General features: G+C 44.6%; 4 protein-coding genes and 2 pseudogenes across 6 annotated transcripts; 3 read left to right on the plus strand and 3 right to left on the minus strand.

Annotated features, from left to right (window-relative positions):
- Positions 1-15,253: 15,253 nt before the first annotated feature.
- Positions 15,254-21,435, minus strand: LOC117724568 (H-2 class II histocompatibility antigen, I-E alpha chain-like). Of its 2 annotated transcripts, none has more exons than XM_034524466.2 (5): positions 21,274-21,435; positions 16,861-17,109; positions 16,168-16,449; positions 15,716-15,890; positions 15,254-15,560 (listed from the first exon to the last, which is right to left on the minus strand). In XM_034524466.2, exons 1-4 carry the CDS (start codon positions 21,356-21,358, stop codon positions 15,736-15,738), a joined length of 771 nt encoding a protein of 256 aa, XP_034380357.1. In that variant the 5' UTR covers positions 21,359-21,435; the 3' UTR covers positions 15,254-15,560; positions 15,716-15,735. The 2 variants fall into 2 exon arrangements, with proteins under 2 accessions (XP_034380357.1, XP_076772748.1); XM_076916633.1 differs by having other exon boundaries at positions 15,447-15,560; positions 15,710-15,890; positions 21,274-21,434.
- An 18,533-nt stretch (positions 21,436-39,968) lies between these two features.
- Positions 39,969-50,015, plus strand: LOC117724155 (H-2 class II histocompatibility antigen, I-E beta chain). The gene is made up of 6 exons (XM_034523765.2): positions 39,969-40,137; positions 44,417-44,686; positions 47,908-48,189; positions 48,853-48,963; positions 49,365-49,388; positions 49,690-50,015. The coding sequence occupies exons 1-6, from the start codon at positions 40,044-40,046 to the stop codon at positions 49,701-49,703; spliced, it is 795 nt and encodes a 264-aa protein (XP_034379656.1). The 5' UTR covers positions 39,969-40,043; the 3' UTR covers positions 49,704-50,015.
- Positions 50,016-52,297: 2,282 nt separating this feature from the next.
- Positions 52,298-53,032, minus strand: LOC117724154 (phosphatidylethanolamine-binding protein 1 pseudogene; annotated as a pseudogene).
- An 8,046-nt stretch (positions 53,033-61,078) lies between these two features.
- LOC117724153 (rano class II histocompatibility antigen, D-1 beta chain-like) lies at positions 61,079-83,599 on the plus strand. The gene is made up of 4 exons (XM_076916636.1): positions 61,079-61,211; positions 69,798-70,064; positions 70,701-70,982; positions 82,854-83,599. Exons 1-4 carry the CDS (start codon positions 61,112-61,114, stop codon positions 82,955-82,957), a joined length of 753 nt encoding a protein of 250 aa, XP_076772751.1. The 5' UTR covers positions 61,079-61,111; the 3' UTR covers positions 82,958-83,599.
- Positions 83,600-86,248: 2,649 nt separating this feature from the next.
- Positions 86,249-91,364, minus strand: LOC117724439 (H-2 class II histocompatibility antigen, E-U alpha chain). The gene is made up of 5 exons (XM_034524244.2): positions 91,206-91,364; positions 88,698-88,943; positions 87,930-88,211; positions 87,230-87,398; positions 86,249-86,603 (listed from the first exon to the last, which is right to left on the minus strand). Exons 1-4 carry the CDS (start codon positions 91,285-91,287, stop codon positions 87,241-87,243), a joined length of 768 nt encoding a protein of 255 aa, XP_034380135.1. The 5' UTR covers positions 91,288-91,364; the 3' UTR covers positions 86,249-86,603; positions 87,230-87,240.
- An 8,834-nt stretch (positions 91,365-100,198) lies between these two features.
- Positions 100,199-111,150, plus strand: LOC117724438 (butyrophilin-like protein 2; annotated as a pseudogene). The gene is made up of 6 exons (XR_013105378.1): positions 100,199-100,990; positions 102,106-102,189; positions 103,875-104,222; positions 107,586-107,681; positions 108,118-108,456; positions 110,722-111,150. The product of XR_013105378.1 is annotated as a butyrophilin-like protein 2 (transcript).
- Positions 111,151-122,561: the final 11,411 nt, after the last annotated feature.

Here is a 122,561-nt window from a genome sequence, read left to right on the forward strand (position 1 = left end):
AATTCTTTCCTGTCACCTTTCTCTTTCTTCACCTCTCTCTAGTCTCCTCTATTCCTCTCTATTCCTGTGGACTCACAGCAACTGATCTCTATTCTTCTTCTCTACTCTTTTCTTCTAGACTTACACTAAACCTTCTCTATTCCTCTTCTCTATTCCTTTCTTTTAAATCTTCTCTCCCTTGCTATTACCATCAATCATTTTAATATGTAGTATACTTCCTAAATCTTTCAATGACTTATCTTGTAGTCTCTGTAGCCTCTGGAGCCTTGTCTACACTGACAGAATGTCTCTATGAGCTAGTCTAGAAAGGCTGTGGGTAACTTATCTGATCTCTGCTTAACCTCATGTGTCCTGATCAAACTTAGTGGGGTCTCATATAATCTTCTCTCTCAAGACCTATCAGCGGAATCTGGCGTGGGCCTCTGGGTGTCCCTTACCTTCTGTCACATGGAGGTCTCAGTCAAATCTGCTCCAAATTGACCTGCTGCTGACCACGGCCTGATCAATTGACGGGGTCCCCAATCTGAAGACCAGAACCTGCAAAGGTCTTGTGAAAGCAAAGCTTTTACCTTATTTATTGCTTTGAACTCTGTGTAGACTGATGCATTTGTGAGGCTGCATGACTGCTGTTCACATCACACTAGAGACCACAACCTAATTCAGTCTGCAAACAGTACCTTGTCCACAGGTGTAATGTGAGCTCACCTCTGAAGCTCTAAGAAAGAAACCAAATCAGAATGAATAGCCTTATCTATAGCATTTCACAGCAAGGATTATTAAGATGTTGAAGGTTCATACAGTTATTAACAATTTTTAAAAGGCAACTTGAGTTACATTTGACACTTATTTGAATTTAACTTTTAACAAAATAGAAACTTTGGTCATAGTTCTATAAAAACCTTTTAAAGAGTTATTTCTGATTACAACAAGAACAATAAAGTAAACATTTTTATGTCTAACGTAAGAGCACAAGTCTTCACCACTTCTTTAATTTTATCTTGTCAGAACTCTCATCTTTGAACCAAATCTTAATGAAAATCTCATACAAATAATGAAATTGTCTCAAACAGTAATGGCTAAAAAATTTATCAAAACTGAAGGAGATATATATATATATATATATATATATATATATATATATATATATATATTCCTGACTCATATATATATATATTCCTGACTCATATATGTATATTTCTGACTCAGGGCAGCCTATAACTTTTAAGCTGTAATTTTAGAAAAAAGCACTCCTTTACTTATAAAACTGGGAAAAATCATTATCAACTTCCTTATTACATACAGAAGCTAAAAAACTGCTGGCCCCTTTTTTTTTTTTTCTACTTTCTGCTGGTGTCCTTCTCCTAGCCACAGAGCAGGGCGAATTATCAGTTTTTCTTGTGTAAATCAAGACTGCCTCACAAGTAAGTTTTAAACTAAATTAAGTAAGCAGTTTTAACCAGTTCTTGTCTCTCTCTTTTTTAAAAAAAAAAAAAATAATTAACTCTCAGGTGAACAATCTTGCTGCGGCTGTTTGTCTAGCTGTCCTGGCTCCACTGCCAGGTTTTTTTCTTTTTTCTTTTATCACCTGGGTTCTCATCTATCTTCATAGGCGGCAGGTGGAAAACCACCATTTGTTGCACTAGTGACCTCAAGGTACCCAGTACAGCCAGGAATACCAAACTAGGTAGCTGTTGCACGCTGTTGCTGTGCTGGGGAACCACAAGTTGTAGCCCGCCAAGTGAGGGCTGGGTGAGCGGGCTGGGTGAGGACACCCTCCATGTGCTGTTACCTGAAGCATTCCCTACATGCGGTAGGCGGGCTGTAGGAACACGAACCGCGAGCACAAACCGAGGTAGCTGCCCCTTATTAAAGGACCTGCCCGCCTTTCTGCAGTTGTATTCTTGTACCGGCGGCTTCATTTCTCTCTCTGCCGGCAATCATGTTACCTATTTTTAACTCAAGATGTTTAACACAGTAGATTAACAGCTAACACACAGATGATTTGCCAAGAAAAGACACACACATATAAAAAAACAACACAAATAACTCACCCCTCTCACGTGTAGTACATAAAACACAGATAGCTCACCCCTGCCACGGGTGGCACAAATAACACTTAACTACATTTGGTCACGACCCCAGATGGAGAAGGATTCCACGTCTTCTCCCAAGTAGGAGCGCTCAGTCTCTTGAAACCTGACAGTCAGATCCCCTGACCTTCTGGAAGTCCTCTCGCCTTCCAAGTAAGACTCCAATAACCAGACAACGCGGTCAGTCTTCACAGATTCAGATTTAACAGATTCAGACAACTTGGTCAGCCTATGCTGGACCAAGTCTAACAGATTTCTAACATACCAGCAATGAACAACCCAAAAATAGACACACTGCCATGAGAGCACAACTACCACGGTGGCCATTTCTGACCTTTTCTCTCTAGTTTTCATTGTTAACACACAAAAAGACTAACAAAAAACCCGTCTCAATCGCCAGTGCCAGCCAAGAGGGATTCCACATCCTCTCCGGCACCTAGATGCAAACCTGTGCCAGCCTAGAGGGATTCCACGTCCTCCCCGGCACCTAGATGAACCCCCAAACGTCTCTGGGGGTGCAGCAGCTAGTGACTCTCCAGCACGTCTGCTAATCACTCATTTGTCTCCTCTCGAAACAAAAATGGTTTACTGCCCCTCACGAGACAGAAACAGCTGCCAGTCCAAACCGAAGTGCACTTTTCAGAAACCAAATAATTCAGACAGACGGGCACAAACAACTCAGAAACCAAATAACTTAAACAAACCTAGACAAAACAGCACACGATTTAGGCAACCCTAGCACACGAGAAATCAGACGATTTAGGCAAACCCGCACATGAAAAACCAGAAATCAGTACATGAAAAACCAGGCAATTTATACAAAAGGTCACACAACAACCAGACAGAAAAAAACCGCGGTGTCCCTTTACCTCCCAGCGTGGTTCTTGGATTAAGGTGGTCGCATATCCCGGACGAGCCCCCAAATGAAGACCCCCATACTCGGGAGACCCTTCCTCAAGCCTCCGGAATCGCGACCACCCAAAGATCACAAGAAACCATACCTGGATGCAATCAGCAGAGGTTTATTAGGGAAAGAGCTGGCAGCCAGCGGTCTGACCCGGTACTCGCGCTGGAGTCAAGGTCCGACCCCCTCGGCCAGTCCTTGGAGGGTTTTAAAGGGAAAAACCACAAACCAGGGGAGTGGGATGGGGTTGTTAAAGATACAAAACATGAAAACAGTGGAACAATTCAGAGGTATTCACTCTAAATGATTAGTGTCATGTGGAAATCGCCCTGCATTCTTCTCAAAAATGTGGTTTTTACCATGCCATTGTGCCCTATCCGGCCATTTCAGATTGCTATCTTTACTTTTTCCGGCTATAGGGCTAGGGCCCCACCTAGGTGGTAGCATCTTTATCTGTAATCAGGAATGCCTTCCTGCCTTGGGCGAGGCTTGAGGAATGTAATCCAGCAAGTGTCCTTCACCTGGAATGTGAAGGCCTGAAATCTTATTTTCAGTTCTGTAAGGCAAAAAATCTACACATATTTCATAAAATGGCCTTTATAATTTTTCACTCTACATCTACAACATATAATTTAATTATTTGTGTTGAAGCAGGAGAAACTCAAGAAAGTAAACATATGATCTAATTACATATACTGCCTTCTCAACAGATGAGGCATCTGTAAATATAGTAAATACAGCAAACATCTTTTCTATGGCCTGCATGCATAGTAAATTTCAGGAAATATAAAAGCATGCATAGAGAAAAACTGTAACAACTTGTCTTTTGGATAATGATCATCAAATTTGCTTAAAAAGTTTGCCATGTAATAGGCCAAATATCATTATTTTTCAATAACCAATTTAATTGCTCTTTGGAATAAGGAATAAACCTTTTATCCAAAATGCTTTTAGGATTCTATCATACAATTTTGTATTAACACAATAATTATTTTATAATAGGATGTTCAAACTTTACAAAATAGGATGAAGAAAGATAAATCTACATTAATGGTTTCTTTCTGCTGAGCTCAGTCTGCATTGTTTTAATTTAAATATAAATGTTCTTAATCTCAGCCTGTTTTCTGAAGCCTGGCCCGAAGACTATCTTTTGTAGGCCTATATTGTGCCACATTTTTTTAAAACTTTAACTTAACTCTAAGTGCTGTATCTTTTTTTCTATAAACATGAGTGAGTCAAAAAAAAAAAATCCCAAATTCACGATTGAACTACCAATGGAATATTAGCAGCTTAACTATATTTTAAGCTTCTTTTGCAACATTAGAGTATAACCATAATTCTGAAAAACAAAACCACTTTTTAACGATATAAACAATCTATTTTTTCTAAAATCAACACCAAGTAGATTAACTTTATGTTACAAAATTTTGCTGCCAGTTCTTATATATGAATGCATGATAGTGCAGTTTTTAATATCTCGCTAAAAAGACATTGTTTTAAAATCTTATCTTTATACATCTGGTCTCTGAATGACTCCAACCCTGAGTTACCAGTTTTAAGCTAACTTTCTGTTACCAAGGTTATAATTTTTTTTTCTTTTTTTTTATTAGATATTTTATTTACACTTCAGATGCCATCCCCTTTCCCCATCCCCCTCCCCTTAGAAAACCCCTATCCCATGCCCCCTTTTCCTTTTTGCATTTATACATTTTTTTAAATAATGTTAATCATAAGCGTTATAAGTTTGGAATTGTTCAATCAGAGGTGTAACCCACTGACCGACCTAGATATAACAACTATCTTTGACTGGTGGAGATACATGAATATCTGCCTCCCTGTCTCCCCCCTCTTTCTCTCTTTCATCACCTAGCTTCTCCTATCCTTCTTCTCCTCCTCTTCTTACTCCTTTTCTTCCTCTCAGTACTCCTCCTACCTTAGCTCCTCCTACACATCACCCTTCCTGTTAAAATGAAACTTTTCTCTCAAAATACAATTAGAGCATAATTATGCCAATTTGTACCAGTGAGGTACAAGATAGTCCTAATACCCAGTCCATCATTTTGTTGACTAACCAGCACCTCTGTCATCTATCCTAACTAAAACATTTAGTTCTGAACCTGGCTTTAGGATGAATGTCAGCTGACGACCATCCACTCAAATCTTTTCTCTTACGGTAAATAGCTATAAGTTTTCAACCCCGACAGAAATCCAGAATGACTGAGTTAACTATAATTGTGGGAAGCACAAAGCATAGCTTCTAAAACTTAGCCAATTTATAGAGACCTCTGAACACCTGAAAAGCCCCTATACTACTGAACGTTGGAGCATCAAGTCTTCAGCCTTCTGGCCCAGAATCATCTGACAGACCTTGGTGATGCAGGATTATTAAGGACTGATTACTCTGTCTAGGCAGATATAATCAGTCGACTATTCTGCATGTGTGTCCTTTTCTGGACAGTAATTTGTCTGTAGATGGAGAGAGGCAATTCTTGCCTAGTGGCTGTTACCACACAACTGGAGTAACTCCAAGGATGCTCAATTTCTTCTTAGAATCCACGACAGGAAGCTGTCAGGAGCAGACAGGTCTCTAATCAATATGAACATTAATATATAAATATTTGTAGCATCAGTTCTATGGACTTCTGATGTTTTGAAAACCAACTATCCATGTAAGGTAACCTGGACTGTTTTCTGTTAACTCCTCTCAGCTATTTCTAAGTAAAATATGGAAAGCACCCTAACAATAAACTCAAAAATATGAATTTGCTATAGTCCCTTAACTCATAGGTTAACCGTCCCAAATCAATTAAAAAAGTTAAAAAAGGGCTGGGTCTAGGCATTGTATTCCTAAATGTGTTATACAGGCACAATGGCCATGAGTGTATCAATATTCATCTCATTTTTATATTAATAAGAGGCTCGTACCAATGAAAACCTTAAATTTGAGATCAAAGTAAATTTTGTACCATTTAAGAAATTATAACTTCATCTTGATAATAATTATACAGATTTCTACCAGTAGGTTATGGCTATGCAGTAAGTCCTAGCTAATCCCCCCTGTTCCAACAAAACCACTACTTGTCCCTAGAAAGACAGACCATTATTAACCACATTAGTCCCCAAGCTCAGGGAATAGGGGCGCTGACTCTTCTTTAACTTCTTCAAGCTGATTAAGGGCGTTGAGATTTTAGAAGAGGGGTGGGGGGGAGAGTAAGTTGATAAGCCTCTGATGCTGTGTCTTCACTGAATCCAGATGGAATTCCAGGACATCAGAGGTTTGGGCAGGTCTGCTCAGTATGCTTGATGAGTAGATACACCAAGGCTGTGTATTCTGCAATATACAAATCTCAGAACAAGTTTTAGTATCAAGAAAAAAAAAATTCCCACCCCCAGGGGGCTGACACTTTTTTTTAAAGATGTTGGTTCTGAAGACTTTTTTTTCCCCCCCGCTTCTTAAAATTGGTTGTAGTATTTATGTTTCAGATTTTATCCCCTTAGCCTACTTCCTCCCACCACCCAGAAACCTATCCCATCCCCCTCCTCATGCTTCTATGAGGCAGTGACCACACCTACCCCCCCTCACTATCCCCTCCCCGCCCTCACATCCCCCCCACTGTGTGTTCATTCATTCATTTTTCATTCATTTTTTATGGGACCAAGAAACTCCTCTCCCACCTATGTCTGACAGGGCCATCCTCCCCTACATATACCTCTGGAGTCTTGGGTCCCTCCCTATGTGTTCCCAGGCTGGTGGTTTAGACCCTGGGGGGGCTCTGGTTGTTTGGTATTGTTGCTTTCCACCTGGGGTCAATAACCCTTTCTGCTCCTTCAGTCCTCTCACTAAGTTCTCCATTGGGAAACCCCTGATCATATCAGTGGTTAATTGTGAACATTGTCCTCTGAGTGTTTTAGTCTTTGGCTGACCTCTAAGGAGACAGCTATATCATGTTCCTCACATTATGCGCTTCCAGCCATCTACAACAGTGTTTAGCTTAGGTGGCTGTACATGGGATGAATACCCAGGTGGAATGGTCTCCTGATGGCCCCTCCTTCAGTTTCTGTTCCATGTTTTGTTTCCCTATTTGCTCCCTTGAGCATTTTTATTTCTCGTTCTAAGTAGAACTGAGGCATCCCCTCTTGGTCTTCCTTCTTCATGAGCTTCATGTGGTCTGTGGGTTGAGTCTTCAATAATCCAAGCTTTTGGGCTAACATCCGTGGAGATATGTTTGTGTAACTATCTTCTTTTGGGGTTTTTGGAAGATTACTTTCTTGCTTTTTCTAGGTTGTAGTTTCCCTCCTTGTGTTGGAGTTTTCCACCAATTATTCTTTGAAGTCCTGGATTTGTGTTGAGATACTGTGTAAATTTGGATTTGTCATGGAATATTTTGGTTTCTCCATCAATAATGATTGACAGTTTTGCTGGGTATAGTAGTCTGGGCTGGCATTTGTGTTCTCTTAGGGTCTGTATGATATCGGTCCAGGATCTTCTGGCTTTTATGGTCTCTGGTGAGAAGTCTGGTGTAATTCTTATAGGTCTGCCTTTATATGTTACTTTGCCTTTTTCCCTTACTGCTTTTAGTATTTTTTCTTTGTTTTGTACATTTGATGTTTTGACTATTATATGGCGGGAAGTATTTCTTTTCTGGTCTAAACTATTTGGAGTTCTGTAAGCTTCTTGTATATTTATGGACATCTCTTTCTTTAGGTTAGGGAAGTTTTCCTCTATAATTTTGTTGAGGATATTTACTGGTCCTTTTAGTTGGGAGTCTTCCCCCTCATCTATACCTATTATCCTTAGGTTTGGCCTTCTCATTGTGTCTTGGATTTCTTGTATATTTTGGGTTAGTAGCTTTTTGTATTTTGCATTTTCTTTGACAGTTGTGTCAATGTTTTCCATGGTATCTTCTGCACATGAGATTCTCTCTTGCATCTCTTGTATTCTGTTGGTGATACTTGTGTCTATGACTCCTGATCTTTTTTTTAGGTTTTCTATCTCCAGGGTATTGTCCCTTTGTGATTTCTTTATTGTTTCTACTTCCATTTTTAGATCCTGCATGGTTCTGTTTAATTCCTTTTCCCATTTGGTTGCATTTTCTTGAAATTCCTTAAGGGATTTTTGTGTTTCCTCTTTAAGGGTTTCTATCTGTCTACCAGTGCTCTCCTTAAGTTCTTTGAGAGTGTTATTTATGTCTTTCTTAAGGCCCTCTATCATCATCATGAGAAGTGATTTTAATTCTGATTCCTGCTTTTCTGGTGTGATGGGGTGTTCAGGGCTTGCTCTGATGGGGGAGCTGGGTTCTGATGATGCCATGTAACTTTGGTTTCTATTGCTTACATTCTTGCTCTTGCCTTTTGCCATCTGGTTAACTCTAGTGCTGACTGTACTTGCTGTCTCTGACTGAAGCCTGTCTTTCTAGTTATCTAGCTTGTGTCTGATCTCCTAGGGGTCCAGATGTCTCTGTGATCTTTTTCAGCTGCACTGATTACAGTGGTACCTCTAGGATGCCTCAGGATATGGTGCCTCCAAGGTAGTAGTCCAGCTAGGTGTCTGCTGTTCTGGGTGCAGTGTCTCCTCTAGAATATCTCAGGATATGTTGTCTGAAGCTCTGAGTTCATTTGTTCCTCTGTGGATCTGGATTGAGTGGACCTTCCAGTATGTCTCAGGTGGAATCCGGGGTCCACACAACAGCAGACCTGTCAGAGGTCTGATCTAGGCCTCAGATCTGAGAACTAGTTTCTAAGACACTGTCCAAGTTAGAGCGCCTGGGATCCCTGCTTCCTCTGGGTTCTTGGAGGTTGGGGACAGAGCTGCCACCCAAGATCTGCTCAGTGCTCTGGCCCAGACCGGAAGGAACCAGTGTTCCGAGACAGGAGTAACTTCCTGGGTCCTTTTGGTTCCCAGTTACTCCCTGTTTAGGGCGGGCCCTGCTGTCTGCTTACCTAAGATACTGCCTGAGTTCCAGCGCCTGGGATCCCTGCTTCCTCTGGGTTCTTGGATGTTGGGGGCAAAGCTGCCACCCAAGATCTGCTCAGTGTTCTGGCCCAGACCTGAAGGAACCAGTGTTCCAGGCCGGGAGTGACTTCCTGGGTCCTTTTGGTTCCCAGTTACTCCCTGTTGAGGGCGGGCCCTGCTGTCTGCTTACCTAGGATACTACCTGAGTTAGAGCGCCTGGGATCCCTGCTTCCTCTGGGTTCTTGAATGTTGGGGGCAGAGCTGCCACCCAAGATCTGCTCAGTGTTCTGGCCCAGACCTGAAGGAACCAGTGTTCCGGAGGTTATAAATTTTTAATCATACCCAATAACTTATAGGCCGACAACATACAACCAAGACATGCAGAACATATTTATACCTTTAAAGCCAATCAGAAACAAATCTTTCTTCCTGTAATTTCAAGATAAAAGCCCTTGTCACTGAGATTTTTCTAGGACAAACAACTCTTAGCTACCTTATAGAATCAAAAAACTGCTGGTCCCTTTAAAAGCAGCTTGTATCGTCAATCAACTTTTGGAAGGGCTTTTTTAGCTCAGCTTGACTCTTAGCTGTGGGGAGCTGACATAAGGCGACTATCATCCTTGCAACCATCTTGAGCCATATACCCTGACAAAAGACTTGTTTACAACAGCCTACAACAGCTGAGCACACTCTGATAACATCTTGGTTTAGATACCCAATACATCTAAGGATCTTTCCTTAGGTGTGATTTAGAGCTGAGACTTAAGGGTGTGACTTAGAGATCAGATTTAGAGATAAGACCTAAGGGTGTTACTTAAAGGTGTGACTTCAAGGTGTGGCTTAGAAGTGAGACATATAAAAAAGTGAGAGGCAGTCATAAGAAATTATTATCAGTAGGAATTAGGCATGAGGTAGAAGACACTGGGACTAGAGAACTCGGAAGAAGAATTATTAGGTATTAGGCACTTGGCACTTGGAGGAAGAACTTGGAATTAGACATTAGGCACTTAGCACTTGGAAGAAGTAACTTGGAACTTGGAGGCACTAGGGACTAGGAACTAGGGACTAGAAACTCAAGACTAGGGACTTAGAGAGAAGAAGAGAGACTGAAGAATAAACAGGATTGAATCACACTCTATCTGGTCTCCATTCCTCATCCGTCCTCACTCTCTCTCTTGCTGAATCCTGATCTGCAGACCTGAACAGCTTGGGGCAGTGTGGGCTCTAACAATTTAGCTCCCAAGGCTTTTGGCAGTGCGGGTTCCAACAATGACAGAGTGGCCCGTGACATTTCAGCCCCCAAAAGTAGGGCAGCTCGGGCCGCAACACTTAGCTACAGATGTTAAGAAAACTTATCAGCCTCTGCTCTGCATATTAAGACTGCCTCTAAAACCAAGTTAAACTAGACCAAGGGTTGGATCAAGCAATTTTAACGATCTTTTGAACATCAAACACAGAACACCATAACACATAGAACACTGATCATTCAGACAACAAAACAAAAAACAGACAATTGACACAGGTGGACATTGGCATGCCAAGGACAAACAATAAACAAAGAAGTGCAGAATTATAATTACTACTCAGTGCTCTGCCTTTTTCAGCTTTCCAATTGCTTCTAACCCTGCTCCTCTCACCTGAGGCAGCTCCTGGGCTGCGGGCAGATGTCGATTAGTATTCTCCTATCCCGAATTCACTGTCACCTCCTAGATGAGCTTGAGTCGAATCAACGCTCACTCTATCTAGACTGTTTCCCACTTAAACACACTTCCTGCAAACACAGCCATAACTTAGCTAGCATCAATGCTGTTCTTTGCTCACCAAGTGCTCAGGATACTCTACTTCTTTTTTCATTTTCCATGGAGCTCCACCCAAGACAATATTCCTCAGCTGGTCTTCCGCTCTCAGGTTCCATGATTCAGGCACCAATCTGTAGCCACCAGTGGCTATGGGTAACCGGGTTCACCTGAAAGGAAGTCTGGGAATGAAAGGGGGATGGAGGGCAAGAGAAAACATGGGGCCAAGACAACATATTCTGATCAAGGCCCAAAGTTTAATATTTTGTTTTCACATATAAAGGGGAAGCCCCACGCCCAGAGTCTCTTCTTTGTTTCAGCCCAGTGGCTGGGTGAGGGGCAGCCTGGAGGGGTCAAGGCAAGGTCAGCAGGTGGCCCATTCATCTAGCTCCTGTAGCAGACTGCAGATCTGCAGGAGGCAATGCCTCCTAGGTCCTATTGTTTTGGTCTACTGTGTTAAACAGCTCTCAGGCCTGCTCAAGGCTGTGGGGGAGGGCACAATATTTCTGTGTTGACACTTATTTAGGATTCCTTTTTTAAAATTTATTTATTTATTTTTGGATTCCTTTTTGCTTCTCTACACATGGCAGTAGCTTCTAGAAATGTAATTGATCATTGCTTACAAGCCTTTAATGCTATGGGATTGCCTAAAGTCATCAAAACAGATAATGGGCCAGTGCATACTGGAAACAATTTTTAATCATTTTGTTAGGAATTTGGTATTGAACATAAAACTGGAATTCCTTATAACTCAATGGGACAAGGAGTTGTTGAATGTGTGCATTGTACTCTGAAAAATTGGCTTTTAAAAACAAAAGAGGGGGAGTTATACCCTCCCAGGTCACCAAAAGCACATCTTGCTTTTGTCTTATTTGTTTTAAATTTTTGGCAAACTGATGCTAAAGGCCAGTCTGCAGTGGAGCCACACTGGCATCCAGTTACTTCCAGCTCATTTACCAGGGTCAAATGAAGAGACCTTCTAACTAATACATGGAATGGTCCTGACCCTGCTCTAATTTGGGGCCAAGGTTCTGTGTGTGTGTGTGTGTGTGTGTGTGTGTGTGTTTTTTTTTTTTTCACAAAAAGAAAATGGAGCCCAATGGCTGCCTGGAAGATTGGTTCATCAAGTGGACACAGATCCTGAGCCCAATAGTTATGATACTAATGATAAAGACGGCTCAAAATCCCTTTCAGCCAGCTGAGTTAACCTAGAGTGTAGTCTTCACTCTTACGGAGAGCAAGTGTTTTTTTTTTTTTTTTTTTTATAAATACTCAAAGCCACCCCCATATACCTGGTGGCCAGACTTTGTGTTTGATCCTTGCCAATTAGCAGCTGGATTAGATACCTGGAACATTCCTGCTTACAACTTTAATTTCTACACTGCTTGGACCATTAACTATAATCTTGCTGCCTTTAACTTTTGGACCTTGTATCTTAAACAGATTGGTTGCCTTCATACAGGATCTGTCTCAGCAAGCTCAGCTATTCATCATGGCGGTTATCCATCACTATGAAGAAATGCATTGAGTACATGCTCACAGGTCCTTTGGTCTGAATTCATATGTGGCTTTTCTCTGTATGGGAAAGAATGTACCATAGAAGGCTGTTAGTCATAGATGGGTAAGAGTGTTCTTGAGCTTCTACAGACCTAAGACAGAGGCATACATCAATATTTCTATGTGTGTTCTCCTTGATGGGTAATAAGGAACAATATAGATACCAACCTAAGCCATACATGGTTGCCTGGCCACTTCACCCTAGACAGGATGATAGAAGACAAGTAAATCTTGTGCCCTGATCCAGCTACTGGTACTGTTCATCTTTAAAAAACTAAAAAGGGGAAATTATACCCTCCCCTAGCCTTAAACAGTCCAGGAAGAATTTGACATTGCTACAATAGGACCTAGGTGGCGTTATCTGCCCTGGCTGTACATGCAACTTCAATGCTGTGTGTGTGTGTGTGTGTGTGTGTGTGTGTGTGTGTGTGTGTGAAGATGCATCTACAGTTTCAGTTTTAGATTTTCATATAACTTTTTAAAAAGTTTATCCCCACATTTTCCCCACATTTCTTCCTCCACTCTGGCCTCCCACACTCACCAAAATTTAACCTTTCCTATTCTACTATTCCCTATTCCCTTATACCAGCACATTTATCTTCCCCATTTGGAAGCTCCCTCATGGTCACATACTAGTTTCCTGACCTCTGTGAGTATTCCAGTTGAAATACACAGATCTGAAGGTTCAAATTAACTTTAGTATAAAAATAATGAAATCATGACAGTCTCACACATACCTATCAGGTGGATCTTGTTTTGTTTCCTCCCTCTGCCAACGTATTTACCCCTCTCCCTAACTTGTCCCCTCTTCCCCACCAAGCATGACCTTTGCTTTCATTTTATAACACAGCCATTTCTTTAAAGGATGTAATAATGAATCTAAATGTAAAATATTGAGATTTTTATCAATAACTGCAAGGAAACTATAATGATTCCCAAACTGTAGATGTGATAAGGCTAAGAAATATTAGATAATTTACTCAATAATGTAAAGTTTAGCTTATTAGCTATAATGTTAGCTCTCTCTTTGGTATAGGCTTCTTTGCACTGAGCTGTGCTGTGTATCTACTGTGCTAATATTTTGTGTTTTCTGCATTGCATCCTAAACTCAATGATGTAGCTGGCATGGATGGAACTGCCCTCAGGTTTTATAAGAACCTCTCCTAGTGCTAACCATGCAGCCAACAGTTGCAGAGTGTAAAGACTGGAGTAAGATTCTTAAAACAATTTCATCAGCACATAGTCTCACATCAGGTGGCATAAATCTCAAGAGTAAGTCTTGGACACTCTCAGGAGAGCTGGGATACCCATCTGTTGCCCCAGTTCCTCTGTAAGTGTTTCCCCTGGGAGACGATGGGACAATGGGACAGTGTGGACAGTGCAGGATGCTGTGCCCACAGCTGCTGCCACAGACTCTAAAACTGTGGCTCTCTGAGCGGATGATCTCATAGGCCCATGACTCTGTCATTAGGAGGAATGAGGGTACAGGGCTCGGAGTGAGGCTCCATTTCTCCCAGGACTCAAGGTATCTACAGGGATTCTATAAGCCCCACTTGGGCTAATCTAGAGATATCCTTTAGCTATATTCACCCCACAGCCTCTAGCAGTCTTTTATGGTGCAGAGAAATCTACATAGCACCTATCCCAGCTTCATTTAGGAGGCGAGGCACCCACACCTCTGCCTGCCCCTTGAAAACCCATGGTTTCTGTTCCCTCCCTTGTACCCATGTATTTACTCCAGGTGTTTACACTGTTGTCCTTTTCCGATGCTCTCATAACTGCCCTCCATTACTTTTCCTGCTTTGAGAATTCTTTTCTTCTTTTTGTGAGAACAGAGGAAATGTACTCTGTCACAGTCACAAACTCAAAGCTTTTTATACCACATATTATTTTAATTGTTATCTGTATATTTTATGAACATCTAAAAACCTTTATAGCCATGGCATGTGTCATGACAAAGTTTTGGTTAACGATGGGCCACATATCCAGCTGTGGGCCTATAGGATCTTGTCATCTCCACTTGGAGAGTGAACTCTGTAGTTGTAGGAGTTCTCTTGTGGCCATGACATATACCTGACAGTAGCATCTTAGAGAGAGAGGGGGAAAGAAAGAGAGGAGGAGAGAGGAAAGGGAAAGGAGGGAGGGGAGGGGGGGGAGGGGAGGAGATGGGAGGAGAAGGGGGTAAGAAGGGAAGGAGAGGAAGGAGGAAGGGAAGAAGGGTGGAGGGAAGGAGGGAGAAGAATTTACTTTGTCTTAGAGTTTGGGGAGACACAGTCCATGGTGGTAGGGTAGATGGGGAGCATGAGGTGTTTGGTCACATTGCATCCACAGTGAGGATATGGAGGTAAAGACTAGCTCACGTTGGCTCAGCCCACAAGACACTGCTGTCCACATTCAGGTTGGCTCTTGCCACTTCATCTAAATGTCTCAGGAAATGACCTCATAGGCATACAAGAGGTATGCCGCCTTGATGAGAATAAAGATTTTGGAGAACAATTTTGACTTTTGATAACATTTTCAAAAACCTTTATCCCTTTTGAGATCTTTTCATTAGAGTTTATGTAAATAAATGTAGTTCTTTTTCTCTTTTCTCTTTCTAATTTTTTAGACAAGGCCTTCCTACATAGCTCTAGTTTGCCTTCTGTAGACCAGGTTGGTCTTATACTTGTGACAACTCTCCTTCCCTGTTTCTGGAATGCTTGCACCCCGTGCCTTGGTATTTCTTCACAAGTGTACACTGAGACATGTTTACATGCTATTTCCCTGTAACTGACTAGAGACAGATTTAAGTGGTCAGGGCTGGGAACAAAAAGAATGAAGTTCAACCTTGACTAATACCCAAGCATTCTGGGTTGCATTTGGTTGTTCCTGTGACATTGGACACGGAATTACATGGGCCTGGCTTCAATAAACTCTAAAAGGAAAGACTAGAAAAACAAAACAAAAACCAGTAGACAATTTATAAGAGGAGATTTATTGGGTTTTTTTGGATTTTTTTTTTTTTTTATATTTTTGGTGCTACTAAATCAGGATCTCTGAGAGATTCTACAGTAGATATGATTTGGAAGATGCCAAAAAATAAAACTCAGATCAGGGGAGAATGCCAAGGATGTGTGAGCTGTAAGCAGGGACAGCCACAGGTCCAAGAGAAAAGACAGATGGAGGACACTTGGGGAAGACAAAGATGATGCATTGGGCTGGAAGACACACTGCTCCAGGTCACCCAGCACACTACTTCCTCCCTGGAGAGGGCCACATGCCTGCAACAAAACAGACAGGAGACAGGTGGGTTCCAGAGGCTCCTGAGCTGTGATGATGTCACAGCACAGTTCTCCAACCATGGTTCCAACCACGTTTTCATTAGTCCCTCCCCTTCCCTTGCTTCTCCATGGCTCCCACAAATACAAACCTTTACCTTCTTTTCAAGGGTGTGACTCATAAGGGCCCAGGGTGTCTTGAGGTGCCACCTGATCGCAGGCCTTGAATGATGAAGATGGTGCCCACCATGATGCCCACAATGCCCACAGACAACCCCAGGGCACAGACCACAGTCTCTGTCAGCTCTGACATGGGGGCCAGAATCTCAGGTTCTGAGAAAGACAAGTTTTGGAGTCAGAAGGGAACATGTTCATGCATGTGTAAGATGGGGCCAGGGTGATGGGGGGGGGGAGAGTTAATATGCATAAACTTTGGGGGCTGGGTTTATAGAAGGACATGAAATCTACCCTTAGAAACACTTTAAAATTGGAAAATGGCCTTAAAGTTGTGATGACTCTCCTGCTCTGTCTCTGGAGAGCCAGAAGACATGCTGTTCTGGAGATGACAATGAACTAGAAAGTGCTGGAGGTGGGCAGAGCTCATACACACCCCAGTGTTTGAGAACCGGCTTGTCCAGGCCCCAGTGTTCCACCTTGCAGTCGTACACGTCATCGTCAGAAGGGATGAAGGTGAGGTAAGACATCTTGTGGAAGGAATAGTCACGGCTGAGGAGGAAGTTCGTCTCATAAACGCCTTCTGTGACTGACTCGCTGTTTCTCAACCATGTGATGCTGATCACGGGAGGGAAGATGTTGTTCACAAAGCAGATGAGGGTGTTGGGCTGACCCAGCAGCACAGGGGACTTGGGGAACACGGTCGCCTCAGGAGCCTCTGTAAAAAGGAAACATCCTGGATGTGAATTGCTAATTCTCTCCCTGAAGTTCTGCACTGTCTGGTGAGGGAGCCCGCTCACCAACACACACACTTGATGGTCACAGAGCCTGATCATTCCCTCTGCTTGGAGGTAATGTGCACTGCACCCACTTTACCCCTGTGCACTTCTTTTAGTGTTAGGTAGGATGTCTGAGGGGCTTTTTAAAAAGATTCAGGGAGTGCATTGTGGGAACAATTAGATTTATATTACATGGAATATCTGATTTGTAAGAAGAGGGGATGAGGGGTCAGCAATGAGGAGATCTGAGTGCTCCTTGGAATAAAGAGAATTTTGTAGAACCATTTGTATGTGGATCATATTTCCTCCCCCCGTGGAAGGGATGGAGGAGCAGGGTGGTGAACACTTACTGTTGGTAGCTGGGGTGGAATTGGTCTCCTTAGTCAGGGTGTCCAAGTTCTGTCTTCCTACAGATATCTGTTGCAATCCACCTTGGGGGTCAAAGCTTGTCTGTTTGCCAAACTCGGGAATCCTCCAGACTGTCTCCCTCTTATCCAAGTCCACATAAAATAACTCGTCACCATCAAATTCAAACCAGTACTGGCCATTGGGTCCATAAGACTGATAGAAAAGTGCACCATAGGAGGCTACATGGTCAGCTGATGAATTCCAGTGCATGGTGGAAAAATTGAAAAAAGGAAGGAAAAAGAATGTTATCAAGCAAAATGATAGAAAATGCTTTTAAAATGACTTGGTACATTTCCACCACCTGCTCGTCCCTACCACTCTTGGTGTTGGTTATGAGGCAGTGTTTCCCTCTGTGACATGTGCTATATGACAGCAGAATGTTGTATTTGATTTCTGCTATCCTGATAAGGCAAGTAGCTTACAACTGAGTGGAAGGATGAAGTGGAAACTTCTAGTTTGTTTCTTTCTAAACAAATGATGTTTTTCTGGGGGCACACAGGTGAGAGGATGTCTTCTAAAGCAAACACGTGAAACAATGTTCTCCTGAAGCAGACACAGGTGAAAGGCTGTTTGGATATAGCTGACACGTGAAAGGATCTGTGATGAAGGAGTATAACTATGACCCCACACACAGTGGGACAGAAGCATTGAGTATTGGTTCGCCTTACATAGTGTTGTTAAGCTCAACCTGTGGTAATATTGCCATTGAGAGAAATTCACCTAAGGCTCATGAGGTTCCTGTGGCAACTTGCAGCTTTTGCGGCCTCACCTCAGGCTAGTGGGCAAGCCTGGTGGTTCTCATCAGGATTGAACTACAGCTGCCTGGTGTCTGCTTGCTGAAAGGACTGGACTGTACCTGCTGGTTTGTGCCTGGGGTCTGCCTGTCTAAAAGACTGGTCTGCAGCTGCTAAATTGTATTTGGGGTTTGCTACAGGGCTGAACTGCTGCCCAAGAAGATCAAGCTCACCCCCAAAGAACTGTTGCTGAACAGGTCTGCTCCCCCACTTCCTAATAACATTTCTCTTCCACTACCTCTGCTGGGTGGTGGGCTAGAGGAGAGGCTGAACCCTTATTAAAAGTAGGTTGCAAAAAATGTATGCCTACAGGGGGAGAAGTTTTCTTTTCAAAGATTCAGTCAGCATATTTCCTTCTCTTAGTAGGTCTTATGTCTCATTAATTTTCCATAAGATAATAGCATCTAATTACATTTTCTTTTCCTTCAAAATAAAAGGGCATATTTTTTCACACAAGGAAAATTTCTCATTTTTTCAACACAGGAAGAGCATGTAGAATCTTATATAAGAGAACAGTGACATCATGACAAAGTGTGTGGAAACTGTTCTGTCTAAAGCTCCTGCATTAGCTGGGGACCCACAGGACGGTCTTCTGGTTTCTTCTGGAGTAAAAGAAATAGAGATTTTATTGGATTCTGTGCTTCTGTAAACCCTCACCTCTTATTTTTTTCTAACTCAACCCTGATATTCACTTGCAGATTCATGGTGAACTAAAGAGTTTTCCTCAGACAGTGAGCATGTGTGAGCTGCCACAGAGAATGGCCTCCAGTATAGACGATTCCACCCAAACCATGCCAAATAAACATTGACGACAGTCAAGGCACAGATTCTAGTATTTAGGTTTTGTGTCTTTCTTCTGAAAGGCCCGGGACTCCCCAGAAAGGGGTCCACTTAAGTTACAGGATAGCACGCACCCAAAGGACACACGAGAGACCGTCTTGCTGTAAAGCACATGAGGTGGTTTATTAAATCAGAGCTCTGGGCCAGCCCATATCCCCATATCTCACATAGGGGATAGAGGGACTGACCTCATGGCTCAGGGGCATAGCGCTTAAATATGGGCGGGGTAGGGAAAAATCGAACTTTCGCGCGGGTGCACAGGATTGGTTGTTTTACCTTTTTTGAACACTAGTAGGCCGTACCATGGGGCAGGGTGTAGTTCTTCCCTTGGCCAGTCAGTTTCTGGGATGTTCTTAACAGGCCTTTGTACTGTAACTCCCCCTCCTCTGTAACTAATTAGATGGACCCAAACCTGCTGGCAGGTGCTTTTCTGCCCAAGGTCTAAGGCGAAAAAATTTACACATATTTCATAAAATGGCCTTTATAATTTTTCACTCTACACTTCCATCCTCATTTGTTGAGTTTCATTGAATGTCAGACATAGTGCTATTCAAGGAGTAACTGGGCAGCCAGGCCTGGCCTCTGCTTTCACCACACTTGGTGAATGTGAGGAGAGCAGGCTCAGTCGACAGACAGAGTGCATGTAAGGTGCTGTGGACAGGTTACAGTCTGGCGTTCTGCACAGCAGCTGTCATTCAAAACTGACTACATGGCCTCATGGCCTTGCTGAAGGCAGGGGTCTTTTTTTCTCACAGAAATGAAGGCTGTTGTTTTTCAGTTCGCTGAAACCCTCCTCTACTCTGATGTTTCTGCTCAGTTTAGGCTTCCAACTACACTATGATCCCCAAGCCCCCTGTCTATCTATCCCTGTCTGTCTGTCTTTCCCAGTTCAACTGCTCCTCTGGCCCTTCCCTTCCCTTCCCAGTGTGGCCATCTTAGTTGGTATTATCAGCCAATAACATGCCACACCTCTCCCTCAAAGCTCCCTTATCTATTATTATTATTTATTATTATTTCCAACCGTGGATGTACACAGCTTTCACTTCAGCGGGTGCTCATCCTGGGTCTCAGGCGCTGCGGAGGACTCCGCGCTGCCCCCTGCTGGTACAGTGTTGCCCTCAGCTGGGTCCACTCCACACAAAGGCCTTTCTGCTTCCTAACCTTGATCTGTTTCCCTCACTAGTCTACCCACTCCCTAGGGGCAGGCAGCAGGTTTATGTACTTCAGCACCGACTTGTTAGCTGAGCCAATGCTTTACAAAGTGAATATTGAGTGATGACTGCTAGTTTTGAGGCCCACGGAGACTTTGGGAATGACGGGCAGGTGTCAGACCCATGTGAAAGTCAGGGTCAGCGATGACCCGGGCTGTGCTAGGACCTGTGTTGCCCAAGCATTTAGCTTTGGGCCTTCCTTGATGAAAATGTTCAAAGTCATATTTTATAAATAAGAAAATGTATATAGGCTAAATTAAAGTCAAATCATTTTCTTAGACTTGAAACTTCTGGGTTTTCTTCTAAATTAAAAAGAAATGAGAATATTTTCACATAGGCCTTCAGTTCTGTGGTTCCTCAGAACCTTGCCCACTGTGCCTGGTCACACCGGATTGGGAAACCCTAGTGTGACACTGAAGGAAGTAATTGGAGACACAGAAGCCACTGCTCCCTGGAGAAGCAGGTGAGACTCCCACCTCCCACCAAAACTGGGAAGAGAAGCCATGCTACACCCGGGAGCTCAACCCCTTTCATTTCCTGTTTCAGACATCTGACTTTTCAGCTGCTATTTTACACAGCTCCTATTCATGTCTGTAACACAGTGTGGAGTTAAGGAGGGATCTGAGAGAGGACGAGGAATGTCGGCAGAAAGGTGGAGAAAGGCAGAGGCCACAGGCTGCTGTAGCTTGTGCTTGCTTGGGTTGTTGTTACAGAATTCATGGGGCATAAATGGGCTGCATACCAGGCAGCCCACATTCCTTACTTTGTTACAAAAATATTAAACTGTATCTATAATGGAAACAAAGAGGAAATGGCATTTGTAGGCAATTACTAATGAATGGATACTTTTCTGAGACATGATCTCACTATGCACTCAGGCTGTCCGTGAACTCACGATCCTCCTGCTTCAGCACCTAAGTATGCAGTTACTGGCACAAAGTGCCAGGCCCACTCAGCTTTGTTTTTACTATTTTTAAAGCACATCTACATATTTACTTGATTTGTCACTTGTGAGGTGACACAAGAGGAAATCCAAAGTCATCAAGACTGTCTGGTAAAATGGTGAGCTCCTTCTCTCACTTCCCACCAGGGCCACCTCCTAGCTTGAAAAGGGTGAGTGTAAACCTACATAAGGGAGCATTGTCTGTATATTTGTGCACATGATTCATGTAAATGTTTTCCTGAGAATACACTACAGGTACAAAGGCTGCAGAAACTCACAGATATTTTATAGTAATGCTGAATGAAAACCATTCATTCCTGGAAACACCCCCAGGTTCCGAGACAGCCCCGCCTCTCACGGAGCCCTCCGTCCTGCCCTCACTGGTCCACTGGTAGAACCATGGCTTGGTGGATCATGAGCTGTGCTCGCCAACCAGAGCCTCCCGAAGGAATCACATAGTCGTTAGATTACCTAATATTGAGGATTTATAGCTTAGCCAATTTGTATGTCCCTCTTCTGTGGATTTCCCACTGCCCGGCTCCAGGCGTCCCTCAGCTGCACACTCACCCTCAATGTCGTCTTCACCGCCACAGCGGCTGAGCACGGTGGCCAGGGCGAGGACCCCCAGAATCAGAGCTCTGCTGAGTGGCATCCTGTCCTCTGGGTGGTCTCTGCAGCTGCTCTCCTGAGTCTTCAAGAGAGTGTGAGGATCCAGCCAAGGAGATCACACACCCAAGACAAACTCGCCAGACCCAATCAGAAAATTCCTTTGCGATGACGTCACCGTTGCCAGCTGCAGACTTTGTATTGAGAGGCCTGGAAGAGGCTGGGGGAACTCCCTGGACCTGCTGCAGGCTCTGCTCAGAGTGGACTGAGGGAATGCCTGGGAAGAAGGGGGTTCCGAGTCAGACTCTGTCGTGTGCTTATGTGCGCAGACGGCAAGAGAGGAGGGATTTCTGAAAAGCTTCATGGACAGGTGAACTCATCCACAATAATATTGTTCTTCATAACTGTCTGGGCTGCAACTGTCCAGGAAGTCTCCCCTGAATTTATTCCTTTTCTGGTGCTTCTCCAACCTCTACACCCAGCTACTTTCTCAGGCTTGCATGTATCATGAGTTAGCCATTTTTAAATTTTTTCTTTTCTTTATTTCTTTCTACAGTTTGTACAGAGTACTCCAAACTGTGAGTTGATTCATCTCTCCAAGGTGTCCCCACAGACAGTGGCCAGTCAATTTCTTTGCTCTTTCTGCTTGTGTAAACCCGGTTGGCAAGGTTCTTTGCTCTGGGCAGAAGTTCTGGTTTTACACAGAGCTGTGAAGACCTGTCCAGCACCTACAGGAGTGCACAGTGCTTTATCCAGATTTTCCATCTTCTTTTGAGTAACCTTTGTATTCTATGCCTCAGCCCACGGGGATTCGACAAGACCCTAGGGAAGGGGGCGAAAGAATGAAAGAGACAAGAGACATAAGGAAGAAGCACCAGTCTGAATGTCTGATCTAGTGCTTAAATTTTATTGTTCAGGCTGCTGTTATAAAGGCAAGCAGGCAGGAGGGTCATCTGACAGTCAGGGTCCAGGGTCATCCCATAATTGCAGAGTTCTCTAAGCCCACAAGAATTCCTAGCCCAAATTACTTATCTAAATATTTTCTCACAAGCAAGAAGGCAATTAAAACATTTCTCAGCTCGAGTTGCTTATCTGATTAATATTTTCTCCCTGGCAGAAGGGCAATAAATAAAGTATTCCTTAACTCTGGCTGTTTACTTAACTGACACTTGCTCTCAGACAGAAGGGGGTCTTGGCTCCCAGCAATTCTAAAGGAAATTTAGGGACACTGAACACACACGAGAAAGTTCTGGGTAGCTCAGTTATTCTTAAAATGTTTTTTAATGTAAGACAGTTCAGTCTAATGTTGAAGGAATTCTTGTAACTTAGAAAAGTATCTTTCTTCTCCAAACTACTGGATTTTACATTTGTTGCCCTTTTATGTGACTATTTCAGATGAGTGTGTGAGTCTGAGGATTAAGTCTCGGCAACCAATGTGGGTTCTAGTACTTGTAGAAGCCTGAGTTTTCTGCATTCTGTGGAGGCCACAAGCTCCTGGACATCTGGGACCAGCTCTTCTGTCCTGAGATGAGTGTGTTAGTCCTTGTCCTTCACAGAGGCAGAGACTGTGAGGGGTGGGATGGGACACCCCAGCACCTGTCTGGATGCAGTGAAGTAGGTGCTGGCTCTGGTTTTAGCCTCTCTGAGGGCTTGCCTCCTTCTAGGCAAATGTATTAAGACAATCATGGAGGTTGTGTACTTGTACCCACTTGTTAGTGGAATAAGGAAAAAATTCCCTTCGGATAATATAGTGACTGGTCTTGAGTGTCTAGGTTATAGTGCCCTGTTATTCAACCAAATACCTATGTATCTTTGGAGGTATTTTGTGGGTGTGATTAATTCTGTAACCAGATGATGTTATTAAGTAAGATGATCCTGGACAATCAAGCTTAGTTGGCCACAGCTGGAAGTCTTAACAGCCAGTGGAGGCTTGTCTGAGGAAAGGGGAGTCACTGTGCCCTCTGCCTGCACCGAGTTCCCATCTGCACCTGGGCCTTGGCCATGCCAGTTCACCCCACAGCTGCACAAGCAGAAACAACAGTTTTCTTAGTATCCTTGGCTCCAATAGTCCTTTACTGGGAGGCCCAGTGATTTGGCTGGCGATGTTTCTCTGGTGAACAAGATCATGGGAGAGGAGTTACTTAGAGGCACATGGTGACCCAGAGGCAGCCACAAACACACAGCCCATACCCTCATAGGCAATGATTCACAAACGCTGCATCCCTGAAGTCCCCTCCACAACTTGCAGGCAGTTCTGTAGGAGATCTCGCTGTGGAGAAGCTGTGGTCAGTTCTTACTGCAGACCGCTACTCAGGAATAGAAAGGAAGAGCTACAGATGGGAATCAAAGCAGAGGTGAGGGACAGAGCCGGCTCAGCAGAGAAGAGCACTGGCTGCTCTTGCTGAGGACACAGGTTCAGATGCCAGCACCCACATGGAGGCTCACAGCCATCTGTAACTCCTGCTGCAGGGGATCTGACTCCATCTTCTGACCTCTGAGAGCACAGCACACACATGGTGCTCTTGTAGAAAAGAATGTACACACACACGCACAGACACACACACACACAAATAAACTTAAAATAAATGAAAAAATAAAAGCAAAGATGAGCACCCACAAAAAGAAGTCAGAAACAGGAAGACATGCCGAGGCTGGAGGGATGGCTCAGTGGTTAAGAGCTCTGACTGCTGCAGAGGACGGGGCTCCCACATGGGGCTCACAATGGCCCAGAACTCTCATTTTTGGGCACCCTCTGGCCCCCTTGGCACCTTTATGTGTATGATGCACATAAACACATGCAGGCATGCACACATACAGACAAATAAAAGCAACAAATAAATATTTTAAAGAGATTACATGCTATATAATTCCTTTTATTACAAATCTTAGAGCAGAGATGATTATTTTATAACATAAAATTGGTCGTCAAATGGGCTAAATCCATGGTTTGGTGCACTCTGTGCAGCTTGTTGAGTGTATTTCTCTATTTTGAACATTGTTTGTATTTTTAATTATGTGTATTTGTGTGTCTCTCTATGTGTGGTTGTGCACATGTGGAATCTAGAAGAGACATTAGACCCTGGATCCAGGCAATTTCAGACACCCAACAAGGATGCTGCAAACTAAACTCAGTCCTCTGCAAGAGCAGCAAATACCCTTAACCCTTGAGCCATTTCCCAGCCCCCACATCTCTTTTAAAATAAATTGTTACTGGTGCATATCCCTTGTACATAGTATTGGGTTTTGTGAATACACTTTGATGCAGGTTTGTTGTGCACCTCCACCATGTTCACCCTCAATCCCTGCTGTCCTCTGTTATTTCCAATCATCCCCTCGATAGTATCACTTCTCATGCTTCCCCCCCCATATGATTTTTATATGTACATAGAAAACTATATCTTGATAGGGGTGTGAGTTACAAGAGTGTATTTGTCAACACTTAATAGTATTTTAAAGACCTGTGTAAATGTTATCAACAATGTATAAATGGAACAAAGTTGCATAAACAATGTCTAGTTTACAAGCTGTGCAAGGAGAAAACTGTAACAATGTAAAGTCTTTCCTGCATTGCCTTTCTTTGATCTCTGAATGTCGTAGACACTTGAGGTTCATTCATGGGGTTTTGCTGCCCAAAGGGAGAGGGTCAGATCTATAAGGGCCTTCAGCTTAGTGGAGGTTAGGATTCCTGTTTGATTTATTTAGGGCCAAACCAAAACAAAAGCATCAACCACCGCAGGCTGGCCTCAACCTTGAAATCCTCTTGCTTCAGCCCCGGAAGTATAGAATACAGCTCCCCTAGGGCAGTGGTTCTCAACATTCCATATTTTCTAATGCGCAACCCTTTAATATTGCTCATGTTATGCTGACCCCCAACCATAAAATTATTTCGTTACTACTTCATAACTGTGGTTGTGCTACTGTTACGAGTCATAATGTAAATATCTGACATGCAGGGTATCTGATATTCAACCGCTATGAAAGGATTGGGTTGAGAACTGCCTATTTATCATTCCTCTTAGTTTTCAGATTTACGTTGCTAATTTTGGAATTTCATTTATTTGATTTATATCGTATTTCTACCCAGGACCCTGGGCCAGTGCTTCAGCTTTCCACGTTTCACTGAATACGTTAGAAAGTTTTGTTATACAAGCCTCCTTTATTCCAGTTTTTGTTGACTTTGTGATATGAAATATGTGTGTCTGTACTGTGGCTCTGTTCCTGTGAGTTCCAACAGTGTGTTCTTCCGGAGACAAGTGACGCAGCCCACACCTGCTCCTCATTGGCTGAAGAGGATGCGGTCAATGCGTGCTGCTAAGGCTGAGGCTCCCAGTAGTGAGTTCAGGTTAGCTTCTGAGGTCAGCTTCTGCTTCCTTGGTGGGGGTGATAAACCCGCTGGGGAGTGAGGGGTAGAGAGCAGAGGACCCAGGACACCGCAATGACGCTCTGCTGTCCAGAACCTAGCTTTAGAATTAACCCTTTATTATAGGGCTATACTTATTATCATTGTCATTATAGATACTATAAGATAAATGAAAACATTGTCTCCATATAAGAACAATAAAAATAAGCAGAACTCTGGAAAAATTAAGCAAATGTTAATGGGAAAGCTAATTATTTTACAAAATCATTCTGGTCTTAGATTTGCGCGCGTGCGCGTGTGTGCGTGCCTGCCTGCCTGCGTGCGTGCGTGTGTATGTGCGTGCGCGTGTGTGCGTGAATGTGTATGTGTGTATGTGTGTATGTGTGTGTGTGTGTAGTCGCTTTTCATATTGATTTCTAGGAAAACAGCCTCAACTTTACAAAACTTCATACAGATGTTGAATGAAACTGCTTTAAATATATACACTATATTTTATCTTTAAGAACATAGAAATCTTTTTCAGCCTCAAAAAATTTAAGAATATTTTATTTCTTATTAAACACATAAATCCAGATTTCTCTATGTGTTTAATCGATATCCTCTCCCCAATAACTAGATATTCTTTCTATAGTTCCTTATACTGTCTGATTCTTAGTGTTGTTTGGATCATTTTCTGCCCGTTTTCTTGTTGTGGAAGCCTGGCCTGACAGGAATTTGGGGGTTGGGTAGGTAGGTATAGATGGAACTCAGTTCTGGGCGTGTCTTTTAAGGGCTTTGTCTGGAAAAGGTTCTACATGAGGTGAGGTCAGCAGGAGAGTGTGCAGACAGGTGCTGCCTTTGAGCTGTGGGTCACTGCCAAGGTTTGGAACCTGGCTGGCACATGCCCGCCCTCAGGTCTGAATCAAAAGTGAGGCTGTAAACAATTTAAAGACTTCAAGTGACCCCTCTTCCATCATGAGAATACCGAGGGCACTACAGTTATGTGTCCATTCAGTTCCAGTGAGTGTCAGGATCCCTCAGGTTAGCTATGCTCTGATTGCCAGTGAGGGGTTGGACAAATGGCTCTATGGCTAGAGCACTGACCACTCTTGCAGAGGACCCTACTTCAGTTCCCAGCACCCACAAGGTGACCCGCAATGATCTGTAACTTCAGTTCCAGGACATCTGACCTCCATTTCTGACATCTTCTGGCACAGTTACATATATAGGCATGTCCAGTTCAGCTGGACAATCAAGTGGGACCCCTAGACCCTGTAGAGAGGACTGAGATGCGTGAGGAAATAAAAAGGCACAGCATGTCAAGAAGTCTGATCAAGCCCTCAAAGATTTGATTGTTCACACAGGTTATATACTCTGAAAACAGGATATGGGGAGGGGTAGGAAAGGAAAGAGGGCTTTGCAGGTGGAGGAAGCTAGCTGCAGCCGTGGGGTCTAAGTTATACCTGTTGTTCTCACAAAGCCTTGCCATTACCAGAGGTTCTAAAAACATCTATCTAGCAGGATGTTGGCTAAATCTAGAGATCAGGAGGAAGGGTAACTAAGGTGGGTTGCTATGAGGCCTTGTTTGAAGTTCTGAGAACTGACAAGTGAATCATGGAAGGTAAGCAGAAAGAAGAATAGTAGATAGGAGAGCCAAGGGTGAGTGTTTGCCAAGAGTAAGGCCTTGCCATGGCTTCCCACACAGGCAAAAAACCCATACATGTAAAAATAAACAAATAAATAATTTTAAACTACTAATAAGCCCACCCCCCCAATCAACTGGATTGGTTGAGTCAGATCCTCGTGGTTTGGGCTGTGTTAATGGTGGGGTGAAGTCGTGTACTGGAGCTCATTCTGAAAGTGGCCATGGCCACACAGAATCAAAGCACAGCCAGACAGCCCCTGTTCCCACTCATACAGAGAATTCATCTTCCAGTGGTTTGTGACCCCTGAGACCTTCTTTCCAGATACTTCAGGTTCTCATCTGCCAAGATAGTGAGAAAACAAAGACATTGTGAGGTTACCCACCAGCCACAATGATCACAATGACCAGTGACACAATAATTATGATAGTTACCATGATGATGATGGTGGTGGTTGTGATGATTATGATGATGATGTCGGCATGTATGTGAGGTGGAACCTTTCTGTTACTTCCCTTTTCTGTCTTACCCAGGTAGCTTAAATTCTGAGTGACGCTCTAGACTGGCATGTAATGTATCATAGTCTCGAGGGGAATTTGTACCACACTTCCTCAAAGCATCCAGTCGATTCCTCCAGAGAAGTGACTCACAGGAACCTGCCACCTACACCCTTGGCCAGCTTCCCCTTTCTCTTCTCACATGCAGCAAAGGGCTGTTCTCTCTCACCTCTGAAAGTGTCAGGTGCACGGCTGGGGGTGCCTGGTGGGTCCACCATCACCGAGCTGAGGCAAGATATAGAGTTCTCTCTCACAAGTAGGCAATGAATCAGAACAGAAATTCAGCCAGATTTGCTTGGAACTATTAGGAACGTTGAGGCTCGAAACACCCTTTAGTTTCATCAAAAACCCAAACAAACATCCTTGAGCACAGACCCCAAGAGGCAGGTTTGGAATTTGCACTCAACCTGGGTTCCAAACAGGAGTTTCTGTACTTGGCCTGAGCCTGGAACTTTCCTCCCAAAAGTTTCCTCATTTGGAGAAGAAAGAATAAAACCCCATTAGGGCTCGCCTGTGTCTCCTTGTGGACATTGAGTTAATGCTTCTCACATGGGGGATGCCCGTGCCTGCCTCTGTGAGGAATTACAGCAATACGAAATCTGCGCGGTATCATGGTGACGTTATTTTAGCTCTAAGAACAGTTAGATAAAATACAATATGAGAATGGGAAACGAGATGGAAAGATGGCTGAAGAATTGTAAGGAACTGGACAATGGATCCGAGCTTTTAACTCAGGGAACCCGGCAGTCCTGGAGCAGAGAGAAGCAGAGAGTTGATGCTGGTAGCTGGGGCGGTTCCAGCAGGCGGTTCCAGGAATTCTGCTACAGATGCAACTGCCCAGAAGTGAGTTTTCTCAAGTCTGTAAACCTTAGGTTCACGGGGCCCAGCAGGGACTCAGAATACAACTAGTACAATGTCTCATGGGGTGAAGTTGCCTGCCCCCAAGGCTGAGTTCCATCTCTGGGACCCACGCAGTGGAGGGAGAATGGCTTCCATAAGTTGTCCTCTGATCTCCACACACATGCAGAGACACACACACAATAGATAAATAAATGTAAAAGCTATTATTTTGACTTCATGGATTATCCAGGTCCTTGATGTCTTCCCACTTATTTATAATTTGTTATTTTCTTTTCAGTAAAAGGTCATTTTAATTTCATCTTGATTATATGTTTTTCCTATGAAAATTATTTTTTGCTCCCAGGCGATAGCGGTAACTCTTCCTTCCCTACAACTTCGGGTACGTCATCTCAGCTGGGGAGTCTGCCAGAGACAGCTGATGTGAAAGACTTGAGAACAAAACTATTCTTAAATAATAGCGTTTAGAGAATGTAGTTCAAAGCTGTCATTGCTGCAAAGGCAACAATAGTAAGGAAAAGAAAGAAAGAAAGAAAGAAAGAAAGAAAGAAAGAAAGAAAGAACCCAACCAGGATGAAGGTACATAGGACTTTATCCAGATACTCGGACAAGCTAATTAAAAAAAATTTTTTTTTTCATTTTATATATATGAGTGTTTTGCCTGCATGCATATTTGTGTACCACATGTATGTAGAGCCCAAGGAACCCAGAAGAGAGGGTTGAATCTCCTGGCACTGGCGTTCCAGACGGCCGTGAGCCTCCATGTAGGTTCCTGGAAACGAACCAGGTCCTTAGGAAGAGCGGTCGGTCTGTTAACCACTGAGCCATCATCACTCCAGCACCCAAACTAATCTTTTTTTAATTCCTAGAACTTGGGTTTAGGAAGAATTGGTTTGAACTATTAAAAAAAACCCTTGGATCACTAAAAATGATTAATTCTTAGTATCTCATCCAGTTAATTTAAAATATTTATTCAGTAACAAAAATGTATTAGATGCTAAAGATCCAACAGATGAAAAAAATACAAAAAAGATTTCTTGTGATTAACTGGGATGGCAGCGCAGGCTGGGCTCCCTTGCTAGGGCACGTGCGTGCTAACTCCTCTCACTCTCTCCCATGACAGGTTTGACCATAGGCATATCCAGATGCCACCTCATCTACCCAGGTACAACGCATCATTAGCAGGGGCCGTAGGGGAATCACAGCCACTTCCTTCCCTTTCCACTGAGCCGGGACTTCCCACAGATCCTCAAAGACTATCTGATGTCCATTCCACCCCAGCGAGTATCACATACGAAATCCTCCCTCTCTACTGGGCTTCGCGACCCAAGCTGTGGTCTCTCGGCACAGCAGGTCTTCCCTTTTCCCACTAAACCAGCTTGTCAGCGATTTCCCCACCGCCTATCAGTGTCTCCCCCCCCCCCCCCCCTTTCTCCTGAAGGCTCAGCTCAAAACAGCCCTTCTTAGCAGTTACATCTGCTGGAAACAAGTGACGCTGCCTTGTTCTCTATTCCTATTGGTCGAAAGAAAAAAAAACGGCTGATGCCCGACGGGGATTTCCAAAGATGTCTTTCCTTTTTTTAAAATGCGTCAGTGCAGAAAATGCTGGACTAGTTCCCCAAATAGGAACTAGCTAGCCAGAACTGAGACCCACGAGGTGGATTCTGGATTTGAGGGTGAGACCCGTGGGTACCACCTCTGACAAAAAAAGATAGGTGGGGGTGAGGGGGTAGGGAGGAAGGACCGAAGGAAGGAACATCCTTCGCTTTTCTTCGAGTTATATTTTCCAAGTACAATTTATGAGAATATTGGCCACTCAGGAAATCTAAACCCTCCATTCCACCCGTCACTTCCTATAGCCTTACAGCTACCCCAGGATGTCACTTCCTAGCCTTACAGCTACCCCGGATCCGGAATGATTCCTGCCAGTTCCTGGGTCTCCAGTTACAGGGTTCATTTGCCTTTGCTGGCTGGCTCTACTCTGTATTGCCTCCCGTTTCTTAAGGACGTCTGACGGACTCTCCCTGTGGTGACATGTCCCTGTGACACCCCTGTGAAATCATTGTGTTGCTATCTCTCTTTTTTTTTGCCCCATCTGGTCTCTTAATCGACTTGAAGCAGACTTGTTTCTCTTGTTTCTGCTTTGTTGCCTCCCAGTCTGGCCTCAAACTCATTATGTGAGCGAGGTCAACCTTAAACCTCTGATTCTCCTGCCCCCTCCTCCCCAGAACTGGCCTTACAGGCCTGTACTACCAATCCAGGCTCCCAGGCTGGGAATGAACCCTGGGCTTCATGCATTCTAGGCAAGCACTCTACACACAGACTCTCTCTCCAGCACACAGATCTACAATATAAAAATCTTTATTGTTCCCATGGACTTATTCATAGCAAAACGACTTTGCTTTTACAAACTCACAGCCCCAATCTGCACTCTTACTTCGATTCCTAAACAAACCTATTGTAGTTCTCTGTGCAGGTCAGCACACAGCACTTACAAAGCTGGCCCTGGGCTTTCAGGAACCCAGATGTGCTGACCCCAGTCACACCTGCTATGCCATTGGCCTGAAGAATGTTTGCACTATTACAGCACCAGTGCATTAAAAATAAATTCATACTCGCAAAGGGAAAAGGGCTATAAATATCTTCTCTTTCCTTTGTTTTTCTTCCTTTTTATTTTTTTCTGAGATATAATCTCTTCAGCCCAGGCTGGCCTGGAACTCACATTTAGCTAAAGCTGGCCTTGAACTGGTAGCAATCCTCCTGCCTGCTGGGATTACCTATGTGAACCACCACACTACGTTTGCATATGGTTTTGTTTGTTTGTTTTTGTTTTTTGTTTTTTAGACATCAGGATGCAGTTCTCCTGTTCCTCTGAACTTTGCAGTGTGAAGTGTCACTTGCAGGACTGTTACATGAGTGAATGAGGTGATCGCCTCTCGGGACCTGCAGGTTACGTCTCTCAGCACCATTCCTGATCCTGTGCTCTCTGTGGATAGAAGGCGGGAGATGAGCCTCACTCAACCTCTGTCTCTTTCCCTTCAGTCTTCTCCAGAGATTTTAACTTCCCATCGGTAATGAGATACCGGCATCACCACCATCTCCTCCCACTCGGTGCTGGATGTGGGTTTTCCCATCACAGCTAACAACCGAGCTTCCTAATTCTATAGTTGACATCCAGTTGAGTCAGGCTTGAAGTGAAAAGTGGGGTGTTCTTGGCAATCTGCAGCCACACCCTGTTTCTTCCCACTAACCCCAGGTGTTAGATCCGTCTCCAACATCAGCCATCCCTACTCTGGGGTCTTGGAAGACAGCTAATCCCAGGCCTATTGTAACAGTATCATTTGCTGCAGACAAACCAGCTGCTTCCGCCTCTGGCTGCCCAGGAAAGAAACCTACAGCAATAGAGGTTTCCACAAAGTGCTTCTTTTTGTATCTATGAACTTCCAACAATGTGGCTGCCTAAAGAACACCCAGTGGTAGTACTAGTTGATGCGCTAACACGGATAGGGGAAAACTCGCAGGGCCCCAGGCAACTGCTGACTTCTGCAAGAAAATTCTTATCCCCCAGGGATGAGTCTCTTAACTGCCAAAGTGCTCACCCCTAAACACCACATATAAGCAACACTGCATGGGCTCAGCAGGTTGTGTTCATAGATTTGTTAGCTTTTACACATGTATGTAACAGTGATGGGACGGAAGTTATGGAATCGAGAGAAAGGGCGGGGTGACATGGGCGGGGTTAGAAGGAGAGAATGAAACGAGTTAATTCAGTAGACTATATGAAAGTAAAAACATATAATTTATAAGAAAAATAGGTTCAGCTTGAGGCTTAAGGTTGAGTCTTTGGATACTACCTCCACAGGTGGCCTAGTGCCTCAGTTTCTCTTCCTGCTCCCCAAGAGTGCTTTGCCCATGTTTGCAGGGAGAGACAGCTCTGATGCTCTTTGTGGACCCTGAGGATACTGTTACCACTCAGGGTTCCATCACTGTAAGAAAATACATGATGCAGGCTAGTAATGTAGAAAAGAAGGTTGCTCAACTCATAGTTGTGGAGGCACTTGTTCAGGGCAACTACATTGGCTCATCATGATTAGGGACCCACAGCAGATATGGGCGGCAATGTTGTAGGTGTGTGGTAGGGGAGTGGAAAGAGGGGGCAGATATATATATGTGTGTGTGTGTGTGTGTGTGTGTGTGTGTGTGTGTGTCAGAGACAGAGAGACAGAGACACACAGAGACAAACAAACATACACCCAGGGACAGAGTCATACACAGAGAAACAGACATCAGAGAGACAGATACACACAGAGAGAGAAAGAAAGAGACAGAGCCAGGCAGAATGAGAGAGTCCACCCAGTCATACTCCCTTTGTCTCAGAACTCAAGAGGTCACCAAAGGGACAGCCTCCTCACACCCCCAACAAAGGCCTCCCAGCAGTCCTCATGACTTTGCTTTCTTGTTTATTTCATTCTGTAGCCCAGGCTGGCCTGGAACTCACGACAAGCCTCCTGTCTCAGCCTCCCAAGTAACGGGGTCCCGGCTTGGCTTTGCTTGTCAAAGGTTCCACAGTATCTTTTGACACCATTTTTCTGGAGATGGAGCCTTCCCTTCAGGGATTCCCAAACACCACACGCCTGCAGCACCAGCTGTGGGGTTCACCACACACCTGCAGCACCAGCTGTGAGATTTACTATTTGCAACTGCTCTGCTCATCTTAGATCAATTCCTTCCGAAGTAAGTGACTACTGCCCTGGGCAGTCTCCTTATCCCATGCCATCTGCAGTCTGGGCTTCTCCTCAGTTCCACATGCATCTTCCCAGGAGAATCCCTGGCCTGCTCTTGCTCAGGTGGCTTGGGCCTGAGCTAAACCACATCCCCTCCCCTCTTCAGGCCTCACTATGCAAATGAGCTCCTTCAAGTGGTCCAGCTTTTAACAATCTCTGAATATGTTCCTTCTCTTCTCTCTTCTCTTCTCCTCTCCTCTCCTCTCCTCTCCTCTCCTCTCCTCTCCTCTCCTCTCCTCTCCTCTCCTCTCCTCTCCTCTCCTCTTCTCTTCTCTTCTCTTCTCTTCTCTCCCTTCTCTTTCTCTTTCTCTTTCTCTTTCTCTTTCTCCCCTCCCCTCCCCTCCCCTCCCCTCCCCTCCCCTCTCTTCCCCTTCCCTCTATCCTCTCCCTCCCTCCCCCCTCCCCTCCCCTTCCATCCCCTCCCTTCCCTCCGGCTCCTTCCCTTCCTTTCCCTTCCCTTCGTTTTGATGTGTATGAGTGTTTGCCTGCTTGTATGTCCGTGTAGCACATGTGTACTCTACTACCCACAGAACTCAGTAGAGGGCATCAGATCCCCTGGAACTGGCTCGTTACAGATGATTGTGAGCCAACACATGCGCTTAGAACTGAACCTGGGTCCTCTCTGCAAGAGCAGCCTCTTAACTGCTGCCCAGCTCTCCAGCCCTCTCTACTACGTTTAAATATTAGTTTAAAATGTTGTCATTTGTATTTTCACTGTAATTAATAAATATCTATACTTTTAAAGATTTATTGTGTGTGTGTTCCCCTGGAGCTGTAAGAGTCATGAGTCCTTGGAAATGGGTGCCGGCACCTGAACTCTGTCTGTCTGGAAGAGTCGCAGCACTCTTAACCTCTGAGCCACCTCTCCAACCCCACAAATGCTAACATTTATAAATGTCTGATTTGTGAATTTTAAACAATTGAGCATTTCTGGTTTGAGCCAGGCGTCTTTCCAGGAACTGAGAGAAGAGTGCACAGGAGCACAAGATCTCGGCTGCTGCTCATATCCGGGCAGCAGGCAGGAGCTGGAGTGCCTGGCAGGAGTGGGCGGGGCCATACCCTCACACTAACACCCTGAGTAGACACACAGCCTCTTGCGACACCATCTGGGAGCCAAGTCTTCAAGTACATGACCCTGGAGGAGACATTTCACATGAACACAAAGAGTGGGTTGTCTTCATGGGAAAGGAGGGTAGTGTGGACCGGAAGAGGCACATTGACTTTCTCTGTCACTGGAGCTGGCTTTTTGGTCTGGGCGCATCTACAAATGCTGGGATTACAATAAGTGCGTTGTACATTAATTTCTCCTGTCCACACGTTTTATCTCACTATATAGTGTTAAAATTGCAAAGTATTTCATTTTCTGGTCACTTCTTAGTAATTCAGTGCTTAGTAAATTTCCCGTGGGCTTGCAGTGGTCTATGGGAACAGCACGATAGCTCCACCTCTACTGGGCTGCGTTGAGATTGGAAGGTGTTGTGCTTCCTAACTCGGACTTTGGAAGAGGTGAATGATTCGCCATGTGAGACGCCCGCGTTTGTGCGTGAGCCCGTGGTGGCCGGAGCTGAGGTACCAGGTCTGTTGTGGACCCTGCTGTGATGCTCGGGAATAGCAGAGAAACTTCAGCGTGGTCCTCCAGCCTCACCCCGCTTTGCGTTACTTAGCGAAGACTCTTTCCTTACACGCCACACAGTCAGGTCCTAATTCTTCCGTGGAAGGAAATTCTCATTCTTAAAAAATAGATAAGCACGTGGCCAGGGAGCAGGGCTCAGCGGTGGAATACTCTGTGAGGTTCTCCAACACGAAACAATACACAAAAAATCACATTAACTGTCACATGCCAGTCTCTCAAAGAGATTCACAAAGGACCTTCTGGTCACACGTGTCTGCTGGAGACAGTTGACGCCACCTCGCCTCCCATCCTCATTGGTGACGGGAGTTATCTGAGACAGGAGGGGATTTCCAGTAAGTTTCTCTTCAGTGTCTCACCAAACCCAGGATCCTCACTTGAACTAAAGGAAGGGTTGGTCCCTTTGGGTACCACCTACGAAGGGAAGATCTCTATACTCGTCCTGTATTTTGCAGTTTTTATAACACCCTTGAGAAACAAAGAGAGCTCAGAAATCCCCCCCAACCCTGTGTTCCTACTGTCTCTGCCGAACCTATGAGTCCAGCCCTTCCCAACAGCACTTCCTGCTGAGAGTTTTACCAGTTAACATTTTTTCTACTAGTCCCACCTTTCTGAAAGATGCAACTTTTAATTAATTAATTAATTAATTAATTGTGTTGTTCTTGATCTCCAGCTTAACTCTTGTCCCTAACCAGCCTGAAACATGACCCCTTTACCACTCCCAAATCTCACTTCCTCTGAAATACATCTATACAAATCCTCCTTTGTGGAGGGGTGGGGGTGTTCAGACAAGGTCTCACTCTGTACCTCAGGATAGCCTGAAACTCCCTATGTAGCCCAGGCTGTCCTCAGAGTCACACTAGCCCTCTTATCTCAGCCTCCTGAGTGCCAGGGTTTCAGACAACCACCATGCCCAGGTAATCCTTCTTTCATAATGTAAATATTTGGTTTGGTTTAACTTTAACCATTCTGTTTTGTCTGGGCCATCTCCCATGGGGCTGGGGAGTGGCTCGGAGGTTAAAAGCATGCACTGCTGTTTCAGAGGACCCAAGTTCAGTTCCAGCACCCACATTAAGTACTCCAGCTCCAGGAAATCTGAGGCCTTTTTCTTCCCCCATTGGCATTTTGTGCACATGGGGCACACACAAAACACACAAAACACACACACACACACCACACACACACACACCAAATAAATAAGTAAATGCATAAAATCATTTTAAAGTAACAGAACCAGGTCAAGGTTGGAGAACCTGCTTAGAATGCCCTGGGGCACAGATTCAGTCCCAAGAACAGAAAGAAATAAAAAAAGATGGAACCCCCCTTGTGTTCTTATCTGTCCTTATAACCATGTCTAATGCACATCTTGTCACACTATTTTTATTAATTTTATTAGACTGTCTTTACTGTGGGACCCAGCGTCCTGTGAAGTGAGACCTAGATCAGACGTTTTCCATCCCAGAATTAGAGGATACTCACGGGGAATACTGACGATTGTGACCTGAGTGTGTGCACCAGGCTGTGTGTGTAACACACATGCTGGCCCCTCACTTCTGCACTAGGCTGTGTGTGTAACACATGTACCAACCCCTCATGTAAACCTCACTGGCTGGTGAATGAGAACAGCAGACACACACTACATGTTGATACTTTCTGATGTTCGTTATTCAGTCATGGGAGTACATGGGAGAGAGACAGACAATATTTGTCTTTTATAAAACTGTTTTCACCCAGGCTGGAGAGATGGCTCAGTGGTTAAGAGCACTGGCTGCTCTTCCAGAGGTCCTGAGTTCAATTCCTAGCAACCACATGGTGCCTCACAACCATCTGTAATGGGATCCGATGCCCTCTTCTGGTGTGTCTGAAGACAGCTACAGTGTAATCACATACATTAAACAAACAAACAAACAAACAAATCTTTCAAAAGCCTGTTTTCCCCAATTACTACTTACAGTTTCCTCTATTTGGGTTTCCTGGAAACCGGTTCCTTACTCTCCTGCACACAGCGCTTTCCCCTCCTTCCCTCAGTCCCCACCTGTGAGGCCAGTCTGGCCCAGCTCCTGTCCAGAGCCTTCCTTGATCAGCCTATGAGAACCATCAAATGCCCCAATGCCCCAATCCCATCAACAAACTTAAAAATATTTAAGTTGATTTTGTTTATGTAAAATGTCACCAACGTGAACAACTATTAATTTCATGTTGTTGTCTAAATGCTTATTTATCATCTGGGGTGGACTATCAGAGAAGTCCTCTATCAGATAAAGACTTTATCATTTATTGTTAATTAGGATGCTTACCTTACAGGATAAATTGAATTCTCTCTCTCTCTCTCTCTCTCTCTCTCTCTCTCTCTCTCTCTCTCCCTCTCTCTCTCTCTCTGTCTGTCTCGTGTGTGTGTGTGTGTGTGTGTACGTGTGTGTGCAGATTACGAACACGTGCATGTGCAGCTGTGTGAACAAATGTGTCTGTGTGCTCGTGGAGGGCAGAGGTCAGCGTCTGGTGTCTCTTCGGTTGCTATTAGCCTCCTTTTGAGACAGGGTCTATCATGGAGACCTAGAGATTTTAGGCTGTCAGGCCACTGAGCCCTGGGGACCCTCTGTCTCAGCCACTCCAGTGTTGGGACTAGAAGAGAACACTATGCCTGTCTTTTTATGTGGGTGCTGTGTGCCCCAGCTTAGGTCCTCATCCTTGTGTGGCATGCACCTTACCAATTGAGCCACTTCCTCCCAAGGTGGTCAGTCTCTACAGTGTCCACACCACATGGAATTACTGGTCAGGGAGTTGGTCAGATAGTGAAATCAGATTCTAAAAACGAATCTTCCAAATGTCTGCAGAGGTGGCTCAGCAGGGAGAGCGGTCTGCTGCCAAGCTGGAGGACTTCAGGCCCCAGGTCTCACAAGGAGAAAATGAGTCGTGAAAGTTGAGCTTTGACCACCACATGTGACAGGCATGCTGTGACCTCTCTCCTCTCTCTCTCTCTCTCTCTCTCTCTCTCTCTCTCTCTCTCTCTCTGTCTCCTCACACATACACACACGTGTGTGTACACTAGATAAATACATGTAATAAAAATTTAAAATGTAATAATTTTTCCACCTGTGCCTTTTAGCACAAGTCTGTGATCTGAGCAAGTCCAGAGGCTAAGGCAGGAGGGTTACAAGTTCAAGGCTCACCTGGGCAATTAATGAGTCCAGCCTCAAAGTAGAGAGAGATCTGGGCCTGTATCTCAGTGGGAGGCTTTTGCCCAGCATGCATGAGGTCTTAGGTTCAATCTGCCCAGTGTTAGTTTAAACTCTAAGGAGGTTGATAGTTTGCCATGGAGCAGTTGGTGAGAGATCCAGATGGGAAAAGAACTTAAACTCTTCCCATGTACAACATTAATCTTCAGTGCTGTGAGAAGTCTAGTTCCCTCCCTGAGCATCCATGACAATTCTAGATCTGACCTCAGCCTGCTGTGCTAACGAATGGATGAACACATCTCCCAAGGCCACCCACCAGGCCAGAGAACTGCTTCAGTCCTGATCCAGCTCTGCCATGCTCTCCACACTCTCGCTCTCAGCACTTTAACTGAACCCCACTCTCATCTCCCCAGGATTTCCAGGCTCTGCTTAGAGTGTCTCCCTTGAGGAATGGGCTTTGGATAGCAACCGGGACCCTCCTCTGTGCTTTTGAGGGTGCCACTGAAATCAGTAACAGTTCTGGGTTTCAGCAAGCTGGACACTCTGCTTGTGTCAGGACTACACCATGTCTAACCTTAATTTTCCATTAGCTTGTTAGAATTTCCCTAACTGAAGACGTGAAGACTCCACGGTCCAATCAAGAGACTGAGTTCTTCTACGTCATCAGTTACCAGGGAAGGTTGCTACTGGAGGCGTCCATAGCGTCACAGAGGTACAAACTCCGCGGTCCAATCAGGAGGCCAAGTTCTGCACGTCATCAGTTACCAGGGAAGGCTGCTCTTGGAGGAGTCCACAGTGCCACAGACATCTCCAGCTCTAGGATGTGAGACAGTGGCGACTTTGCCTGAAGTGGGTGCACTTCAATCACTTTTGACATCTACACCATTGAGCTGAAGTGCAGTGAGCGCCAGGCTAAAGGTGCTGGGCTTCACAGTCGTCTTTCTTCACCTCCTTTGCTCGCACACAGCTTCAAACATACAGCTGTCCCCACAGCTTTATGTAGGAAAGGTGACTATTCCCCTAGTGCTTAAACTGCTTAGTGAATGACAGATCATCCCAGAGCTGGCCCAGCTTCGCGGCCTGGTTAAAGTGTTTCAGCTGCAACTGGATCCAGCTTTAAAAAAAGGAAAAAATTATCCTTTTAAAAACAATATATAATTTATACCCAGAACAGGTTATATGTGTATACAATGTATTTTGATCCTATCCACAACCCACTACCTCCTTCCAGCTTCTTCTGGAACCTTCCAACATGCTTCCCTCCCAAATTCATTTCCTATTAAAACAAAACAAGACAAGACAAGACAAGACAAGAACAAAATAACCCCAATCCAAAAGCCTACTCTCCTTTTGTTTGTGATTTGTTGTTATTGTTTGTTCGTTTTTTTATTAGAGACAGGGTCTTACTATGTAGACCAGCCTGACTTGTAACTTACAGAAACCCAGCTGCCTCTGCCTCCTGAGTGCTAGAATATGAGGCACGGGCCACCAGCCCAGGCTGAGTATCTTTTCAATGAAGAGAACTGCAAGTTTCTGTAAGGGACCTTCATACTGAATCTCTAACTAGCAACTGATGATGCTGGTCTCCCTTGCTTCTGATTGGCTCCCCGCACTGGCGTTACCCAATCCAGTGGCAAGGCAGTGAATCCCCTGGTTCTTATTATCTTAGCAATGAGTAAAGAGAATAAAGTTCTAGTCTGAAGCTTGTCTTCCCCTCTGACTGCTGCGTCTCCGCTCCTCCAGCATGATGTGGCTCCGACGAGTTCCCTGCGTGGCAGTTGTGATCCTGTTGCTGACAGTACTGAGCCCTCCCGTGGCTTTGATCAGAGACCCCAGACGTAAGTGTACACCTCAGGTGCTGGGCTGCTCGGGTGGGGGAAGGAAGGAGCTAACTTCCTCACTGTCCTGGCCGAGTCCCTTGAAACTATTGATGTTTTCTGTGACCTCGCACAGTCCTCACATGAACTCTAAACTATGTCCCTAAATAGAAGCCTGGATGTTTGTACTCTCAGATCTGTGTGAGAGGCCTCTGTCATTGCTTTTCAAGTTTCTCCCAGTAAAGTCTATACCTTGTGTCATATTCTCTTAGGTCCCTGGGAAGATTGATAAATCATGATGTTAAATTCACTCCTGGGACATGCCCTGTCTTCATTGTGTTGAGCTATGCCAAACAGGTTTCTCTTTAAAAATAGAACTTCCTATGTGTGTTTCTATTCTAATTTTATGTGTGTTTTTTTGTTGTTTTAGGCAAAGATAAAAAGAGTAAAACATTGATGTAATCAGATTTCTGTGAGAGCGTCACAGAGTCAGGGGACAGTGAGGGCATCGCAGGGAGAGCCCTGTGCATCCTCTGCAGGCTGTGAGGCAGCTGCCTGGCCACCTGTGAGGCTGAACCCAGGGCTCCCTCTTTCTGTCTCCCTGACTCCTTGTGCTGCCTGTTCCAGTGCGGAACCTCTGGGTGGTGGTTGGTGTTTCCCTTTCTCCTTGGGAGCACACAGCAGCCAATGCTGAGGTTCTTAGATCTGGAAATGGCCTTCGAAATGATGGGTGTCTGTGGACTGTTCTGAGATTCAGAGTCAAGTTAGAGCCTGTTTAGTGTTTGTGATCTGAAAATTTTATATTTTATTTTTCTCTCACATTCTGTGGCCTGAACCTATTAAAAGGATCTGACTTCTCTTTGCATCGTATGATCCTCTCCCTAGTTTCATAACCCACACATTCATCACACACAGAAAAATCAAAGTCTGTGATATATATGTGGGGGATAAAAGATGGGGTTACTAACACTGTTAAAATCTGTGACCTTGAGCTGGAGAGATGGCTCAGTGGTTAAGTGCTTTCAGAGAACCTGGGTTCAATTCCCAGCACCCACAGGGCGGCTCACCACTGTCTGAACTCCAGCTCCTGGAGTTCCAACATCTTCACACAGACACACATGCAGGCAAAGCACCAGTATACATCAAATGAAAATAAATAATTAAAAAATCGTCTGTGACTCCAGAATGCGGGGACTGTGGGCAAGCCCTCTGACCCTCGATGCTTTGGCTGAATGTAAAATGGAGGAGAGATGATCTTTTTCACAGAGCTGTCTGAGGACTGGGAGGGATGGTGTGTAAAGCATTACAGTCCTGCTGCCCCACTGTGTGCTTCCTCTCTGTAAGCTGTTATCACCTCTATCATCAAAGGGCACTCAGAAGTTTCCTCACTACCTATGACCTCATTGCCCCTCCCACAGACCAGACTCCTGACCTTGCATCATCATCTGTCACATGGACCATTCTCACGGCTTCCAAATTGTCCTTTTCCTTCCATTCTATCTTTTACAAAAATCAAACCCATTCTCCTCACTATCGTCTGTGTTGTCTCAAACACAGGGACGAGTGATTCCATCTCTGAAACTCTCAGTGATCTCTCTTTTAAAGTCACGAGCCACAGTGATGACTGCTGCAAATATTTCTCACAAAATGCACCAAACGTCTTCCTCCTTCTGAGTGGTTGTGAGATTGATGTCTGGTGCTTGCGTTTATTTCAGTTGCTTTTAACAAATATGAGTTAGATTTAATGTGAAGATGAAAAGACACACATCTGATGTGTCTTCCTCTATTGAGACTAGAGACGCTCACATGACTGACTGACCCACCAGAGTGTGGAGACACGGCCTCACCTTTCCCCTGGGGTCACATACGACATTTGATTTTAAAATAGTCTGCTTTGTGAATTCTCTGCATCTGTAATTCAGATAAGAGATTGTGGCTCAGTATTGGGATCATGGTCTCAATTTCCAGAAACATCCCCAGTAATTTCCTCTTACTAAAATAGAGAAAGCTCCCATCAACTCCGAGGCTTTTGAGTTGGCCTGCTCTTGATCCCCAAAGTCTCATCTCTCACCGCTGCCCTCATGCCCTGTGGTCTGTTGTTCATGAACTCAGTGTTGGCTGATGTGTTACCTCAGAGTTGTCCCTACATCTCCCCTCTATCCTCTCTTCTGACAATTGCAGCCACCACCCTCTTCTGGCTCACATCTGTGACAGGTCTTCACAGTCAGTCCCCAGTGTGCTTTTCTGCCTCTCCTGTCACTCAAGGCTTCCTGTTAATGAAACTCCACCCCCTCTCCTCTTCCCCACCTTCACAGTTTAAATCTCTGACGTGGAGGGAGGCACCTATTTCTCCTCTTTGGAGTCCCATGGGCAGCGCAGGCCTGCACAGGGCGGGCACCGAGAAAGATTTACTGTGCTCTATGTGATGTGTTAAGGAGCTTGAGCATGAGAGGTGGGAGGGAGGTGTCCTCTGAGCTGTGAGTCCTGGTTTCCAGCTTAGCTCCAGGTGGGGCAGGTGTGGGATCAGGAGGGGGCACAGCCTGCTGACCCCTGCGGTGCTGGAATACAAGAGCTACATATGTGGGGTGCTGCTCTTTGGGGAAGTGACCTGATTCTGGACACCAACACCTGTCTGTCCTAGATCGCCTGTGACAGGGTTGTTCTATTCTCAAGTTTATACCAAATGGGCCACTTCCCCCTTTTTTTGCTGCAGGACCAGTAACAACGTCCAGACTTAACTGAGCAGGGAAGAGTGGCCCTGACTAAGACCGTGTGACAGGGAAGCACACAGGACTGTAGCCCTACACAAGGGACCACAGGCAGCTGAGGAATGCTGGGGTGTGAGAAATAGTCTCCCCAGGGAAGAGCACACCTATTGGTCATCCAATCCCACATAGCCCTAAAAATACATATTATTTTACATTATACAGATGGAGAAATGTCTATTTATATATTTAGGAAATATATATATATATATATATATATATATATATATATATAATGACTGTATTGTTTATTTAGCTATAACAAATGATCAGGAATAGAGTCATCTACTGTATTTAACACACATAAGATCTCATATAAGGCCTCTGGCATAAGGTAATAATTAAATTGATCAGCTATTGGTAGGAAGTGTGTTAGAGGCTTTAGAATTTCATAAAAACCACACAGTCCAGTTATTATAACTATAAGCTATAAGTCTAGACTGGGCAGATCTGACACTATACTAACTTACTCTCCAGCTATAAGACCTCTTGCTAATTGTGGTTTCTCCTGGCCACATGGTTCTCATCCATCATGGCTTCCTCCTGCTGTTCTTCAGTCCTCTCTCCTTCCCCTTCATCCTCTTCTGCCTCCCTCCCTGTCACCACTCTCAAACCTCCAGTCCCACCTTTCCCTTCCAGTCCCCACTCCCAGGCTCTAGGCTTTATTGACCAGTTAAAATGGGGAGAAGGTTCCCATGAGATCACCTGAGCATGTGATGGACTGCTTATAGGGGGCCCCTCTTGTGGAAGCAGAATTAACATCAGAATACCAACATCATTAGAGACTTCAGGGTAAGGAACAGGAAGGGGGAAAGGTTGCCATTATATGACAATCTCAAAGAATAAGAGTCTCACTGAGTATAAACCACATCCAAGGGCAGGTCGCAAGCCCAGGTGTAGATGTTCCAACACAAAGTGGATTCAATACTATTCTTGGAGAAGTTTTTTCCCCCTTTATATCTTTTGTTTCTATATTTTGGTTTGATTTTGTGTATTTTTATGTTATTCCTCTGTGTGTGTGAATGTGTGTCTCTGTGTTTCTGATAATTTTTATTTGGATTTTTTTCTGTATTTTTTTTCTTCTTGAATGCCTGTTTGCTTTCTAATGTAGACAGAAAACAAGTGTGGATTTGGGTAGATGGAGAGGTGGAGAAGGTCTGGAAGGGGTTGAGGGAAACTGTGAACAGAATATAATTTATTAAAAAATATTTTTTAAGGAAAAAATATACCTGGGTAATAAAATGGCCGGTCAACCTGTCTCTGTGCACCTGGAGGCCACAGTGAGGGTGAAAGAATTAAGGGGGAAGTGTACTGAAGGGAGGACTGTCCTTTCCTTCCTAGGAGCAGGGAGCGATTCTCCCGAGTTCCTCCACCTTTCCTCTATTTAAGCCGTTATTCTCTGGCTGGGTCAGGGTGTGTATCCTCAGACAGATGGGGTACTGTGACATCAGAGGGGGCTCGGCTGTGCTTCCCTGGTCTGGTCCTTTTGGGCAGCTGAAGAGAGACTCCAGAGAAGATATTTCTTGTCTCCACAGCACGGTTTTTGGAACAAGTTAAACATGAATGTCATTTCTACAACGGGACGCAGCGCGTGCGGTTTCTGGACAGATACATCTACAACCGGGAGGAGTACGCGCGCTTCGACAGCGACGTGGGCGAGTACCGCGCGGTGACCGAGCTGGGGCGGCCTGACGCCGAGTACTGGAACAGCCAGCAGGGGGTCCTGGAGGATGCGCGGGCCGCAGTGGACACGTACTGCAGATACAACTACGGGGTCTTTGATAGCTTCGCTGTGCAGCGGAGAGGTGAGACCTGACTGGATGGGTGGGGGCGGAGCCACGGAGAGGGTGGGACTGTGAGGGAGCAGCAGGAGCTGCGTGCGCATGTGCGCAGGAGCCGCAGGGGATGCTGGGTTCCTCCAGCTGAAGCCACAGGAGCCTTTAAGGTGTCTCATGGCCGGGGAAAGAGTTCATCCTCCACAGGAGCAGCTGCGCTGTTAACTCCTGATCTCCTCACCGGCCCGAGAAAAATGTCAAGATGCCCAGGACAGAGAAGTGAGGGTGAAAACTGCAGTAGACATACTTTCACCTTAAGTTGAAGGGTTAGGAGAGGGGTGGACAGAGGAAAACAAAGCCGCTCTCCTCCCAAAGGGAGAGCAGCCTGCCCGGTGTGCCTACGGCCTCAGCCAAGTACAGGGTTTGAGTCTCAGGTTGCAACTCAAGTTTTTTTTTTCTAAAATTTTACTTTTCTTCTCCTTCTCTCTTGATAAGACAGATACAGAAGCTGGTTCTGCAGGTTCCTTGGACGGACATGACTCATATTTTTAAATTATCATTTGCAACTTAACAATAATTTAGTAGCTTTCTTAAGACTAGGATTTTAGGTTTCATACTTGTAACGTTTGGGCCTTAAAAACCACGCTTTAAAATGAAGTTTTTACTATTAAAAACTTTTTAAATTATACTGCAGTTGACAGAGAAGCTGGCAATTTTGCTGATCCTACTGTATTTTAGTACATTATTATATACTTAGTACAATTATATATAATTATATTAATTAGTACATTATTATATAATACTTACTATACTTAGTACATATGTATTTTAGTACATTATTATTATAGACCATTGTTTTCTGTATTACTTAGTTTATCCGAAGAGCTATAGTTTAAAAGACAGAAAATTTAGATTTGGCTGTCAGCAAGGTACTGAAAAATACCTGGCAACTCTCAGTAAAGATTGCGGTGAAGACTTGACTTTCTCATAACACAGATGGCACAGTCATGTGACTGCCCTTTACTAAGATGGCTGACATTCATGGCCTGCCTGCCCTTAACAAAGATGGCTATGAAGTGATGAGGTTTCTCCACCCCCCCCCCCCCCCCCCGCAACAAAGATGGCGACCAGTCGTGTCTTTATGCTTTCCTTGTGGTTTTCACTGTCCGCCTGGAATATACAAGGCTGAGTAACATAGTGATTGTTTGGCTTGCAACTTAAGGCCCCCTCCTACCTCTACTGCTTCTACTTCCCCTCCCCCCACCCCCAGCTCGTGGAGCTGTTGCTGGCAGCCTGCTGTGGGCAGAGGAAGTGGGCACGCCCAGCACAGTGTTCTGTTTTACTGCATCGCTCTGCTGCTGTCCACTAAGGATGCACACAGGCTGCCACACAGGGGCTGGGACAGGCACAGTAAAGCCAATGGCAGTTTCCGCCCCTGTGGCTGCCACAGAGTGCTGCCAATGCTGCATAAGACACGAGGGAGGTCACATGATGGTGTCACGGGCTGGGTGGTGCCAGGATCTACATGTATGCAGCCACTGAAGCCGAAACACAGGAGTTGCTGCAGGAGAAGGGAGGGGCTGTCAGAACTCGGTTGCCAAAATCCTGGATCCAGAGAAGTTCAGACTGAAGCATGTGTGTCCACAGTTTTTAGAAAATCTGTCGTTTTGAATGAAGGCAACGTCTGAGGTAAACCTAGTTTAGATAAACATTGCTGCACACAACGCCTTGATGTCTGGACATCGAGGTTTTAGACCTTGTATCCATTTTTAGAGCCTTTACGGGCCCGAGAGTGGGGTGGCTTTCTGCTGACTAGCCTGGGGTAGAACTGTGGTAGATGGTGGATTAGGTTCAAGTCCAAGGTGTTTGAACTCTCCACTAGTGAGAAGAAAAGACCAGGCTTTTGTTCGGGTCCTTGGGAGCTAAGGCTCTTGGCAGAGTGCCTGGTGAGTGGGTTGGACCCGAGAGGAGAACCCATATTCCTAGGCAGAGGCTGGGACCGAGGTGGAATTCCTAAGTCTGAAGTCCAAGGTTGGGATGTAGGTCCACAAACCAATTACAATTAATATTGGGCTTACTTAGCTCACACTTCAGTATGTTTTTCATAAGTAAAGGAAGTCAAGGCAGAAACTCCAGCAGGGCAGGAACTTGGAAACAGGTGCTGATGCAGAGGCCATGGAGAGTGGCTTGCTCCTCATAACCTGCTCAGCCTGCTTTCTGATACAGCCCAGGACCAACAGCCCAGGGACAGCACTGCTCATAGTGGGCGGGGCCATCCCATAAATCACTAATTAAGAAAATGTCCTACAGGCTTGTCTACATCCCAGTCTTATGGAGGAGGTTCCCTCCTCTCAAATGACTTTAGCTGTGTCAATTGAACAGAAAACTACACAGGACAGTTTGTGATGTTGAAACCCCCAATCCTGATTGCACAACTCAAGGTTGGGGGAGACAACAACTTCTCCATAACTCAAGGTGGGATGACAGATTCTTCACTCAGCTTCAGAAGATTGTAGTGAGATGAACTGAAAATAACCAAAGAAAATGAAGGCCTCTTTAACTAATTTTAATGGATCAAGAGATTATTTACAATAATGGGTTATGTGAGTGACTGTAATGTCTTGTGTAGACAAAACACACACACAAGAAAAATGGCCAAGCTTCTTCAGCTGGGAGAAGATCCTCCCCCAGAACAGACACCTGTTGCTTGTCCACTGCTATGGATGGGTTAGGGTGCAGACTGCAGCTCGGCTCACAATCCCCACAGCTCACACTGTCTGGCCCCTGCTGATGTGTCTGTGAATCCCCGTGTAGCAGACATCAAGAGAGTGATGATGTCAGATATAGCAAAGTGGATTTATTTAGAGTTCTACCAAAACAGATGAGAAAAGAGGAACTCTCAGTAAGTCTTCCTGTCTCACACACAGAACTGTCACCATCTACAGACAAGAAGAGACAGAACCAATGCGCTTACACCCACAGGACATGTGGGTGTCACTTAGCTGTTGGTAAAATTACCACAGCTGAGAGGAGAGCCTGTCTCTCCCTGCCTGGAGCTTCACCTCCAGCTGGTGATTCCTCCTGAGAGCAGAGCTGACAGTAAATGGTGAAAACAGAACCTAAGTCCTGGGTGACTATGTGGCAGAACCTTAGGCCTGCCTGGACTCCAACCTGCGTGGATGGAGGCAGGCAGGCAGCCCACAGGGAAGACAGCCCTGCCCTCATGGCTCCTTCTTAACTCTCTCCTCTAGTTGAGCCCAAGGTGACTGTGTACACTACAAAGACACAGCCTCTGGGACACCACAACCTCCTGGTCTGCTCTGTGAGTGATTTCTACCCTGGCAGCGTTGAAGTCAGATGGTTCCGGAATGGTGAGGAGGAGAAGGCTGGAGTCGTGTCCACGGGCCTGATCCTAAATGGAGACTGGACCTTCCAGACGCTGGTGATGCTGGAGATGGTTCCTCAGGGTGGAGATGTTTACACCTGCCAGGTGGAGCATCCCAGCCTGGCCAGCCCTGTCACAGTGGAGTGGAGTGAGTGGTAACTTCTAGACTCTGTGAATGCTCGCCCACCAGGGAGGGGGCGTGGCTTATCCCTGCCTGTCAACCTTTTCTGACCCTATGAATGCCTGCCCAGCATGGAAGGGGCGTGGCTTAGCCCTGCTTGTCAGCTTTCTCCACCCACACACTCTTTCCACTGGTTTTGTGCTATCCTCTCTTTCAGCATGGCTCACAGGGTAGGTGTGTGAAGCTTCTACAAGCACCTTTGCCCCCTGGGAAGCAGTTATGCCCCCATATACTCATCTGATCCTGCCAGTGATATCACAGGCCCTGGAATCTTCTTGGCCCTGGCACAGCCTCTGCCTCTGGCTGGGTTGGGTTTCTTTGCTGCTGGTGATAAGGATGAACAAGGAGCAGTGCAGACTCATGGCTGACCTCAGGGTCACAGCTCTGCCTTTGCTTCCCCTCAGAGCTCAGCGGCTTCCTGTCAGCTCAGCTCAGTGTGGCCATATTTAAGGCTCTTCATGGTGTGAGCCTCTTCCTGTTTGGTTTGTTTCTCAACATGACCAGGAGTGTGCACTTCCAGCTCTTCTAGAACACGCTTCTTCCTTGGTCTCAAAGCTCTGAGTCTCAGGGGTCCTCAGTGGACATGGGATTTGGGCTAAATTTCTCCAAACCTTTGGCTTCCCTTCTCAGAGGCGCAGTCCTCATCTGCACAAAACAAGATGCTGAGTGGAGTCGGGGGCTTCGTGCTGGGTCTGCTTTTCCTTGGAGCTGGGCTGTTCATCTACTTCAGGAACCAGAAAGGTAAGGAGCCAGGTGGGGGCCTCGGCTCCATAGCGTTTCTGGGAAGAACCATGGCTTTGTTCTGAGGACATTGGTCCTGTGACCTCAGCACTCAATGGACTCTGGACACAACAGTCTGTAGTTACTTGATTGAACCCTGAGGAGGGATAACACATGGGAACAGTTAAGGTGATTCTGGCTTGAGACCTGAGGACAGAGGAAGACTGGGGAAGAGCCATGGGCACTGCTGGTGATTGAAGCTCCCTGAGCCCCTCCCTCTGTCCATGCTCCTCTTGGACTTGTGTGCTTTGGGTGGTGTTACCAGAGGAATCTCAGGCAACAGTTCAGAGTCTGGGGACATGTGTCTGGGGACAAATCTGCTACCATGCATGTAAGCATCTATTTCATTCTCTCTTTTCTAGGACAGTCTGGACTTCAGCCAACAGGTAACGACCTTCCGTCTTTTCTCAGAGATAGATCTGTTTTCCATACAGTATGGGTCCTGGGGTGATGGACACAGGGCAGAACAATGGGGAAGACTGAGATCCAGGCCTGGCCAGGCAGTTTGCACTGAGTCTTGCTCCCTGAACTTACTGAAGGCCTGTGCTCTTAAGCAGCATTGACTCGGGACGTGAGAAGTTCCTCTCTGCTCCCTGCCATGTTGTCAGGAGAGGCCTGAGGTGGTCAGAGAAGCCACTGCAGAATTAGGTTAGGTCTAGAAACACCCCTGTTCTCTGTGTTCTGCAGGACTTCTGAGCTGAGTTGAGGCCATAAGGCTGAAGTAAGGAGTTCTCTCCCTGTCTCCACATCATCAAAACATGTCCTGTTTGGCCCACATTCCTCCAGAGACATGCTCTCCCAGGACCTGGCTCCTCCTGATTCTCTATCTTGGAGATCTGTGCTCCTGATGGCTGCTTAGCCCCTGGACAGGCCTTGCACCCTCTGGGACAGAGGCCCCTCTCCTCACCTCCCCTGATACCTTTTGTCCCTTGCCCTTTGTCTGGTGTTTTTGAGCCAGTCTGCTGTTATATGCTTTTTTACGTTTTTCTCAAATAAACAAAGAATGAAAGTCATCTGCCTCAAAGTTTCAAGCAGAAGAACTACCAAAGATAGAAGAAACGCCACTGTAAGACACTGTTCATGCATAATAAGCATGGGGCATAGTGTACAAGAAATAAATTCAGTTTTAATTTGTTACTTGTCAATTAGAGGATATTTCTGATTTGGATTAAATTTGAGAACACAACATATGATCAATCAGTACAGACCCAGTCATTTAAGCACACAGGAAGGGATGTCTGTGAGAGGCTGTTAGAGGAGGGAGATGTTGATGTGGGCCTTGTCACAGTCTAAGTGAGAACACAGTTGGGGCCACGCTCCAAATCCTGCAGGCTCCGTCCTTTGCTCTGTGGAGAAGCTGGATGGGAAGAGAAAGGTACTTGAATTGCTCAAGAATCTGGACAATTCTGCTGTTGGCTTCAACTTGATGAACCAGTCTGCAGATACCTGAGGCTTTGCTTTACACACAAGGATACATGCTAAAAAACAAAACAAAACAAGCCATGGACTATAACAATTTAAGGAAAAAGAAACCGACTAGTCAAGCAAAATGATGACTCAAAGCGTAATATGCTGTTAGGTAATTTCCTGAGGGATGTATGTTTCCTATAGAAATTATATATGAAGTAACCATATGAGGAGCAAGGAGATGGCACAGGGCATGAAAGCTTTAGCCTGTAGTTTTTCTACCCAACTTTAAGCTCCAGGTGAACTAAGATACCAGCCCTAACCCAGATTCCCTTCAATTCACACACACACACACACACACACACACACACACACACACACCAGTTAATCTTAAAATACCTTTGCTAACTCAATGACTGGGCACTCCTTAATCTCCCCTGCTATCCCAAGCTATTTGCCACTCCAACCAAAACCTCACTTGGCTGGTTGGCTTTGTCTCCTGTTACTACTGCCTCCTCCCTCTTCCCCAGTTCTCCCGATTCTCCCTGCATCCTCCCACACAACTCTAAGTGTCTGCCCCTTATCCAGCCATTGGTCTCTGGTATGTTTATTGATTGATCAAGAACCAATCGGGAACAGGAACTTCACATCAGAACCACACTCTACACCTCACCTTTTCTGTCCAATCAAAAATAAAACCAACTACCCAAACAAACAAAAATTCCTTTCTTCTCTCAGACATAAATTGAACAAAACCACAACAATCATGTAATTATACAGTATGATATAGAATTAACATCTAGTCTATCATATTTGTCAGTTAGATACAGTACTCTCCCATCATTCCTAACTTAAAGAATTGTGATTTTACCCCTGGAGTATGTTTATATTTTAGCCTGTAACACCATCTGAAAACATGTCTTGCCCTCTATAATCTCTCTCAATGCTAAATAACCTGAGTTTGATTATGAGGCTATAACTGGTCTTCAGTGCTGTCAGAAATCCGAGAATGACTAAAACATTACCTGGGTGTATAGGAAGCACCAAACACAGCTTGTCAGACTTAAACAATTGAGGAGACAGCTGACTACTTGGACAGCCCCCTAATTTCTTACAATGTTGAAACACCTGTCTTTAATCTTTTGGCTCAAGATCAATCATCTGACAGATCTTTGTAAAGCAGGATTATGAAGAATTATACTGTTTACCTCGTATTGGCAGAGCTATCAGTCAAGTACTTTGCATAGTGTGTCCTTTTCTGGACAGTATTTTGTCTGTAGATGAAATAGGCAATTTCTGTCCTGTGGCTACCTTGCCAAAATAAGCAACCTCATCTGGAGGTAAAAATGTTAATTTATTTAAAAGAGAATGGGGAAACTGTCCAGAGCAGACACATTTCACTGACAAATGTTTCTTTCTTTTTTTTTTTTTTCTGAATGCAATGCCTTTTATTTGTATTTGATAATGAGGATTAACACACCCAGCAACTCCAGTGACTTGTTTACCCCACTGAGAAGTAAGGGGCTTAACAGGGTCTGCTGTGTCTCTCTCCGCAGCAGCACTGTTCTTTAAAGGGACACTGATACCCATGCAGCCACTTGATCTGGACAGTCAGGGCTCAGCTGAGATGGGAGACTTGGGATGTCTCAGTTGGGGACAAGTCCCTAAAAGCCCACCTCTAAAGATGCCACCACTGTGCCTGGTTCTGGACCAAGTCTCCTTGTTAACCACTTACAGACAACACTAGCCCTGGCTCTCCTCTGTGGACCTGGTCCTAGCAGAATGTTTCCTTTTTCAGAGTTGCTCTTTTTAAATCAATGTTAGAATGACTCCATCAGAACACCAGACACCTCCCCAGATGGAACATAAATTAATCAAACATAAACTGGCATGTGACTATGCAGAATCGTAACTCTGGCAGTGGGAAGACACCCTAAACCTCTCTATCCTAGCACAGCTGAGAACTCCCTATGAGAGGGCAGGAAGGACAATGGAGAAAAGGCATGCTTTACACAACTTAACACTGTGGGGGCCCGGGACTGCTGGCCTCCACAGGCCCCTACTTTCCTTCCAGCTGTTCGTACAGTTTGGGCACATAGTCGTCCCACTCTGCTTGGTAACACGTGCCGGCCACCGGGGCTCCCAGGTTGTACTTCTTGCGGAAGGACTCCACCTTGAACTTGGTGCGGTTGTCTCCAGACTTGTTGCTGAGGATGGGCTCATCGCAGCTCACAGGCTGCGCCTGCTAGTACACCAGCCAGACGTAGCGGTGGAGATCTGTGCCACTGGGAGGCCCGGAGCCCACGTAATCGGAGAGGACAGTGCCACTGCTAATGTCATTGCCCTTCATGTTGACCACCAGGAAGTGGTGCCATTCCCTGAATTTGGGGTCCTTCCTGCTGGGAGCATCCGGGTCAGTGAGGACCAGGGTGTAGAGTTTCCCAGGATCAAGGCCATCCCATGAAATGCTGCTGGGCCTGTTCATAACCTGGGTGGGCGTTAGCACTTTGCCTAGCTCATCCACTGTCAACCCGCTGTAGTCGACCCGTAGGGTGTGCTGGGGCGGCTCATCCACCTCCTGCAGGCATAGCAGCCCGGCCCACTGGCTGATGTCGGCGGCCATGGCGACAAAGAGATGGAAGACACGCGCACGCCGAGTCCCGACTGCTGTTAATGTCTGACTCTTGCCGACAAATGTTTCTTAATAATGAAATAATATTAAATGTCACATTCTGTGGATTTTAGATGTTTTCAAAGACTATCTAAGTAATATATCCTGAACTGTTAAACCTTAGGTACTCTTAGCCATTCCTATTTGAGTGAATTGAAGGTACTTTGTTATAATTAATCAGAATTTAACATAACTATGAGTTTGCTATCTGGTGTTAACTTGTGTTACTTAATCATCTTTAAACCCGCTTGTAATAGCAGCTATTAGAAGGACTGGGACTAAGCCTTGCATTTTTAAATGTATTGTATAGACACAATGCCTATCTAAGAGTTATAATATTATAATATAATATAATATAATAATAATTAATATTATTAATCTCAAATTTTGTATCAATATAAGAAATTCACACTAATGAAAATCTTTAATTTGTATCAAAATAAATTCTGTACCAATGTAAGAAATTATAACATCAATTTTTATCAATTATAAAGATTTCTATCAATTAAGATTATGGCTATATTATGTTTTATTCAAGGATAAAATTTCTATTTTCTTCTTGTTTAAAATTTGACTATTTTTAAATTATCCCTTAAAATGACAACTTATGTAAAATTTGTAAAATAACCATTATTAGACACTCAAACTCAGGGAATTGGACTGATGACTCTCTGAGCTACTTCCTGTTGAATAGTTGGCAACAAAATTCTCTAAAGCAGTGGAGAGAAGTAGGAATTTTAGAAAAACTGGTTAGTTTTGGCATCTGTTATCCAGTCTCAGTATATTAGGAAGGTTCACAGCTTGACTGAAGTTCTGACTAGACTTTTCTGAAATGATGGGTGACTCAAGATGACCAGGAATCAGGAGCAATCCTAAAGCTGTTCTGGAAGCAAGTCTCTGGACAGCATCAGGAAGCAGGGGGCACTGACAGAGAGGCTATAGAGTGGAAGACATGGTTTTCAGATGCTGTTACAGGTAACAATCTAAATATAATTCCAGGATAGAATTATAACTCTTTAAGTTAGGAATGACAGTAGAGTACTTTATCTAACTGACAAATATGATAGACTAGATATTAATAGTTTATTATTATTTATATGGTTGTTATGGTTTTGTTCAATTTATGTCTGAGAGAAAAGATTTTGTTTTAATTGAACAGAAAAGGTGAGATGTAGGGGGCGGTTCTGATGTTTTGATTGGGAATCTGCATGTGAACACTAAAGGTCCTGTTCTCCAATCGGTTCTTGATAGATCAGTAAAGATGCTAGCAGCCAATGAGCTGGGTAGAAAAGGCAAGACTTTCAGTTTTTCCACAGACAGGCTAGCAGACGCAAGGGAGCAGAGAGTATTCGCCATGCTTCAGAGGGAGAAAGAGCCACCAACCATGGGAGATCTAGGCCAGAGTGGCCCGTGGTCACTTCTCTCACTGGGCCTGTGTAGCAGATGCGGTATTAGAAACATGATTAAGCTGAGGGCAGATTCAGGGGGCTGAACAAGGAGAAGGTAACTGAGCAATGATAGTTGAGGAAAGATTTAGGTTCCTGAGCTGGGAGAAAAAATAAGGGCACAAGGAAGCTGAGGAAGGCTTAGAAAAGCCCTGTGATTGAGCTAAATCATATAAAAATAAGCGTGTGTGTGTGTGTGTGTGTGTGTGTGTGTGTGCATGAGTATGTGTGAGTGTGTGTGTGTGTGTGTGTGCCTGTGTGTGTGTGTGCATGCGTATGTGTGTGTGTGTGTGTGCGTTTCATCTGCTGATCTGATGGAACCTGGGTGGAGCTGGTAGAACTGTCTACCCAGAGCTTAAGGTAGGGTAGCAATAACTGCACACCATAGTGTAACAGCCCGCTCTGTTCCACAGGTCAGGGTTTAGCAAGAGAGAGAGTGGGGGGAAGAAGGGGAAGAGACTCGAAGAATAGAGACAAGCCAGAGGATCTGTAGTCAACTCTCCTTTACTGTATCCCACAGACTATATTCACACCTCCTACTGACCACCACACCTACTACTACTACACCACACTACTACAAGGAAATCCTGGGTATTTATAAGCACAAACAGGAGAACACAGGTGAAAACATTTTACCATGTGCACCATACAGCTGAGGTCACTAAACAACAAAACAAGCTACGTGGGATAAACAAGATGTTTGTCAGAGTGTGCTCAGCTGTTGTAGGCTGTTGAAAAACAAGTCTTTCATCAGGGTATATGGCTCCAGATGGCTGCAAAGTTGATAACTGCTTTCTAGACACTTTCTGATTAAAGTCGGCTCCCAACACTATAGTGTGCCATTTATCCTTGCTGACAATGGCATTTGCATTCGCCATTGTACAGCAATCAGTAAACATAACAGCATCATTGGGGGGGGGGGGCAGTAATATGATACCCTTGTTGTTTTCCCCAAAGTCTTGGCTGCCGGTTTTGGTTTTGATGTCTCCCCAAGTCATCAGCCCACTCTTCACTTCCCTGTCCAATGGTCTCTTGGGGGGAGCCGACAGAAGGCAGCTATCATCCTTGCAGCCATCTTGAGCCATATACCCTGACAAAGAGACTTGATTACAATAGCCTACAACAGCTGAGCACACTCTGATAACATCTTGTTTTAGATACCCAGGATTTTCCCTTGGGTGTGTGAGACTTAAAGGTGTGAGACTTAAGGGTGTGACTTACAGATCAGATTTAGAGATAAGACCTAAGGGCATGACTTAAAGGCATGACTTAAAGGCGTGGCTTAGAAGTGAGTCATATAAAAAGCAAGAGGTAGACAGAAGAAATGGTTAGATACTTGAGACAGAGAATTAGGTAGTAGGCACTTGAGACTTGAGACTTGAGACTTGAGACTTGAGGTAGGTAACTTGGAACTGGGAAAGAGACTAGCAACCTAGAACTAGGATTAGGACTTGAGACTTGGTGCTGAAGCCCAGGATCTGGGACTTGGTACTAGGAACTCAAGACTTGGGACTTGGACTGGGAAGCGAGACTGAAGAATAAACGGGATTGAATCACACTGTCTGGTCTCTATTCCTCGAGTCTGTCCTCTTTCTCTTGCTGAACCCCAACCCTCCTACTGGAGCAGCCTGGGGCAGTGCGGGGCTCTAACAATTTAGCCTCCAAGGCTTTTGGCAGTGCGGGTTCCAATATTGACAGAGCAGTCCAAGACAGTCTCTGGTCAGACATGTCAAAGCAGTAGCCATCTCAGGCTTGTTTATTTTATGGAAAGACTCAGGCATAATCTCACCCTGATGATAGAACAGCATCAGGCTCTTTCCACTGATGAGTTCATTCAACATATCATGTTTCAATAGGAATGGATTCCATTCTTGTTTACTTTTTATTTTCAAGGCAAGAAAAACTCAGCACACCACACATTCCTTCCATTGGTCCCCAACCTACTCATGTCTCATCTGTTTTAACTTTCCATTTACTAGACTCCATTCCTGAGGACGTCATCTCAAATGTTTCCATTCTTCTACCACAGCCTCTCTACTTTCCCAACACTTCATGAACCCTACACTAAATTACCAGCAAGTCAGAGGGCATGGTGTCCCTTCAATTAAAAGATAGCAGAGATCTGAGTTCTTCCCAACTGCCCCAAGAAACGTTCCATTTCTTAATTGACCACTGAATGGTGAGATCCCACTTCTGTTCTGATCTGATGTAGTCAAGCTTGAACTACAATATACCAAGACTCTGGACCAAGAGCAACAGATTGCAGTTAGGAACTCTGTGAACATCACTGGGTTTCATAAGAAGGACACCTGTGTGACCTTCAGGTGTCATTATACAAGATAAGTACAAGTGTATTCTTTCCAGAATAGGATAATGGGGGAAATGTGTGGTCCTGAAGGAAGAAGTGCATTCATTAAACCAAGTAGTCTGATTGTTCTCTGGACCCGTGAATTCAAGTGACTGAAGCCACTGAGATACAAAAATGTCTTCAGAAGGTGAATGTGAAGCACTGTGATGTCATAGCCAGACTGGTGAGACCTGGAGCCAAGAAACTCTTGAATCCGCAGTGTGTTGTTTCCTGCTTTGTGTCCTTGTGTGAGGTTAATCACCATCTCTTGATCTTTCAATCAGTAGGGACAATGATGGTATTTGTTTTACTGTGACAATGGCATTAAATCAAAACAAAAAAGCATAAAATCCCTGGCGACCCAACTTGCTCATTCCCATTGACCATGTCAGGCTCTCCTCCTGGCCCATGTCCATTCTTTTCTCTCACTTTGTTGAGTCTTTATGTGGTTTAGATTGTGTGGCCTCATAGAATGAGTTGGGCAGTGTTCTTTCTGTTTCTGTGGGTGAGGCTCCCAGGAATCAGTGGGGGTGAACTTAGCTGAGACTCACAGCTGTGTGGATATGGAAACTGAAGAAGTCGCCTCCTGTAGCAATGTAGGAACCCCAGTGGAGTGATAGGGATACAAACCCACCCACAGAACTTTTGACCCAAAATTATCCTATTTATAGGGATGGGATGGAGCTGAGACTGGGGGAATGGCCAAACAAAACCAGCCTAACTTAAGATGCATCCCATGGGCGAGCATCAATCCCTGACACTATTAATGTGCTCTGTTTTGCTTGCAGACAGAAGCCTAGCATAAATGTCCTCTGAGAGGCTCTACCAGCAGCTGACTGAAACATATGAAGAGACCCACAACCAAAATGTGGACAGAGCATGGGAATTCTAAGTTGAAGGAAGAATTGAGGGCCCTGAAGGGGACAGGAATTCTACAGGAAGACCAACAGAGTCATCTAACATGGACACTTGAGGCTCTCAGAGTCTGAACCACCAACCAAAGAGCATATGTGGGCTGGACGTAGGCCTCCCCACACATATGTAGCAGATGTGGGCCCCAAACAACTGGAGCAGGGTCTATCCCAAATGTTGTTGCCTGTATGTAGAATATGTTCTTTTAGCTGGACCGGGGCTGTTCTAAACACCCAAAGGTTAAGGGGAGGGGCATAGGAAGGAACTGTGTGAGGGGTGACTGGGAGTGTGGGCAGTGATCAGATTATGAAGTGAATTAAAAAAAAAAAACATACAGAGACCCGGCAAAAAAAGAAATTATAGAACAATATCCCTTATGAATGTTGGTGTAAAAATTCTTAATGAAATGTTTGTATTGCATTTCCCTGATGACTAAGGATGTTGAGCATTTCTTAAGGTGCTTCTCAGCCATTTGAGTTTCCTCAGTTGAGGAGTTTAGGGAGGGACCCATGACTTCATCTGTACATGTATTGGAGGATGGCCTTGTCAGGCATAGGTGTGAGTGGAGATCCTTGGTCCCATAAAGGTTGAACACCGAGTGGGGGGGGGGATTCGAGGGTGGGGAGGTGGGAGTGGGGGGTAGGTGGGGGCACATCCTCATAGAAGCATGAGGAGGGGGCATGGGATAGGAAGTTCCTGGGTGGTGGGGGTAATGGGGGTAAGGGGATAAAATCTGAAATGTAAATATAATATCCAATAAAAATAAAGTAAAAAAAGAGAGAAAGTAATGCTCTTGGTATTGATTTTAAAGAGAAAAATAAGAAATGTTTGTAAAATGAATTTAAGAACACGTCAAAAAGAATATTCACCATGATCCAGTTGATTTCTTCCCAGAGATGCAAGAATGCAAGGATGTTCAACACACACACACACACACACACACACACACACACACACACACACACGCACGAACAGAGAGAGAGAGAGAGAGAGAGAGAGAGAGAGAGAGAGAGAGAGAAATGTAATCTGCCACTTAAAGAGACTGAAAAACAGAAAGCACATGATCAACTCATTAGATGCGGAGAAGGCATTTGACAAATGACAACATCCTTTCATGATAAAATTCCTTGAGAAACTAGAGATGTGAAGGATACATCTCAAAACAAGGTAAAAGAGATTTACAGCAAACCCACAGCCAACATCAGTCTAGATGGAGAGAAACTCAAGTCATTTCCACTAAAATCAAGAACAAGACATGGTTTTCTACACTCTCCAGAGCTATTTGACATAGTACTTGAAGACTTAGCTACAGCAGCAAGACAACTGAAGGACTTCACGGAGATACAAGCAGGAAGGAAAGCAGTCGTGATATGACATGATTTTATACACTAGTGGCCCTAAGAATTCCATTGAAGAACTCTGATAACTGATAAAATTTTTAAGCAAAGCAGAATGATAAAAACTTAACACAAAAATAAGTACACTTCCTAGATACAAATGAGACACACTGAGAAAAGAAATCAGAGGAACAGTAGCTTTCAAATAGACTCAAAAATTATGATGCAAGCAAGCAGGTGAAAGACTTTTATAAGGAAAACTCTTAGACATTGAAGAAAACATTGAAGGAGATATCAGGAGATGGAAAAAGTTCCCATGCTCCTGGATCTGTGTGGCTAATATAATAAAAACAGTCATCCTAGCAAAAGCAATCTACAGATCCAGTGCAAGCCCCTTCATTATTCAACACTATTCTTCACAGAAGTTGAAAGGACAACATTCAGCTGCATATGGAAACACAAAAACACCCAGGATAGATGAACAGTTCTGAATAGTAAGAGAACTGCTGGGAGTATCACCTTCAGAGCTACAGTAATAAAAACAGCACAGTGTTCCATAGAAACAGACACTGTGATCAATGGAGTCGAACTGAGGACCCAGAGAAGTATAGACACCTATAGACAAAGACTTAAGAAAACATTTTGACAAAGAAGTAGAAAAGACACTGTGGAGAAGCAACAGCTGCTTCAGCAGATGACACTGAGGGCCCAGGCAATAAGACCAACAATCAATAAATGGGACCTCATGAAAATGAAAATACTGCAAAGGGCACCATCATATGGGGAATGTGACAGCCTATAGAATGGGAAATATTTTTACCAATTATATGTATGATAGAGGGTATCTAATATAGAAGGACTGATTACAGATCTCTGCAGAGAATTCTCAAAGGTGAAATGATTCTGAGAAAGTTTAAAAATGTTCAACATCTATTCTCATTTTTAATTTATTCTTATTTTCATTTAATGGGGGATTGTGTCTGTGTGTTTCTTGTTTTCTCTTCTGGTTTATATGACACACAACACACACACATGCACACACACACACACACACACAGAGAGAGAGAGAGAGAGAGAGAGAGAGAGAGAGAGAGAGAGAGAGAGCACAAATTTTGGTGAGGAAGAAGGTAGAAAGGAACTGAGGAAAACCATAGACAACGTATATTGTATGAAGTTTCTTTTAACAAAAGTTTTAAGGGAAAGCCCCAGGAATAGCTCTGAATACAATGTTAGGTGATTAAACTCTCACTCAATGAATTCCAGTGATATTCATTGCAGAGTGGCAAATCCTGCTTCAAGAACTACCAAGACAGACAAAAAGCAACCATCAGAATAGTGGGTTAATCTTGGAGTTCCTATTCTGAACTGTCACTCAAAGTACATTCTTAATCTATGCCGTCATCTTTACATAGTATAATCTGTAATCATTAGGCAATACAAGGTTCACATTTCACAAATAGTATGATTGTATTTTAAAACTGTGTTCACACTTTATGTTCAGTGATTGTCTTCCTTCTAAGCTGATATGCATGCATTAGCACAGACTTCTCATGACCTTTCCTCAGGTAGAGCAGAATGTTAGAGGATTTCACTCAGCAAATGGAGAAGTCAGAGCAGGAACCTCAATAGGGACTGGACTCTCACAGGTTTAATTATCCTAAGGCAGACTGATGGTGTCAAGGCTCCCCTCAGTCAGAATTGGTGGCTCAGCACAGTGTCCCTGCAACTCTTCAGACTCAAACTGATCACAGCTTAGCAGCACTGAGCTGAAGCAGTCTATCTGTTTTACAAAGGAAACCTGAACTTTCAGAAAGACCTTCACTCTGCACCTCTGACCAGCAACAGATGTTGCTGCCCACCTCAGCAGCTGATTGGCTCTTCAGTACTGAAGGTGTAACCCAACCCAGCAGCAGTGGGTGGAGTCTCTTACCCTCCTCAGTCAGCCAGATTGGCCTGCCTCTCTGGCCACCAGCCTCTCCTCTCCTCCAGCATGGTGTGTCTGTGGCTCCCCAGAGGCCCCAGTGTTGCATCTGTGTTCCTGGGTCTGTTGATGCTAAGCTGTCCCGTGGTTGTGGTGAGGGACCCCCGACGTAAGTACACCTCTCATTTTCTGAGCTCCTGAGGGTGGGGATCAAAGGGGCTAGCTTCATTTTGTCTACAATAGGTTTTTAAAAACTTGTCAGTTTTCTTTGACCACTTCTCTCAATCACACAAATCTCATATTGTTTCCACATAAAAGTGTCTTAGATGATGTTCCTTTGAGACCCATGAATGGAATTGACACATGGGTCACATTCTTTCCCTCCTCATGTGACCTGTCAACCTGGACATGACTTTTACTACAGGCCTGAAGACATGAAGAAGACAGGCACTAAAATAAGGACCTGCCTAGAACCTCTCTAAAGTATTAAGATACAAAATTTCCCTGATGATTTAATGAGAAATTAAGGGGAGTTGTGGGCGCCTGTCCTAGAAGACTGTGTTGTGCCCTCACCAAGATCTGTAGCCTTTCTCTTTTCCCTAAACCCTGGTGTTCATGAAACCTCCATCCCTGTGCTGGGATGCTGTCATGGGAAGTACTCAGGGTTCTATCTCTCTGCTGTTGATGGCACCTGAGAGCCGACCCTGAAACTTAAGGCTTGAATCTGCCTCTTGGACAAGGAGCACAGATGGTCTTGGTACCTCAAACTTGGCAGTTCCTCTGAAAGCCTGCACTGTGTCTCAAGCACCAGCTGCTCCTGCCTGAGGGTAAAGGAGAGGATCCACCTGGGTTCAGATGTGCAGTTCTGTTTTCATGTGTCAGCAGGGGTCAGGATCAACCATTTCATATGGTTCAAACTGAAAACCCAGAGCCCGGGGTGCAGACAGCATGAAGGCTGGTATCATCTCCTGGGGTTAGAAAACAGTCAGAAACTACAGTCTCTGGTGTGGTGTGGCTTCCCTAAGTTTTGGTGGTTCCATTGCTCACCTTCTGTTCTCAGTTATGTATGTGGAATTGTTGGTCCTCACAATTATTCTCTGATTTTTCCAGGGTCATGTTGTATTCAGCTGTACAGTGACCTGAAAGAAAGAAAGTCCAACAATTTTCTCATATGTGTGTGTGTGTATGCATTTACACATGTGTGTGTGCTTGTGTATGGGTGAGCACACTTGAGAATATGCCAGTTTCTTGTAGTTCTAGATGCTAGAAAGTACAATGTTCAAGTGCTCTCAGCTGCTGTGTGAGCTTGCTTCATGATCCCATGCAGGGATGCAGGACAGAAAACGGAGAGAGAGAAAGAGAGACAGAGAGGGGTTGGGGATTTAGCTCAGTGGTAGAGCGCTTGCCTAGCAAGCGCAAGGCCCTGGGTTTGGTCCTCAGCAGCGCTGAAAAAAAAAAGAGAGAGAGACAGAGAGACACAGAGAGACACAGAGAGACAGAGAGATAGTGAGGCAAGAGACAGAGACAGAGATGACAGACAGCCAGAAACAGAGACAGAGACACAAGGAGACAGATGGAGATGAGAGGCAGAGCTTTTAAAAGTCCACATTGCATAATGATCCACCTCCCACAACAACATGGTCATCCCTACATCTACACCTTGTTCCGAAGGCACATGGGAGAAGAGTGGAATCCAGACAGCTAGGAGAAGGGTCTCAAGGCCCACCCCCAAAGTGTCCCACTTCCTCCATTGTTAGAGAAAGGACCACACCCACCCCAACAAGGCCACACCCACCCCAACAAGGCCACACCCACCTCAACAAGGCCACACCCACCCCAACAAGGCCACACCTCCTCCTAGTGCCACTCCCCTGGGACAAGCATATTCAAACCACCACATGAGGATTCTCCAACCATTCACCGTGATGCTTGTGTTGATTTTCATTTCATTTCATTTTCTCTTTCAATCCATCCTCACCAGCTCTTGTTAATGTCTGCTGAGATGCCCCACATGCTGACACACTCTCCTACTGTGGTTTGGGTTTTCACTTTCCTTGTGGTGGTGACACTGGGTATCTCACAAAGGGTTGTTGGCCATTAGCATGTCATGTGTTCGGGGAGGTAGCGTTTTACCTTCCCTTTCCTGTGTTCTGATTGGCTTATTTACATTTTGATGCTCACATTTTAAAAAGACTATATATTTAAATGATTTATATATGCCAGAAGAAGGAATCAGATCCCCTAGAACCAGAGTTAAGATGTGAGGAGTTAGGAATCTAACCCAGGTCCTCTGTAAGAGCAGCCAATGCTCCTAACATCTGAGCCATCTCTCCAGCCCTGGAGTTGGTCCTTAAAGGTCCCTTTCAGCAAGTTCATCATTGCCTTTTGTGTGCAGATTTTGATCTCGAAACGTCACTGAATTTATCATCTGACGGCTTGTTGGTAGATTATTTAGGATTTTCTATATATTAAGTCCACGGCAAATATGGTTGACTTCTTTCCAATTTGGATATTTCTGATTTGTAAGCATAGTGTTTTTGTGCACTCTGTAAAGGTTATCACTGTGTTATTCAAATGCTGATTTCTCTGCCCGCATATCTCCTTTCAATCCAGACTTGGCATTGTAATGCTCATACCAAGAACCCCCTCTCTCAGGTTTGTGTAAACAATTCTTACCAGTTATTTTACACCTTGTCAGTAAATACTGATCACCCAATGGCTGGGCAGAATTGAGAATAGGGTGTGATATCCACCAATCAGAGGAAGGATTTGGAGCCATGAGAAAGAGATTTGGAGAGAGACCATGGAAACACCCTGAAGCCAAAAGAGCCAGATGGATAATAACATGCATGAATCATGGGACGTTAGTCAGGCTAGCACAGGAAGATAGATCATTTAGCTGCTCAGCTATTGAGCTGAAGTTTTACATGAGTCTTTGTCTCTCTGTGAAGTTATGGGGAACTATCATAAGGTAAAGAAAGACAGACGCTGGACTGATTCACTACCTGTATTTACAGTAACAATAGTTAATTTACACTGGTGTTTTATTGTTTAATAACCCTAGCAAAGGCTCCCAGTAACGCACTGAGCAAGAGCAGTGAGTGTGGATGGCCCGGGTCTTACTCATCTTACATAGTTGAGTCTTATTTTTATCCTTCCAGCTAGTTTATTTCAGTTGATTGATGACTTTAATTCATTTGTATTCAAGGTTATTTTTATTGTTTTCCTTCCTGCCTGCCTTCCCGCATGCCTGTCTGTCTGCCATTCACCCCACCCCTTTCCTTCTTTGCATGCATTAGTGAGGTGCACAATAACTCAAGCTTCTACTCATGTGGCCGTTGTCTGTCAGTCACCCTCTGAAAACAATGTCCTCTAACATTAACTGGGCACCAGCATGAGCTCTGGGTACTGCATGCACCAAAGCAAATCCCTTCTCTAGAGCTGAGCAGTCACTCTTTGGCCACCAAGCCCCTGAAACTGTCATGTGTGAAAGGACCTTCACTCTCCTGCTGTGAAGGCTGCTGTTTGCCTGTGACAGGGTGTGGTGGGCCTTTCCTGCTGACCTTACAGTGACCTACATTAGGGGTTCCCCCACTGTGGTTTGAGGAAGCAATGTACCCCATAGCACCTGTATTCACTCAGACCTTGCTGTCACACTGTTTTAGAGGGCTGTGGAGCCTTTAGGAAGTGGAGTATGGCTGGAGGAGGTGTGTTGCTGGGAGTGGGCCTTGCATCTTTATAGCTGGACCACTTCTTATCTCTCTGCTTCCTGACTACACAGGGAATGTGAAGAGCTACCTCATGCTCTCCTCTCTGAGGCTTCTCCTTAATGACAGACTGTATCCTTTATTCTGTCAAGTCAGAAGTCCAATAAACTAAGGACTCTATTAGGTTGTTTCTTATGAGATAGTGAGTCACAGTAGTGAGAAATAGCTGATGCACACTTGAGATAGTGAGTCACAGTAGTGAGAAACAGCTGATGCACACTTGAGATAGTGAGTCACAGTAGTGAGAAACAGCTGATGCACACTTGAGATAGTGAGTCACAGTAGTGAGAAACAGCTGATGCACACTTGAGATAGTGAGTCACAGTAGTGAGAAACAGCTGATGCACACTTGAGATAGTGAGTCACAGTAGTGAGAAACAGCTGATGCACACTTGAGATAGTGAGTCACAGTAGTGAGAAACAGCTGATGCACACTTGAGATAGTGAGTCACAGTAGTGAGAAACAGCTGGTGCACACTTGAGATAGTGAGTCACAGTAGTGAGAAACAGCTGATGCACACTTGAGATAGTGAGTCACAGTAGTGAGAAACAGCTGATGCACACTTGAGATAGTGAGTCACAGTAGTGAGAAATAGCTGGTGCACACTTGCAAACTGGGAACTGATGTCCAAGTTGTTCACATTCTCTAGTATGAGAGATTGAATTCATGACCTTGATTATGCCTGATAACTTCTCCGCTACTGGATTACTCCATCCCTAAGTTTCCTCTCCTCTCCTCTCCTCTCCCCTCCTCTCCCCTCCCCTCCCCTCCCCTCCCCTCCCCTCTCCTCTCCTCTTCTTTCATGATTAGGAACAGTATGCTGCAAAGTTGTTCAGGTTGACACCAACCTCATTACATAGACTGGGTAGACTTGAATTGCCATCTTCCTGTCTCAATATGCCAAGCGGCTGAAACTAAAGAGACACTCCACCAGGCTGGTTGTAATTTACTCCATTCTCCCTTTCATGCACCCAGAATTACCATAGCAACCCTTTGTTTGGCCTGGAATAACCATCATTGGTTGGCTCATGTTCAAAGTTCTCTCTCAATCATTGTCTTTTAAACAGCTTCCCCTATGTATCACAGATCTTCCCTGAACTACGATCATGCCTGGTGATCTGCCATCTAGGATGGTTTCTAGCCAGAAAGTTTTGCATGAGGGGCAGCATAAGGATGTGTGATTATATACACAAGAACATCACTGCCACATTTCCCCATGCTGCCTAACTTTTTCTCGATCTTCCATGATGTGCAATGTGGAGAAGCCATTTGACACCACTGTGCATTTGTAACAAGTGAGAGGATGGTACCTGCTGCAGAGAGATCTTTGAGGATGAGAAGCAACAACACACATAGGGCTGTGGGAAGACTTATGCCTGTCACAAGGTGCATTTACCTCTGTGTCAGGTGTTACTGTCCCAATAGTTCATTGGTCCCATAGATGCTGCTTCCACAATAGCTAGGGAAATTCCACTTTCTACAGTTTCCTTCTGCTTTGAAAGTCAAGTCTTGAAGAGGTGGGGATCCCCATGTTTCTTAGTTAGGATTTTACTGCTGTGAATAGGCAACATGACCAAGGCAACTGTTTTTTTTTTTTTTTTTTTGGTTTTTGTAGACAGGGTTTCTCTGTGTAGTCCTGGCTGTCCTGGAACTCACTCTGTAGACCAGGCTGACCTTGAACTCAGAAGTCTGCCTCTGCCTCCCAGCTACTGGGATTAAAGGCATGTGCCACCACTGCCCAGCTGACCAAGGCAACTCTTATAAAGCACAACATTCAATTGGGGCTGGCTTACATGTTCAGAGGTTCAGTCCTGTCAGCAGCCATAATGGGATAAGCTAATAATTAGTAGATGATCATCCTGAAATGCTTGCCGTGGATTATTATATAATCTGCGATGTGTGCCACATTAGCAAGGCTGTGGTGGATGTAATTTTAGGAAAGATGCCTGCTCTAATATGCTTTTCCTATTATTATTATTATTATTATTATTATTATTATTATTATTAAATATATGTAAGAATCACTAAGCAATAGCACACCCCTTTGGAGCAGATCTCCGCAGATCCATGAAGATGTACTGTCTTGTAGTGATACTATATAGACAAATAGATGACTTCTTAAGTCTCAATGATGATCCTGTAAGAATTCCTAAATTTATAACAATGATTATTAAGCTCTTTTATAGTGGGACTGCTATTAAGTCCCTCACACATAGTCAAAACTGCAATGAGAACTCTTCCAGTCTCCCAAGTGTCATCAGTTAATTGATCTTAGATAGTAACCAGACTTTCTCTTGCTCAGAGCACATTTCAAGAAGTTGTAAAACAATTAACCAAGGTCACTAAAAGGCGAACTCACAATTTATTATAGGTACCAGGACAGAAGAGAAAATATTGCCTGGGTTTATCTATACAAAACTTCACTAATTTCTTAGTTGTCGTTTTAAACCTTCAGTGAATCTGTGGAGCTAAACAGGTGATAAATGTTTGCCTAGATTAATTGCTCCTAATGGATATTCATGTAAACATTCTGTGTTGTAAACTTCTATTTCAACTTATGATTTGAATTTTGGTGTGAACATGTGATGAACTTTGTAACATGTGATCATGCACTCTGAAAGATGCATAAGCAGTGAAGACAAAGACAAAGAGAGAGTAGTCGTTAGCAGTAGAGTAGTCATAGATGTAGTGGTTCCTTAGGAGCCTTTTGTCCTTTCCTTTCCTTTTTCTCTGCCTAGAATTTTTTCCCTTAGAATTTTTCCTTTGTTTGAATTTTTTCCTTTTCCCCACTTAGTACCTTTCCTCCTTTCCCCTCAGATAGTTTTCATAGAATACTTTTTACAATTAATAATAAACTCTATAACAACTTCTTTAAGTGTCTTCCTGTGACCTCAGACAAGCAGACACAAGTTAGAGCCCAGCAGTTCCTGCTGAGATAGAACAAAGGCCACATTGCCTAATCCTCTGCTGTTAGGCTACAGGTGTTAATCACCTAAGCCTGCAGTCTTTTACCCTCAGAAGAAGTTTTTAGGATAGTACAAGGCTATTTTCCTAAGCCTCTGCTGTCTTTGAGCTGAGGTGCTAATGCCAGAGGCTACAGTCTCTGGTCAGAGGATAACAGAGGGCAGGCCAACTACAGTAGGATAACCCTTGGTCTTACCTCCTGCTGATGCTCCTCCACTCCCATCCCCCACGGGGCTGCCTCAAGAACTGGACTAGGAGAAGAAAGAAGTAGCAGCTTCTCTTCCCACCATGCTGGGGATGGCTCCCAGCACAGTCAATTATCATCTGAGCAGGAACATGGCAGCATCAAGGAAGGCATGATGCAGGCACAGCTGATAGTTCTACATATTCATCTGAAGGCTGCTACCAGAATTCTGACTCCCATGCAGCTAGGATGAGGGTCTTAATGCCCACATCCACAGTGACACACCTATTCCAACAAGGCAACACTTCCTAATAATGTCACTCCCTGGGCCAAGCATATACAAACCATCACACCATGATGACACCAACAACCTAATCCCTCCCTCATACCCTCACTTTCTCAGCTCTACTGTCCTCTGTATTCTTGAAATCCACCATGTCTTCAAGCTTTTCACAAATAGTATTATCACCACAGTTGCTTCTCTTCCCCTTAACCACCCTCTTTCTTCCAGCTGACATCAACTTACACATCAGAAGAGCCTCCTTGGCAGTTGTCTTAGTTAGGTTGTACTGCTGTGAAGAGACACCATGACCATGGCAACTCTTATAAAAGACAACACTTAACTGGGACTAGCTACAGATTCTGAAGTTCAGTCCATTATAGTCATAACAAGAATTATGGCAGTGGCTAAGCAGGCATGACACTGGAGGAGCTGAGAGCTCTACCTCCTGTTCTGAAGGTAGCTAGAAGACTGGCTTCCAGGCAAACAGGACAAGGTTCTTAAAGGCCATACTTACAGTGACACACTTCCTCTATGGTTATGCCTACTCCAACAAGGCCACGCCTACTTCATGAAGGCTGCCCTCCAATAGTGCCACTCATTGGGCCAAGCATATTCAAACCAAAACAGCAGTCATTCTATGTTGTGTCATTGAGGTCTGCCTTCTTATTCTCTGTAAATAGGAGTACATCTGTTTGAATTTTTTCAATCCTGGATAATTTTGTTTCACTTCCACTAACTTTAAGATACAAGAGTACAGAGATTGAATTTTCATTCTTAGAATTGCCAGGGGCAAAAAGGCCTGACACACTCTTTCAGTTCTTAGTGTAATTTATAGAATAATATTCTACATGGGTGCTGTTTAAGGTGATGAAGAAGACCTATGGGCATGAGATGAGGCAGAATCTGGCGGATACAGCAGGATTAGAAGATAGTCCCTGTTTTGCATGTCCTCTGTGCTGGCTACTTTTAACTGTCAACTTGACATGACTCCAATTAAATCATGTGAGAAGAGAGCCTTAAACATGAATTATCTATCAGGCTAACCTGTAGGTATGTCTATTTGGAACTATCTTGATTCTTGGTTGATGTAGGAAGACTCGGCCCACTGTGAGCAGCACCATTCCTTAGGCAGCAGTCCATGAAAAACATGAGAGAAAGAAGAAGCTAGGTGAGAGATATAAGGCTCTATATTCTCTCTCTCTCTCTCTCTCTCTCTCTCTCTCTCTCTCTCTCTCTCTCTTAATTGTGGACACTGCTTCAAGTTCTTGCCTTGCCTTACTGGCAATAGAAGATACTCTCAAATTATAATCCAAATAATCCCTCTCATTCCTAAATTGTTTTTTGTCAGGATCTCTGATCACAGCAATAGTAACAAAACTCTAGAGTCTCCATCTGCCTCAGGTGGCGAGGATGGGCTTATGGTGTGGGCTCATGGGATTACAGAGTGCAGGGGGTGAGGTCTCTGCAAGTGTCACAGTCCCCTTCACTGACTCACAGTCAGAGGCATTGTCTGTCCTCACAGACATACTGTAATAGAGAGTGTTTCTGTCCCACAGCACGATTTCTGGAGCAGTTGAAGGCTGAGTGTCATTACATCAATGGGAGGGAGCATGTGCAGACTGTGACCAGATTCATCTATAACCAGGAAGAGTTTGCCCGCTTTGATAGTAACATTGGGAATTTCCAGGCAGTGACTGAGCTGGGGCGGCCCATAGCTGAGTACTTGAACACCCAGAAGGACATGCTGGACAATTATCGTGCCTCAGTGGACAGGTGCAGAAATAACTATGACCTTGTTGATATCTTCATGTTGAACTTACAAGGTAAGCATTAGATCAGAAGTAGATGGGTTAAGAGTTGTGGTGTGTGTGTGTGTGTGTGTGTGTGTGTGTGTAAGAGAGACAGACAGACAGACAGACAGACAAACAGACAGGAGAGTGCTGTGTCACATGTGTAGAGATCATAAGACAGTTTGCTAGAGTCATTCTCTCCATCCATCATGTGGTCCTGAGAACTGAATTCAGATCATCAGTCTTGGAAGCAAGCACCTTTATCTCCTGAACCATGTCCATAGCCCTGACTGTAATCACTTTTTAACTTTTCTTGCCTCAGGAATCCTAAAAATCACCTCTGTCTTTGTTTCTGCTTCCCAGGGTAGACCCATTCCTGAGCTGTCCTGTGGTGTGTCTGCTTTGCAGTACTGTATTCATAATCTCTCTACAAACACTATTTTCAGGCATATTTTTGAACTGAAAATATTTCAGGTCAATAATGAATTATTATTCCATAACAAAATAAGTCCTTACAGTTTTTATTTTAGGTCCAACAGGCTGTGGTGTCAGGATTTACTTCAGGGACAGATTTAGAAGCCCTGACTGTGTGGATGGAGGCAGGCAGTCAGTCTACAGAGAATACAGCTCATCTCCCATGGCTCCTTCTTACCTCTCTTTCTCCTCTAGCTGAGCCCAAGGTGACTGTGTACCCTTCAAAGACACAGCCCCTGCAACACCACAACCTCCTGGTCTGCTCTGTGAGTGACTTCTACCCTGGCAGCATTGAAGTCAGATGGTTCCGGAATGGTGAGGAGGAGAAGGCTGGAGTCGTGTCCACGGGCCTGATCCCAAATGGAGACTGGACCTTCCAGACGCTGGTGATGCTGGAGATGGTTCCTCAGGGTGGAGATGTCTACACCTGCCAGGTGGATCATCCCAGCCTGGCCAGCCCTGTCACAGTGGAGTGGAGTGAGTAGGAAACACCTTGACCCTGCAAATCACAGCCCACCATGTAGTGGGCCTGACTTTCTCCCACATGTTAGCTTTCTCTGATCCTGTAATTCCCTGCCTGCCAGGGAAGGGCATGTTTTTTTCCACAAGGAAAGATAAATAAAATTTCTGAATTATTAGATTTTATTCCTTACCTAGATCGTTATCTATGCCCAGTGTACTTGCTGATTAGGAGGGAGGCCTTGTGGAAATGTCCCTAAACAGAGAGTCATTGAAAAAAGAGAAGATTGAGAATGACTGGGTGAAGGTTCCAGGTGCCCTCTGCCAAGTTTGTCAATGGAGGAGACAAATGTCACCAGTATAGTACATGGCATGAGCTCAGTTCTTTATCAAGATCAGGACAATATGAACCTCTAAGGTTTATCCATAGCCCCAGGAGGACACTTCCTCAAGGGCAGCAACTACTAAGAACAAAGTGGAGCTGCCATTGAAGGCTTGCTGACCATCCTACAAAAGGTGTCGATGGTCAATGACTCCACATTTTACTTCTTTAGAACAGAGGATTCAAGTAAGATGTAGGTTCTCCACAGCACACTGCTGACCACAGAGCTACAGAAAATGTGGGACCAAGTTACTGATGAACCCAGGTAGCTCCCAGTTTTTGTCATCCCACAACTGCAAGACAAGGTTATCCCCTGAAAATGCTTGATATTCACATGAATCCTGCAGGGGTACCCAAGAGTTATGGTGGGTGCTGCTACAGGACAATATGCAGATGACACTGTCTCTCTTGGGACAAGACAGAAGCAGTAACAGGATAAGGACAATGTGCCACTCTAGCTTTGGGTCAGCATGTACTTGTTTCTTCTTGGTCTTGTTCCATTCTGGATCTGTGCTGTGGCTGACTCCCTCAGGAGGCCATGGCTCAGAAAATGCCTGCGGTTACCAGCATTGGCTTCTTGGTCTGATCTGCTGCTTCATGGTTGGTTGTGGAGATGGACACAATTCTCATGCATAGCATAATATTGGGCGACATTGTGTATGCAACACTCCCCACCTGCCAGCTGTAGCTGTTCGGTTAACAGAAATGATTTCCCCAGTTACATTACAAGAGATGGCATAGATGGAAAAAGCAACTCTAGATGGTGACATTCTCATTCATGGCTGCAGCCACTGTCTTCCACTGTAGCTCTTTTGTGTGACTCTGAATTATCTTTCCAGAAGTGCCAAGTTGTAGCTCCCCCAGTGCTCTGATATCAGGGTTGCAATGAGGTGCTGAATTTTAGATAAAGCCCACACCTGGCTTCCGTCCTTAGGGGCTCAGTCCACATCTGCACAGAACAAGATGCTGATTGGAGTCATGGGCGTGGTGCTGGGTCTGCTCATCCTCACAGTGGAGCTGTTCATCTACTTAAGGAATCTGAGAGGTAAGGAGCCTGGTGGTGGCTGAGACTCTATAGCATTTCAGGGAGAGAGTCATTCTCGGCTTAGGTATGGTCAATTTTCAGGGAGCAACCTCTATGAAGTTGCTCATCCCCCAAATGATCCCAGACACTAAGCAAATTCTGACATCAACAGTCTACGGCTGCCAGAGTGAAACCTGTAGCCATAACTTGCAGTGACTTGCAGATAAGAGAAAGATGAACCAGCCTGGCAGAGCGGATTGAGAAATACACAGGAAAGGAAGAGCCACTGGGCACTGCCAGGGTCCGGCTAGGCAGTTAGCACTGAGCCTTGTTCCCTGCACTTACTGAATGCCTGTGCTTTGACTTGGGGCATGAGAAGTTCCTCCCTGCTCAGTGCTGTGCTGTCAGGAGCAGAAGGAAGGCGTTTTCCCCATGCCTCCATGTCAGGAAAACATGTCCTGCTTGGCTTGTGTTCCTTCCTTGACACAGCTCTGCCAGGACCTGCCTCCACCTGGCTCTGTGTTTCCTGATGGCTGCTCAACCCCTGACTGGGCCTGGCAGCCCCTGGACAGAAGCTCCTCTTCTGTCCTACCTTCTTTCTCTGGTTCTTTTTCTGGTTCACCTTAGCTTACCCTGTGACACAATCACTTATCACATTTTCCCTCCAATAAGCAGTTTTGAGAACAAGATACAGAAAACAGACAGGAAAGATTACATCATTGAACCATGGCTTTTCTTAATTTATAAGTATGTGAGGTAGTGCATATGTGAAATTCAGGAGTTTGTGTGTGTGTGTGTGTGTGTATGTGTCACTTCTCTATCCAACCAGCAGACAGGAACGATGCAACTCGGAGTTCTTCTCAATGCAGTTTATTCAGGATCCTTTACCATCCTCTCTCTCTGGAAGCCCCTCTCTCCCTCAGCCCCTTAATGGCTGTCCTTTTATACCCCTGCCTGTTCCATTCAGCACCTGCCACGTGGGCATGCCTCATTGGTGCACCTCAAACAGCCCAATTCTGTGTGGCAGCAAGTCTGCGCAGTAGTTCTGCAGTCGTGGCTCTGTCAGGGAAAGGAGGGCGGCATGCAAACTGCCAAGAAGCAGCGCTCGAGACTTTGCAGGCACCATTATAGCTGGCTGCACCGTTGCACCCGCTCCTCACAATTCCCCCTTAGTTATTAATTTTGGCAGAGAGTGCCTGTCTTAGGTTGCCCATTTCAAGCAACACTCCTTACCCATCATGGGGAGTCAAACAGCTTTGGTTTGTTTTCTGTCTTAGGTTGGTAATGTGCCCAAGGAGTCTTACCCATCATTGACTACCTCTCTAGCATGCCAAGCCACACTTGAGGAGACTGTTCCATCTCCACGGCTGCAAACGCTTGTACAATCAAGGCCTGAGATGTTTTCTTTCGGACTTTCATCTTACACATGCACCAAAAGGCAAGGCAACTGATGGGGACCAGGCACATAGCAACCTCCCCGATTCCCACCCACTCCTTGATGTGGGACATTGCTTGATGAGTCCAGATGGTCAATCCGGAGGCCAGGGAGGCCTTCACTCTGGTTGAGTTAATGTGAACAATGGACTGTCGTAATTCTCTCAACATTCTCTCAAATTCTCTCGATCTATTTCCTGTAAGGAACTGAGAAAGGCTTTTGGAAAGATTACTAGCATGGCTTATATTCTGAAAAGGCACAGAGGTAACACATATAAAAGAAATACTGGGCTTTCAAAGGTGAGACTTCCATAATAAAAACTAGCATTACTCCTTACCGCTGGTAGCATCCACATCAGCAGAAGAGTCTTCCTTAGCATCTCCATTCCTGTCTTCTTGCTGTATAACCCTGGTAAGTCTTTCTGGAACCCAAATTGGCTGATGTCAATCCTGAGGAAACACACAAACAGACCCTCTCACCCACACCAATACTGGGTCAGGGCCACTCCATTTTCCTGTCAATATGTCTTTCCAAATTACCATGCCTTTATGGGTAGCATTGGGATCAGCATGGCAACCAGCTGCAGACCATCCCTGCTTATTCAGAGTCAAAAAATTTAGGGTAAAGAGGGCTATAGCCATTCTCTCTCTAGGTGTGTGGCCAGAGGCTATTCCCCCTCTTTGTTTAAGAAGACATTCCTTTAGGGTGCAGTGTGGCCATTCAGGAATGCCCTGCCCCTGAGGATTATAAGGCAAACCATGGTTAAGGTGAACTCCCATGGTCTTACAAAAGGACACAAAGAAAGTAGAGGTCCATTATCTGTCTTTAAACATTTAGGCATGCCCCAGGCTCCCCAGGCTTCAAAACAATGAGCAATGACATGGCAAGCCTTCTCCCCAGAATGCAGGGAGGCAAACATAATTCCAGAAGCAGTATCTATAGATACATGAATATATTTTAATCTTCCAAACTCAGGGAAATGGGTGACATCCATTTGCCATAAATGTAGGGGCCGTAGGCCTCGGGGATTAACCCCAATTCCCATCCGGGGTAACAATGGGGCACAAGCTTGACAAGCGTTCACTATATCTCTAGCATCGGCACGAGGAATGCCAAAGTGAGATGATAGGGTTTTAGAATTTACATGAAACTGGTTATGAAAGTGTCTTCCTAACTCCAGGGAATCATAGAGCACAAAATTTGCAACACTAAAACAGGTCTTTGAAGTTTTATCAACAATATCATTTCCTTCAGTCAATGGACCAGGTAAACCAGTATGGGCACAAATATGTTGAACAAAAAAGGGTTGTTCCCTATTCCAAATAAGAAATTGCAATTGGGTAAGTAGCTCTCCTGTGGTGGACTTTAGGTTTATTTTATCTAGAATTTCCAATTGTTTAATAGCATTTACTATATATTGACTATCAGATATCAAATTAAAGGAATGAGAAAATTGTTCAAAAACCTTTATCACAATCTGTAATTCTATAACTTGAGGGGACACTGGAGGAAATTGAATGGTTACAGGCAATGATCCTGCAACCAAAACTGCTCCACATCCTGTCTTAGAACCATCTGTAAAAATAGTAGGGCAATTTAACAAAGGCTTTCTATGGGTGATCCATGGAAAGACCACAGGATGAGCATTAATCAATTGTAATATAGGGTCCTTTGGAAAGTGATTATCCATTGTCCCATTAAAAGTACATCTCAAAATTGCCCAATCATCTACAGTGGCCATCAATACTTCGAGTTGAGCAGCTGTATATGGTACGATTAGGCTTGTAGGTTGGATGCTAAAGTGTTGAACACTCTGACAAATTCCCAGCATGGCTAATTGGGCTACTGCAGTTGGATAATGAGTGAGTGTCTGAGCAGGAGAAATTTTCGGATACACCCAAAGTAAAGGGGGCCCTTGCCATAATACTCCTGTAGGCTGACATTCAGTTGGCAATATGCATAATGTAATATCCTGGGATTCATCTCTACACCTCAAGGCTGCATCTTATATGCCCTTTTCCACTAATGTTAATGCCACTCTAGCTTCATTAGTTAAATGTCTAGGGGAGTTGATGTCCGAATCACCTGGTAAAATATCATATAATGGCTTTAATTTTTATTAGACAATGAGAGATAGGGTCTAAGCCACTGTATATCTCCTAACAATCTTTGAAAATCATTCAAAGTACACAAATTATCTGTGCGAATCTGGATTTTTTGAGGAATTACTTGTCCTAAAGATATTTTTGTTCCTAAATAATTAACCACAGAGCCCTTTTGTACCTTCTCAGAAGCTATCACTAACTGTTTCTTAAACTTAACACAACAGCTCTATAGGCTTCATCAAGCATCTGCTCGGTAGGGGCAGCAACAAGAATATCATCCATATAATGATAACATTTGATTTTCAAAAAATTCTGTCTGACTTCTTTCAAGGCGGCATCAACATACAGTTGACACATAGTGGGACTGCAATACAACCCATTCATATCACTGATATGGCTCTGCATGATTCATGGAAGGGACTATAAAAGCAAACCTAGTTATATCCTTTTGATGCAAAGGGATTGAAAAGAAACAATCTTTAATATCCAAAACTATGACAGGCCAATTTTTGGGCTATATGGAGGGTAAAGTCAGACCTCGTTGTACCAGTCCCATCAAAATCATTTGTTTATTAATTTCTCTTAAATCATGTAGAAGCCTCCATTTCCCAGATTTTTTTCTTTATCACAAAAATGGGTGTATTCCAAGGTGATGTAGATGGCTGCAGATGACCTAACAATAACTGTTCTTTTACCAGCTCTTGTACAGCTTGTAATTTTTCTGAGGTGAGTGGCCACTGAGGAACCCACACAGGCTCCTCAGATTTCCATGACATGGGAAGAACATCCTCAGTGGCCCCTTTGAAAAACCCACTCTAGTTCTATCTTGCTTCTGTTTTACGGGCATGGGAGATGTTCGTCCCTGCAATCTTTTCCCCAGTCCTTTTCCTGGAACGTAACCCATGCCAGACATTATGTGACGAGATTGTGGGCTATAGTCCTTCTCATTAGTTAACATATAGCCCATTTCTTTCAGGAGATCCCTTCCCCATAAAGAAACAGGAAGCCCCATAACATAAGGCTGGAAAACTCCAGAATGTTTTTCATCATCTCTCCAGTGTAACAATCGAGAGCTCATCTCAGGCTCCTTGGCGTATCCTAATCCACTTAACATTTGATTTGAGCTTTGTTTAGGCCACCCCTTGGGCCAATCCTTAATACTGATTATGCTGTGATCAGCACCAGTATCCAAAAGGCCAGAAATTGATTTTTCTTCTATAAATAATTTTATTAAGGGCCAAGAATCAAGATTCAGGGAACAAAATATGGAATTGGTTCCAGTAGAGCCAAAACCTTTGGGTCCTCGCTCAATATTCTTTGCAGGAAATCGATCATGGCAACTGGGTAATAGTAACATCTGTGCTATTCTATCTCCAGGAGAAATGGCGGACACTCCTCTAGGGAAGGACACCATAATCTTTATTATTCCCGTATAGTCTGGATCAATCACCCCAGGATGAATTATTAAGCCCTGCAAAGTGATGGAGCTCCTTCCTATAATCAAACCCACTGTGCCAGATGGTAATGGTCCCTGAAAATCTGTGTCAACCAATTGAGGGCCCATCTGAGGTGTTAATATGAGTCTGGAGGTGGAACAGAGGTCAAGTCCTGCACTTCCCGCTGTGGCTCGCCGTGGCAATCCCATTGCATTGGAGGCCTCAGGCTTGGCCAACTCTCGGCTACTGCCCCATATATTTGAGGGCCCTGAGGTTGTGGGCCCTGTGGCAAGTTTTTTGGCTTGACTCCTCTATATCCAGCATTGACAGGCTGTCCATTGATATCCTTTACAGATCTGCATTCATTCGCCCAGTGGTTCCCCTTTTTACATCTAGGGCAGAGACCAGGCACCCTTGCTCTGGGGCCATCCGGGACTTGAAATTGGGGACACTGTCATTTTAAATGTCCCAGTTGACTGCATTTAAAACATTTCCACTTTTAGGGTTTTTTTTGACTTTGGGTCATCTGCATAACAGCGGCTGCCAACCCGCTAGAGGCCCCTCTAGCTCTCTACAAATTTTCATCCACACCTCTAGCCCTTTGCTCTTATAAGGATTAATAGCCTGTCTACATTCTTTGGTACATTGTTCAAAAATCAGTTGCTTTAATAGTGGCATGGCTGCGTCAGGATCCCCAGAAATTCTTCCCCCTGCCTCCACCATTCTAGCCATGAAGTCCGCAAATGGCTCTGCTGATCCCTGAACAATCTTGGTTAGGTTTCCTGACACCTCACTTCTATTGGGAAGAGATTTCCATGCTCTAGTCCCTATATTATTGATTTGCTCATATACCTGCAAAGGGTAATTTGTTTGTTAATTTGCAAATCTGCCTTGGTCCAACAACATGTCCTGGTCCCAGGCCTGCTGGCCATTAGTGGCATTTACAGCAGCCTGCTCCACTGAGAACTCTATAAAGTAGGTCTTCCAATCTAAGTATTGGCCAGGAGATAAACAAGCTCTAGCCAAATTCTGCCAATCACTGGGTGTCATGCAATATCTATGGAGGGACTCCAGTTGAGAAACCACAAAAGTGGCACTAATGCCGTATGCTCTGACCCCCTTGGCCAGTCTTTGAATAACCTCCCAATCAAGAGGCTCATGGTGCCAATTGCCTTGGGCATCTTGAAATACTGGGAAACACTGAGACCGTAGTTCCCTCTAGGCTTCAGGGCAAAAACCCCGTCCTGATTCTCCAGTTGGAGCATATGGAGGCGGCCGAGATGCCCCAGTGCAGAGGGTTCTAAATCTTCCTCTAGGTCTTGCGCCAGCCTCTCTAACTCAGCTTCGGAAACCTCTTCTTCCTCAGAACTTTCTTTGTTCTCAGACTTTTGAGATCGCTCCTCTTTCAGTTGCTCTAGTGCATCGTTACCCTTCTCTAACTCTGCAGTGCATTTCCCTTATCTATTCTCAAAGCAAGATCTCACCAGTTTCCACATAGGCTTTACTCCACTGGCTAGTTCTCCTTAAGATCTCTTCCTAACTTCTCCCAACTGGGTAGTGTGAGGTACCCCAAAACTGAAAACCAGGGTGCAACCTCATCTATAGCCTGTAAAAATTTTTCTACAGTGGCCCTTTTAAGACCAACCCCTCTCACTTTTAGCAAGCCACAAAGAGCATGCTGCAGCGACTGTGAGGATGATGAATTTCCCATTCTGCTTGGTGCAATGTTTGTATTAGAAGCACAAGGGCCTTTTATTTTTAATGCAACTAAAAAAGAAATCCCTTAAATATTGTGTGTTCTTCTTATTCAAGGGCTAGGCTAGTACCAAAGTTTACTGAAAAGTAAGAAGGGTGCATCAATTCACTACCCTTTATTCTGGATATTAAAATCTTTATACTCCAGTAAATTTTTAAGCCAATTTAAAAATACCCAAACTTTTGCTGACCTCGTTCCTTTGATAGATACTAATGGGGGGGGGGGGGAGAAACAAAGATGGTTTCATACTCCCGGAAAAAACTTCTGTGGTTGGTATCGAGTGCCTTTTACTCCCGTGACTAGTACCCCTCATTCCTTGGCCGTCTTAAGGTCCTTTCCCGAAATCGAAACCACATCCACAGTCTGTAAGAATTTTTCCTTTAGCTTTTAACTCATCACAAAACCGGAAACCTATATTGTCTCCTATCCAAGAACTTAACTTCTCCAACTTACCTGGGAACTTACCAGCTAGCTGCCTTGACTGCGCTGAGTTCTGAACTCCCCGTATGGGCCACCACTTGTGGCTTCTCTATCTGACCAGCAGACAGGAACGATGCAACTCGGAGTTCTTCTCAACGCAGTTTATTCAGGATCCTTTTCCATCCTCTCTCTCTGGAAGCCCCTCTCTCCCTCAGCCCCTTAACGGCTGTCCTTTTATACCCCTGCCTGTCCCATTCAGCACCTGCCACGTGGGCATGCCTCATTGGTGCACCACAAACAGCTCGATTCTGCGTGGCAGCGAGTCTGCAGTCTTAGCTCTGTCAGGGAAAAGAGGGTGGTGCACAAACCACCAAGAAGCGGCGCTCGAGACTTTGCAGGCACCATTATAGCTGGCTGCACCCGCTCCTCTTGTGTGTGTGTGTGTGTGTGTGTGTGTGTCTAGGTCTGGGTCTGCGTATGTGTCTGTGTCTCTGTCTGTGTGTAAATCAAACACCATGTTCTATGCCATGAATATATACATTGTCCTGGCTGGCCTGTAGACTAGGCTGACCTCAAACTCACAGAGATCATCCTGCCTCTCTCTCTCTCTCTCTCTCTCTCTCTCTCTCTCTCTCTCTCTCTCTCTCTCTGGAGTACTGGAATGTAAGTATTCCATGCCTTGTTGGCTTAAACTTTCTTTATTAATTAAATTATACATTTGCTTTACATCCTGATTGTAACTTCCTCTTCCTCCTGTCTTCCCCACTCCTTCCCTCTTCCTTTACCTCCCCCCATTCACTCCTTCTCTCCTTCTCCTTAAAAGAGAGAAGGCCTCCCATGGATATCAACCAGCCTTGTCAAATCAAGTTGCGTAAGAAAAGGCACATCTTCAGCTGAGGCTAGGTGAGGCAGCCCAGTTGAAGAATGATCCAAAGTCAGGCAATGTAGTCAGAGACAGCCCCAGCTCACAATATAGGAATTCAACATGGAGATCACTGGTTGGCAGTTCTGTTTCTGTGACCCTTTGTGGGCCCAGGTTAATTGTTTCTGTAGGTTTTCTTGTGTTGTGCTTGACACCTCTGCCTCTGTTAGTCCTTCCTTTCCCCTTCAGCAGGATTCTCAAGCTCCACATGATGTCTGGCTGTGGGTCTCTGCATCTGTTTGCATCAGTTACTAGGTGAAGCCTCTCTGATGACACTTGTGCTAAGCTCCTCTGTACAAGTGTATCATTGTATCTTTAACACTGTTAGGGGTGGGCTCTGTTACAGGAAATATTTTTTTTAAAAAGAATAGCAAATTCCTGTGCTAAATCTAGCTACCCTCTTCCTGTGGTCTCTCGGCCTGGCCTCTTGGCTAGCCCCAGTCAGCAGTCTTCCCTTCTTTGGTTCACCTGCCTCAGAGCCACCAGTATCTTCTCAACAATTTACCCGCTGTGGTAGGCAGTCACAAGTCCCCTTAACCCCATTAATCAAAATTCTAGAAGCTTATAATTAATTGGTCAAATTTATATATCATTAAATTCTTAACTCACAAGATACCCAAACAATAATTTCAGAGCCAATTGATAATGATATAAATTGCCCACCAAATAAGACAAATAGTCCTATAATAATTCATCTCCTAGGAGATACTTACACCTACCTGTGGCTATTTAAAGCCACACGAAACCTAGATTGTCTTCCTCCTGCTCCAACTTCCTTCCTTCTTCCTTTCTCTGTCTCCCTCAGTCTCTTCTTCTCCCTGAATCTTCTCAGCTCTGCCATCCCTTCTATTGCTCAATCACCAGCCCTAACCTTTATTTTACAAGTTAAGGTGGAGAGAAGGTTCACAAGAAGTCACCTGTGTACTTGATTCACTCCTAGTCTGTCAGCAGTTTCTCCTGGGAGAGCAGAATTAATACAAGCCACACCAGGGCTATCCACAACAGGGCTCTTTCTCATGGTTTGGATCTCAAGTTGGAGCAGTCATTGGTAGGCCCTTCCCTCAATCACCGCTCCATCTTTATGCCTGCACATCTTGGAACAGGACAAATTGTGGGTCTAAGGTTTTGTGGCTGGGTTGCTGTCCTAATCCCTTCATTGGAAGTCCTGCCTGGTTACAGGCTATGGCTGGTTCAGGCTTCGTATCCCCCTTTGCTAGCAGTCTTAGGTAGGCTCAACCTCAAGAGTCCTGGGAGTTTCTGTTATCCTAGCATTCTAGCTCTTCCCAGAGATGCCCTCCCTAATCCTTTTCTCTCTCTCTACTACTACTCTCTCCCTCCATTTCCCCCACATCTTCCTTCTATTCCATTCCTCCCCTCCTCCCTCAGTCAGTTCATCCACCAGCATTGTCAAATCTATTTTCTTTTCTCTGTGAGATTCAAGCATCCCCACTCCCACCCCTACCACAAGCCTTCCTTATGAGCATCTCCAGGTCTGTGATTTGTACCATGGTTATCCTGTACGTTATGACTAATCTCCACTTATAAGTGTGTACATACTATGTTTGTCTCTCTGAGTCTGGGTTACTCCATTCGAGATAATTGTTTTTAGCTCCACCCATTTGCCTGTGAATTTCTCATTTTTAATAGCTGTATTAGAGTCCATAGTGCAAATGTACCACATTTTCTGTATCCATTCTTCAGTTGAGGGATATCTACATTCGCTCCAACATTGGGTTATTATGAATAAAGTGGCTATGAACATGGTTGAGCACGTGTCCTTGTGGCATGGTGAGGGGTCTTTGGGGTGTATGCCTGGAGTGGTATAGCTGGTTCTTGAGTAGATCAATTCCCAACTTTAGGGGAAAATGCTAAATTGATTTCCATAGCAGCTGTGCAGGTTTGAACTGCCACTAACAATGGAGGAGTGCTCTCCTTGTTCCACATCCTTGCCAGCATGAGCTGTCACGTGTGTGTTTGATCTTAGCTGTTCTGACAGGTCCAGAATGGAATCTCAGAGTCATTTAGAGTTGAATTTTTCTGATGACTAAGGATGTAAACATTTCTTTAAGTGCTTCTGGGGCAGTTTAGATTCCTCTCTTGAGAATTCTCTTTGTAGATCAGTACCCCCATTTTATTGTATTATTTTGTTTATTGATGTTTAATTTCTTAGGTTCTTTATATATTTTGGAAATCAGCCCTCTCCCATATTTGGAATTGGTTAAATCTTTCCATTTCTATAGGCTGCTGTTATATCCTACTGAAGGTGTCTTTTGCTTTGCAGAAGCTTCTAAGTTTCATGATGTCTCATTTATTACTCGTTTATCTTAGAGCCTGAGCCACTGGTGTTCTGTTCACAAAATTTTCTCCTGTACCAATGAATTCAAGGCTATTCCCCACTTTCTCTACTAGCAGTATCATTGAATCATGGTGTTGGAGAAGGAGCTGAGAGCTCCACATCCAGATTGGCAGGCAGCAGGAGTGAATGCCACATCGGGCCTGGGATGAGCATCTGAGACTTGGAAGCCAGCCCCCAGTGACACACTTTCTTCAACAAGACCACACCTGCTCCAGAAGGTCATATCTACTAATAGTGCCTCTGATCCTATGGGGGCCATTTTCTTTCAAACCACCACACTGGTTCTATCTAAAACTTTGTTAGATCAGCTAAGCACCACAGATGTCATGAAGACAGATAGAAACTGTTTGGATGAGTTTCTAGAGGACCTGGGGCTTGGTTCAAATGATGGATGGTCACTCTGCACCTAGAAGGAGCAGGACCCTCAGAGTCAGTCTCAGTCATGATTGAAGAGTTACTTTCAAAAGTAAGAAGCTAGCAGTAAGCCAGAAGTCTATTTCAGCACAGTGATTGATGATGCAGGGTGATTTACACACAATCACATAACATTCATTCTATGCTAGGGCAAATTTAAGTCTCTGTTATGCATATGTTAATGTTCATTATGTATTTACATAAACTAGATTTTCTGATAGGAATTTGTTGACCTTAGAGTGATGTTAGATGTGTTTGTCACCAAGTCAGCAGCTTCACCTTAGATCCAATAATTTCCTTATCTAATAAAATGTCATAGTTTACATGTGGAATTTAAATACTGCTTAATAATACACTGGATGAGTAATAGAGGCAAGAAATGTATACAAACCAGAAATTAAAAATAAATAAATAAACAAAGATGATCACTCTGCTTTTCTGATGTGTTTTGTATTTACAGAATGATATAGAGGGAATGTCATGAATACACTCAGCCTTACTGTCTCCCAGGCCAATCCTCCATGTGCTTAACTGTATTTATTTTTTCTTATAATATTTTAGAGTTTTCTAAACAAAAATCTTCTTAATGTGTAGCTAGTGCTGTCTGAGTATTTGGCATTTTTTAGCATAGAAAGAAAGAAAGAAAGAAAGAAAGAAAGAAAGAAAGAAAGAGAGAGAGAAAAAGAGAAAGAAAGAAAGAAGAGAGAAAAGAGAAAGAAAGAAAAAGAAAAAGTAAGAAAGATAGAGATATGTTTTGATGAAAACTACTGTGTTCTCTCTCTCTCTCTCTCTCTCTCTCTCTCTCTCTCTCTCTCTCTCTCTCTCTCTTTGGTTTTTCGAGACAGGGTTTCTCTGTATAGCCCAGGCTATCCTGGAACTCACTCTGTAGACCAGGTTGGCCTCGAACTCAGAAATCTGCCTGCCTCTGCCTCCCAAGTGCTGGGATTAAAGGTGTGCACCACCACTGCTCGGCTGTGTTCTTGTATATACAGACATGGAATTTTCTGCAGCAGCAGCATGCAGTAGACAGTTAACATTTTTTAAAATATTGTTGTTGAAAGTATCATTGTCTTGACATTGGTTTCATTTGTTTCTGCCAGAATTTTGTTTACAATGACTTTGTACCCTACATTATTAAAAGTCTTATTACTAAGATATCTGGGGTTTTTATATCCTCAGTATCTGGCTATATCTAGAGGAAACGTTGACAATTTTGTATTCTTTGTGATCCTAATCCCTTTTGTGTGTTTATTTTGCCATTTTTCATTGCCCTATTGCATAATGTTCTACATATCAAGTGGGAAAGCTCTGAATACTCTGCCCCCATGCCTGATGTGAGAGGCAGGGCAGACGTCTTTTCCCAGATCATATAAATTGCTTTTTATTGCAGATTTCCTGAGAAATTAGTTCTTTCAAAAAGAAAAAGAAAAAGAAAGAAATAACAACAACTTTAAGACCCAGTACTAAAGTCCACCACCATTCATTTTATGAGTTTATCTGGGTGAGTAAATGTTGTTTTGTATCCATCTCTAAATTAGTGAGAACTGTATTAACTGATTCTCAAATGTTGAAACACTCTGGCCTTTCTGCATAAACTGATAATGTCACTGGATTTAGTCCCTAATACTTTCTCGAAAGCTCATCGCCCACACAGCAACATCCATTCTCTCTTCTCCTGACTGTGCACAGCTATATTCCTAACATCCATTCTCCTGTCTCTTGACGCTGCATGTCTATACACCAAGCATCCACTCTCTCTGCTCTTGACTCTACATGTCTATACTCCAAGCATCTACTCTCTCAGCTCTTGACTCTGCATGTCTATAGTCCAAGCATCTACTCTCTCTGCTCTTGAATGTTCATGGGATGCTCTTGTGTTTCTGCTTCAATGTTGCTGCAGATGTGGCTGGAATCTGGAATTGTAAACAAATTAACTCAGTCTCTGACAGTTGTTTTTGTCAGAGTGTTTGTCACAGTGACAAAAAGGAAGCTGAATGGACAGACCAGGAAGCACTAAGGAATAAAGAACTGAAGAAAACCTTCACCATCCTGACACCAGTGACCTACTTCTGAGGCTAAGCTCACCACTTCCCCAAATTTCACCATCAGCCAGTGTGGATGATCTGAGGGATGAGACTCTGACATCGAACCCAGGTCTGGCCCTCAAAGTCTCCTGGCCATTTCCTAAGGCAAAGGATGTTGCAGTGAGGTCTCTGGTCAGTACCAGTGTTCTGCAACTTGTGGATTTCTCAGTGTGCTCTACCCACAACAGCCCCTGCTCTGTCACTCTTAGAAGTTACCCAAGGCCAAGCCCGCACTTTTGAGATTTATTCTGCTAAGGATATGCATAAAAGCCATCTCAAGTCCCAAATACTGATTCTCATTTTCTCCTTTAAAAAAATTTTGTTTCAGGAATTCACAGATAAGTATATTGAATTTGTATATTTACATCATTTCCACTCTTCCCTCTCCCATCCAGCTTCTCCTATGATGCCATAACTACTTTCTCACACTTTTAGAATTCATGGCATCTTCATATACAAACACACACATACATGCTCACACACATGCACACACACACATGCACACACACACACACACACACACACACACACACACAGATATATACTGATTCTAGTTAATGTTGTTCTTCTTTGCATCCAGAATCTCATTAACCTTCTTTGAGAATATTACACGTGTATAAAAAGAGAGGGGGAAAGGGTCACATTCACTCTCCTATCCCACCTCCAACTCCCCCACACATCAATCCAGAGTCTGCCATACAGCAACTGGAACTCCACTCTGTGGTTGACAAGACAGACATGTCTTTAAGCAGTAATATCCACAGATGCTTAAAATCCTAGTGAGTCTGGGTTTCAGATTAATCCAGAACTTGTAAATGGTAATCAATATTCAGTCATGGGTGGAAGTACACATACTCCTCAGGTTTCCCTATCTCTGCCAAGAACTTGCAAAACACACACACACACACACACACACACACACACACACACACACACCCCAAAAAAGCCACTTCATAACCTAACATGTTTATTATTTGGGGAAAAAAGGAACAGAGTTTGGAGAAATGTCAAACATAAGTGAACAGAAGATGCCTCCATTCTCAGAAAGTTCCTCGGCAGAGGAAGAACGCTGTAATATATGTCACAGAGGAATTACTGTAAATGATGGAAGATGGCATGGAGATACAGGGAGGAGACAGAGAACCCCACACAGACATTAGACCAGAGAAACTGCTGCCATTCTCAAGACTTAAGGCTGGAAACTGCAGAAGGTATGGTCTCTGCTGAAGTGAACACCTGAGAGAAGGAGTAGCCTCAGATGCTGTCACAACAAGTTTCTTCATGAACTATTACTGAAGGCATCACCTGTGGTGGGAAATACAGAATTACCAGGGAGTTTATGATAAAGATAGAGAGCCCCTCGGCTTCCTTCCTTGTCTGTCTTGGTCATGTGGCTCTAAAAATGTCCTTAAATGTTGATCTGAGTTCCCAACATGAACCCCAGATTCTATTTTGCATGAAGATCAACATGTCTTGCCTCTGCCAAGATCCCTTTAGAAGCATCTTTCAGACTGAAGGATTGATACTAGTCATGGACTCAGGAGATTTACAATTCATGCCACCGATCCAAGAACCTGTCTCCAAAAGCCTCAGACTCTGGAGCTATAGCTGCTGCTTCACTACATGGAAGTGCCACATCCCTGAACCTTGAGAGTAACTTCCCCCATGCCACAAAAATGCAGTGTTCTCCTGTGAGTCAACAGTCTTGGGAGCTGAAGAAATTTTCCAAGATTCACAAGTGGTCCAGGAACACCCAAGGAAGGACCCATGAATCCTGAAGGTTTGGGTACCATCTGATGCCAAATCTCACCTTTTCCAACAAAGAAATTAAGAGATACTACTACCCACACCCATCTCTTAAAGGCACCACACCCCTGCTTTCCTCTCTCAGACATCACACATCTGTCCGTCTCTGAGCACATCTAACTCACCTCCAGGCAGCTCACAGGCCTCCTTGGTGGCGTTCTGCAGCACTGCGTTTTTTAATACCCTTCATGATGAGGATAATCCCGACAACGATGCCTACCAGACCCACAAACAACCCGAGGGCACACACAACATTCTCTTTAGTTTCTGGGAGAAGGGTTTTCTCTTCAAACTCTGGGGAAAATAAAGCAGAGGAGATGTCAGTTGCTGTTGTAAGAAATACTGTCAGCGGCCAATGTAAGAAAGAGAGTGTGTGCTGGGGCTGGAGAGGCGACTCATTGGTTAACAACACTGTGTGCTCTTGCTGAGAACCTTGGTTTCATTTCAGGCATTCATATGGCAGCTTAGAACTGCACATGGCTCCAATTGCAGGGCATCTGACACCCTCTTTTGACCTCTGAGGGCACTGGGCACTTGCATGGTGCACAGACACACACAGGCAAAAGACACATATGTATAAGTTTTTTCAAAAGTGAATGAATGCACCTTATGAGAGAATGAATGTATATACATTGTAGTCAGTGTTATGAAACACTGTGAACTCTGTTAGTCTGTGATGCTGGTAATTGAACTTGAAGCCACACACCTATGAGGCAATTGCTCTAACACTGAGCTGTGTTCCCAGCCCTACAGTGTGAATGCTAATTGTCCCGAATCCAGCACTAAAGCAGGACGCTTAGAAGTGAAAAAATGAATGCACCCTACCCCAATGCTTCCGCAGAGGCTCCTCCAAACCCCAGTGATCCACCTCACAGTCATAGTAATCTTCCGTGGAGGGCAGGAAGGTCAGATAATGGAACTTTCGGAAGAGGTGGTCTTCTCTCGGGAGAAACACTGTCTCTGATATGCCTTTGGTGACAGGCTGTCCATTCCGGAGCCAGGTGACATTGACCACTGGAGGGGAGAACTTGTCCACGAAACAGATGAGGATGTTGGGCTCTCCCAGGTTCACTGGGCTTCTGGAGAGTACAGTCACCTCTGGGGCCACTGTGGGGAGCATGGCATAAATTAGCTTTCATTCCCTCAGCCTCTTCTGCTCTTTCCATGCTGGCCTGTGGTGCAATGCTACCTCATGACTTTAAAGCTGTGCTCTGGATAGTCAGTTGTGTTACCATATTCCCAGATCTGACATTTTGGAGCCAGTATTGAGGTACGAGGTATCCACCAAGCCAGTTCCACCCACACCCCCAGCCCAGTTCCTCACTCCCCCTGTGTAGACTTGAGGTAGTGAATTCATAAACAGTAATGGATGAATAAACCAAGACTATATCAACAGGGAAAAAAAAAGAAACAAACTTCTAAAATCCCTGGGCCTGCAGCCTGATAATTGGATTTGCTATGCTGAGCAAACTGGGGTCTTAGAAGGGCATGCAAGACTTCCTCACACCCCTATAGAAATTGTCAAAGTATCTATTTTAAAGCTCAGTTCCCACATCTGGCGGGGGGGGGGGGATGTGGAGGAGATGCAGGTACCATTGGCATCTGGAGTGTTTTTGGAACGATTTTTCATGATGTCCAGGTTAGCTCTGTCCACAGCTATATTAGCCAGCGCACCCTGAGCCTCAAAGCTGGCAAACTTTGAAAATTCTTCAAGTCTCCAGATGGTCTCTGACTTTCCAATATCTACATGGAATATCTCGTCACCATCAAAGTCAAACATATACTCTCCACTTTCGTCTGGGGAAAGATAGAACTCCGCCTGGATGATGGTGTGTTCCTCTGAAAAGAAAGGAAGGGGTTAGGAAGGGAGATGGAAGAGGAAGAACACACATGCATTTGGGTGGGCGGGGATGAATGGTGACTGGGAGTTAGGGAAGAGACAGGGTCTGGGGGATGGACATCCATACTGAGCAAAGCAAGCCAGTGAGACAGAAGGGGGCTGTGTTAGAGGATGAATGCATGGGGCTGCAAGACATAGCCTTCAACGCAGCCTTCTTTGTTAACACCAAGCCGACTGTTGTCCACCTGTGCATGGTATGAGGTCATGCACTCCAGCATGAGCCACCAACCAGTGGCCACCCTTCCCCGAAACACACACTTTCTATCAGCAGCCATCAACTATAAATGGTCTCTCAAGAGCCCCTCCCCCATCCATCCACTGTTTAACTGTCCTATGAAGGTATTGTGAATATATCTGCAGCCACTTTAAGTGTATTCATGTGTGCAGCAGCCGTGTCATGTCTGGAGGACAGTATCTCACAGCCCTCCCCATCCTCTGGCTCTTAGGGTCTTTCTGCTTCCACTCCTACACTGTCCCTTGGGCCTTGGAGAGGCAGGTTGATTCAGAAAACAGATTTGAGTGGGTATTTAATGATATCATGACTTTAGAAATCTGGCCATGGTGCATAAGAAAAAAAATCCCAGGCTCCCTGTTGTGTGGGAATTAAATCACTTGGGTCCGCACACAGGAGCTTCTTTTTATCCTGACACTGTACTCTCTGAGTAGAGAAGTGTTGTTTGAAAGGATCAGTTTGGAACTCGGGAACCAAGTACAATTGTGACACCTGATCCCTTTGCTCACCCTGTGACCTGAGCAGATAGATCACTGACTACTTACCATGGGAGTTTCCCATTATAGCTCTGCTGAGTTCCATTCTACCAGGATAGGTTTGAGACAAGAACTTTCACTACCTCACCATACCTAACAAACTCTGCTGACGTTTTGTGGTCAGAAACTCCTTTAACCAGTAACCCTGAGAGACATAAGTGGTGCCTGAGCCACGCAGGAGATTGACATCGAGACCTTGCAATGCTCTGGATCACTTATACTGATCCCAAGACTCCCTCGGTGAGATGGGGCCTGGCTGGGTTGCCTTGAAACTGGACCTTTATTTAACCACTACTTAGCTTGGGACTGCTTTTGTGGGACATAGCCTGTAATGATTAACAGGGAGGATAACCAACAGCAAGGAAGATGAGGTGACAAGGGCTTCTCTTTAGGAATAAGGTGACCAATTTTAGTGTCTGGCCAAGAGACTGATTTTGTGGCTGTCTTTATGCACAAATGTATATTCTACATTCTTCTTCCCTCCAGCTCTGCTGCACAGGAAGAGCATCTGCCTGTCTGAGACCTTCTTGAGCAGTAGAAGCCCAGACTTGCTCTTGTGTGGCTGGATCTGGCTTTCCACTCTTCTCATTTCCTCTCTACCTGCATCACTTCCTTTCGTTCCTTTTGTGTCTACAGGGTTGCTCAGGATACAGAGCCCTTTGTCACAACAGTTGTTTACATCAGCACAAAATATTTGCTCTGGAGATAATGACAATCTTCACTTGTGTCTCTACTCTCTGGTAACTAGAACTTAGTAGTGGTGACCACAGATCTTGTAGCATTTGCTGTGTCACATGAAAGGGCCAGCGTGGCTACCACTGCCCCAAGAGTCAGTCAACTAACTGCACTTCATATCAGTGTTCTCTCTCTCTCTCTCTCTCTCTCTCTCTCTCTCTCTCTCTCTCTCTCTCATAGATTTGATGTGGGATGATGACCTTTCTTTCTAGTGATCTTAAATACAGTGTCTGTGGTTGAATACAACAGAACTGATGTGAACAGTATGCTCACACAGGATCAGCACTGAGGGTTTTTCCTACATTATCTCACTTGATCTTAACAAAATTCTGTGAGGTTTCCAACTCTTAATTTTCCTGATGTTCCAGAAAATAAAACAAAACAAAACCCAGGGATGTACCTTGTTGGTGCCTATTGAAAGCTATTTTTCCATAGCCCCAAAAGTCTGACCTCTGGAGAGACAGAGGGCCTTAGCAGCATGTGCCTTGATTTGTCTTGCTCAACCAAGTCTGATCATTTCACTTCAGTAGGAAGAATTTTCCCTGAACCATAACTGCCTCATAACCTTCAGATTTAGACTTACAGGGTGCCTGCCATTCTTATTTTTCAGTTCAAAGACTGTATTCTTTATGCCCACATTTATTTCTTCAAAGTCTCATACAGTCTACCATCCTGATTTTGGTTTTCTTTGCACTTACCTTTGATAGCCGATGACTTCTGGGAGCTCATCAGGACAACCACGAAGAAAAATCTTAACACCGGAACTGCAGTTGAGGCCATTTTCTTCTGGGGTGTTTGGTGGGGTCAGAAAAGATCGCAGACTGAGGCAGAATTAACAAGAACTAAAAGGGTTTAAAATCCAAAGCACTCAACTTTTAACCAATCAGAAAAATGTTTCAGGCTGACACATCTGTTGCTAGGGAAAGGTTTCTTGCAACTAGGTCCTATGCAGCTCACTATATAGTATTAGAGTTTCTACTTAACATTACAAGAAATAATTTTCTTCAAGAAGAAATTTCTCTACTTATTCAAAAATAAAAAAGCAAAGTCTTTAGGCAAACAGAATAAAAAAAAAATCCAAGAGTCTGGGAATGTTGATAAAATACACTCTTTTCTGTCCCAATCAAAGTCATAACTGAAACACATTAGTGAGGCTAGAATAAATTAAAAATCGCTAATACAAAAAAAAAAAAATGGGGATTGTACCTCTGAGTGCGAGGGCTGGGAAGACTGCTTTCAAGGGACACTGAATTATCTAAAGAGAAACTGAACAATCGGGCTATGGAGAATGCCCAGATTCTGGTAACAGAATGTCACTCAGAGATCTCCTTACTGTTGGATGCATCTCTGTTCTCAGTGGGCTGGTTCCCAACATGGTCAGTTCAGCCCAAGATTCCAGGACCACTGGCAACTGCTGTGTCCTGAGGACACTGGGAGATAAACTGAGTCCCAAAGCTACAAAGACCAGAGAGAGGTGGGATTCTACCTCTGGAAAATGGGCAGTGATCATTAGAAACCATGAGGTGTACCGGCTCCTCCTATATTTCATGGCCTGGAGAGGCTCTCTAGCCACATTGTGACCTGAGGGTGAAGCTGAGTTTAGATATGGAGGTCACTACTAAAGAATAGCTTGGGCACAGCTTATTCCCCTGGGAACAGTGAATTGATGTTCAAGGAGGGCCTTACCACCCTGTAGCCTGGGTCAACTGGCTGGGGAAGCTCTCCTCCTGTCTTATAAGGATTAAAGTTTTGGGCCAAAAGTGTATGTTTAGATTATCCATAGAGGTTCCTGAAAATTAGGAGGTTTTACATCTCTTGTTTCTCCAAACACTGTATAACACACAGAAAAATATTTACTTACAAACAGAAAGGACTAAAAGCCAAAGGAAAGCCAGCAAGCAGTGAGGTTGCCCATCTGGGGTTGAATTAGTTGTTGGTGAATCTTCAACATAGTAGTGGTTGTTTTGAGGTCCTATGTAGCTGTACAAAGACCCTCACAGACCAGGAGGGCAGCATCCCCTTGACTGCTGATGGTCTGTCTGATCATGCCAGGGGCTAAGTAAGGCATCTGCTATCAACCCTCCAGATCACTAACTGCATCATCCAGGGTCAAGAGGTTGATGCTACAATTCTGTGGTTCAGGCTGACCTCCTTCTTCAGAGTCAAATCCTGCTAACACAATTTTTGCATCTATCTTTTGCTAGCTTCTGTAATGCCATGTTCTTGGCAAGTGCATGGTAAGTTTAAAGTACTTCCAAATATACAGTGCTACCCAGCAACTTATGATGCTGCCTAGTTCCTGTCTGTTGATTGGTTCTGCTCATGAGATTATTAAGCTAGATTTCAGAGAAGGACTTTCAGTTCTCCTTCTCTGTCATGGGGTGTAGGGGTCCTCTATTAGGACGCCTTTCATGGTTTTCTGTTCTCCCAAAGTCTAGCTTCCTGTGTGTATGAGGGGATTTCTGAAGCCACCTGAATGAAGTGTCCTTGGTGACATTAAATGTGGTGAGCCACTGTCATGGTTCCTCCAGAAAACAGAATAGAATATGTTACAAGAAGTATAGCTTAAGGCTGGCAGAGCACTGGGCAGGGTAGACTTTTAACCTAAAGTGGTCAGAGGCCTCTGGGAAGTCCCACTGATGATGTCATAGTTCCAACTGAGCCCACAGGACAAGAGGAAACAACATCTGCTGAGGATGTCACCAATGCCTGCTGCCCAATGTCCAAGCTTGTGACAGCTTCCTCATGACATGAACACAGGTCCACTGTACTCTCTGCCACCCAAACCACAAAGCTTGTGTCCACACTCACAACTGTGTGTTCAGGAACTTCAGAGTAGGAGAACTGGGTCTCAGAGGCAAATGGCAATCATTTAAGAATTGCCGAATGTATGTGAACATAACTATCATCTATCTCCATATCCCTTGCCTGTCATCGGTCCTCACTCTCCCACAGTCCTGGGCTTACAAGTGCATCCACACTGGACACAGATCAATTCTGGGGCTTCAGTACATTCTACGTTTGTTTGGCCTGAGTTCTGTAGACCCCAGCTTCCCTTTTAGCTGCCGGTCTCCCTCTCCCTGGAACCCTGATGCTCAGTATTATATCCCCATCTGCTCTTCTGCCCCAGATTGCCATGACTATTGAGGTCTTTCATTTTTCTGTGTAAATTTTAGAATTGATTTCTGTAGCTCTGTGAAGAATACCATTGTTATTTTGACGGAGATGACACTGAACCACTAAATTCCCTGTAACAGAATAACATTTTGACAATATTAGTTGTTCCAAACAATGAATGTGAAAAGTGCTTTTCTTTCTGTCTCTTCTTCGTTTCTTTTTCTTTTAATTTAGTTTATTTATTTGAATATTAGGATTACATTTAGGGCTTCATCTCACCCTAGGAAGTGCTCCGCTATTGAACTATAAACCCAATGTAAAACTATAGTATAATCCTGAGACAGGGTATAATCTCATCTAGGCTGGTTTAGGACTTTCTCTGAAGCCCATGTCAACTTTGAATTTGTGATTCCCATCAGGCTGATGTTGGGGTCCACACTAGCCCCACGTTGGGGTGGACAAAAAACGTCGCAGCCCAGGCAAAATGTTGAGGCCCGGGCCGACCCATGTTTGGGCGGCCACTGTATTCCGGCCCAAGCTGCCACTCCAGTCTGCGGGTTGGGGTTCAGCAAGAGCGAGGGTGAGGGCAGACTCTACCTAATGTCTGATGTGTCTGATTCTCCCTCTATAGTCTGAATCTCTACTGTCTGCCTCTGCCTTTTATATGTCTCACTTCTAAGCCACGCCTCTAAGTCACACCCCTAATCATGCCCTTAGGTCTTGTCTCTAACTCTGATCTCTATACTTCTAAGTCATACTCTTAAGTCACACACCTTTAATCTCACACACCTTTAATCTCACTCGCCTTTAATCTCAAGGTATCTAAACCAAGATTATCGGAGTGTGCTCAGCTGTTGTAGCTATTGTAATCCAAATCTCATGTCAGGGTATATGGCTCAAGATGGCTGCAAAGCTGATAGCTGCTTTCTGCTAAAAGTCGGCCCCCAACAGGCTGAGGCACAGTAACAGGGCACCAGCAAGCCTGGTTTCATATATATATATATATATATATATATATATATATTGCAGAGAATTGTGGCCATTGAGGGTTGAGCTCCTTTCACAATTTCCTCCTTAGGAAATCTGTTGATAGTGCGTGGGATAAGGTATTGGTTTCATCTGTTAGTTTTGTATCCTACCATGTTACTGAATTGATTGGTCATGGAGGTGTTTAGGTAGAGTTGTTGGACTGTAAAATCCAAAACCAGGGGAAGCACTCACAGAAACTCACACAGATGTGATTCGCTGTAACAACATGAGGTTTAATGATACTCGTGCCCCAGGACTCTCTCACATGCCAGCAAGATAGCCCCGAACAAAGGCCGGGAGTAGTTCTTATACAGAGTACAGGAGGGCAATCACAAAGGCTGACATTCTCAAGTCCGGCCGCTGGGTGACTCAGATTCCAGGTTCGCACATCACTTTCTTCCGTTTGCCCAGGTTTGTTACATTAAGGGTCTGGCTTCCTGACCACCTCCCATCCTTGAATGTGTCACCTTGCTCTGGGCCTTCCCCACCCGCAGGTGGGTCCCCTTCCCTATAATCTGAGGAATGTTAATCAGCCTCTTCCTCCTCTGACTGTTAATCCAGCAAGTGTCCTCTGACTAAGGAATGTGGTCCTTCTGGAATGTGTCTTGGGGCAGTGGGATTTTAATTTTAAGTTTGGACTGAGACCTGAAATACAACAAAGTCATTATCAGGCTCTCTTCTTTTTTTGTTTTGTTTTGTTTTTCGAGACAGGGTTTCTCTGTGTAGTCCTGGCTGTCCTGGAACTCACTTTATAGACCAGGCTGGCCTTGAACTCAGAAATCCGCCTGCCTCTGCCTCTCAAGTGCTGGGATTAAAGGCGTGTGCCACCGCCAACCAGCGCAGGCTCTCTTCTTTGTAGAATGAAATTAGACCCAGACATACTTTGTTAAATCCACGTGTACACACGAAACTAAACAGCTGCCATTTATTCCCCATTCTGGTGATATCAATTTAATAAAGGAATGTTGCCTCTGAGACACAATTTTCCTTTCTCCCTGTTAACTGCTTTCTTTGTTCTCTATGTATTTACAAGTAACTGTCATCCTAATATTGAAAATACAGAGTTCTAATATTTCAACCTCCTTCCCCTACAGCCCTAAGTAAAGCATGAGCTACCCCCAGCCTTTCAGTCCCCACACAGACCTCCCTGGTGCTCTTGACTCCTCCGAAGCCTTTGGACAATTGGAGTATTCACACCTGAGTTATCTATCTACTCACAACATTTCAGCTACCTCTGAGAGAAGAACTGATCGTTTATTGAGGTGTGCTTTAAGAGTGCTGGGTAAGAAAACATAACAGTAGCTTAAGGTTAATGAAGGAGCCTCTCCCCATTGCTCCATCTTCCCAACCCTCAACAAAGGTGTGGTCCTGGGATTCCTCTGGGGTCCTTGGGAGACTTGACAGAGTTGGTGACAGCAGCTGATTATTTTTTTACTCCTTCCTCCATCCCCCAGGCTCTAAACTGAGTTTTCTATGAAATAAAAAAAATTGATAAAATGATGGATTGAGTAAAATAATATTAGTGAAGCTTTGGAGCATAGCTCTTCAGACCTTATCCAAATTGTGTCACCTTGAAACACTAGCATCTAGCATCTTGTCTTGACAAATCTACCACCTACTGGTCACTTGTGGAACTTCATCATTGGGTTGCATTTCACAGAGATGGAGCCATGGGGCCTGTCTAGTGGGTCAAGATAATAACCAAGAGAAGGGACTGAAGAAGAATGGGATGGGTACAAATGCTGGGACTAGTACCCAGTAAGCTTGATTTTTAATTTTTTTTCTCAACACTAGGATGCTCCTCTTATTCTCAGCGTGGTAGGAATCCGAACATCTGAAACACTGAAGGTCGATTTTCCCTGGTTTCTTCCTCTGGGAGAGCATCCCACAGGACAGCAGCGATCAGCTTTTAGAAAAGGGATTGGCTGATTACCATTAGACAATACTGAATCTGAAGCTCCAGGTTCAGGCTGGACGTTCCCGGGTTAGTGGAAGAGGACAAATAACCTGACTGACCCTGACTGGGCAAGTCAAGAGCCCAGAGCTCCTGGAGGATTTATCTCACAGGATGGTGTGTCCAAAACTTACAAGCAGCTGGGCATGAGTTCATATTTGTAGGAACATAAATTCAGTATTGGTTTGGAGTCTAGTTCTCTGTGATCCTGGAGAATTTAGAGGATTGGGGGCACATCCACATGAAGCTCCTTGCTCGTATCTGCAGCAAAATCAATTTTATCACTTTAAGAAAACAATAATTGGTGAGGGATTCAGACTGGTAAATTCTCATCAAGTCAATTTGAAAGTAAATTAAAATTTCAAGTGAAAAATTAAACATTCAGAGGATCTAGTCTGTCAGAACCTCTTTGGATTTTAGGAACGTGATGGAACCAACGTGTTGTCCCTGGGCGGAGCAACACAAAAATGCTCAAAGCGGCAGCAGGCCTCTCCTTCCCTGTCCCAGCCTAAGACCACCGCGGTAAAATGATTCACTGGAGCTGTCTGCTCCTGTTAAAATGGTGGCTCCCGTTAAAGTGGCAGCTCCACAACATCTCCTCAGCCAGCAGCCCTCAAGGGAGCTGTCCACGGTGGTGCATCTCCTTTCCTGCCTCAGTGGGAGCTGATCCTCAGGAGCTGCCTACAGTGGTGGTCTCTTTCCTGCCTCAGCCCACTGCATCGTGAGGAGCTGTCCACGGTGATGACGCCTTCTTTCCTGCCTCATCCTACAGCCTCGGTGAAACACAGAAGGAGCTGTCCCACAGGAGCTGTCCACAGTGGCAGCCATGACTTCTCCAGTCTCCTACTCTCCCCAGCAGTCCCACAGAGATGGCGCCTCAGCAAAAGCTGGCTGCAGACAGGAAGGATTTTCCACCCTAACCCATGGATCTGATGCAGGGAAAGGGGGTGGGAGTAAGTTTTTTTTAAAGCCTCCAATCCCTGGGCAGGAAAACCCACCAATCCCTGAGCTTCCCACAAAAGTCAACCAATCCCTGAACAGGAAAACCCACCAATCCATGACACACACCCCCACCCCAAGCTCAGGACTTGAAATCCCACCAATCCTCTCTCTGGAAGTATTTGCCCTGAAAAGCACCACCCCTTCAGAAATCCTACATAAGCACTGCACTTTGTCCACTTCCCTGATGTCCACTCCCAGAGCAGAGGGCAGCCATTCCTGGATTCCTTTCTCCACACCCTGGATCCTCCAATAAATCCCATTCATGAGATCTCTCACCTGGTGTGACTCCCATCAGAAAAAGCCAAGAAGAAAAGAAGCAATGAAGAGAAGAAGCAAAGAGAAGGCTCCGCCCTCAGAATCCTGAGCTCCTCAGCCCAGCTGGGGATACTGGGAACTGCAACGCCTCTGCTGAGGAGGCTTCCTCTCATAACTTTGTGGTTCCTGGGCTTCTGTGTCTCAGGCTGCCCTTCCACTGGGTCGCTGACCCTCCTCAGGGCTGTGTGGTTTCTGATCCTCCATGCCTCAGGATGTCCTTCTACTGCAATACCTTCTCCTTTCAGAGCTGTGTGGTCCCTGGGCTTCCGAGTTCCAGGATTACTGCCCCCATCCAAGCAGAAGCACATACACTGACAATGCAAAGAGTCCTGTAGGTGACAGACTAATCAGAGGTAAGAACTGCCCAGTCTGGAACTTAAACATCTGGAAGAGTCAAGTATCACTGACCACACACACACCACAGCTTCCTCTCCTTCTTTCCTTACTTTTTCCTTGCTTTCTCTTTCTCCCTTTCTATGCCCCTTCTCTTCCCTTCCTTTTCCCATTTCCCTGCCCCAGTAGACTGAGGCAGGAAAGGTGTAACCACTGTGGACAGTTCCTGAGGATCAGCTCCCACTGAGGAAGGAAAGGAGATGCCCCAACTACTGCTATCTTTAGACTTTTAGCTCTCTGGGCTATCATGGGTACTCTGCTCCTGTGATGTCTTGACTTCTCTGCTCATGTGATGTCATGGCTGCTCTGCTCTTCTGAATGCCTGCTCAGCTCACCCTACCCTTTCACTCTTATGCAGCTCAGGACCCAGTTCATGAAATGAACTGAGTCTTCCCACATCTGCTAACCTGACTAAGATATTCCCCCCAGAGACCAACCCCACATATGCAATCCTTCCTGGGGAGTTGAAATGGAAACTTAAGGTTTTTTTCTTTGTTTTGTTTCTGTTTTTGTTTTTTGTTTTTTTGAAAGTCAGTTGTGTTGGATGGTGTTTTGCTAGGGCAAACATGTGAAGGAACGTTTCACTGACACAGACATAGGTGAAAGGATGTTCTGAAACAAGCAAGCATGTGAAAGAACACGTGATGAAGGATTCTTTGCTAACACACATGTATTGGTCTGCCTTACATTGTGTAGTTGAGCTGCATTTGTCAGGACTCCATAGATAGAAACACACCAAAAAACTTCTGGTGATGTGCTGCAGTTTCTTGTCTCTTGGACTGATTGGCAGAGTGATGTGAGGTGAGACAGATACACGTGCTGAGGCAAGACCCATGGAGGACATGTGATGTTTAAAGGGTATAAATAGAACTTGACAGACAGTGGTGGAGGCCGAGCTTGGCTTGCTTATAGAGTTAGCTTGCAATTCTTGTTGGTCTCTCATCTTCACTTTGCTGAGAGAGACTCAGCCAAAAACTTCTGGTGTCCCTCTGGGTCCCTCCTGCTGACTCGTCTGAGGTTGAGGGCTGGCTGTCTCTGCTACGTAGTGCCACCTCTGCTGATTCATGTTTGCTATCCTGACTCTACCAAACCAACTGCTGGTGTATCCATTAAGTGCTTCTGAGTACATCAAACTGCCACTGCTGACCTGTGCCTGACAACAAAGATGAGATTTGCTCCAAAGAACCATTTCTAAACAGGTCCACTTCCCCTGTATTCTTTCTTTTCCACTACCCCTGGTGGGTGATGGGCTAGAAGGGATGTTAAAGCATTTAAGAAGCATCATTAAAGGTAGACTTTGAAAAGAATTAAAGTTACAGGGTGTCCCTACTCAGGAGATTCTACATTGAGTCACAGTTACAACTAAAACTAACCATTACAAAGCCAGGTGACCGTGGTGCACACCTTTAATCCCAGTACTCTGAAGGCAGTAGTAAGTGAATCTCTAAGTTTGAGGCAAGCCCGGTCTACAGAGTGAGTTCCATGACAGGCAGGGCTATACAGAGCAACTCTGTCTCAAACAAAACAAAACTAACAAAAAAATAGCCATTACAGATAGGGAACAACCTTTCTATTCTGAGGAACAAGTAGCCATTGTATCCTTCTCAATATATAGTCCTTTGCTCCTTCATTTAACTTCCCATCCTGTATTGTGGGACCTTGTCTAGACCCACTGCCTACATCAAGACCAGTAGCTTCAAGGTAGATGGTGCAGGGTTAGCTAATCATCCTGAGAGGGAAGGAATCAGGGAAACGCACCTCAAACCAAGCATGGTTTGGCGTTACACTGTTACAATGAAGAACATTCTTCCAAATAAGTTAAACACTGCTCAGCTCCTGAAAGTGGATCTAGACATCCCTTTAATAGTGTGAAAGAGAATTTAGGGGAATTTAGCCCAAGGAAGGGCTGAGGAAAGAAGAGCACATAACAGGAGTACCCAAGGCCCTCCATCACCAGCCATGTCCATTGTACCCACATACTACATCAGAAAACTTATCAAATTTCTTCAGTGAAGCCTTTGCTTTCCTGTAAAAGAGAAAGAACAAAGCAAAAACACACAGGCACCTTAGCCTGAGATGTCTGGGAGAGAGAATGTCCCCGTCTGACTTCACTTCAGTAGGATGAAGGTTGAGTATCTGATAAACATGCTCTGAAGGCCCACAGACTCCGTGTTGTGAGGGAGCTTGGCCCTAGGTGAGGAATCATAGGTGTTCACCAAGCTGGAGGGCAGGACAAAGTAGCCATGATGTAGCTCACTAGCATATGGCAAGTCACCTACCTGCTGGACAGCGTGGAACATGGTTCAGCCTGAGTGCTGGGGTTCTGAAGAGATAAGTGACAACATTATAAATGTGCCCAGAAGGTGACATGAATCAGAACAGAGCCCAGTCAAAGTCCACCGGCCTTCTGAGTTTCTCTTTTGGGCATATCGCAATGAGCGAGAGGTGAATCTACTATTCTGACAGGAGCTTCATTTTAGGGTGACCCTCTGGGACTTGACTCTTCCTCCAGGTTGACAACATTCAAATCTTCCTCCACCCAAGCCAGAGACACTTCTACTTTTCAGTCACCGTGCTCTCCTGTCTTTAGACACCTACTATGTGAATGAAGGACACACCTGTGGCTGGGTAAGACCAACAGCCTTCATTTCACCCTAAAGGAGAGAGTGACAGGTGAGTGGCTTGGAGAGAGTCTCATGAAGGATGACCACAGGAGTGGGGGCAGGGAGGAGTCACTAAGATGAGGAAGTAGGTAGGGCCTACACATAGCCAGCATCCTCTCAGGAAATGGCTCTTACTTCCTGTTGATCTCCACTGCAGAGAATGGTGTTTTGAGACAGGCTCCCACTCTATAGCCAATGCTGACATACAACACATGGCAATCCTCCTGCCTCAGCCTTATGGGTGTTAAGATTATAGTGAACTGCCACAACAAGCTGAGTTTTTCTCTTTTTAACATCATTGCCTGTTTAGCTCAGGGCTACTTTTCTTTCCAAACAAAACACTTGCTTCAGCTCAGGTTGGCCTCAAACTAGACATCCTCCTGCCTCATTCTCTTAAGTATCTGACTCCTGGTGTATAAAATTTCAGTCTCAGGACTCACAAAAGGTAGAGGAAGAAATTCAAGGTCATCTTTGACTATGAAACAAGTTAGAAACCAGCTGAACTAAGTGAGACCTGAGGGGAGCATTATGTATAGTGTAACCCCACAGGGAGAGCTCAGATGTGAGTGGAAGGAGTCAGCTGTGATCAGTAACTGCAAAGAATGGGGCAAGACCATGATCTGATGATGACAGGTGTGGTGCTGATTGTTTAAGATAGCATAGCCATCAGACGTCCAAGTTAGCTTGTTATTGTTGTGATAAACCAAGACCAAAAGCAATCTGGGAAAGAAAGGGTTAATTTCATCTTACAGCTGGCAGTCCCTTATGAAGGGAAATCAGGGCAGAAACCTGGAGGCAGGCACTGAAGCAGACCGTGGAGTAGCAAGGGGTTACAGCCTTGCCCTCTATGACTTGCTCAGCCTGCTTTTCTATACCATGTAAGCCCACTCACCTAGGGATGGCACCGCCCACAGTGGGCTGGGCCCTCCCCCATCAATCATTAATCAAGAAGATTCCTTCACAGATTGGCCTATAGGCCAATCTGATAGAGGCAATTCCTCAGTTGAGGATCCTTTTTCTCAGATTACTCTAGCTTGTGTCAAATTAACAAAAAACAAAAACAAAGCAGAAACAGCAGGGAATGGTGGGTAATCACAGCTGCACTTTCTTCTATGTTTGCTCCAGGGAGGATGGTGGATTTCCCAGGGTATAGTCTATCTGGTTTGGCTGCCTCCTTCCTCTTCGTCCTGCTGACTATAAAGCACCCAGGTAGGGTCCCTTCCTCCCTCACTGCCATGCCCTGCCGATCTAAAATGCACAGTCTCAAACCCAACCCAACAGTGCAGTAACTCAAAGGGGTGCAGGCCCACACTGGACTTTGCACACCAGGCTTCGGAAAGCTTCTTGACTTAATTGGTCACCTCTTGGGTGCAAGTAACAACTTTAGTGAGCACTGAAAGTCACCTGGAAAGCTCACCGGAATCCGTAGCTGGAGCATGCGCAGTTCACATCCAATACTCTTAACTCTGTGGGAAGACAGCACGTGTAAATTCCACCAGCTGAAGACACAAAATCTCTGTCAAAGTTCTGGAGAGAATTTTTGAGCAGTGTCTATTTTATTTTATCTTAAATCTGAATTGGGTACCGATATGACTACCTTTATTTTATTAGCTTTTAATGTTACATGTGCGTGTGTGTGTGTGTGCCTGTGTGTGTGTGTGCGTGCGTGTGTGCGTGTGTGCGTGTGTGCGTGTGTGCGTGTGTGCGTGTGTGTGTGTGTGTGAATGGCAAATGCATGTACAATGTATGGGGGTGTGCACACTGCAGCTTGTGTACGAGGGTCAGAAAACAATTTGCCTTAGCTGATTCTCCTTCTCACGTGTGGATCCTGGGACTTGAACCCCGTGTTCAGACTCGCTGCAAGTGCTCTTCCCTGCTCAGCTTCCACTCCCTCCTCCTCCCTACACAGGGTTCCAGGCCTCTCAAGCTGGCCTCTAACTCACCTGGTAGCCAAGATGACCTTGAACTCCTATTCCTTCCCGCCTTCACCTCCCCAGTGCTGGGACTGCAGGGGAGGAGGGGGTATCCATGCCATGAAAGTCTCAGGCATCGCAGCATACAGAATTATCAAACATATCTTTGGTTTTCAGGTATCAAAGAACATGACTTAAAATTTGATCAGAATACTCAAACTTGCTAGGCAAGCCTTGCCTCTAACCCACCATAAGACACTTTTGTGAAACCCACATTTGCTATTTACTGGACTCTTGCCTTTTCCAGGAGGAAAGAAAAAAACCGGCTCCTTCCCTGGGTTGAGTGACCCTGAGCCATAGCTGTTTTCCTAAACTCAAAATAATTCCAGAATCAAGATAAAGACCCCAAGGAAACATCAGCCCACGTGTTAACTTATCTGGGAATGAACCCCAGAGACGTGGTCGCTTTGGGTATCTTAAATATGGGTGGTTTAAGCCTGCAAATCTCAGGGCTGGAGAGGTGGCTCTGTTAAGAATACCGAACGCTCTTCAAGAGTCCCGAGTTTAGTTCCCAGCACCTACTGCTGATGGCTCACAACCTCTCGTAAGCCAGCTCCAGGGCACCTGGTCCTCTTTTCTGGTCTGCACACACATGTGTGTACCCACACAAACGTGCATAATTTAAAAATAAAACATTTTAAAGAAAAAAATCCAGATTTTAAAAGCTCATTAACTATGGAATTGTCTCCCAACCGCAAGGCTGGCAGTACACAGTTGCGATCAACTTTTAAAATTTTAGTACACAACACATACAACTTGTTTTTAACCAGAAAATGCACACACTTCCATGTTTTAATTCTCTGAAACACTGACATTAAATCCCTCTGCTTTCTGTTAACAAGTTCCAGCACCTTGGCTACTCAAAGCGAGCACCCTGGGCTTCTGGCTTGCATCTTTGTTTCCTCTTTCACTGTTTTGTAGATGACTTCAGAGTGGTTGGTCCTGCCCTCCCTATCCTGGCCAAAGTCGGGGAAGATGCCCTGCTCAGGTGTCAGCTCCTCCCCAAGAGGACAGTGGCACACATGGAGGTGAGGTGGTACAGTTCAGACCCTGACATGCCTGTGATTGTGTACCGGGATGGAGCTGAGGTGACTGGGCTACCGATGGAGGAGTATAAAGGCCGGGCAGAGTGGACAGAGGACAGCACTGAAGAAGGGAGTGTGGCTCTGAAGATTCACCAGGTCCAGCCAGGCGATGACGGCCAGTACTGGTGCCGCTTCCAGGAGGGGGACTACTGGAGAGAGGCAAGCGTGCTACTCCAAGTGACTGGTGAGTATCTGCCCAGGGGCACAGGGGCACAAGGGAGCACAAGGGGTCATCCACTCACCTGTGGGAACTGTATCACCTCTTGCAAGATCTCTTTTCAACCACCGAAGAAAGGCATTCTCTTTTTTCTTACACATTTTTTTTTAAAAAAGAATTGTTTGCTTTTATTGTGTGTATGGGGATATTCTGCCTGGCTGTATGTCTGTGCACCATGTATGCGCTCAGTGCCCATGGAGGCCAGAAGATGGTCAGATTCCCTGGAACTGGGGTTACAGATGGTTGTAAACTATGATGTGAATACTGGGAATGAAATCCAGGTTCTTGAGAAGAGTGGTCAGTGCTCTTAACCACTGAGCCATCTCCCCAGTCCCTCTTCTTCACTTTGTTATTAATTCTTTGAGAATTTCATACAATGTATTTTGATCATATTCTTCCCCCTCCCCCACTCCTCCCAAACTCCTCCTTCTCTACCCTTACAGTCATGGCTTCCCCTCCTCTTCTCTTCCTTCTATCCAGTATGAATTGTGCTGTCCACATATTTGAATGTGTGACCATCTGCTGAGCTTACTCAACCTACCAGGAGCTGCACCTCTTAAGGAAAATTGACTCCCTGCTCCCAGCCCATCCCCCACTCCCAGCAGCCATCAGTCACCAATATCTTCTCAGCTTCGGTGGGATTCATGCCCATCTCCCCCTCTACACTGGGATTTGTCTGGTTTGAGGTCTTGTGCATGCTGCCGCCACCACTCTACACACAGAAGGGGGCGTCAGGCAAATCCAGTTGGTTCGCCAGGACATGATTCTCTGGGGACACTGGCCTCTCTGGTTAAGCAGTTCTTTCTTTGTTACCATCACCTTTTGAAAAATCCATTAGCATGGTTTTCTTGGGCAAAGTGATTGGTCTCGTGATACTTTCATTAAGTTTATCATGGTTGTTTACCATATTTACATATGCTTACTCTTGTCACCTCCAACTATCCTCTTCTGCTTAATACCATGGTCTCCAGTTTCAGCCATTTCCCGTGAATGACTTATTTTAATGTCTTTTGAGTGAATAAAGTGGGTGCTAGAAAGATGGCTCAACAGTTAAGACTCTGTGTGCTCCTGCAGAGGACCCAGGTTTGATTCTCGGCACCCACACAGCAGCTCACACCATCTGTAACTCTGATTCCAGGGGATTCGGTGTCATCTTTGGACTCCACAGGCACAAGGCACACACATGATGCAGATGAATGCACAAAACACCCACACACATAAAATAAAATTTAATAAACCACCATTGTTTAGCTATGCACTCATCAGTGAGTGGATATCCAGGCCGATCCTACAGCATGGGCATTGGGAAAGGTTCTTTCTTCAGTGAACAAATGTGAGCTTAAATTCCCTTGGATGTTATTCCAGAAGTGCAGCAATGGGTGTTATACGTCACATTGGCTCTGATGTAAGGGGACTTTTGTTTGTTTATTTTGAGAAACATTCACACAGAACATTTTTCTCTTAATACTTGTGGCTATAGTTGTTTCCATTACTATATTCAACTGGTTCAAAAATGTATGTGAGAATCTGTGTATTTCTGAGCTGCAGGTGGAGCTGGACACTGACTCCTGTCACACTCAGGGACATTGACAATTAAGTCAAGTGTTTTCTGTGGGTGCAAGTGAAAGGCTTACTCATCTATTTTCTCAGCCAGTGATATAAACAGTTGTAACATTTTAAAAGGGCACTCTATGGTTTATACAAATTAGTCTAAAATAGATTTTTTCCCACTAGAAAAAAAAAGGTACAGTAATTTCTCATTTTACTGCATACTAAAATTGCAACTATACACAGAACCTAACAAACCACAGAAGAAATGAAAACAGCCCATGAATGTGATGTCTGAGTTAATAATAAATGTCTCATTGAAAAGGGAGTTCTGATAGTATCCAATATGGAAGACAACGTGCCTACTACAGAGAACTTAAGAAGCAAAGTCGAGGGCCGAGACATCATCATGAATAAATTGCTCCACATCTTCGAAGTACCAGAGTCACAAAACAAACAGTGTCATGTTTCTCTCCTCCCCCTTTCACCGCCTTTCACACACACACACACACACACACACACACACACACACACACACACACACACACAGCAGCCAGTACAGAAATACAATAAAAATACTCCTTTAACTGAGACATTTTCCTATGGTGTGCCAGTTGCTTCCAGGAACCAATCTTGTGCTTAGTCAGAATGGGAGGGGTTCTTTGACAGCTACTTATAGTCTTGTCAATAAGTAGTAACAAAAGCAATAATCGAAACACACACTGTAATAGTGACAGATATATGTCCTATGTTGTTAGAAGTTAGAGCAGAGAAGGAGAGTAGCACTTAATGATCCTAAGAGCCCAGAAAATCCTCACACTCAATGATAAAGCACTATTTACCACCTAGTGTCACCTGTCACCTACATATCTAATCTATCAATCATCTATCTGTTGTTTACCCATCTATCAACCATTTATCAATTATCCATCACTTAACTATTCATCTTCAGGTGTCTAATCCACCATCTGGTTATCACACATCTATTTACCAATCAATATCATCTATCTAATCACCTATCACTGATCAATCATCTATCTATAACTTATTACCATATATCAATCACCTGTCCTTCTAAATATCTATTATCTGCTTATCTGTCATCTATTTTCCATAATCCAATTATTACCATCTGTCTGTCTCTCTGTCTCTCTGTCTTATCTATCCGAAATAGACTTCTTTTGAGACAGACTCAACCTATACTCTAGATTGGTCTCAAACTCACTGCCATCCCCCTGGCTGAGTCTCCCATGGGTTGTTACTATGTTACCAATGTGCCCAGGTAGACGTTGCTATTTATGGGATACTTATGTCTTTAAACATCTTAAATTGAACGGAGACTTTTAGGACCCTGTGTTTGGATGAGTTGCTGATTTAAGCAAAGGATGCCTTAGAGTTAAAAGTAAGTGTTGTGTTAATGTTAATTCAGCGACAGACAGCCCCAGTTTGGAATTCTAAGGAAAACTTGCTTATGGCCACATATTCCATACTTATCACTCATTTATAAAAAAATAATACATATATTTTACTATCGCTTCATATCAGCAGAAACCAACTGAATTGATGGTGATAGAACTGACAGCTTTTTGTTATTAAAAAAGTAAGATCTATGTCACCAGGTGGTCCATGGGAAGGATTATTTTTCTGCTTTTCATACTTTTTAAGTAAATTGGGTTCTTGAATAAAATGTGAAGCTTACCTTTATTTCTGGGAAATACCTTTGCTTCTTTCCTTTCCTTTAAACCAAATTCCTTAAAATATTTTTCTTTTTCTTTTCTCCAGAGAAACTCCAGACAAAGCTGGGTGAGTGGGACCTTCATGCGCAGAGCCGGAGAGCACCCGGGACACCTCATGATCCCCATGAGAGAGGGAGGAAATGCCAAGACACATCCTCTTAAACCTCCTTCAGGGACCGGCTGGGGAAGGCTTTTTCGATTTCTGTTGCTACACACCCACCTGGCATTCATTTTTAGCCCATGATCAGTGGGTAGCAAAAACTGATTGTGTAAAGTCAGCCAGTTTTGAAGTGATGATGGCATATTCATCTTATTCTAGAGTTTTAGCAGTAAAATACTTTCCTTATTGGTGTGTTATCATCCTGGCCTTTAATTAATGCTTCCTTCAGACTGGCAAGGCTCTTCTCTAAACTTGCCTGCAGAGACCAATAGTGCCACCTTCCTCCAAGGAGGGACCCTGAGCCTCATATCTCCCCTGGAATGCTCACGGGTTCCAAACCTCATAGGATATCCATGTTGGTAGAGTGACTTTCTCCGTGTTGATTCATCCCTCATCCCCTGTCTGGTGTGTTTAACAGCTTCCTCTAGTGTAATCGGACCTTCTCAGCCAATCCCTGTTCGAGTCGGGGAGGACATAGAATTAACTTGTCACCTCTCACCTCAAACGGATGCTCAGAACTTGGAAGTGAGGTGGCTCCGATCCGGCTATTACCCAGCAGTCCACGTGTATGCGAATGGGGCCCACGTGGCTGGAGAGCAGATGGCAGAATACAGAGGGAGGACTTTGCTGGTGACTGACGCCATCCACGAGTGAAAACTGACCCTGCAGATCTACAACGCCAGAACTTCGGATGAGGGGCAGTACCGGTGCCTTTTTGGAAAAGATGGTGTCTACCGTGTGGATGTGTTGGTGATGGGTAAGGATACCAGGTAGATCTTTTGGCTTCCCCAGCTTCCTAACACTGTGGAACGCTCTTTCCTGGGAGATTTCACTGACACCTAAAATATTCTCAGTGCTCATTCATTTTCAAGTTGATATTGAACTTTTGATGCAGCAGCCACGGTAAACACTTGAAGAGCATAACCTCAGGTACACAGATTTGAGGTTTTATATAAATACTTTTTTTTACTAATTTGCTGAGAATTTCAAACCATCTATTTTGATAATATTCACCACCCACCTTCCTGTCTTCTTTTTAAAAAATTAATAACCCATGAACTCCTATTTCTGCTGTCTACATACTCATGTGTGTAGAACGGCCCACTGGAGCAAAGTCAACCTGGCAGGAACCACATCCTTAAAGAGAACTGACTCTCCGGTCCCCTGAGTCCATCAACTGCCCATAGCAACTTAGGTAGGTGTGGGCTCATGAGCCCCTCCCACTTCCAAGCTGGAACGATGACCAGCTTGATCTAGTGCAGGTCTTGTGCAGACAACCACAGCTGCTGTGGTACACTGGTCCTGTCCTATTCAGACACGGTTTCAGTACAGTGCCCATCCCCCAACCTCTGACTCTTCAATAGTTCCACTTCCTTCTTCCATGGTAGTTGCTTAGCCATGGGGGGAGGGGAACAACCATATAGACATCTCATTTGTGCCTGAGCCCTCCATTCAATCTCTGCACTTTCTGCAAGAGAGACTTCTCTGATGAGGTCTGAGGGCTGTGCTAATCTACGGGTACAAACATAAAGAATTCAGAAGGCAGATACTATGTCCGTTTACCAAAATAATAGTAGTAAGGTCTCCCTTGGGGCTTCATCACTGTGAGTTCTCCCCCAGACAGGCAGTACTAGGCATGCATTTCCTGTGTTTTAAATTTCTAAGTGCAGGTCAATCAGGAAGGTGGGACTCTCAAGCACTCCACAAAGTGACAATCTGAGAATATCCCCCATGATTTACAGGAAACTTGTTATTTCACAGTGCTACTAAGATTCTGGGAAATACTTGCTTTCCAGGAAGTGTAGTAAGTTGAAGGTACAGCTAGATCTCCTGCATGCCCAGAATCTGTAATGACTGACAGTCTTGGTGACTTGGAGGGCAGCAGACAAAAAGCAACCATAAAAACATCTCTCCAACGCCAGCAAATGTTGTTGAGGACATCACCCTAGGTCTTAGATAGCCTTCTAAATTAGTAGACAGGAGCATGACATGCCTAGAGGACCATCTGTTTCAGGGCTCTTCCTCTGCTTTGAGAAGCCCCTCTTACCCAGCATCTTCCATGCCATCTTGAGTCTCATGTCTGATCAAAGTTACTTTGTTGTCAAGGTAAAAAGGGAAAAGGGAGTTGAGGTAACAAAAAAAAAAATTAGATTTGAAAATGTATTTTTAAGCTCCTCATCTATCCCAGACTTTGCAACAAAAATAGAAAAACAGAACAAGAAACCCTGTAGCCAGTCCCAGCTCCCAAGGTGTCTCGGCCCGTATTGCACAGCTTTGTGGGCCAAAATTTTGTGGCCTGTTTCGCTCCACGCTTGGCAGCCACTGTATCTTGGCCCAAGTTGTCGCTCCAGTCCGAGGGTCAGGGTCTAGTGAGAGAGAGAGTGGGGATAAAGGGAAAGAGATGCGAAGAATGGAGACAAGACAGAGATTCTGATCAAGTCTCAAGTCTCGTTTATTGTCTCTCTTCTCTCTTATTCTCTCTCATTGTCTCCCTTATTGTGTCTCTCACTGAAGGGAAATGTGAGGTATTCATACGCTTTTGCCACTTGCCTTGTAGGTGCGTGGATATCACGTGCCTTGCAGGTATTGATATGACGTAAGCCTTACAGGAGTCTATAGCGTGGATAGCACGTGCACTGTATGTCTTGTAGGCTTGGATACTACGTGCGCCTTACAGGCATAGATGGCCTGGATAGCAAGTGGACAGCATGTGAACTGCATGCCTTGCAGGCATGACTACCACTTGTGCCTTGTAGCTGGGGGCAGTAAACAGCAAAACAAAATATGTGGGATAACAGAGTGTGCTTCAGCTGTTGTAGGCTGTTGAAAACCAAACCTCTTATCAGGGTATATGGTTCCAGATGGCTGCAAAGATGATCTAGCCGCTTTCTGCTAAAAGTCGGCTCCCAACACCAAGGGAGGCCACTGGCCCAGAGCTCTGTCCTCCGCAAGCTGTCCTCACCTCTCTCCCCCGGGGAAGTTGCTGACCACACACATCTGTTTCCTTGCTCTCTGTGCCCAGCTGTGGGTTCCTCACCACGAATCACCCGGGAGGTCCTGAAGGATGGAGGCATCCAGCTGAGATGTATGTCCGATGGGTGGTTCCCACGGCCCCACGTGCAGTGGAGGGACAGAGACGGGAGGACGGTGTCATCATTTTCCGATGCCTTTTGGCAAGGGACCCAGAAGCTGTTTCAGGTGGAGTCTCTCTTTCTGGTCACAAATGGCTCCCTGGTGAATGTGACCTGCTCCATCAGCCTCCCTCTGGGCTAGGAGAAAACAGCCCGTTTTCCTCTCTCAGGTTGGTGACTCTACCTTCTTCTGGCTTGAGAACCAGGTGTCCAAGGGCTTGGGCTCTAAGGCTTTTATTTGAGAGGTTTTATGTGCTCAGGCTCACCTCGGACTTCTCATTCTCCTGCCTCTGCATCACAGGCGCTGGAGTTACAGGCGTGCACCCCACACTCAGCCTGTTGCTGCTGTCCCTTCTGCTCCCTCTTCCTTCCCACTCCTCCTTCCCCTCCCCCTCCTTCTCTTGCTTTTCCTCCTCCTCCTCCTCCTTGTCTTCTTCTTCCTCCTCCAAATTTCCTCCTCCTTTCTCTTCTTCCTCTTTTCTTCTTTTCCTTTTCCTATTTTAGTTTCTTCTCCACAGTGGGATATTTTTAAAACAAATCTTTTAATAATAAATATTTGCCTCTTGCAAAGTTTGTCTTCAGGTAACCTATGCACAGCATTCCTCTGAGTGTCTCTCTCTCTCTCTCTCTCTCTCTCTCTCTCTCTCTCTCTCTCTCTCTGTGTGTGTGTGTGTGTGTGTTCGTTCTATTTTACTCTGTCTATAAACCCCTCCTTGCTGTCAAAACAATTCTGACACTTTTCTTTCCCCTTGATGTGGATTTTATTCTGCATGAAAAATTAATTTTCCTCAAAGCCCCAGCAGTTATACCCTGGGAGACTTTATGTATTACCATGATAGTTACTCCAGTGATTCTGTGGTGGAGTGATATAATTGGAAGGAAATGGGGCAGGGCAGCAGCAGACCTAAGTTTGCCTGCACCCCTTGGCACCTGACTTTCAGGAAGACTGAGCTAATGGTCAGGCTGTGAGAAAAGTCATCTGGATAGTTTCCTCATCTCAGGACCTACTGGGTTTGCATTTCAGACTCCAAGATAGCTTTGTTATGGGTGACCCTGCCTGCCGTGGTGCTGCCTCTCGCCATGGCTATCGACCTGATCAAGGTGAAAGGGCGGCAGACGAAAGGTGAGTGGGCGAACAGGATGGACAGGCACTCAGTCGTTCTTCAGCAACTGATGAGGCCTGCCTTACTTTCATGTCATCAAAGCTCAGTGATGAGTGATCTTAGAGTTTACAGATGTAACATCAATAGGGTTAGGAGACAGTAACTTGGGAGCCAGAGAGACATCTCCGTGTTTGAAATATGAGGATCTGGGTTTGCAAAACTCTGCTCATTTCCCTCAGCCCCATCCAGCCTGGTGGGGAAGTGCAAGATGTCATGACACCTCAGCATAGGAGGATCAGAGGAACCAGAAAGCAGTCAGGAGAGAGCAGGAGAGATGGCTCTGGAGTTGAGTACTCGCTGCCCTTGCAGAGGATCTGAGTTCAGTTTCCAGTGCATACCTGGTGGCTCACAACCATCTGTAACTGCAGTGTCAGGGGGTTGACACCTCCTTCTGGCCTTAGCAAGCAGCAAACATACTGTGGTTCACAGACAGACATCCATGCAGGCAAAACATTCCTACAAGTAAAATAATAAAAATAAATGCATTTTTTAAAAGACAAGTTGGAAGAGGAGACAAAGAAGGGCAGTGGGAATGAATAACAAGTGACAAGAAAGTACGGTGACACCTGTGTAAGAAAATGCCACAGCGAAACCTGCTCCGAGCATGCTAACTGCTGGGAGCTGGAGAGGTGGCTCCAGGGTTAAGAGCACCAGTTGCACTTGCAGAGGACCCAGGTTTGATTCCCAGCACCCACATTGCAGCTCACAACTGTCTGTGACTCCAGTCCCAGGAGAATTGCGCAGCCTCAGGCTTCCTGTACTAACTTGCCAATACTCAGCCATGACCCTATTCTCTCAACCGTTATACCACCCCACTGCCAAGCAGGGACGCTCCAATCCTCTAATGTTTCAGTCAAGTGAACGAAACCCTGTCTGGTCCCCAATCTCCAGGGTTTCATCTCTCTATCAGCATGCAAATTACTCAAATAGTCACATGCTTCCTTGGAAACCAGGGGCACCACAGAGCTGCCCCCTGAAGCTCTCGTTGGTCCCTCAGCTCCAAGTTCCACCCTGTGTTCCTGCCATACCCTCTAATCCCAGGCAGAATGTTGGTGACTGTGAACCCAACCATGGTCTTAGATGGGGTGAGGGTGGGGGTGGAGGGCTTGCTGATACAATGTTTCCCTTTGCCCTGAAGAGGAAGACAAGCCTGTCAGACAGTAAGACATGGCATAGGTAGGGACTCCCCTTCCACCACGAGGGCAGAGAGATAACCCCATCCCCAAGCTCTTTCTTGACTGTTTCTATAATAGCAAAGCCTAATTTCCTAATTTAAAAAGCACTTCTCAGGGCAGAAATCTAGTGTTTATATTATTTAATATTCACAGATGTGGCTTGCCTCTTCTATTACCTCGACCCATCAACTTATCTTCACTGAAAGTTGTGCGGCCATTTTTTCCACACTCGGTGACTTTTCTCTCTGCTGAATCCTGTTGTGTATTTTTTTTCTCAGAGTCGTGGGCTCCAAAGCTTACTCGTATTCCATATCAGTCCTACGCCCAGCCGGAAGCCCATGAACACCGCTGTCTGACTCCAGTTATCTGTGACTCCTTCCTCTCTCCTCATCCTTGACAGTCTGTAACCCCCTCTTCTTCTGTTTTACCTTCCAGAACAAAAACACAATGGCAATTGGGAAAATGACAAGAACAACTAAAGCCACAGGCAAGGGCTTCCCTCTGACGAGAGGATTAGATAAAACCACCTCACAAGGCCAAAGCACCCCACTTCCTGAACACCCTATCCTTTCTCTCATCTTTCCCCTCAATGAGCAGCATGACGCTGACATAGGAGTGGTTTCACCTGCTGCTGTCTAAAGGTTACTCATGGACCCAATCCATTCCTGATGGAGCTGTCACTCACAGCTGAGGACACCTCGACCTGAGTCAACCCACATAGTCTTGGTCCCACCCTCACGGTGATGGCATCTTCTCTCCCTTTGCCTCTTTCTGCTGTCCCTCAGCCTAGGGACCATCTCTTGCCTGGGCAGAGAAACTTTATCTCATTACATTCTAAACCCACTGTGAGGATGTAAGAAGTTCCACCTGGAGAGAAATATCACTCATCTGAGACCGGGATGAGTTTTTCTAGAAATGCCCAATCCAGTGGCACAGAGCAGATGGGAAGAGGGGGTTTCTTTCCTCTTTCCTCACGAGAAAGGACTAACTGTGATTCACGGTTACAGAACACCTGACACACTACAGGTCAGACCAGGGGTCATAGAAATAACTAAGGGGTTAAAAGCACTTGCTGTTCTTGAAGGGGACCTGAGTTTTGTTCCCGGCACCCATACGGCAGGTCACACCCATCTATAACTCCAGTTCTAGGGGATCTGATGCCCTTTGCTAGCCTCTGAGGGCACCAGACACACACCTGGTACACAGACATACAGGTAGGCCAAACACCCACACATATGAAATAAAAATAACTTTTAAAAAGAATTAGACCAAAGAAAGCCTCTCATGTGGTCTCTCTCCGAGCATGTCTGCAGCTGGTTCATGTAGGGACCACAGACAGGAGACGAGAAAACCTGCTAATGCTTAAGTCCCTCATACAGTATTTCACACCTATCTATGCCATGTACTGGTGCTCCAGAGAACATAATATTCCCATGCCTAAAACAGGGTTTTCTACAGTGTCTTCATCAAACAGACTCTCTGTCTTAGTTACTGTCTGACTGCCGTGATGAAACACCATGGCCAAGGCAGCTTTATAAAAGAAAGCATCTGATCGGGGCCTATGGTTCCAGAGGGCTAGAGTCCACAACCATCATGGCTGGAGGGAATCTGATCGGGGGCCTATGGTTCCAGAGGGCTAGAGTCCATAACCATCATGGCTGGAGGGAATCTGGCAGCAGGCGGGCAGGCATGGCACTGGAGCAGTAGCTGACAGCTTATATCTGACCCAAAAGAATGAGGCAGAGAGCCTAACTTGGAACCATGTGGACTTTGAACCTCAGTGACTCACCGGCTTCCACAAGGCCACACCTCCTTCACCAGGGTCCACCAGCTGGGTCTAAGCACTCAACCACATGAGCCTATGGGGGCCATTCTCATTCAAACCACCACATTCTTATAATTCTTCTCTAAATTTGCTTTTCTGATTCCCACTGGAGTTTATGTGAACAATAAAAGCAGCCAAGTCCACAGGAGTCTTACTTTTATTTTTTATCTGCAACCCATGCCTTTCTCTTGCTGTCAAGCCCATCCTTCACATCCTTATCAGCGGGATCTGCCAGTGGAGCCATGAAACAGGCATTCACATAAACAGCAGTGCCAGGATGCAGGAAGAACTCGGGAAGGATGCAAGAAGGATGCTGTAACCCCAATTAACAGACATGCTGAGTTTAACTGCACATACATGTTCACCTTTAAATCTCGTATAAGCTTTCCTGGGCTCATTCCCTCATTTCTCGGATGGAAGAAACATTACAAAATCTGTCTGTATCCAGTTTTTAGCTAAAATTTATACTCCCTCTAGTCACACTTGGCACCATGCCATGGCCAGTTAAGGAGGACAAAGTTCTAGACAACAGCAAACAGTCCCTAGCACACACAACAGTCTTCACAGAGGAGCAGCTGCTACACGCTCTTACCATAAAGGAGACAAAGGCACATGAACTTGGACCTAAGTAACGTGGAAGCAAGAAGTGACTCAGAACAGACTTTGAGCTCCTGAGGGAACACAGCGTGAGAGTCCAAAGTAGAAACAAAAATCCTGAGCTAGATATAAAAGGAGACATCACAGGATGCCCAGGGGGCTGATGGGAGATAAGTGTGGATGTAGATCTAACCAAGCAGGCGAAGGGAGCAGAAGATAAGCACATTACACAACCAGTCAACCGATTCTAAAGGTCAGTCTCAATCTATCCTCCATGGCCAATCACCTGGGAAGGGAGAGAGAATGGACAGTGCTGAGGTAACCCTGAGGCCAGTTCTGAGTCTATTGGAGACCTCTGACCTCTTCCACAAGTAGAACACTCCTTCACTACCTGGTGAAGGTCTCTTCCTGTTAAATAAATATTCAGTAAAAGAAAAGGGGGGTGGGGGAGTAAACAGCATGAAGGGGGATGGGCACGAAGTCCCACCCCTAGCTGAGGATCTATTGGCAGTTGATAGCTGCTGGGAGGAGAGTCGGTGTTCTTTAATATGTGATCCTTGGTTTATATACTGCAGGGCAGGCCCCACTCCCAAGAGCAGTTGGGTCTAGGAAAGAGAGAGATGTTGGGTGAGAAGGGGTGGGTGTTGGGTAGACCTGGGAGAAGTTGGGGGAGTGGAGTGAGTATGATCAAAATAATCGTATGAAAATCTCAAATAATTAAAACATTATCTTCAAAAGGAAGATGGCCTTACCATGTAAATTGTATACTTCTCTTTCTTTTTATTCATAGATGCTACAAGCATATTAAGAATTTGAAGGCATTGCAAATACATTGGGCTAGTCTACATTTTCCCCTTAACATAATCCTCTGTTCTTTCTTACATTTAAAGTATTTTTGCTAGTCTATGTCATCAGTATGCTTGTATAATAAAATGGTTTTCCCATCCCTTTTTCATTAAAAGAAAATTTTTTTCAGTGAAGGACTGGGTGTGGTGGTACCAACCTTTAGTCAAGCAGATCTCTGTGAGTTTGAGGCCAGCTTGTTCCGGGACAGCCATCAACTGAAATGCATCGCTTGGAGATGAAGCTGACCTCTAATGAGAGGAGCAGAGACAGGGGAAACAGCTCACTTGTCTTTAGAGGATGAGTTGAAGTAAAGACCTTCAAAACCTCTGGGCCAGGTGGTGGCGCATGCCATTAATCCCAGCATTCAGCAGGGAGAGGCAGGGGGATCTTTGAGTTTGAGGCCAGCCTGGTCTACAGAGTGAGGTCTAGGACAGCCAGGGCTACACAGAGAAACCCTGTCTGGAAAATAAAGCAAAACAAAAAACTGGTTCTCATTCAAAGTACAGCATAATAAATGCATCAGTACATTAAAACCATTTAGGTGGAATCTAGCATCCAAGGCTCCTTTTCCTCTTGCAATTTTAGAGTCTGCTGCAGAGGAGTGGCTAACTCCTAGTGATTGGAATATGTTAGTGAGAGCAGTTCTTAGTGGTGGAGACTATCTTATTTGGAAATCAGAGTATCATGAGAATTGTAAAGAGACAGCTAGGAGAAACATTCAGGCAGGCAATGGTTGGTCCTTTGATGCCTTTGTAGGAGAAGGGCAATTTGCTTCTAGTGATAACCAGATGCAATATGATCCAGGTTTATATGCTCAAATTCAAAATGCAGCCATGAAGGCTTGGCATAAACTCCCGGTAAAAGGAGACCCTGGTGCATCTTTAACAGCAGTCAGGCAAGGGCCTGACGAACAATTTTCTGTCTTTGTTCATCGATTAATGACAACAGCAGGGAGGATTTTTGGTAATGCAGAGGCAGGTGTAGACTATGTGAAACAACTTGCATATGAAAATGACAATCCTGCCTGCCAAGCAGCCATTAGACCCTATAGGAAAAAGACAGATCTTACAGGGTATATCAGACACTGTTCTGACATAGGTCCCTCCTACCAACAGGGCTTAGCTATGGCGGCTGCTAAGCAGGGACAATCAGTAAGAAAATTTTTTGGCAAGTATAGACATAAAGGCATGTTTTAAATGTGGCAAGCCTAGACACTTTGCAAAAGATTGCAAGGCAGAAAATTAGTTAACCCAGAGACAACCCAGCAAACAGCCTGGGCTCTGCCCACATTGCAAATGTGGAAGGCATTGGGCTAGTGAATGTAGGTCCAAAAGAGACGCACAAGGAAACACCCTTTCCCATAATCAGGGAAACGGGAACAGGGGCCAGCTCCAGGCCCCGACCAAACGCAAGCCAAAACAGGCTTATGGAGCAGTCAGTATCATACGAGCAAACACCAATCCCTTTCTGAACTTAGTTGAGCAACACCAGGAAGTGCAGGACTAGACCTCAGTTCTGACACCCACACAGTATTAACCCCAGAAATGGGACCTCAGCCTTACCCACTGGAGTGTTTGGACCACTCTATCCAAATGTGTTTGGCCTGATAGTGGGAAGAAGCAGTGCTACTATGTAGGGACTACAAATTTTTCTTGGAGTAATAGACAATGATTATCAAGGTGAGATTAAGGTAATGTCCCAGGCAATTCAGAATATAGTCACTATTCCTACAGGAAGGAGGATAGCTCAACTATTGTTACTTCCATTGTTCCCTAGTAATCACAAATATAAGAATCCTAAAAGAGGGATCAAGGCTTTGGTTCCTCTGATGCATACTGGGTACAGCCTATAGTTAAACAAAAACCGATAATGACAATTTGGCTTAATGGAAAGGTATTTCAAGGCTTGGTTGACACAGGAGCTGATGTGACTATCCTAAAACAAAGTGATTGGCCTGCTACCTGGCCTCTGACCCCAACCTTAACCAATTTAAGGGGTATTGGCCGAAGTCAAAACTCACAACAAAGCTCTAAGGTGCTGACGTGAAAAGATAAAGAAGGAAATACAGGAAATATACAACCCTATGTCATCTCAGGCCTTCCCATTAATCTCTGGGGCAGAGATCTGTTATCCCAGTTGGGATTGATTATGTGCAGCCCTAATGAAGTAATTACAGCTCAAATGATAAACTCTAGATTTTCCCCAGGGAAAGGATTAGGAAAAAGTGAAGATGGGATCACTCATCCTATTGAGGTTTATGGTAAAACTGGAAGAAGAGGCTTGGGATATTTTTTATGGAGGCTACTGATTCAGCTGCACCCCTAGGGCATTGTGTGGATCCCATCACCTGGGAGGGGGACTCACCCGTCTGGGTAGATCAGTGGTCCCTAACCACCAAAAAATTACAAGCTGTCCATTTGCTAGTGCAGGAGCAATTACAGGCAGGACATTTAGAAGAGAGTAACTCTCCCTGGAATACCCCAATATTTGCCATTAGGAAAAAGTCAGGAAAGTGGAGATTGTTGCAAGCCTTGATGGCTGTTAGCGCAACCATGATTAAAATGGGAGCCTTACAACCTGGGTTGCCCACACCGGTGGCCATACCTTTAGGTTATTATAAAATTGTTATAGATTTAAAAGACTGTTTTTTACTATCCCCTTGCATCCTAATGATAGAAAATGTTTTGCTTTCAGTGTTCCCTCTATAAACTTTAGAAAACCTATGCAAAGATATGAATGAAAGGTATTGCCTCAGGGTATGGCTAACAGTTCTACCTTGTGCCAAAAGTTTGTGGCTTCTGCCATAGAGGGTGTTAGCACTATGTGGAAGCAAATCTACATGATTCATTTCATGGATGATATTCTAATAGCTGGAAAAGATGGAAAACAGGTACTCCAGTGCTTTGATGATCTTAGAACAGCTTTACAGACTACAGGGTTACAAATAGCACCAGAAAAGGTACAATTACAAGATCCATATACTTATTTAGGATTTCAAATTAATGGTCCCCATATTGTTAATAGTAAGACCACACTGAGGACTGATTCCCTTAAGATACTTAATGATTTTCAAAAACTACTGGGAGACATTAATTGGCTACGACCATATTTGAAACTCATGACCAGAGAATTGAAGCCTCTGTTTGATATTCTCAAAGGAGATCCTGACCCTTAGTCTGACAGGGCTCTAACAGAGGAGGGTAGAAAAGCCTTACAGAAGGTAGAGAGTGCTATTTCATCCCAATTTGTAACTCACATTAATTATTCTAAGCCTTTATATTTTCTTATTTTTAACACTAAAAACTCCTACTGCAGTTTTTTGGCAAACTGCACCCATATTATGGGTTCATCTTCCCTCATCCCCCAAGAAGGTTCTTAATCCATACTATGCAGCTGTAAAAGATATGATTATGATTATGTTAGGCAGAGATAACAGTCAAAAATATTTTGGAAAAGATCCTGATAACATAGTACAACCCTATACAAGGCATCAGGTTGATTGGCTTATGCAGAATTCTGAAGTCTGGCCCTATTGCATGTGCCTCATTTGGTGGTCAGCTAGATAATCATTATCCACCAGATAAATTGGTTCAGTTTTGTAATCGCCATGCATTTGTTTTTGCAACTCGTACTGCACATGCACCTACCAAGGAAGCATTGCTAGTTTTCACTGATGGTTCCTCATCAGGAACAGCTGCTTATGCTTTTAAAGATCAAGTAATCTCCTTTGCTACATCATCTGTGTCAGCTCAATTGGTTGAATTACATGCTGTTATTGCTGTGTTTCAAGCATTTCCAAATCAAACCATTAATATTTACACAGATAGCTCATATATACCTCAGTCTACCCCTTTGTTAGAAACTGCTGCACAAATAAAGCATTCCTCAGAAGCAGCTGATTTGCTTTTACAGTGCCAACAATTAATTTTGAGGAGAAAGTGTAAATTCTTTATAGGACACCTGAGAGCCCATACTGAGCTACCAGGTCCTCTCTCTGAAGGAAACACTAAGGCAGATCTAGCTACTCAGATCTTTATGTAGCTGCAGTGACTTTATCAGATCTGCCATCTAATTTGGATCAGGCCATAAAGGCTCACGAGTTACATCACCTTAATTCTAAAACTTTAAAAGTTATGTTTAAAATTACCAGAGAACAAGCTAGACAAGTTGTCAAACAATTTCAATCATGTGTTAAACTTTTACCAGTTCCTCATTTGGGTGTAAATCCAAAGGGACTGATACCAAACAGTCTCTGGCAAATGGATGTTACACATAATGAATTTGGCAAGCAAAAATATATACATGTATGTGTAGATACATACAGTGGTTTCATTTATGCGACATTACAAACTGGAGAAGCAAGCAAGCATGTGATCACTCATATGCTTGCTGCAATCATGATATTGGATGTGCCTAAACAGATAAAAACTGACAATGGCCCACGTTACACAAGCTCCAGTTTCCACCAATTTTGTGAAAAATTGGGAATACTACATAAAACAGGTATTCCATATAATCCACAGGGCCAAGGTATGGTAGAAAGGGCACATCAAACCATTAAATGTTATTTTGAAAAAATTAAAAAAGGGGAATGGTATCCTACCAAGGGATCCCCCAGAAATATCCTTCATCACACACTCTTTATTTTAAATTTTTAAACTTTGGATTCTGAAGGAAAATCTGCTGCAGATAGACTCTGGCATCCTGATACCAAAAAGAATTTTGCAACAGTCCTCTGGAAAGACCCATTAACTGGAACCTGGAATGGGCTAGATCCAGTGCTTATCTGGGGAAGAGGTTCTGTTTGCATATATTCCCAAACTGCAGATGCTGCACATTGGCTGCCAGAGAGACTGATTAAACAAATAGACAACAATAACAAATCCAGGGAGGAGAAACCCCCTGAGAAGCGTATTTTTTCTTCACAGGAAACATGAAGATGCTTCACAATTGCCTTCAAACTGGAACAGATCAACGAGCAAACCTGACTTGGGAAGTTCTCAATGCTGAAGAGACATCACCACCTGAATCTCCAGGGTGGCTCTATTGGACTCTTGATTCTCTGACTTATGATTTAGTGGGGTACATTGTTTAAACCCACTACCACAGTTGTTATAGTTGTTTTTGGGGTTTGAGATTGACTCAGCAGGGACAGGGAATTTCCTTACTTGTTTTGTTAAGATCAAAGCTATGATCAGTTCTGTATTTCTGTGTGTTGCCTTTAAAAAGAGTGTTGCTGTTATACCGACTATTTAGGCGTTAAGTCTCTTGTGTCTCGGGTTTATGCTGTTCAACAGACTGATGGCTTTTGTAAGGCAACAGATAGATGCTATTCAAACGAAACCCATACAGGTCCATTATTATAGGCTGGAAGTAGGGGACTCTGAAACCTCTGTCATCAAGACTGACGAGGATTAACCCCTAATTTATGTGCCAAGCCGGATAGTCAATGACGGGTAAGAGAACATATCAAGACACTTGCCCCTAAAATAAGGGAGGCCTCACCATCCTAAGACAGGAGCTCAACCAATGGCTGTTGAGTATCCAAGGACAGGAAAGGGAGGCTGGGGTCATTTGTTCGAACCTACGACAGGCACGATTTCTGTAAGTTTTCTCAGCCTTCCCTTTTGAAAAAATAATTTAAAAGGGGGACCTGTTGGGAGCCGACCTTTAGCAGAAAGCGGCTAGAAAGCAGCTATCCACATGCTAGCCACGCCTCCAAGGCTTATGTCATATCCATGTGCCTACAAGGGGCATGACAAAAGTTTATAAATACCCTAGATTTCCCTTCAAATAAAGAGACTTGATAAGAGACTTGATCAGAACCTCTGTCTTGTCTCCATTCCTTGCCTCTCTTCTCCCTCTCTCGACCCTGATAGAAGACCGGAGTGGCAGTTTGAAGCCAGGCAGAGTGTAACAGGCCACAACATAGTTACTGAATAACATAGTTATTCAGGCTTGTTAAGTCTTTTGTCTCAAGCCAGGTAGAGCGAAGTCGGTTGCAACATTTCTTAGGGTGGAAAACAGTGTGGTCCAGAGGGAGGACTGAAACACCTGGATCAAGGACAAGGAGATTGTCAGGGTTAGAGGACATGGCTAAGGGATTCACGGTGTGCTACAAAATG

This window comes from Arvicanthis niloticus, chromosome 20 (assembly GCF_011762505.2).
Source record: "Arvicanthis niloticus isolate mArvNil1 chromosome 20, mArvNil1.pat.X, whole genome shotgun sequence".
Classification (NCBI taxonomy): domain Eukaryota; kingdom Metazoa; phylum Chordata; class Mammalia; order Rodentia; family Muridae; genus Arvicanthis; species Arvicanthis niloticus.

What these genes read in the sequence shown, in the direction of transcription:
- LOC117724568 (XM_034524466.2), bottom strand. Translation starts at nt 21,358, where the DNA reads ATGCCACTCAGCAGAGCTCTGATTCTGGGGGTCCTCGCCCTGGCCACC. An exon ending in CGGTGAAGACGACATTGAGG is followed by an intron (nt 17,110 to 21,273) that starts GTGAGTGTGCAG and finishes GGAATTCATCAG; the next exon opens with CTGACCATGTAGCCTCCTAT. An exon ending in TTCCACCCCAGCTACCAACA is followed by an intron (nt 16,450 to 16,860) that starts GTAAGTGTTCAC and finishes TCCTTTTTACAG; the next exon opens with AGGCTCCTGAGGCGACCGTG.
- LOC117724155 (XM_034523765.2), top strand. Translation starts at nt 40,044, where the DNA reads ATGATGTGGCTCCGACGAGTTCCCTGCGTGGCAGTTGTGATCCTGTTG. An exon ending in CTTCGCTGTGCAGCGGAGAG is followed by an intron (nt 44,687 to 47,907) that starts GTGAGACCTGAC and finishes TCTCTCCTCTAG; the next exon opens with TTGAGCCCAAGGTGACTGTG. An exon ending in CTACTTCAGGAACCAGAAAG is followed by an intron (nt 48,964 to 49,364) that starts GTAAGGAGCCAG and finishes TCTCTTTTCTAG; the next exon opens with GACAGTCTGGACTTCAGCCA.
- LOC117724153 (XM_076916636.1), top strand. Translation starts at nt 61,112, where the DNA reads ATGGTGTGTCTGTGGCTCCCCAGAGGCCCCAGTGTTGCATCTGTGTTC. An exon ending in CTTCATGTTGAACTTACAAG is followed by an intron (nt 70,065 to 70,700) that starts GTAAGCATTAGA and finishes TTTCTCCTCTAG; the next exon opens with CTGAGCCCAAGGTGACTGTG. An exon ending in CCCTGTCACAGTGGAGTGGA is followed by an intron (nt 70,983 to 82,853) that starts GTGAGTAGGAAA and finishes TTTCTCTACTAG; the next exon opens with CAGTATCATTGAATCATGGT.
- LOC117724439 (XM_034524244.2), bottom strand. Translation starts at nt 91,287, where the DNA reads ATGGCCTCAACTGCAGTTCCGGTGTTAAGATTTTTCTTCGTGGTTGTC. An exon ending in AAACACTCCAGATGCCAATG is followed by an intron (nt 88,212 to 88,697) that starts GTACCTGCATCT and finishes TGCTCCCCACAG; the next exon opens with TGGCCCCAGAGGTGACTGTA. An exon ending in GCCTCTGCGGAAGCATTGGG is followed by an intron (nt 87,399 to 87,929) that starts GTAGGGTGCATT and finishes TATTTTCCCCAG; the next exon opens with AGTTTGAAGAGAAAACCCTT.